This window comes from Lepisma saccharinum, chromosome 12, assembly GCF_977018435.1.
Source record: "Lepisma saccharinum chromosome 12, izLepSacc3.1, whole genome shotgun sequence".
NCBI classification, from domain to species: domain Eukaryota; kingdom Metazoa; phylum Arthropoda; class Insecta; order Zygentoma; family Lepismatidae; genus Lepisma; species Lepisma saccharinum.
In genome coordinates, this window is record NC_139240.1 from 9115459 (window position 1) to 9259637 (window position 144179).

Consider the following 144179-nt stretch of genomic DNA (forward strand, 5'->3'; position numbering starts at 1 on the left):
GTATTTTTTAAAATTCGTTAGCAGACAGCAAAATGTACTTTATACTAGTATGTGAAATCAGTTCGTTATGAAATATTTTAATCCAATCACATTGCTACAGCCTTATATTATACAAGCGTGAAATGTCACATAAGAACACTGTAATACCCCTGTAAAATAAAATTGATGACGGGACACTCATAAAGAACACCCATGCCCAGGCCAAGATTCAAATCCAGAACCCAAGACCAAATATTGTCAGTTTTATAGTCAATAGGGTTGAAGTGGAACCACTTAAATTACATTTTATGGGCACTTAAATACAAGGATGTACCTTCTTTCAATTAAGCACAAAAAAAAAAATATAGGAACCAAACTGAAGTTTGAGATCGAAAAACAATTAACAATCCCAAGCTTGCAATGTAATTGTCAGCTTTGATTTAGAACTTAATAAAGTAAAAGGATTTCACCAGCAAACATTTTGGCCAAGTTCCTTTTGTTTTATTGTGATTTCATCATGCTACGAATGTAATTTTTACATGGTTCGTTTTCGATGTTGTCTGTTAACACATACTGCGAGTTTTAGCGATTACTTAATATTTTGTTCAAAATCTGCTTTCGTGGTTAGGTTAGGCAGGTTAGGTTTGGTTCCCTTAGCATTAACATAAAGTCCCTAAATGCATTCTACTAAGGTTCCGATTTACTTCTACATTCATTCCCATGCTTCTACGATATTTACTGTCGCTCGTAGACGGAGAATATATTGTCCATGAGAAGTGCGTAAGGTAATTTTCAAGTTTTTTTTTTTCAACATAAATAACTTTTTTCTAGTCCAAACATTGCTCATTACTTTAAGGAAGGTTCAAATTTCTTGTGACAATGATTTCCAAAATTCTACAATAATTAGTCTTTGTGCTACGAGAAATCATAGTAACAGTATGGTATAGTGAAAACACATTTCTTCAAATTTATAGGAGAAACTACTTATGGAACTGAGTTCCTGTAGACTTTAGGATGCTCGTGGAAGTGTTTTCTCCCTTTGTTCAACTTATTCGGACGGTAAATCATGTATTTTTTGACATTAATGTATCTCAGATGCGCGATAGCTATTGCCACCATTACCGTCGACTACCTGAATCAAATGTTCCATGCGTTCGATTCCCCCTGTTAGTGTAGCAAACACGCGGTAGTTTTACATGATGTGTGAGCGGGTTTTTTCTTTTTCAATTTAGTTTTCTGTTTGACTAACCTAACTGAACCTAACCTAACCTTCCGTGAATGGTTTGTGGATCAATTTTCGCTTAAAAACCTTCTGTGAATAGTTTGTGCGGCATTTTTCGGTTAATAAGTCTGGAAACACTGCATATCAGCTGACGATAGACAACGTGAGTCAAGATTTGCCCGCCATATTGTGTGTAATGAAAGCGAATTAGCAAGAAAAAAGCAAAATCCCACGTTCAAAAATGTGGTTTTCTACGAAAATCTATTTCCGACGTGCTATTGCTGCTGCCCCCATTTGCACGAGAGCACAATGCGTAAACCCCGTAGTCAGTGTTTCAAACCACGCCGTGTTATCGCTACAAGATGACGTGTTGAGGATAATACATCATGAAGTTGTTGCCGGGTGTGGAAGATGCCGTGGAATTTGTAATTCAACACGGAATCTTGAAGAAAGAAGTGGAATGCAGGACGTGGAAGGTTAAAATTAAAAGAATTCCGTGTATTTTCTTTCGAGAAAAAACGATGTTGTCCATATATGCTAAATTGAACGAAAGGAATGCTAATGGAACCTAACCTAACCTAGTAGGCATACCTCGTCCCCATGATGGTTCGTGAGGCTATCGTGAATTTTTGGGCTAACGTCAATGGTTTAATAATTACTCGGTACTATTATCGTATGAGAGAAACCCCTACGAATCATATATTTCGGACTTCTTTACATTGTTAACGTGTTATTTTCGAATGTGGAATATTTCTTAAGGTGAAATAATGCATTTCTAACTAAGATAATGTCTATTTCTTCTATTTACGAGTACATACTGTTACTTGTTGTTCTGAATCTGTAACACATTCTGGCCGTGATAGCGTACTGGTTTAGGGGACGTTCTGAGAGTGTTTTGTCCATTTATGAAGTGTTGCAACCTCGTTCACCGGAAAATATCTACTTTCGTGCCCTGATTTGAAATTATGCTAATACGTCGCAAATCATTGACGTTAGCCTCAAAAACCATTGAAAATTGCCCCAAAAACCATTCACGTTAGCCCAAAAACCATTTTCCGTAAGGTTCAGTTAGGTTAGGCAAGCATAGGCAAGCAAAAATTAAAAATACTCGACACGTCATGTTCTAGTGAAAACACGGTGAGGCTGAAACACTGGCTACGGGGTTGCATCATCTTAGCACATGGAACATTGCACTCTCATGCAGAAAGCAAATGGCGGGAGCAGAAACAGCATGTCGGACAGAGATTTTCGCAGAAAACAACATGCATTCACATTAAAATGGATCAAATCTACATTCAGGAACTTCCACAACGCTAAAGAAAATGATTTCCGTAAGTACTTTCTCCTGTAAATTTGAAGGAATCCGTTTCCCTCATACGATAATGTTACCAATTACTCTTTGTCAAAAATTCCAATTTTTTTATGAAAAAATTTCGTGAAATGCTTTTTTCTTTTTAAATTTGGGTATTTTTCGGTGAACAAGGTTGCAACACTGCATGCACACTCCGAATCGACAAAACACTGGCAGAACGCGCTATGGACGGGTAAGCTATCGCCATATTGTGTGTGGAAATAAGGAACAACAGTAAGTACGTACTCGTTAATGTAAGAAATAGAACGACATTATTTTCGTTAGAAATTCATTATTTCACCTAGAGAAGTGCATTGACTTCAAGCTTCAAATATATGAATGGCCTAATGTTTCGCAATGCAGAATAGTACGTTAGCAATGTAAAAAATTGTGAAATAAATCATTGATAGGTGTCTCATGTATAGTAAAGTAGTACCGTTTTAGCGATTACTTTAGACAAAAATGTTTTAAGATTTTGTTCAATACGAACCTTAGTAGTTCTCTTACGCGAGTGAAGTTTAGGTCCCTAGTACGTTACGATCTGTTAACATTACCTAAAGTAATATCGCTAAATGTTTTCAAAAAAAAAGTTTTAATTACCTGTACATTCATTCCAACTAGTCTACGATACTCCGTGTTCTAAATACATAATAAACTTGCATTGTTGGGGGGCAAAATGGCACTTCAATTAATGAAAACAAAAATATTGGTACACGCATTATTGTTACACGTGTTAACTGAAACCACATTTGGGCGCAGGTTTGTGTCGTCAATTTATGACACTTCGGTCACTCATCTTGATCTGCAAATAGTGATGTTCAAAAGTAACGACTCTCTTGTGAGCGGGTGAACGACTCGTTAACTAGAAATGAACGGCACGTTCAAAGAATCGTATGAATGCTATGACTCCTTCCCGCCAAGCAATATTTCCTTCTTTCTCTTCCACGTATTTTGCGGCGTGGGCGCATTCGCGTGAGTCTTTTTGAAAGAAGACAAGACGATGCATCCGTAATTGTGGCATCCGTAGCGGTAGGTGGTAGCGGGGAAGGCAAGGGGGAGGGGGTTCCTCGCTGTTTCTCTTCGCGAGTTGTCTGAAACGTGCCGTGAGAGGGGAGGGAGTCACAGCTGATCACAGCACAGTTTCATGACTCTTTGAAAGACGGAGAGGAGAAGGTGCAGTTAAAGTGTGCCACGACTCTTTGAGCGAATGATGGAGTCGCGCTCTCGAGCATGCTCGCTCGTGAGCAGAGAGCGTACAACCCCAATTAATGAAACGATACGACACACATACACTGTGTAGAATCTCACACATCTTACGCCCATTAGAGAAAGTCTGACATAATAAAGGCGAGCGACACCATTAATAGAATGTCACTCGAACGAAGAATATTTCAAGCTGGCCAGAAAAAAAATCCTTAAAACGAATAACAAAGAACATGCACAATGGACTTTGCAGTGTTGTCTTTCTGCTTTTGTCAACATAAAGGGGAATTAAAACAAATTTTGACTGACAAAAGCGCTTTCATGGTACAGTCACGAACACGTCTGGGATGTAATGATAACATTAAATGTTAATGAGATTGTTACAAGCCAGAACTGTCCGTGACTCTACGTGTTAACGTGTTTTACTAACGAAAGCAACATTAAAAAAAAAATACGTATAATGTGACCCGCTTTATAGAAATTCGATCATACATATACACTATGATATTGACAGAAACACATATTGAATGACTGTAAAACTATAAACAGCTACGTGAGATGGACATGGACAATGTTTGCGAGCGATATAAATATGTTCAACACAGCTGTTAACCATCTGCGGAGAGGGAGGAGTGCTGGCTGCTGGCAAGACTGCCGCCGCCTCGCCTTGTGCAAGATAGCTCGCGACTCGTGAACGAACGATGAGGGAGGAGACGAGTCGCTAAGGCTGCTCTATGATTCTTCGTGCCGTCTCGAGAGTCGTGAACGAACGGCGGGAGAAGAGTCGTGGCGCTCTTCTGTGACTCTTCAAGGAATTCTTAGTAGGGGGGGGGGGGCGAAGTCAATCCTAGAGGGGGCAAATTTTTAATATATTGTGTTACATTGGCACATATAGCAGGGTACAGAGGGGCACTTGCCCCCCTCCTTCAAAAGTGATAAGTGACAGGAAAGGGATGATATCTTGAAACTCCAACGAACAAAACAATTTCGAGCAACATCAAATAACAGTACTTCGATAATCAGTTTTCGGACTACCAAAGAATACAAGGATAAAGTTTAACATAAATATGCTAATCTGGACTGTATCTACTTTATATTTACAGGTCAATAATGTTACATCAGACAGACACTTGAAAAAAAAAAAGTGGGAATATAATCAAAATGTCCATCAGCTATTCATTGATTTCAAAAAAGCATATGATTCGGTCAAAAGAGATAAATTATATTATATTAGTAGAGTTTGGAATACCTAAGAAGCTTGTTAATATGATAAAAGTATGCACCAGTGAAACAGAAAGTAAAATTCGTGTAGGTATTAATATGTCTGACAAATTTACAATTCATGATGGGTTAAAACAAGGAGATGCATTATCTCCATTGCTCTTTAATTTTGCCTTAGAATATGCTGTTAGGAAGGTAAAAGAAACTAAAGAAGGACTAAAATTAAATGGTGTGACTCAGTTGTTAGCATATGCAGATGATGTAGACTTACTGGGGGATGATGTGAATACAATGAAGAATAATGCTAAAATATTTTTCCAAACTGCTAAAGAGATAGGTTTGGAAGTTAACAAAGAGAAAACTAAATATATGCTTACAGGCCGAAACCAAGTGTTAGATAATAATGAAAATCTTATTATTGATAGCAACTCGTTTGAACCAGTTTCCAAATTCAAATACTTAGGAGTAATATTAACAAATGAAAATTATATTAAAGAGGAAATAAAAAGTAGGCTTAATTCAGGAAATGCATGTTACTTCTCTCTTCATAAACTTTTATCTTCTCGTTTAATATCTAAGAAACTAAAAGTTAAAATATACAAAACAGTAATTTTGCCTGTATATGGATGTGAAACTTGGTCCCTTACATTGAAAGAGGAACATAAATTGAGAGTATTTGAAAATAAGATCCTTAGGAAAATATTTGGACCGAAGAGGGATGAGGAGACAGGTGAGTGGAGAAGGTTACATAATTTAGAACTACACAATTTGTATTCGTGTCCAGATATTATTAGAATAATTAAATCAAGAAGACTTAGGTGGGCAGGCCATGTGGCACGAATGGGAGAGGAAAGAGGAGTTCACAGGATTCTTGTTGGGAAACTTGATGGTAAGAGACCTGTAGGAAGGCCAAGACGAAGATGGAGGGACAACGTTGAGATGGAAAAGATTATATAGAACTTGCTCAAGATAGGGAAAGATGGAAGGCCTGTGTTGCTGCAGCCATGAACCTTCGGGTTTAAGAAGGCTAGAGAGTTAGTTAGTTAGTTGGTCAATAATGTTAATAGACGATTCATATGTACCAACAGCTTTTGGCTTCTCTGCAGAACTGATTAAGAAAGTCGTTTATAAATCGTGCTTCATAATGATTCCCTCTAGTTTCCAGTATGCAAGATTTTTACGCACAAAGGAATCTAACGATTATTCAACAACACAATTGTCTTGTGTTATGCAAGAAAAATCGAATTAAATAAATAATAATGGTTACATATTATCTACCCCTTGATGAATTGTGTAAAAATTTGTAATACATTTTTTTGTAGGCCTACTTGCTAAAACATTAAAACGTGGGTCCCTTATACTCCACCACGATTCTATTTGCTTTAAATGAAAGACTCTTGCATTACTACAGACAATGTTTGCCTACTGGTTACGTTAACCATTTTGCAAAATATTGTGTTGTTGAAATACATGTGTTTGACACCCGACAAACAAATAGGAATCCCTTGATTGATCAGTGACTTCTTGGATTACAGTGTCATCAATCATTAATATTTCATATCAAGTTTTATAGAGGGAAATGTTGTATCCTCTTTACATTATGAAAAAAAACCTTCCTTAATGAATATGGTACGAAACCGAACGATATAAGGGGCCTCCACATTTTGAGCAGAAGCGCACAAACCCCAAATATCAGTTTTGTTTTACACTGATACTGATTTCTGCCAGTCATAGAATGGCTTAAAATATATGAATAAAATTAGGAGAATCCACTCCATAGCAGAAGAGTTGACATAATTATTTGTCAAAAAATTAGGATGTGCCTGGAGTACTTTAACAGACAACGTCTGCTACAGACACAATGTAATATTATAAATATAAGAAAATAAATAGAATGTAATTTGAGAGATTTTCAATCGTATTTATTTCATTGCAACTTTTTTCTACTAGTCATTATCTTGAATCTATATTCATAGGGTGCCGCCTGATAACACCGACAACTTTCACAGTGTGTACCGGACATCAAGACAAGCAACTTTCCTCAGTCACTATTTGCTCGTCTAATTCTTCTTTCGATATATGGCATCTTCTGTCCATAATGTATACATTCCCATTGATAGCTTCGCAGTTGCAAATGTCATTTATTTCTATACTGCCGTTTAAAATTCTGAGAGCAATATATAACATGCTATGGAAACGAAATCATGCAAACAGTCAGGGTTAAAACTAGGTTTACCAGACGTCCGGTTTTTCCGGACATGTCCTACATTTTAGCCTTATGTCCGGCGTCCGGGGGGATTTGAAAATTATCATAAATGTCCTACATTTTGAGTGTAACATAATATTAATTTTGAAAATTCGTGTTTCAGTTGAACAAAGAGAAATCATGCAAGTTATAAGCCTATGGACTGCACTGCCAAACTCAATAGAGACATTTATTTTCATTCTGCTAGAATAAAAACTGAAGGAATTGATGAACATGCTTTTGGGCCACATTCTGATGGTGTCACTGTTCAATGCCTGAGAAAATTTCTTGCCTTGGCATTTATACGGAACAAGGTGTTTCCCATTCTTATGCAATATTTTGATTGTAACTCAGGGGGCATAGAGAACATAGATGTTGAAATAAAAAATACTGAGGATGAAACTTCTGGAACCATTTCAAATATTTGTTTGCCATTCCAGGTCATAATGAGAGAGTATTTTCATTACCATCAGCACAACGGAATCATGGGAGTTTTTTTTTTTCAAAAAGTCTGTAAAAGGTTTAGTACTGGGGTTCAATATAATTTCAAAGAGTGTGATTGTTCAATCTCTCATAAATATATATTGACTACACCTGACATTCTGATAAAAATTGGCTCCTCTGAGAAGTACAAGTTAAAACATGTGTAGTGAGGAGAGTACTGTTTAGTATTGATTACAAATTTGGAAAATTTGCATTTAAGAATTCATTAAGAAATTATATTTTTTTAAAAGTGAAAAGTGTAAACTTTACATTAACTTCTAACGTGTTCTATAAATGTGTATTATTTATAGTGAATGTTTTGTGTCCTACATTTTGACTTAACATCATACATTTTGGGACATTATGTCCTACTTTCCCCTTATAGCGATCTGGTAACCCTAGTTAAAACTTAACTTTCTCTTTATAAAATGCATATCATAACCTATGTTGTCCACCCTAGTGTCACTAGACCATTTGGTGTTCGTGCAGACGAGATCCTGTCAGCACTTGGTGTTGACAGTAATCTTCCTGGCGTCTCTCCACTCATTCCGCCTCTCCCGACCTGGGAGTTTCCTGCACCTTCAATCGATTTCGCTCTGACTGCCCTTCCAAAGGCAGAAACACCAATGGTTGTATACCAGCAACGGTTTTTAGAACTTCGTGCGAAGCACCCCAATTTTAATGTGTTTTACACGGATGGGTCCAAGACAGTGCAATCTGTTGGTTGCGCCTTCGTCCTAGACTCTCAAAGTTCCAGTTTCTCACTACATCCTGCCTGTTCCATCTACACGGCAGAGTTGTACGCCATTCTAAAGGCACTGGACTTTGCAGATGTGAATGGGCTGAAGAAAGTCCTTGTGTGCTGCTATTCGACCAGCGTGTTGCAGTCTCTGGATTCGCCGTATTCCCGGCATCCGGTAGTGCAACGCATATTTAGACGGCGTGTGTCCTTATCTGCCAGCGCGGATGTACACTTCTGTTGGGTCCCTAGCCACGTTGGCATCCTGGGAAACGAAGCAGCAGATGCTGCCGCAAAGTTTGCTGATGCAGATGGCGACGTTCTCGTCCACCTATTGCCAGCTAGCGACCTGCGGAATGTGTTTCGTTGTTGCCTTCTTGACACTTGGCAGGCCGAGTGGGATGCGGAAACGGGGAACAAGCTTCACGCTGTTAAGCGCACCATAGGTGCTTGGCGTTCCTCGTCCCGTCCCTCTCGGCGAGAAGAACTTATTCTTACCCGAATCCGTCTAGGACACAGCCGTCTTACGCATGGTCATCTGCTCCAAGGGCTGGACCCTCCGTTGTGTCGTGTTTGCAATGTTTTATTAAGCGTGTCATTCTTTAGAATGAAGGGATCTGAACCAGTTAATTGATGGGGTGATGTAAACTACTCATCATTCATCCTCTTGATGAGACCACTCGTCATTAGCATGACGAGTTATTGCTTGGCATGCGAAAGGTACAAATTACACAAAGGAATTAAACTACTGAAAAGACAATGGACACTCGTTGTGTTTTGTGAACCGTTGAACCTGTATCATGGCTGGGTGTAGGATAATTACCTGTCTATCTGAAGTATCTTAGCTGAATGAAAATAGCGAAGTCCTCTGTAAGCTTGTCTCCTATTTGTTGACCAGAGCGTTGTAGTACTCCTCACCTACCGACTTGCTGACCACCTTCACTCTCTCCACTCAATCTCCAAAGTCAGTCACCTCCCAGCTTGTCTCACCTCTATATTCCCTGGCCATCGAGCTCTTCCTCCATGCCGAATCGCCGAATCGTGTTTTTAATATAATTGCTACCATGCAAACCGCTGACTCTAAAACCAGAAGTGTTACCTGTTCCTGAATGCTCAGGAGGTTTGCATGGCACAACACAATGCATTGTAAACATGCCTAAGAGGCTTGAGACAGCTGAGAAAAACAAGTGAATGCCCTGGTCAACATGAAGCGTTCAGAGAGACTTAATAAAATAAACATACAATCTTAGGGATAGATACGTTCGCCCCGACAAGGAAAAATTTTCTCCTTTGAAAATTTAAAAGTCAAATCGCAAAGCTTGACATGACTCAGGTTCGCCAATTCCATATATTTTCTTAAAAAACCAAATATACAAAAGAAATCCACCATAACTGTCTGTTGTTTGCCGTATCCCGAAAAAAAAAATTATTCCCTAAACTTTATAATGAATAATACCCTTAATACTAACAAATTCGTATGTTTATACGATGTAAAAACAATAATATATAATATTATAAGACTAGAAATCTCAAAGGTTCGTGTCGTTAAGCGATAAAAACTCTTAATGTACGACATTTGTGCGTACGTAATGGTTATTATGTAGAATTGCTCATCCGCCTGGTCCTAGTCAAGAGTCTGTGATGCCTCGCCAAGCGGTAACTACTCTGTGTCGTCAGCGAGGCAAACGGCTGGCTGGAGCGTCTTCGCAAAACAAAACATAGCTCCCACTGTTTTTTAAGAATAGAGTCATAAATACACTACAAACCTTGACAAGGGTACACACGTAAGTCTATAAAATGTGAATAGTCACATTCGTCCAAAATGAGCATGTAAATTATTGACATAATATATATATATCTCAATTTTTTGTCTTGTGTTAAAGCCTGTGTAATACGTTGAGCTAACTACGTAGCCAGTGCACTCCTAACATCGTTGAATATATGAACTTGCACGGCTATGTTGCACATTCCAATGTATCATAATACAATATTCAATACATATAATTGGTTACACTGATAACTGTCGCTGGTAAAACATAACTATAGCGTTCAATTTTCTTTTCTACGTTAATCTGTACACTGTATACATATATATGGCTTGGTGAATACCTTTGTATGACTGCACACACACAACAAAAAAAATAATCTTGCAGTATTTTACCAACTGTCTACTCTGATTGAAAATATCAGAAAATGTCCAACGTGCAATTGTATTTTAACTATGTACCATATTGGTGAAACACAATTAACTGTTTGGAAAAAACATTTGCATAAAACTAAAGCATACTGTCTGCAATGTTTGAAAGTACTGGAGCTATGCTTGTTATAGCTTGCATGTGCAATTGGATATCCATTGTAAAAGCTTCTTCTTAAAACAAAATTATGCACTAATTGATGCACTGGTCAATTAACACCACTGGCGCTTGTCGCTTCCTTGTAGTATAATATAAACTTGAATGCATATAAAACTGGTTCTCATGCATGGCACAAAACTGAAAATGTGTATAAGGGCTATGGAAAAGTATTGTTTCCCATAATGCATGTTAAATAACCAAATAAATACACATGATAGGAGCTCACATGTGTATGTGTAGAAACACTGTAGCACAATTCTGTAATTATTGTTTGTGACCGGAACTGCTGTTTGTAGAATGTATGTTTTCTATGCTTCTTCTTTCTGGATTGCTTGTCGTCTTGACTGCATTGGGGTAATGTAAAAATGTGGTAAATTACCCGTAGAACTTGTGAGATGGGGAAAAGTTGTTGTTTGAACTACAAACAGTGTGGAGGGAAATGTTATCTAGCTCCATCACTAGTTGTCGTTGATAGTGTATAGTCCGCTATACTGGGAAATGTATGGTTGACTACATCCTTCCTGTAAAAGGTAGTCTCCGTGTAGTAATAATTAGAAATGTCTGCATGTCTGCCTCAAATTGGTGGTGACGAGTCTCTCCTTGAAATAATACTTAAAAATGTCTGCATGTCTCCCTCGTAGAATCGTAATAAGTCTTTCTGCCTGGTAATAGTAGACTGCCTGCGGATGTCCGTCATGAAAAATGCCCATGGATGGTGTAGGCATTGCTTGTCCATGGTGCTCCGTATAGACAGGTTAGGTTGAAAAAAGGGAAAATTATGACAAAGAAAGGAAATAATGAAGGATAGGAAATGTATAATTCATGTTCATACCAGTACCCAATACCAACTAATTTCCATTGCCTTTTCTTTAAAATCAAATTAAATTGTCTCATCAAAATAAAATAAATAAAATAAATAAATGAAAATAATTGCCATAACTCTTTGAAAATAAATATGGAAAATTTAAATAAAATATCCAACCGTAATTAAAATATTAATGTCCATGATTAATGTGTTGCCTTAACCTATTAATTATTACTGCGCTGCTCTAAATGAATCTGTTTAGAAAGCTGATAATGTTTATACAAATAATATCCTAGGGTTGCGGTTAATAAAACATTCCAAATAATAAAAACTAATATAGACATGGGCAAAGGGTTTAGGACTAATTCCTGAAATGAGATGTTCTTACTAATTGATTGATTAAGTTGTTTTAAAGCAAGTTCAAGTGGAGTCCATTGGGGAATAGTGAAATCAGATAAATTCTTGGGAATATTAGGTAGTAACTCAATTTCTTTCATTTTGACTTGTTCGAAAGCTAACATTCTTGTGTGTAAAATTTGTTGATCCACAATAATCTGCGAAAAATCCTGATAATTAAAAAATAAAGATTGGCCTTCGTTAAGCTGAACTGATCTGTGCGTGTTCAAATTATTATTCAAATTCTGAATAACAATAAATTGACCTGAACCTAATATTAAAATACCATTGCGTGTCCTAATAAACTGGAATAATTTATTGTCAGTAATAGATTTCACTTCAAAATTACAAGAAACTGACCTATTGTGTAAAAGTAAATCTTCCAAACACTGTACATCTCTATCGATGGTAACTTCACTATGCGAGCAGAGATAAAAAAATTTTTAAGCTCGCATGCACTCTCAACAATTTACACTAATCGTGGACTTCCCTTATGCTGCATACTGTAAGTTAACTCTGGGATTCTAATGCGAGACCATGAATTGTTATGCAAAATGCCTAAGTTAACTGCTCTAAAAATAGGAGCGATGTCATTCATCTGTACTAAAGGTGTCTCTAAAAGTAAATGAAATGATCTACTACTGGGTTCATAATTAATCAAATATACTTTGGTCAAGGAATAAAATAATCCTATGTCTGTTTTATAAAGTGAATCTTTAAAATCGGGATGATGCTGAATAAATGTACGGAGCCAATTAGGAGTTAAAATGTGATAAGATAATTTTCCCGAGGCTATTTCCATACTTATAAAATCTAAACGCTCAATCATCTCAGAGGCGTGCAATAAGGCAACTATATGTCTCTCTTCATTATAATCATAACAAAATTTTGCTAATAATTCTTCCTTTAAATGCAAAACTGATTGTTTCAACACTACCAAAATCCCATTAACAATGTTCACCATTTTTACTTGACTTTGTTTCATATTCTGTACTTCCTGAATAATATTATGTTGATTGGCTGCTAAAGTTTTAACTGATTGGGATAAATGATGAACTGACATGGTGTTGAAAACAGAAAGTCCTGCACTGAACAAATTTATTAAATTAAGAAAAATCTGCCTCTTTTCCCTGTTATGAATATTAGTAACATTCTGATATAAATTTTGGCAATTAGGACTTACGTTTCCTACTGTAAATTTACATGGGAAATACTGAGAAATTTCGGTAAGATAATCATTAATTTTGGTGCTGGTATCATTATGAATGACTTTCCATTGCGCACATGCGGAATCATTGTCAACCTGAATATGTGCATCGATGAATATATTCACAGTTGTAAAAATATTCTTACTACTATGAATGGTTAACACTTGTCTCTCATAATATAAGCCTAATGATTTAAAAAATATGTCTTGCGACTGTTCATTGTTGGGTAAGGATCCAATAAAATGAATCAGGGATAGGAGTAGGATTAAAATCCAAAATAAGAAAGTAATTCTGCTGGTAGCCATGCTTCTGTAATAAAAAAAAATTCCTGCATCAGTACAGCTTGAAGTTGGGATATATACCTTAGTAAGGCTAAAATTATGCTGATGTAATAACTAAGTATGGGATCAGATAAGTAACTAGATCGATGTTAGGGAAGGGGTGGGAAATAACATATCAGCAGTATCATGCGAAGGATGGAAAAAAATGCCGTAACTCTTCAGTTAGTGAAAATCATGGGTAGCATTAACGTTGATCCAACCGAAGTGTGGCTTGGCGACTTAGAAGGAGTACAGGATATAGCTAACACCATAACCAATTACATCCCCCTAATCGCCAAAAGTCCAACGTGGGGTTTAAGAATACGCCACATGGTTATATACACCATCAATAAAAGGCTGTATGAAAACATAACCAGCCTGTCTGAACTAAAGGTTCTAATAGAAGAGTACTGGCGGAGAATACAAACTTTAAAACAACTGAAAGCGACCTGCCCAAAAAATTTGGAAAGGAGATTAGGCGCCTTCCAGATAGAGCTGGACTTGGCAGAAGACGATTTCCTGTGGCTGGGAAACTTGTTTCTCAGCTGCAGGAAGTGGAATCTGATCCAGGAGTAGGGTAAGTGAACAAAATTTCCTAATAATAAATATTAATAATAATAATAAATTCTCAAATTATAAACCACTCTGTTTAAATTTGGAAAGGCTAACGATGCCGTGGCGACTTTTGCTGCACATGCCTGTGCCAATCACCGAGGCTTAGCCTGGCATGTTGCTAATAATCTTGATTACTGTGCATAAAGTGCTAAAATTGCCCTTTTGTAAAATTTCCCTGATTTTATCAAAATTTCGTTTGACTTTATCCAGATTTAAACCAAATGTACGTCGATTTCCCAAAAAATTTACTTACTATAAATATCTCTATGAAAAACGGTAAAATTTTGCGAGAAAAACGCAAAAAAAAATTCGTCTTGTTGTTCCTTTGAAAATTATTGGTCGTGATTAACCTGAAGTGCATAAATGCGACGTTTTATGGCAAAAGTTATTGATGTAACAAAAATTATCCCTAACATTGTTGACATGAAGTTCTATCGTGAAAATCAAATTCTGATGGCTATATGCGTAACTAAACTGTTCCCATAAAATTTTAATGGACGACCGCCACTGATGCGAGAAAATATGCAAAGCCTATGGTAAGTGTTTCTGAGCTTCCAGCGTGTTCAAAGTACTCGGGAGAGCGCTACAGTGCGCAGAAAGGAATTCGCTGACAAAGTTCCTGCAAAGTTGCAATTTCGTTGTCGCTTGGAAGAACTGAACTAATTTCTCTACAGCGAGGAAAATCGTAGGCTCGCTTGTCGTGTTCGGTCGACATCTTCGGGTACATTCGGGGAACGGTCGGAGAGGTGGAGGGGGAAAATCGCTGCTTCGGGCAGCGGGCAAAGGAACGGAGGAAGAAAATGCAACGCCATGATTCGCTGACCACCAGCATGACGCGTTAAAGTTTACAAAACTTTAAATTACTACGAACAAGGTTTAGTAAGCGCTGCGGGAGTTCGAAATAAAGTCAAGGACTTTTGAAATGACGTAATAAATGGGATGGAAAGAGAAAAACTTCGTTGCGCTTGCGACAGCGTGTTTACTTGAACACTTCCGTGCTCGTAAAATAACAACAGTTGGGAAGCTGTTAGCAAACTAAATGACTAATAAACCTTGCATAGGGTACAATCAAACGTAAAAAATGAATTAAGCTTAAAATTTGAATCGTAATTAATATAAAAATTCTAGGCGAACGTGAAGTCGTAAAAAATATGGTCTGTGAACGATACAACAGTTTCGGGAACCTGAAAATTTGGCTTACTTTCTGCTTTTAAAGTAACACTTGAACCTTTCTCGACTTTTACTGGTGACTGATTCGCAAATGACTCTTTAACTTCTACAACTGGCTGAACACAGTGTGAAATAGGCAATTGACTTTCCATTTTGCGACTGTTTTGAACAAAATTAGGACCCTTGCTTACGGCAAATGTCTGAACTCTATCTTTAACGGATAAAATATTCTTCGGCAAATCTATACTGTCGTTTTTAGTGACTAAAATATTCCTGGATAAATCTTGAACTTCTAGTTGTACCCTAGGTTGAATAATAATGGACTGAGGCAAGGGTGGGGGAATTGGCGGGTTACTCGTTTTTAATGGTACCGCTTCAACAAACGGTGCAACATCGTCGTAAATCTGATCAATGGACGGTGAATCATTAAGTTTGCTTAACGGTAATTCGTTGGTACCCTCATGGTCATAAATAATAGATTTTTTGCGGTGAAATTGAAAATAACAGATTATGAAAATTATAAAAATACTAATAATAAATGTTATTAATAATAAAATTCTAATTATATTATAAGGATAGTCAAAGGACTTGTTCAACAAATAAATAAAATTAAAAGCTTTTACGTGTGGAAGTAATCCGTTTAAAATAACTAAAATCGCAATGATTTTCATGTTGCTTAGGCAATCAAAACAAACAGTTCTTCAAAACTAACACGTACTTTAAGCCTGCCTAGTTTAATTAGTAGATAGTTTAACTCAACTTTTAATTATTTCTGACTCTAGGCTCAATTTATCTGCGTAATTTATTTATTTAATATAATTTATTTATTCTCTAAATTTATTAGCACTGTTTCACTTATCTTATTTTGAATTTTACTGCAAACGTATCTTATTTAATTTCAGGTGTTAAATTTATGTTTAAATACTTAAAATCAATCGAACCGTACTGAGGTACAAGGTATGGAAAAATTTGAGACTGATTTACTCCTGACTACCTGAAATAAAATAATAATTATTATTTATGCGATCTTTAAATGCATTAAAATACTAACATCACTAAAACTTGAAGAATCTTTAATTCTCTCTACTCATTCTAAAATATGCTTAGCATATTATTGTGGCAAAGCTTTAAACTAAAACCGTTGTGGTTTAATCATAATCATTCTGCGATGGCAGAATGGATTTCCAGGATTTTGGTCATGATCCAATATCCGAAAAAAAATACTTGTTAGTGGAGCGCAATAAAATGTTGACGTCGACGTCTACATATTCATATAATATAAATATTCTCATAACTGGCGCTTAAAATAAACTTTGCTAATATAATCATATACCTTCTTCTGAAGAGTAACTATAAAATTCTAGTGATGTATTCGCTGAGCTAGTATTATTACATACTGCAAAAAAAACTTTTGTGCCTAAAGCACATTATTAAATAATAAGTCTGCTTTTAATTGTTAATATTATGAGTGCTATTTTATTATAAATTATTATTATTTCATGCAAGTGAAATTAAAATGTTAAACCTGTTACTTATATGAATTTTTAATTTTAGTGACCATTATCCGTGCGTGAGTCCGCGTTGTCCTCTTGATGATCTTCATCTTCACCTGCCAAATTCTCTTCGCCTTCACCGTCATCAGGTGCATAATATTTTTTGAGTCTCTGGACGGCAATAGAGTCCACTAATGTCTTTCCGCGCTTGTTTTGAAATTCCACCAGGTATGTATTCGGATTCTCTTCTCGAATAACTGTGGCTGGGCCTTTATAAATACCTGAAAAGCACCGTGCGGTTCCAATTTTCTGGGTGCTGTCAAAAATTAATACTTGATCGCCTGGTTGAAACTTGATCTGTTTCCTCTTCTGGTCATAATATTTCTTCACTTCAACATGACATTTTGCTAAGTTATCCGTGGCATTGGTTCTTGCTTTCTCCAATACTCGGAACCGTACATCATTCTCCACATTTTCACAGCTTGGTGTGTGTAATGCAAGCTCCCAGGGCAAAGTAGGTTGGAATCCATGTACTAAAAAGAATGGGCTATACCGCAAATTCTGATTCCTCGTAGTATTATAACTAAATACACTTGGCTGTAAATATTGGACCCAATCAGTGTGTTTTGAGTTGACATAACACTTCATTATACTCTGTAAGACCCCGTGGTTACGTTCCGAAAGACCTATAGAATTATGCAAACCGACTGGTGAAAACTTGATGGTGATTCCCAATTTATTGCCAAGTTCCTGGAAAAGCTTAGATTTAAATGCTGATCCGCGATCGGTGTAAATATCCTGTGGGGCTCCGTAGCGTAACACGATCTCCTCATACACAAATTCTGCTGCTGTACTGGCCGTACAATCTGCAACTGGTTTGGCTATTAAATAGCGCGTCCCAAAGTCTGTTGCAGCGATTATGTATCGATGACGAAGATTGGATGAAGGAGGATATGGACCTGAAAAGTCCAAGTAAATCCGCTGAAATGGCTTCTGTGCGGGAAAAGTGCACAGTTCCCCTGCTGGTAGACCTGGACGGCGTTTATTCTGCTGGCATGTAATACATTCCCTAATTTTCCTCTGTATAAATAACTTCATATTTGGAAAATAAATTCTTGGTAAGGCCACATTGTAACACTTGGTAAATCCAAGATGAGAACCTCCTATGGGTGAAGCGTGGAGTGTTTCAACGACAGAATCACGTAATGTCATTGGAATGCATAATAACTTCTTGGTAGTAGCTCCTAATTTCTGCTGTCTATACAATAATCCATCTTCCAACACATGATGATAGACTTGCCTCTGGATGTATAGAGGTAATGTTCCATCGTCCCTGTCTGGGTCCTCCAAAACTTTAATAATTGGGCCAAAAAATTAATCCTGTCTCTGATGTTCCGCGACATCTGTGGTTGCATCAAATAAAGTAAGTGTCCTGGGTTCGGGAATGTCCTCTTCAGTGTTGCCATCCTCTACGTTTCCTCCACATTCTCTGCTGAGGGGATCAGCGATGTTCTCCGTAGTTTTAACATGGATAGGAGTGAATGAAAAATCCTCCAAAAGGTTGCTCCATCGAAGAAGCTTTGAGCTCAAATTACGGGATGTCCTAATGTACGTAATTGCTTTGTTGTCCGTGTATAAATCAAAATGGCGCCCAACAAGATAAAATCTAAATGATTTGAAAGCATATAAAATTGCTGTTAATTCTTGCTCAATAACACTCAATCTTTTTTCAGTGTCAGTCAACGTTCTACTGCAGTACGCACATGGCAAGTACTCTCCTTCTGCATTGGGCTGCATTAATACGCCACTGACCGCATGAGATGAAGCATCGGTGAAAACCTTGGTGTTCTTCGCTGGATCGTACGGTAACAAAACAGGTGCAGTAATTAGAGCTTCCTTTAATTTCTCAAATGCTGATTGTTGTTCAGGACCCCATGTAAATTTCTTGCCCTTACGAATTAAACCCTGTAATGGTGATGCAATATCAGAAAAATTCTTGACATATTTCCTCACGTAGCCGCAAAGACATAAAAACATTTTAACCTTCTTCGTGGTGGTGGGAACCTTATAATTCTTAATGGATGACAGTATTCTATCACTTATACGATAGCCATATTTGCCCACATTGTGGCCCAAGGCAATTGTCTCATAGTATCCAAATGAACATTTAGGTACAGCCAATTTCAATCCGGCAGATCGTAAACATTGAAACATTTTCTCTAAATTCATATCCTTAAATGTATTGGCAAAAACAAACATGTCATCGATATAAAAGGCAAAGTTATTATCATTCATACCCGCTGTAGCGAGCTGAACACATCGGGTCATTGCCGCAGGAGAAGTCACATGTCCCATTGGTGTAAAGTTCATCGCAAATTGTCCCCTGGCTGGGATAGTAAAGACAGTGTACTTTTTCGATTGTTCTGCTAAAGGAATTTGAAAAAATCCTTGTTTCAAATCAGCACTACAGTAGTAGCTCTTGCCGGCCATATTGTGCAATATCTCTGAAATGTTTCCAATTGAAACTGCGTCGAAAACGGACCTGGCATTCAGCAATCGAAAATCTTGCACCATACGATAAGCTCCTGATTTCTTCTTGACAAGAAAAACTGGTGAATTGTATGGTGATGTTGTAGGACTGATGACCCCTGCTTCTAGCAAGTTGTCAATTTGCTGGTTAATTTCCTTACGCAGGTGTACAGGTATAGGGTAAGCTGGGACGTGAAATTCCGAATCGTCCTTTAACTTTATATGATGCGTATAATTAGTGGCACAACCAATGTCTTGCTCAGACCAAGAAAATACATCTACATACTTCTCTAATAATTGTCTAAGTTGCAATTTCTGATCGGGTTCCAATGCTGGATTTATGTCAAATTTAGTAATGTCGTGCACTGGTTTTGTCACGGTGCCAGTCTCCTTAGTCACCATAACGTTAGGTCCTCCGTCATCTGTAGTATGACGTGAAGCTGGTACTGGATTTTGCCATGCCTCTGCGGTACCTAAGCGTGCCCCTTTCCTAATTTTAATTTTGTAAGAATTTGGATTAGTAATCCAAATTAAAAATGACTCCGGATTTACAATGGCTCGAGGCACCATTAAGCCTGTGTCCATTTGAAACTGTAAATCTGGTTCCAAATAAGTTAAGTTTTGATTACTAGAATTTGTCAATTTGACAGGAATGCACAAATGAGATCTAGGTTTAATTCTAATTTGTCTGGAAGTCACAAATTCCGGCACATATAAATCCCTGATCAGACTAGCAACTTTTATGGAAACGTCAAAGGTCTTTCGGTGTTCCGTCCTTAACTGGTTCCGCGGAGGAGTACCAAATCTCCTCAATGTGAGTCGATTTTGATCAAAATCCAAATTTGCCTTATGAGCTCTTAAAAAATCATTTCCTAGGATTGTCCCATGTTCAAAATTTGGAATCATCCGAAAAGGATGGGTAAAATTGCGGCCGTTTATTGCAAAAGTTAACAGGACAATCTCTTTAATTTCAATTTGTTCTTTGGCTACTCCCCTTATGGCCGTATGAATTTTGAAACGTTTGGCGGTTGAAGGAATACCTCGATCACTGGTAACTGATACTTGGCTTCCGGAATCCACGAGAAACCTCTGACGTTGTCCCCCTAACACTGCGTTAATATAAATTAATTCCTCATAGGGGAAAGTAGAGACTGATATCTGTTTGCCAACGAAATCTGCGCATACGTCTCTTCTATGGGCAGTCACTGTTCGTTTAAAGCCTCCGTGTTCTGAAAACAAGCGGCTTCTGTGTGATTAGGGTAATTACAAATTGAGCAGCGTGGTCTCCCCCGTTGCTCTTCCCTGTTTTCCTGGTCTCGCCCTGCTGAGACGAGGAACCCCGCGAGTTCTGTCCGCGGAAGTTTCCACGTCCTCGCCATTGTTGGGTATTACCATATCGCCTATTGCGATCTGAGTTGTTACCATTATTATTACGTCCATTCCTGTACCCCCTATTGTATTGTCGTCTATTATTATTACCCCGATAGGAGCCTCTATAATTATTACCTGACTGATAATTATCCCTATAATAAGGTTCTCTAAATTGTTTTGGAGTAGATGAGTCGGTGCCAGGGTTCTGTTTTTGATCCTCCATGCTATCCAATCTCAAAGTGAGACTGGCTAATCTTGCTTCCAGACCAGTTTCCTGAGCCTGGACTTGAGCTTTGGTATTGTGAGGATTATTGGATAATTTTAATTGCTCAACCTCCTTTTGCAATGCTTTGAATTTTGCCTCAATGTCTAAAGTGGGTCGCGCTTGCGCAGACTCAGTAGTAGCCAGATTGTTACTCTGCAGTAAAATCTGTTGCTGTTGCGGAAAAATTGGTGTATTATGCAAAGGAGAGAATAAACTCTCTCTTTGATCTTCGTACCTCAGTTCTTTCAGCTTGCGCTGTCTCATCAAGAACTGAAGTTTTTCAAAGGATTTTAAATCCTTAAGTAACCCATGCACGGACTCATACTCTTTATGGTGGATATATTTCATATAATCCACCTGTAATCCCAAAATGATCTGTTTGATCTGTTGTTGAACACTTATTTTTGGGTCTGCCTTGAGTAGAAGTAATTGTTTGTCCCGAACATAATTCGTAACTGGCTCAGTTTCCTTGTGTAATCTATATCGAATTTGTTCCTCGATCTGGAGTTGATCCAAGGACCCTGTAAATTCGTCTTTAAATTTTCGCCGTATCTCCTCGTAAGAAACTTCTTGATTTTCTGTACCATCTTTCCAGGTCTGGTACCATCGTAACGCTGGCCCGGCCAGAAGGGCTGGAAATATTTCCTGCTTACGGGCATTGTTCCATCCATTTAATATGGCAAGGCTATCCACTTTATCTAAAAATTTTGATACATCCTCCCCGGCTATCCCCTGAAATGGGATACCCTCTAAAATAGTTGGGGGAACAAACTGTGACTGAGCCATTGTTGCGAATTGTGTTTGGTCTAAATCTCTAATATCCTGATTTTGTTGCTCTAATTGCGGTTCACATTTCTGTTTTTCCAATAATTGTCGCTGAAGGCGTTTAGTTAAAATTGGGCTACGTTTAAATTTGGGGGTGGAACTTGCAGCTGGACCGCTGACATCTAAATTAAAACTTGTAGTTCCTCGTGCTATATCTAATAATTGATCTAATGTTTCGTCGAGTTCATCAGCAAGGTGAAAGCTCGACATCTATCATGGCACAAGTAAATTCTTCTCCCCCCATAAATGCAAAAGCTTTAAGCCCTATGTATTTTCAAAATAAAACATGGCAAGGACATACTAACGAAACTAAATAAATGAGCAAAATTTTGGGGTGGGATTTGACCATGTGTAAATATTTGGGGTGGGGTTGAATCCTAAACTGGTTAACAAACTCTTTTCTCATCGCATTTCCGAAAAAATGCATGAGAAACCCCAGCGAATCCACCACGTGTCAAGCTAGAGATAGGGGGAAATTTCTAGGCTAACAATTAAGTGCAACTCTTTTCATTTCCGAAGAAAATGAAAAGACCCAAAGCAACTCCACCACGTGTCATTCTTTAGAATGAAGGGATCTGAACCAGTTAATTGATGGGGTGATGTAAACTACTCATCATTCATCCTCTTGATGAGACCACTCGTCATTAGCATGACGAGTTATTGCTTGGCATGCGAAAGGTACAAATTACACAAAGGAATTAAACTACTGAAAAGACAATGGACACTCGTTGTGTTTTGTGAACCGTTGAACCTGTATCATGGCTGGGTGTAGGATAATTACCTGTCTATCTGAAGTATCTTAGCTGAATGAAAATAGCGAAGTCCTCTGTAAGCTTGTCTCCTATTTGTTGACCAGAGCGTTGTAGTACTCCTCACCTACCGACTTGCTGACCACCTTCACTCTCTCCACTCAATCTCCAAAGTCAGTCACCTACCAGCTTGTCTCACCTCTATATTCCCTGGCCATCGAGCTCTTCCTCCATGCCGAATCGCCGAATCGTGTTTTTAATATAATTGCTACCATGCAAACCGCTGACTCAAAAATCAGAAGTGTTACCTGTTCCTGAATGCTCAGGAGGTTTGCATGGCACAACACAATGCATTGTAAACATGCCTAAGAGGCTTGAGACAGCTGAGAAAAACAAGTGAATGGCCTGGTCAACATGAAGCGTTCAGAGAGACTTAATAAAATAAACATACAATCTTAGGGATTGATACGTAAGCATTCGACACATTCTCGTTGAATGTGTCGATCTTGCTTACCTCCGACAGACTTTTAACCTTTCTGGCTGTTTGTCATCCCTCTTGGGTGATGACAGCAGTATTTTATCACATGTTTTTAGTTTTTTGCGAAGAGCTGGACTCTTCCACCGTCTGTAAGGAGGTTTTTTAGTTTGTTTCTTCTGACTTTTTAATGTGTCGTGTTTGTCTCGTGCAGGTCTCTTTACAACCTTGCACTTTTAGTTTTTCTTAAGGGGCAATCTACACCCCTTTTTTAAATTTTCAATCAGAATTTTAGATAAGGGGACATTTCCCCGTATACACAGAAGGGTGCGAAATGGCCTTACGTGCCGACGCACCCAGAAATTTTAATTCATTCATTCATTCATTCCTATGTTGCTTATCGGGGTGTAAGGGGTGACCTTCCACGTAGTACACCCAAATGTCAACCTCACTTCCACGTTAGTACACCCTGGACTGAAGACTAACGAGGCTCTGGCGACTGACACCATGGCTAGTATAATTTTGTTTGTGTTGTTCTGTGTTTTGTCCATATTTGTGCTGAGTTCTCCTTTACAGCCTCAGCCATTAACGAAAGTCAGACGATTTTAATATTTTATGATTTTAGTTCTCCAACGTTAGAGTTATGTGTAACGATAAGGGGCTGGATCCCGTATAATGTGACGGGTGCAAAATAGCCTTAAGTGCTCACGCACCCAAAATTTTAAATTCAAATTCAAATTTTTAAAAAAAATCAAAAAAGTAAGCTGTCCTACATCCTTCACTAGCCGACCTCCATGGTGGGATGGATACATAACACACTACAAAGCCAGGGGTTCCAGGTTCGAGCCTGGGTATGAGTGTTCTTTGTGAGCAGAGGCGAAACAACAAACTTTTATCTGTAGAGGGGGGTCAAGTACCAGGACAAATGTGCTAATAATAATAATAATAATAATAATAATATAGTGCTGGTAGTGGTAGTAATAATAGTAGTATTAAAAGACGTTATTTTCGTCGTAAATCATGCAAAAGGGGGCAGAAGTCGGTGCTAAAGCATTTGTGTTTGAACAAATGATTTGAAATATTTTTTCAACACGTTCAATTTCATATTGGCTAATAATGGAAAACAAACTCACAATGCCCCCCTGCCCCCCTCTAGCTACGGGCCTGGCCGCAGCGCAGATCTGGAGTGTATTTTGTTGACTCGCATTCTCACATTTGTTGCGATATTAAAACCGGTGATCGAATGTAAAAAAAAGGAAGTATATGTAGATGCACATTGTTACTAACAAAAGGTTGACATAAATATATAGCATTTCTGTGCATGCTATCGTACTTCATAATTTGTATTATCCGCAGCATGAAATGCAAACTGCAGCAAGATACATATATAGAAAATCTCACTCATGAGACAGAGTAATGAAAATAAGTAAGTATGTGCAATAAATTTTGTTTGCATGTGTGTTTACTGTTTACTCATATATGTATATCCACACACCCGTATTTGTATTTTTGTTATTTTATGCCGCTTTTCTTCAAATTTTAAGTAATCGCGACGATGAGGAGGATGCGTGATGATATAGATGAAGGGACACTCGTAAAGAATATCTTTGCCCAAACCGGGACTAGAACTCAGGAACTTCGGTGGCAAGAACAAATGTCGATTACTTCAGAATGTTGGACATCTAATCGGCTACATACATACATACACACACACACACAGAAATGCAATACAATTTATTAATCTTGAAGGACAGTCTGATACGTTCCGTTGTGTTCGTTTATTTAAATTCAATCATCTGCTTCAACACCTCCTACCCCGTCCCCCCCCCCCTCCGTTCGGGCATGTGTTTTGTGAAAAAGAAGCTTGACGACTCTTTTGAACGACTCTTCTCAGCCACGCGCGTGTCAGCAGACTCGGCCCTTTTCTTAACGTTTATTTATTCGGCCCCTACTTAGGTAAAGTTGGAAATTAGTAACGAAGAAAATAAATATTTATTTAATGAAAACTAATACCAAAGGGCCAGCCAGTTAAGATGAAAACTGAATCTGAATTTAAGAAGAGAATTAGGTCTGCTTTCTCCTATTAATGCATCCTGAACTGTGTTTGGCAGACAAGCGAGGCCTTGGCGTCTGGACTCACAGCCAATATAATATTATGTAGGGCTTGTGTCGGTCGTCCCTATATGTTTTTGACTGTCCCTTCATCCATCTTATCTTACCATCATTCATCCTCATCTTCGCGATTAGCCAAAGGGACAGAAAAGTGAAGTAATATATATATATTTTTTTGACCACAAGAATAATTTTTTGGCTTCTTGACCTACTGGTTCTTTGACTTTTTCTTGACTTCCATTACTTTCTTGACTGGCAGACACCCTGAACTACTTTGTTCTCTATACCCCTGCTTTACATTGAAATTTATATTGAATATTGAATAAGAATGGGCAACACCTTGTTCCATCAGAATAAACCCTGAAACAAGAAATTCTGCTCAGGCATTGAAGAGTGACGTTATCAGAAAGTGGTCCCAAAACTTTGTTCATTAATTGCTTCCGTTTTTCCGTTTGTGTAATAGCAGGACAAACTTTTTCCATTTTGGGAAATGACTGAATCAAAATAAATTTCACTATTGAGTTTGAAAGCGCAGTCCATAGACTTGTAACTTGCATGATTTTTTTATGTTACCTATTTTCCTAATTAATATTATGTGACGCTCAAAATGTAGGACATTTATGGTATTTTTCAAATTCCTCCCGGACGCCGGACATAAGGCTAAAATGTAGGACATGTCCGGGAAAAACCGGATGTCTGGTAACCCTATTATTGACGTATTTATTTCAATTTATTGTTGTTACGGTGTGTAATACGTAATACAGACCAGATGAAAATGGTGGTGGACAATCGCGTACTCTTTCGTTCGCCGTTGGGGTACCATTTCCGTTCTGTGTGGAATTGCTCGTTTTTATGAACGAGGCTGTTCATTTGTGATCGTTGGATTTAGTCTGTGTGTGTTTGTTAGATTTCCATGTTGTAATTCGCTCATTTTCTATCAACGTTGGTATGAGTGTTGCCAGGTCAACTGATTTCTCAGGAGATTTCCTGATTTTCAGCACGATCTACTGATCTCCTGACAAGTTTCAGGAAAATGTGGAAATCTCCTGATTTTTTGCTTCCTTAAATATTTATAATGAACAAATATTTAAAAAAATCGAAAGTTGATTTAAAATTTACATATTCAGCTAGTAGATAAAAATTGTGACTCCCACTGCAAATCTGATTTCTTGACCAAACGACCACAAAAAGTTGAAAAACTTACTTTCTCTCCCCGTTCTGCGCCTCATTTAGTGCGCTGACGATGTTTCACGGGGGCAAAAAGGCAGTGATGAGTGAAAGATGAGCTCTCATCCTCTCATCCTTCTCATCCCTCTTATTCTTCTTATTCTTCTCTCATCCTCTTTTTATCCTCTTCTTATTCTCTCATCTTCCTCTCATCCTCTCATCCTCTTATTTTCTCATCCTCTTATTTTTTGAAAGATGAGTGTACCTTATCGTAATTTTCCAAGTCTGGGACCAAATGTTTATATATTGTGATCTTCGTAAACCTCTCCTCTCATTCTCTCATCCTCTTATTTTCTCATCCTCTTATTTTTTGAAAGATGAGTGTACCTTATCGTAATTTTCCAAGTCTGGGACCAAATGTTTATATATTGTGACCTACGTAAACCTCTCCTCTCATCTTCTCATCTTCTCATCCTCTTATTCTCTCAATCTCTCAATCTCTCATTCTCTCATTCTCTCATCCTCTCATCCTCTTATTTTTTCATTCTCTCATCTTCTCATTTTTTGAAAGATGAGTGCATCTTATTGTAATTTTCCAAGTCCGGGGACCAAATGTTTATATATTGTGATCTTCGTAAACCTCTCTCTCGGGGAGGGAACGATGTCCCACACACACACACACACACACACACGCACGCGCGCGCGCGTATGTATTGTAACACAAACAAACAAACAAAATAATAATTGTTGTTTTTTAGAATACCTGGCCCCTAACCCCGCCAGGGTGCGTGGTGCCCAACCCAAAAAGGTTCTAACGGCTACGGCTCTAGATAACCGTACCTCTGTAGGGTTTCACGTGTTTTTTTTTTTCCCCCAAACTTCCATGAAACTCTACAGAGGACCTCCGTAATGCATGCAACGTGTACTAACGACTCTAATGTTATTTGATGTTGTGATATTTTTGGATATAGAGTTTTATTGTGAGATATAGATAAAAATAATTATGTTTATTATAATATTTTCTTGATGAAGATGGAGAATATGTGTGTGTTACAAATAAAGTTGCATGCTTATTTTTCTAGTGTGTGTGTATGTGTTTTTGATGTTTCGACAGCATCTGAAACGATAAAAAAGAAATTTTATTGTTAATTTTCACGTGTAAAAACAACAACAAATTTTTTTGTGCAAATTTTCTGATTGTCTCGTGCTATAGTGCAAAAAAAGATATTGTATCTGATAACTAATGAAATTGATATTTGTAACTGATCTGAACTAGTGAAATTCGTATTGTGCTATTGTAACTGATTGTGCTAGTACAAAAAATTTCTTATTTGTGCAAGAAAAGATGTTAAAAAACTTGTTAAAACTGCTCTGTGACCCTCTCGTTCTTCACGTCGTAGGCGAAGGACTTCTCTGCAATCAGGATGACACTGCATAGGGTATCCTCGGGCAAGGCATCGTGGAACTCGCAGACGACCTTGATGTTGGTTCGATCGTTGACCACAACCTTCTTTCTCTTAGATGTGTTGATGACGGTCATGGGTCTCCGTGCTTTGAACTCGCTGGGCGTGTAGTACATGTCCACGCTTCCCTCGGTCACGCGTTTGTAAGCCGAGAACGCTTCGTAAAGTTTGAGGTAATCGTTTTTGGTCACGTGGAGGTTGTAATTCTCGCGCGGGAACACTTCGTTCCTACCGTTCTTCAGATAAACGTTCTTGATTTTGCAGTCGTCGAACTTGCTGGAATCTTTTTCCTGATTCTTGTCCCTCCCGGTCTGAAAGAGCACTACGACGAAATCTGGCATGTCGAACTGTATGTTGTTGAACTGCGTTGTCACGTCGAATTCCATGTGACTTCCCGATGCCACCTTCTGTACGCACTGGTAACTGTGAAAGTGAATCGGTACCTGTGGACTTTTCAAGATCTCCGCTTTGTACTTGAGGGCGTAATTTGTTTCGTATTCCACCACCGGCATTCTCAATTCCATGCTCTGGATGACGCACTTGGCTGCTTCGGGTAAAGTGTTGGCTATCGGCGTGGTGCCGTCCGGACCCAAAGTAGCGTATCGCATCAGTGCGTCGTTGTCGTTGGCCGCTCTTCGAAACGTGACCCTCAGCCCTCCCTTCCACATGATCTCCTTGTAGTCCGAGAAGAAACCAGGCAACAGACGCATGGGAAAGAGCACCGTGTGACTTCTCGTCGATATTTTGGTCCCGGCTTCGAATCCCCCGGCCTGGTAGTACGCTGCGTCCGTTTTGGATAATTTCAACGTTCCCACTGCCGTCGACGTGATGCCTGGGTAATCTATTCTGTCGATAACGGTGTTATGTTTCCTCACCTCCACCTGCGAGAACAGGTGAGGCACGAAGTTGTCCACGAGTATCAAATTTGCTGCTGCGGGAAACGCGTCTCCGCTTTCTTTCTTCACCACGTCGAATTGAAGGTAGAGGTCCGCTCTGTGAGGATGAATGAACCCGTCGCCTACGTCCAGGTCGTATTCGATCTCCCTGTTCGCTTCGTTGAGATTGGCGAACGTGCGACGGTTGGGAGGGAAAGATTGCAATTCGTAACTTTCGATTTGCTCCATTTTACATGTATGGTTATTTATTATACGTTGATCTCCACGATGGCCGTCGTAGTGGCACCTGCGAAATCCACCACGTCTCCTTTCTCGTTCGTCACCACCAACTCTATGTCGTCTATGCGGTTGCGACATACTGGAAAATAGATCGGCGAAGAGGGCGTGTAGATGATCGGTTCCATGAATTCGGAACTTGGTTTGAAAGTGGCTATGATTCCCGTCTGCTTGTGACTTCCTAATCCGTCCGAGGATTTCGTGATCATACCTTCCGCCACGTTGCAGTGTACGTTCAGAGTCTCTATGGCCAAAAATTTAGGAATGTTGGTTGCCGTGTGCTTGATGCCAGCTTCGAGTTTGGTGTCTTTCTCGAAACCTAAAAGTTCTCCTATGGTGCCCAGGTCCACGGTCTCCGTCGCCGACAGGATTTCCACTCTGTGCGTGACCGAATTTTGAGAAAAGTATGTGCCTTTGGGTAACTGAGCTTGCAAAGTGGAAAGATTGTATTGTCCTGGCGTGACGACGATGTGTTCGCTTCCGACGCTAATTTTGTTGTTGTGCTGCGTAACATTAGGTATGAGGTACATGCTGTAGAATGCACGCAGAGCCACGGATTTAGGATAGACAATGTCGTCGTGCAGCGTGAGTTTCAAGATTGAAGATTCGCTCGTGAGATGGAACACGCCCATCCTAGTGATGCTGTTTCAGGTTCCACAATGCTTTCTGGAAATCTTCGACCGTAGGGTTATTTATTTTAGAGAGAAACGCGAGCACGGAGAGGCAGAGATGACCGCAGTTCACGTCTCCGAAATCTTGAATGCGTTCGTCGTTGTAGTATATAGAGGTTTTGCTCGTTTTCAGATAATGAATTAAATTTGTAGGTGGAACACCTCCGAAAGAATCGAAAACGAATGCTTTATCATCATTTTTGTGGTAACATATCCAATGCGTGCCTGGATTTTCTTGACCGTCCAAGTTGACTACTCCACATTCTCTTCTTTTCACGCTTGAAGGTAACGAGTCGGACATAAAAACTCCTCTGAAGTGTTTGATTTGTAACGGTTCGATCAGAGATTCAATGTCTCGGTTGGTGAGTGCTTCTGTTTCTTTTTTTTAAACTTTCTCATCACCCCCTTTCCTCCTTTCTTCTCCATGGCCAGGTTGTGACGTTTCTGTTCTTCCAATTCCGCTTTGTTCTTCTTCGAGTCGATGACGGTTTTCGCAATGGCGGCACTTCCGCCAGCCAAACTTCCAACGGCCCCCAATGCTGCTAGAATGGCCGGGATGCTGAATATGAAACCTCCAATCTTTTGCTGTTTTCGCGAACGCTGCAACCGTCTCAATTGAGGTGTGCTGAGCAGCAATTTCATTCCATGTCCTTTCGACAAGCAAGAACGTTTCTTCTCGCGTTGTTTCTTGGTGAGTAACCCATCGAGGGTACCTAGATTTTTCAGATTGGAGTATGGTATCTGGTACACGACACCCTTGGGCTTCATGTTGATGCTCTATGTGCTATTTTCGCGGTATGTTATTTATATATATATATTCTGATATTTTTCTTGTGTAGTTTTTATACGGTATGTTATTTATATATAAATATTCTGAGATTTTTTTTTCACGGCCCAGCAGTCGCTACACAAATTCTATTACGTGCTTTGTTTTCTTGCCAAGAAGTTCCTTTGTCCCCTTGTACACGATTCGAGTTTTGTTCTCGATTAAAATAGATAGCTTCTCATCCGATAACATGTTAGCGTATCGATCTGGTAAAAATAGACTGTATTGTGCGTTGAGCAACAGGCGTACCTTGGGACCATACTGGGTAGAAACGATTGAACCGGAAGTTATCGTGTAAGATTTGTCGACTTCCAATTCCCGAATTTTTACATACTCGACTGACAAATTTAGCATTTGTTTTAATGCTTGGAGATCACTTATTTTTTCAGTTGTCATATCGAAGAAGAGAAATTTTCAGTGTGTGTGTTAGGGAAATTTAATTGTTTTTCACCATGTGTGTTATTTATATATACCAAAGTTTATTTTTTTCACGATGTGCGTTATTTATATATCAAGTTTTTTGATGCGTATATATATTATTATTTTTTAACAGAGGAAGAAAGTTCGTGCTTCGGAGAACGCGATGATTTGCGTGATGATTTCTTCAGTTTCCTGTTTGGACTTACGCCAATCATCAGTATACCGTCTTCTTCCCTGCCTCGCCTCGTGCAGTTCATCCAACCTCTCGTTCAATTTCTCCCCCGCGGCCGATAGAAGAGTGTCGAGATCACCGCACCTCATTCCACTGATCTCCCGAAGACGGTCCTTGAGAACTATTTCGCATCCCATGTGAAATGCCGGCGTCGTTTTAGCTACGATCACAAGTTTATTAACATCTCCGTTAACTACCTTTTTGAATATTTTAGATAGTAGTTCGTGCGGCAAATCAGTTATGCAAGCCATGTTGTTTTTTTTACTGGATGTTATTTATATACCCCACCCCAATTTTTGTTTTGTGTTCATGGCAATGGTGGTACCCAGTGCGGCGGCCCGTTCACCCAGCGATGCGTCTCTGCTCACGAATCTTTCGAAAGCTGCGTGCTCTAACTTTCTGTCTGCTTCGTGACGTGCATCCAGATCTGTCTGCGTGGTGTTGTAAGCAATGTCGTGATTTTTGCATGCCGCGTCCAACGGATTCACGCCCTTGTCTCCTCTCTCCAATCTTTTCTCGAGTTTGGTACCTGGTCCGCAGTACTGGTAGCCAGGTAAATGCATCTCGAAAGGTAACTTGTTGATGATGTCGTTCACAAGCCCCTTTCCTTCGGCCACGTTCCAGAATCTCGGAGGCAGCGTGTTGATGATTTTGATGAGGTAACCTATGCCCTTGTCGTCGTTCACGATGAAGTTGGAAAGTTTCGTGCTGATCATGTCCACGATGCCAACCTTCTCGTTGTAGAAATTACGGTTGCCTGCATTCTCCTCGCCGGCTATCACCAACAATCGGTCCACGAGTTTCCTCACGTCGTCCACCCAAACGAATTCTTTGGGTAACGTGTTGTAGCGCTTGACGCCGCTGCCTGTTTTGACCTGGTTCCAAATCGGTTTGATGAGATTCCTGTACTTCTCGCCGCTGCTCGATTTCACCCTATTCTGCGAGGCGTCGTTGTTCTGGTACAAGGCATCCGTCATGATCAGAATTTCCTTGTAACTCTGGTAATCTTCGTCGGTGTAATCTTTCGGCTGCTTTTTGGCAACGAGTTCCCACAGTCCCACCGTACCCGGATACCTGTTCCAACTATCCTTGTCGCCTAAATTGACTTTAATGTCGTTGCCTTCGAAGGTCACCTTCGATTTCCCAATCTTCCACACCACACCGCCGCCTTCGCTGGTTTCCATGCTGGGATACAATCCGAACACTTCATCCTTGTCGAATTTCCCCGTGCTCAGGTAGTCTCGTGCCAAAGGTCCCAACTCGATTTTATCCGAAGACGAGGACGTGCTACCTATAGCTCGACGTCGTGCCGGTGCATCCTTCAGTTCGAACGGCGTCGAAGGAATGCTTGAAATAGGCGTGGGTACAGCGTAACTTTTAGCTGCGAGCGGTACGAGTTTATTAATCAAATTTTTATTTTGTTCCGTGACACTTTTAATTTCTTTACCTAGACCGCTGATGGCATCGATCACAGGTTGATCCTGACGTTTCTTCTCTTCGTAGAATCCGCGATTCTCGGATTTCCAACCTTTGAAGCGTTTCGCGAGGTAATCGCGAAGCTTGAGATTTTCGTCTTCGATTTTTCGTTTCGTCATGACGTTATTTATACACGTTGTTTCTCACAACGTTGCAACGTTTAGAAAGTTGTTGATTTTGTTTCTGTATTTTCCGTTGTTGGGTTTCCTCGTCATGTCAATCGTAGCGAATCCGAAATCGTCACCGTTCCAGCAAGTAGAGCAGCAGTGTTCCGAAAATTGATTGTAGTTCATGTCTCCGCCTACGTAGTCATCGTACGCGTGCTTGAGGTTGGTGTGATCTTGACGAAACAAACATATGAAATTAGCGTTGTCGCGTACTAACTGTTTTGGAATTTTGGAAAACGTTTGAGCTAGGTAGAAGCAATCCATTCCTTTGTGACGACCTTGCGTGAAAAAGTTGCGAATTTCATTTTGATTTTCCAGGATGGCGTCGTCGAACACAACGACTGAATTTTCACGACAATCGTCGAGTGGTTTTATTTCCGAGGCGAACGTTGCAATGTCCAGACCATCGTACAGCTTCATCAGTTGCTGGTATTTGGATTGCTCTAAACTTTTCGAGAACACGTACAGGTGCCTGTTCTTCCAATCTAACCAATTCGGTGCGAGGAGAAAATTGTCCACGAGCAGTGTTGTTTTTCCACACCCCGAAGGTCCTACGATCAGACAGCGGATGCTGTCGGGAAGCAATTCACCGTTTTTTTTCTTTGTTCCATTTTCCGAATTAGGTAAACGTTTCACAACATTCCACGTACTCATAGAATCACTTCGTTTGAATCGATCCAACTTGTTTCCGGAAGTCCCAGCCATTTCACCAAAAATTTGTTGCCCCTCTTGCGCAAAACTTTTTCGATAAGGTACGTGTCGGGGTATTTAGTTTTAGAGAGTTCCTCCTCGTAGAAGCGCCCCAATAAAATTTCACCGCCACTGTCTTTTATTATATACGTGTGACGGTCCCCGGGTAGAACTCGAACCACGGTAAAAAGTTCAGTGCTCCAGTTTCGTGTGAAACCCCTGTCGAACGTTCGCTTCAATTTACTGACCCTCACCTGTTCTCCAATTTTGTATTTAGCTTTTTTTGTCGTGGGCGTGTACTTTGGACAGTAAACGCTAGAAATTAAACGTTGCTCGTCAGACTTGGTAACGTCAGCTGGCTTCATGCCTATCGTTGCGTGCCGTGTGTGATTATAGTCGTTAACGAGTTCCGGGAGAATAGTGACCCACTTGTAGCTTCCCTGAAGCGTGAAGCGTGACCACATGCGCGATTTCAGAGTGCGATTGAATCTTTCCACGATGCTGGCCTTGACGTCACTGAAGGTCGAGTAATGTTGAACGTTGTGTTTCCGAATAAACTTTTGGAATACGGCATTGTAAAATTCCTTCCCTTTGTCCGTGTGCAGAAACCGAGGTCGTCTGCCGCCGCTTTCGCGAAAAATTGTCTTGAATGCTTCCGTGACGCACGTTCCTGTTTTCGCCTTCAAAGGTAGAGCCCATGCGAATTTCGAAAATGTGTCTATGACGGTGAGGAGGTACTTGTTGCCCTTGTTCAATTTATGCACGTTTTTTAACTTGCCGCTACTCATTTCGACGAGGTCGCTTTCCCAGAGGTCGTCGATTCCCTTGGTTACCACAGCCAAACGTTCGTAGTTGCGGCGTGCAGGTTTATGCAATTCTTGGACGATGGCTTGCCTAGACATTTTTTATTATTTTTAGAGATTACGTTTCAAAAGAAGCACAAGCGTGATGGGATTCAAAGAGGGTGGCACTTCGCTCGTGTTTTGAATGATCAGCTTATCGCCGGCACTCACGTCGAAAACAGTAAGATCTTCGTCTTCGTGTATTTCATATATGTTGCGCGTTTCGTTCCAACGCGCCAGAGGAATGTTTCCTGCTTTCTGGACACCACGATTCGATATCAAAGTCATGGTGGGAACGCTAGCTTTTCTGCCGTGAGACCAGTACGAAAATTCGTTTATCTGAATCGTGCCATCGAGGAGAAACTTGTAGTACGGATGATAAGGATGTAGCATGTACAGTTTGTTACCTTCGACGAAGGTGGAGATTCTCTGTTGATTGGGAACGCTGTTGATTTCGATGGCTTGCAGAGAATGCAGTTTAGCGAATTTAGTATCGATGCTAACGAGGTTGCTGTGAAGCTGACCCAGTGTGTTTTGTACGGGCACCAAATGCTCGACTATGGTATCCGTTACGGTAGAAAATGACGGTTTGATTTTCACTTCCACGTTCAACTGCTTGTAGCTTTCGTTGAGTTCTTGCAACTTGGCACCGAAAGAGGCCAGCGTCGATTCCTGCGTTGATTCCAGCACTCCAACTTGATCTCTGATGTTGACGACAATGTTCTGAAGGTTCTCGATTTGATTCAATTTCGAGCTCTTCTCGGTAAGATCATTCACGATGATTCGCATCTCTGTAAACTGCGTGTGAAGGTCGGTGACGCTCTGCGAAGTGGGCAGCGTCGACACCAGCGAAGCAAGTTCGTCTCGAATCTGTTCCACGTTCGCTGTTTCCGTTTCCAGTCGTTTCAGCATACGTGATATGTTCCTTTTCAAAGCGTGTAATTCTTTGGAGGTGGGGAGATTGGCCACCCTACTCTCGAGATCGCTCAACGAACTTTTGATGTCACTCGAATCTGATAGTGCCGTCACCGCCGTTTTCAATTTTTCCAAATCTTCGCTCGAAGGCACGCTCGTTCGTAACGATTCCAAGTCACCCTGTATGTTGTCCAGTACGTGATGAAAATGAGTAAGATTGGATTCGACGTTCAAATTTTCCAAATATTGGATCTTCTGCTGAACCGTGCTTAACGTGTCCTGAATACTCGTCAACACACTTGCTTCAGCGTGAATATTTTTAATTTCTTCGTTGATCAACTCCAGAGACGCCTGAAGCGTAGCGATGGTGGTTTGAATGTGTTCAAAATCTTGATAAGCCTCCAGTTGAATTTTTATGTTCGCGACGCTTTTACCGATGACCTGCAGTTCGTCCGACGATGGTAGGCTCGTCATTGTATCTTCCAAAGTCTGCAACTTGGATTTGATTTCTTCCAACGTGCCGGTGAATTCTTCTTGTAATTTGGAAACAACAACCTCCAAGCGTTCTACATCAATATCATTCACGACGGTTTGAAGTTCAGAGAAATTCTTTTCTATTGCGGAAGTTCGCTCTTCGATTTCGAGTTTCAATTTTTCCAAATCTTCATTTTTCGATTGAAATTGCTGTAATTTGGCCAAATCATTTTGAAGCGAATCCATGCTCAACTGTATATTTTGAATGTTGTCGTAAGAAGGTACGTCAACATAATTTTTTATCAGTGTTTTCAGTTCGGAATCGATTTTCAGAATGGGATCGAGACATTGCGTTTGGAGCGTAGCGATCTCAGACTCTAAACGTTTGTTTAAGGTCTCCTGCAAAGCGATCAAATCGGTCCTCAACTTCTTAACTCGAACGTCCAGCATGAGAATCTCTTCTGCATGGTCTACACGCTTGGTGTTGCCGAAAATGTCGTTAGGCATTTTTGGTTAATGGTTATTTATAATAGAATAGACGATTCGTAATTCTACGAAGAGAGGAACGAGTTTGTCGTAATCTCCTAGGAGTTCCACGTAAAGATAATCTCCTGCAGACACATCGTACGTAATGTTAGAAAGCATCTTGTCGTGCTTTATTCGAAAAATGTTGTTGCCAGTAGAAATTTTGATTTCGCCTGCGTTCTCCGGATTCACGGTGATTTGAAGTTTCCCGTCGATCGGAATTTCATAGAAATGTAAATTGTTATTGAAGACGTAAAACATCTTACCCACATCGTCATTTATTTTTGTCCATATACTATTAAGATGTACAATTAGTAGACCATTGAGTTTAGATAACATGGAAGGTAAGAGGTTATTGGAATTTAGTAATGGAGTGTCCATGTTGCCTTGTTTGCGGAAGCCAAAGAGATTCATTGTCCTTGTTAGTTATTTAACACGTTGTGCTTTTTTCCCATTCTTCTTCAAAACATACGGAGGAAAAGGGGAGCCCTCGGGCGATGAAAAATAAGAGTTGAATTTAATGAGCCTCGGTTTGGAGCTTAACAACATAATAACAGGTTGCAACTTTTCATCGCCCGAGGGCCCCTCTTTTCCTCCGCCTGCCATTCTTATTCAAAAACACAACGGACTTCATGGCTATGGGGGGTTACAGTTAACACACGTCACATTTATCGCTTTTATTGCAGTGGCCCCACTCCCTCGTGTGGATGTGACAATCGAGAACACGTAACTTGTTGTCCGCTGCATCCAATGCGACCTTGCTTACGCGCGTCGTGTACAAATCATGCAATTTACTTGCAATGCGATAATCGGTGCTGAGTTGCCTTTTACCATGAAAAAGACATTCTTTGTAGTCTTGCATGCTAAATTTGCTGGTACTTATTTTTCCCACCCCCTTCGCCTTCTTGATCTCTTTTTCTTCTGCAATCTTTACACAGTACATTTTGGCACGAAGCCCCGCAAATTCCCTGCTGTACTCCCCGCCAACGTCATCTTTGTATTTTCCAATCGTCATTTTGTTTTCTGTCGAATACAAGTGATGGCCTGATGGTAAGTTGCTAAAATCAAACAGATGCTTCATCTTAGTCAGATCATGTTCGAGGCTTGGTGTTTGGATTAGAAAAATGAAGCTATCCGTGTCAATGTAACATATTTGGATGTTATCTCCATAAAAGGGTTGAAACTGATCGTAGTACGATTGGTACATGTGCAATTTTGATAGTTCAAGGACAGTGGCACCTATGGCAATCGGCTTGTTGAGCATCACTTGCTTCTTGTTCCTCTCGACGAATACTAGATTCTCGTCAAAATTGGTGAAGTTTTTGAAGTAGGGGGACGCGACGATCTTTTCAAATTTCTTTTCGTCCGTGACCAACATTGCATCGATGTAATTACGCACGTTCTCCATCGTCTTGCCGTAGATGGCGTTATTGAACAGTTTGTACAGATCCTTGTCTGCAGGCGATGTCGATTGCGCTCTGCGTCGCGTATTCTCGGCTATGTAGGGTTCCAGCCACCTGCTCTGTCGGAACTTCAATCCTCTATGAACTTTCTTCAACTGCAAGCCGTGACTTATGTAAAATTGGAGGAGTCGGTAGTGCAGAATGTAATTCCGCTTGTTCTCCATGCTTAGTATTAGTTTTGGCTCCGATCCTCCAGGTGGCTTCTTTTTGGTGGGGGCCAGGGCCAATCCGTGATGTTTCTCGTGAAGCGTTTCGGGATAATCGAGATCCACTTCCAAGAAACAGCCCCATTCATTATCTTCCCTCCAGTTGAGAAAATCTTCGCAGGAGAGTTCCTCTTCGGTCATCCACGCGTAGTCGCTGATGGGAAGACACTGGGACATGGAGTGGCCGTACAGGTTGTTGACATCCCAGTAGACAATGTAGGTGTTGGGCTTCGATGCATCGTAACCAGGCGTATGAGGATTGTTTGCCTGAGCATGGCGTCGGGGACATTGGACGATGCCACCGCGTATCGCACTCTCCATGAAAGCATACTGTTCCTTCTCTGCAATAAGTCCCAGTTCCACGTTGGTGTATTTCATCATCGATTCCCAAGTCAATCCCGGCGTGGTGAAGAAATACGCAGGATCCAACTTGTATATCGCGATGCATCTCTTACGAAACGATTCGAAAATATCCATGAGGAGAGTCACGTCCAATTTGAGATAGAGATCGTGATAATCGCGAAAAGTTTGGCAATTGAATGCCGTCCATACACTACGAGCGTGTTCGTAGTCCTCTTCGGAACAGACGTCCTCTGTGAGATGAGAATAAAATACCTCCCGGGGTGGAAGTTCCGTCTCGTCAAATTTCTCGAAATCGTTGACGTACTCGTAGGGGTAGACGCCCTTGCGACGCAACAGATTCAAATTCTCATCTCTCCCCGAAAAACATTTTTGCTTGGTGGCCACAAGATCTTCGTCGCCAAGTTGAGATGCAAGGCTTGCGAGGCTGGAGGACAGGAAATTGTAAGAGTCCAGGATTCGCACTTCCACACTTCCTCCTTCTTGGAGAGGGATCCAAATTCTTACCGCAATATACTTCTCACTCGTTCTCGGAATGATGCTGATTCGAGAAGTTATGTTGTAGAGCTCTTTAACAAAAAAGATGCGTATCGTACTTCTCCGTGTAATGCAGAAACACGGCAACAAAATGCGACTCCTTAATTTTGAGATTGCACGAATTACAGATGGTGCTCAGAAATAATCCATTCTGGTGGTCATGGTGGACGACCTTGTAATTTTCGGCGGTGAAAGCCTGGTTACACTCCTCGCATCTTGTCGCCGCGTCATGTCCCCGTTGTTGTTCCGTCGTGAGAGCAGGTGGAGAAACGTAAGAGCCTTTCAGGCTGGGTGCAAGTTCTCTCGCGCATTCCGCTATCTTCTTAACAAAATGTTTTGCTGCATCAGGTCCGCAATACAAGATGACATCATTCAATTTTTCTCCGTAGATGGAGAAACTGCAAGGCTCGTGGTGAAAAATTTGGGTCGTGCTTGAGGTAGAGGGATCAGGGTTGCAAGACGTCATAGGAACTTGGAAGCTTTCAAAGTCGGCATAAAGGACAGCGGGATGGTGGAGAAGAGCCTGGTGTTTCTGAAATTTCATCTTGGTTCCGGGTTCCGGCATGACATCTTCGGGTTCTGCATTCACGGAGCCAAAACACTTGTGCTGTTCTCTCATCTTCTTACCCCCGCGAAAAATTCTCGAACACCGATCGCAAATTTCCATCTTATCGCGATTCTTGGTGATCTGTCTTCCTACTAATCGTGAGAAATTCCGTATTAAACTGTAACGGCCATCTACAAGCAAGAGTCGAATTACATTATTCTGCCTTCTCGCAGGTCTTAACACACGAATATTGCCGGAATCGTCAACCCCAAAAACAGAAATATCGATATCTTCTCCTTTTTCCTCTCTATAGTTTTTTAAAATTTGATTGATCTTATTCAGGGGCACAGGATAGGAAATTCCTCTCATCATATTCTCGTATCTTCCCTCGTATTCTCTGTAATTGGACAGACGTTCGGGGTTAACATTATTAGCTGGGTGTAATGCGGCGATGACAGACCATAGGAAACTCTTCTGACCATTACTTTGTATGTTCAACACTGCATTTTGCTTTTTTTTTTGTTTTTTGTTTTTTTTGAGCGCTGCGTAATGGTTTGAAATTGCAGACTCTAAGTTCTAACATGTGGCTGCGACCGCAAAGACTCCATCCACTTCCTCTACCTTCAAACTCTTCTTGTTTTTGTGTCAGGTGATCAAATAGCCGTGTCACTATCTCGTCAAGATCCTCGTTATTGTCATCGTGTAAGGCTTCACACCCTACGTAAAAGCTAAAAGTGCTTGACTCGGACGAGACAACTTTCTCATACAGCAGGGTCAAGACGAGATGAATTTTAATTGCAACATTGACGAGGCAATCACGTAATTTATCGACTACCAGAGATTTCACATTGTTGAGGAAGATGCTCGAGTCACACTTTTCATCGCTTCCAGATTTATATGTTATGATGCGTGCACTTTTATTCAAAGCACTGCTTTCATGCGCATCAATGCGAGATTTCTTTGCCGGGGGGGCGTCATCATGTTCCGGTAGACGACATTTTTTCAAATGCCTAGCAATATTAGGTTTCGAAATCAACTTTCCACAGTTGCGACATGCCACTTTCCCGCAAAAACCGGAGGGACCTGGTTGCGGTTCCATTTTTTCTCTCTGTTATTTATATATATATATATATACAGAGAAATTTTTTTGGGGGGGTTGTGGTGGTGGTAGTGGAAAGCGCACTGAAACAGAAGAAAAAAAAATTGAAAAAATGCTCGACATTTTTTCCTTCCACATATATATTAGACGCGAACAGTATGTATGTATGTATGTGTGTGTGCACTGTTGTAGGAGGTTAAAAATATGGGACATGTAAGTGTGTGTCAATTTTTTATGGCTCCTCTGAATATGTGTGTGTCAGACGCAAAACAAAAATATTAATATATCATGAAAAAATAAAAACTTACCTTTCAAGAGAGATAGAGAGAAACTTCAAAATAAAAACTTGTAGCTCACTAAAACTTCCACGATGATATATATGTATACTGCCAGATAAACAATTAAGAATACTGAACTGCCACGATTGACGTTCACCTTTCAAGAGATAGAGAGACTTCAAAATAAAACTTGTAGCTCACTAAAACTTCCACGATGATATATATGTATACTGCCAGACAAACAAATTAAAAAATACTGAACTGCCACGATTGACGTTCACTATGATAATGACGTACAAAAAAACTGGTAGGTTATATAGGAACTCCTCTCCTTTTTTCTCCTTCTCTCCTTCCTACTCCACGCGACTCTCTTTGGTGAAAACACAATGAGCGCTATAGTCAATGTCCTAGCAAATAAAAACCCTTGTTGACTAATTTACTCATGTTATATTTTTTTCAACAAAAGATTTTGTGATGCGCACAATATCCTGTGGGGGACAAATAACAATAAACGGGACGTTGATAGTTCCACCTATGTATGTATTGTCGATCATTTCCCCTCGCCCTCTATTCCACGCCCCGTCAGGATGTGGTGTGTGAAACAAACGATTCCCAGTATAAAACTCAAAAAGCGGAAGATGCTGCTGTGTTTGCTTCCGCCACATCCCCCTCTGATTCTATTGTTATCGGGGATGTGATGGATTCTTCATTCAGAACCGTGGGAAAGCTGAAAAAAAATAGAATCTCTTCGGGCGAAAGAGGATGCAAGGTGAATGGGTTCGGGGAGGGGTTGCTGTGGATAGTTTGGTCCGTGATGAAAATGTTACATTGGGCGACGAAACACAATTTCTCCACAGGGACAGGAAAAATTCTACCGAGCGTCGCTATCCACGCGAACATTAGAAATTGCCTGAATGCCTTGGGGGCTTGGCATAGGATTATCGATTTTCGTTTTTAGAGAATAATCTATGTAAGATTCTAGCATCGAGAATAAACAACATTGATTAAATTTTTGACAACATTCGCAGTACAAATCTAAACTCGTGATGATTTCGCCGTTACCACGCACCCCTGGCGAGGTTAGGGGCCAGGTATTCTAAAAAACAACAATTATTATTTTGTTTGTTTGTTTGTGTTACAATACATACGCGTGCGCGCGCGTGTGTGTGTGTGTGTGTGTGTGTGTGGGACATCGTTCCCTCCCCGAGAGAGAGGTTTACGAAGATCACAATATATAAACATTTGGTCCCCGGACTTGGAAAATTACAATAAGATGCACTCATCTTTCAAAAAATGAGAAGATGAGAGAATGAAAAAATAAGAGGATGAGAGGATGAGAGGATGAGAGAATGAGAGAATGAGAGATTGAGAGATTGAGAGAATAAGAGGATGAGAAGATGAGAAGATGAGAGGAGAGGTTTACGTAGGTCACAATATATAAACATTTGGTCCCAGACTTGGAAAATTACGATAAGGTACACTCATCTTTCAAAAAATAAGAGGATGAGAAAATAAGAGGATGAGAGAATGAGAGGAGAGGTTTACGAAGATCACAATATATAAACATTTGGTCCCAGACTTGGAAAATTACGATAAGGTACACTCATCTTTCAAAAAATAAGAGGATGAGAAAATAAGAGGATGAGAGGATGAGAGGAAGATGAGAGAATAAGAAGAGGATAAAAAGAGGATGAGAGAAGAATAAGAAGAATAAGAGGGATGAGAAGGATGAGAGGATGAGAGCTCATCTTTCACTCATCACTGCCTTTTTGCCCCCGTGAAACATCGTCAGCGCACTAAATGAGGCGCGGAACGGGGAGAGAAAGTAAGTTTTTCAACTTTTTGTGGTCGTTTGGTCAAGAAATCAGAGTTGCAGTGGGAGTCACAATTTTTATCTACTTCAGCTCATGGAATGCAAAGACCCATGAATATTCCCAGTAGCGAAGCGTAGACTTACCATATGGTCTTACGAAGGAGGCAAGCAATGTTTCAGTACAACAAAACATGTAGTACAACGACATGCCGAGGGGAAAGATTCAAGGTTTATAGCCTCATTTACCCAGTCGCTGGATTTGTCAAAATATCGTAATAAAGTGACTGTACTAAAAATAAACCATATGATCCGCAAACGTCACATTTACTTTTTAAAAAAAATCCAGGTAACGTTATTCATATGATATTAAACGTTTTGCATATGCGAACTTTCCGCATACGACTAAAGGGAGACGGAATTTCTTACTTATTAGTACCTTTATTTGTTCATTATTATTTAATATGGTCAAACGGTGACCAAACCGATTTAGATATAAAAAAAATGGGAATCATTTGTTTATTTTACGCTGCATGATGTAATTTAGTATTTTTGGGCACCCTAAAAACCGCATTGGAGTAACTTAAACACTAAATAAAAAGTTAAACACAAACAATAAAAAATTCATTTCAAAGCAAAGAAACACATGCATAGACGATGTACTCACCACAATAAATTTCAAACTCTTGGTGTTGGTCGACCCCCTTCCACGATTTTAATTTTAACACTTATCTCTCTCGAGCTAAACGAAGCAATTTTCAATTGCTCAATAATACACCCGCACTTCACATCAACCGTTCCTAAATACGCGTTCATTCCGATAAATTCACAGCACAAAACACGAAGCAACAAACACTCACACTATCCCACGCGCTTTCCAAGGTCCGTCCAATCTTCCCTCCCTCCCTGAGAAAACTCTTCACGGGGGTGCAGAAATTCCACTGCCCCAACTCCCAATGTCAACTTTTTTTACGCGTTTTACATTTCGCGAAATCTAAAATAATTTGTAATATAATATGATATATATGGAATTTAGAACAGTGATAATAACTTCTTTTAGTTATTTTATGACTAACAATTATTATTATATTTGCGATCTTGTTTACGTGTTCATGAAGACAAATATTCGTTACTAGTTTTTGCTAGCAACGTACCCATAGATGAATCCTTCTGCTTTCGGTTGAACTCGACTATTTTCGGGAATCACGCAAGCTCGGAAAGCACAGCTTTTTGTAGAAGCTTTGTGGACGGGTTCCACCAGAATTTCACGCTTCGCCATGTGACTCCTTCGGAGGCCTTATTTTCCCGCAGAACGGCTGCAAGCATTGAGGCTGGTGCTTGCTACAGAGCTGCTGGGGGAGTTTGCGGCCGCATTTTTTCGCGAAATCGAGTGCGATGGAAACTAAATACGGTTAGAACATTAAGTACATTAAATTATATTCGAATTATGCAAGCAGTGCTTGCATTGCTTGTACTATATCTTCGCCTCTGAATATTCCGCAGAGAGAGAGAGAGATAGAGAAGTGGGGAGGATGGTCATACCCAGTGGCGTAGCGTGATTCTATGAAAGGTGTAAGGCTTCCTTAGATAAACCTGACCTGAATATTGGATAAATAAAACCAAAAACATTTTAACTAAATAGAATCTATTTGAATCTAAGCCATGTAAGGGCATACTCAATTTCAAACACAAAATGCACTCACTCTATGTTAACAATAATAGCATATGTATGTATTACTTAATGAAAATTCTCATTTATACTGTAACCCGATCCGACGATCCTTTAGTCTGAACACCTCAATCACGTCGTCGTAGAATCGGGAGTTTCTGGTCAATGTCTTTGGCAGCTCCTTTTCAATGGATATAAGTCCCAAGTCAGATTTCCTTGCCTGAGTCTGTGTGCTGCGTTGAAATATATGAATCCTCTTCAGTGCAGAAAACGACCTTTCCACCGACGAGCTTGAGGCAGGAACAGTGAGGATTCTGTTAGTTTGTACACTTGTTCAACAGCTTCATTCAAATGGGTAGTACGCAAGTACTCATGAAGTTCAAACACACTCTTTACTCGATATTCGGCTTCAGAATAAATTACCTGTAGCTCAACTTTCAACTGGTAGCAATTGAAAAATCTTGCATACAGCTTAGTTTAGGACACAAACTCTTCTTCTGGAAAGGTCATGTCATATTTTTATTCTTATTGTGGGAAATGCGTAGAATACAATTTGCAAATGCAAATGCATTCGAGAATATTACTCATTATCATGGTTACGATATTTGCGCACATTTTGAAAAGCATATGAAGCAACTTAGTGAAAGGAAAAGGTAAAAAAAAAATCTGTAAATCATAACGCTAAGTATTACGCGCATGCTTTAACATTACGGGTAACTGGGATGCACGCGCCAAACTTTGCGAGCGCTGCCGGATCTAGGATTGCCAGACGTTCCTCTTTTATCGTTAACTTCGCTGCTTCTAATGGAGGTAATATCCAACATTAAACCATCTCGTTTGTGAACTTAATAGTTAGTTTACACATTAAAAATGACACCCGTTTTGTTACACCTCCCGTCAAGCATTGTTGAAAAAACACGGGAGTCGAATTTCCTTGTACTCTTCCGACCGTGGCAAGCATATGAGTCATACGCAGCGGCAACCATGCCAACGTAAGCTTCGCCTGCCTGGGGACAGATATTCTCGCCAGTTATCACCCACTGGTAATGCGCATTACATCTGGCTCAGAATCGGGGTGCCCTGCCATTGGTTGAGAAGATACTACGTAAGCAAACACACCCGCCATGGGCGAGTCCAAATCATTTCTTCCATTCACCTTCACGTAAGTCCTCTGAAGAAGCCTTACATACAAACAACTCGAATCAAAACAAGTCCTCAAATATTTCGTTAAAAGTTCTACTTGCAGTCTGATATTTCTGTGTGTGTTCAAGCGATAAATACGGGAATGAAAAAAGTTTTCTTCAATAATTTCAACTTGTAAGGTGGACTTACAAGCCTTACGTGGGCACTACGCCGCTGGTCATACCAGACTTGATGACATTGGAAAAGACCCGCGGCTTCTTGAGCCCTTTGTGCATTGGGAACTCCAAGGCGGGTGTCCTAAGTTTCCCCATTGAGGTTTTTGTCAAAGGGGAGGAAACTGGTTACAACTAAATACCAATGTTGCCACCCACACATACGAACAAGTATTCAGTTTTATGGTAATGTTTATTGCAAATGCTAGATACAGGTTCAGGTTTTTAACTCTGATAAAAAATGGAGTCCACATTACGAATGCAGCCACTGCCACTTTTGGCTAATCGCGAAGACGAGGATGAGTGATGATATGATGAAATTGATGAAGGGACAACCATACCCAGGCCGAGATTCGATCCGGAGACGGGATCCCTGATGTCATAGGTCTGTGCTAACCACTCAGCCACGGAGGTCGCCTTAGTAAACTGCTGTTGCAGACTTACACGTCGCAGTTCATGTTCAGGTTTTTATAGCGTTGTTTTTTTTAAGCTATTTCTGAGCGTAACTACTACTACAATTGCTCTTATGTCTCTTTATACTCAATCAATACTGTGACGGTAGAAATTCTCTTTCCAGATTTTATACCAGGTAATCCTCGAATGCAAAAAGATGATTTAATTAACATTTCCATTGTCTGGAGTGACTGGGAAAAAAGCTGAAGAAAAAACCTGCGACTTGTCTGATACTGGGCCCCGGGTTCGAATCCCGGACTGGGATTGGGATAGTTCAGGCATGATTGCCCTTCTCCATTACCATAAAAAAGTGTGGTCTTTCTTACATTTTGTAACTTTGGCTAGTTTTAAAGAAATAGTTTAAAAAATATATCCCCGAATGCGTAGTGGCTGAAGGTCTAGTCCTAGTTAACACAAAAATCACGAAATGTTTCCATACACTTTTAAACGCCAAGTACATAAATCCACGCAGTCAACTTATTTCAGAATATTTGTGAGAGATGAACAGAAAATCGAGGTCGGATTTTTTCCAGTAATGTCACTGCTTTTTGCAATGTGTAGGGACAGTGCCGGCAATTAGGGGGGTGGCATCCTTGCGCCCCGTCAGTTTTGGCACCCGATCATCGCCACTGGTTAATAAAATTTGTATTAACATAGTAATAAATTGATCATTTGACTTCTAAAATTAATAATTACCGTTCAATAATGATGGTGGAAAGCTTTTCCCACTCTACACCCCCCAGAACGCTGATAATCCGCTATTATTAGTTCTTCTGTTTTTTTAAGCAGATCTCCTGATTTTTCAGGGGACGATCTCCCGATTTTTAAAAATCTGACCTGGCAACGCTGGTTGGTATACATGCAAAGCAGGGAAAGGAGATGATATCACATTTTTTAATTTGTTGTTTGTGCTATTAGACATTTTAGAGCATGTGTTATTTTCTCGGTACTACTTTACTATACCGGAGACACCTATCAATGATTTATTTCGCAATTTTTTACATTGCTAACGTACTATTCTGCATTGCGGAACATTTCTTTAGGTGAAATAATGAATTTCTAACGAAAATAATGTATATTTCTTACATCAACGAGTACTTACTGTTGTTCCGTATTTCCAACAAACCATCCACGGGTAGCCACAAAAACCATTGACGTTAGCCCAAAAATTCACGATAGCCCCACGAACCATCACAGGGACGAGGTATGCCTACTAGGTTAGGTTAGGTTCCATTAGCACTCCTTTCGTTCAACTTAGCATATACGGACAACACGAGAGCGTATTGTGCTCTCGTGCAGAAAGCAAATTGCGGCAGCAGCAATAGCGCGTCGGATATAGATTTTCGTAGAAAACCACATGCATTCGCATTAAAATGGATCAAAACTACATTCCCGAACATCAACATCGCTACAGAAAATAATTTGCGTAAGTACTTTCTCCTGTAAATTTGAAGAAATCCGTCTCCGGTATAGTAAAGTGTTATCATTTTCTCTGCTTATTGATAGGTTCTGTTGTTCTCGATGAAAAACTTATCTGTTCTATGATATTGCGGCAAATATGCGATATCGCCCGGACGGATTTCTTCAAATTTACAGGAGAAAGTACTTACTGAAATGAGTTTCTTTAGCATTCTGGACGTTCTTGGAGCTATTTTCTTTCACAGGAAACTAAAGACTTCGTATTTGAATCCTGACGAACAAGAATTAATCACTTTTTACGTAAGAAACTTGCATTGCCTGCCATATTATGCCGTTGTTTCCATTGTGTGCGTGCAGATGGCGAGAGCGTCGAAAGTCTCACGGTCTCGTCAGTGTTTCCAAACGTGCATTATTTTACGAGAATTTTTTTTTAACTATGCTTACCTAACCCAACCTAACCTAGCCAGAAATGGTTTTTGGGGCTATCGTGAATGGTTTTAGGGCTATCGTGAATGGTTTATGGGGCTATCGTGAATGGTTTTTTTGGGGCTATCCGTCAGTGGTTTGTGATGACATAATGAACACGAAAGTAGGCATTTTTCGGTTAAGAAGGTTGAAACGCTGCATACCCACTCCAAAACAACAAACACAAGCACGGCGCGATGATCCATGACGAGTGCATGCCATATTGTCTGTTACCCAAGCGGAACAAGGAAAACAAATAATCACTCGTAATATGAAAAGTTGACACTTATTCTATGGAAAAAGACATAACTTCACCTTAAAGAATGTTCCGCAATGCAGAAATGGTAAGTACCAGTCGTAAAATTAAGGAAATAAATGAGTTAAAGGTGTCCGGGCATTATCGCATATTTACCGCAATTGCATTATATCGATTGTTACTGTGATATCTATTATTTTTGTTATTTGTTACGAAACAAAATTGAAGGGCTCGCCAGTAGAACATGGTAAGCGAGATTTTTAAACACAGTCAAGTTTTATAAATATATTGCCTGATTTGAACTACCCCTGCATAGTTGTTAGGACAACAAAAATATTGAAATCTTTAAAAATGGTCTAGCAACCAGTGCTGGAGCATTCAGTATTGACTGACCCATACAGTATGTAACATTCGGTAAATATGTGATATCGCCCGGACGGATTTCTTCAAATTTACAGGAGAAAGTACTTACTTAAATGAGTTTCTTTAGCATTCTGGACGTTCTTGGAGGTATTTTCTTTCACGGAAAGTAAAAACTTCGTAGTTTAATGCTACCGTACAAGAATTAATCACTTTTTACGTAAGAAATTGACATTGCCTGACACATTATGCCGTTATTTCCATTGTGCAGATGGCGAGAGCGTTGAAAGTCACGCGATCTCTGCAGTGTTTGCAAACGTGCCTTCTTTGTACGAAAATTTCTATTTTTAACTGTATTCGCTGCACTTTCTTTTTTCGATGAATTTAGGGGTGAAATGAGTGCTAATGGAACCTAACCTAACAGGCCTAACCTAACCTTGTGTGAATGGTTTGTGGGGCTATCCGTGGATGATTTTTAGGGCTAACATGAATGGTTTGTGGGGCTAACGTGCATGGTTTGTGGAGGAAAACATGAAAAAAAATCGAAATAGTACGTAATTTTCCGTTATGAAGGTTCGAAACACTGCTTCCGCACTGAAAATCGACGAAACACAAGCTGGCGCGTCATGACGCGCGATGATCCATTACGAGTGCATGCCATATTGTCTATTACCGAAGCGGACCAAGTAAGACAAATAATCAATCGTAATATGAAAAGTTGACAGTATTTTATGGAAAAAGGCATAACTTCACCTTAAAGAATGTTCCGCAAGGCAAAATAGGTAAGTACCATTGGTAAAATTAAGGAAATAAATGAGTGAAAGGTGTCCGGGCGTTATCGCATATTTACCTAACATTCTTATTCGTACACACGGATTTTTAAAGGAAATGCTTTAATATCTGAAAGGAAATACACTCTTTTGAAATTGTTTCTTTACAATTCAATAACTAATATCATTAAGATCTTACCCAAATTCTGTATAACCAATGACAATAATAAATTAAATGAGACTGAAAGAGTAACATGCCATTTTTTGTACAACTTTTCTATTCGTACACTTAATAATATAAAAGAAAAAGTATATTCAGATCAAATTGAGGGGTGACTGATTTCTTCAAATTTACAGGAGAAAGTACTTACGGAAATAATTTTCTGTAGCGTTGTGGAAGTTCGTGAATGTAGTTTTGTACCATTTTAATGCGAATACATGTTGTTTTCTGCAAAAATCTCTGTCCGACATGCTGTTTCTGCTGCCGCTATTTGCTTTCTGCACGAGAGCACAATGTTCCCTGTAGTCAGTGTTTCAAACTCGCCGTGTTTTCACTAGAACATGACGTGTCGAGCATTTTTTTTTAAACTATGCTTGCCTAACCTAACCTTACGGAAAATGGTTTTTGGGGCTAACATGAATGGTTTGTGGGGCTAATAATAGATAAGATAATAGATATTATCTTAGTTAGAAATGCATTATTTCACCTTAGGAAATGTTCTGCATTCCAAAATAGTACGTTAGCAATGTAAAAAGGTGTGAAATATATGATTTATAGGTGTCACCCCCCATACTATAATAGTACCGAAACTACTTACGGAAATGAGTTTCTGTACTATTTTGAAGGTATTTTCTCACTGTAGAATGCTGCACAACAAGAAATAAGCATTTTTGATATAATAAACTTGCATTCTTACATTTTGTGCAAAGCGACATTATGCCGTTGTTTCCATTATGTACCTGCAGATGGCGCGAGTGTAGAAAAGTCACGCGGTCTCGCCAGTGTTTCCAAACATACCTTTTTTTTTTTACCAGAATCTTTATTTTTTTAATTATGCTTACCTAACCTAATCTTGCCAGAAATGGTTCGTGGGGCTATTGTGAATGGTTTTTAGGGCTATCGTGAATGGTTTTTGGGGCTATCCGTCAATGGTCTGTGATGACATAATGAACACGAAAGTAGGTATTTTTCGGTTAAGAAGGTTGACACTTCAAATTGACAAAACACAAGCATGACGCGCAATGATCCACAGCTGTGAGCGCCATATTGTATGTTCCGCAACGGAAGAAAGGACCAAAAAGAATTACTCGTAATGTGAAAAATCGAAGTTAATTTAGTGTAAATAGCATAATGGCACCTTCAACTGTGGTCCGCAATACACAATTGGTAAGTACAAACCATTTAAAACTGAAAATATCCGATAGAAATGTGTCTCCGATATAACAGACATTTATCCTTTGATGCGTATCCTTTGGCTTTAATTACTGCTTGACACCTGTTCTTCATTGAATTAACCAGTTTCAGAGCTTATTTTATTCCACTCGGCTTGCACAACAGTTTTCAACTCTTGTTTGGACTTGACACCTGCTTTATGGACTCGCCTCTTCAAAATTGCCCATACGTACTCAATGGGATTTAAGTCTGGACTTTGAGCTGGTGTTTGTAGTAGTTTGGGCACATTCCGTATTAGCCAATTCATGTTAACTCGCGCCTTATGCTTACTGTCATTGTCTTGTTGGAATCTGTAGATAGGCGGCATGTCCATTTTTTGGGCACTCTGCTTTACATTGTTCTTCAATATGTCCAAATAGACATATGCATCCATGATATCATCAATAAACTGGATGGTACCAACACCTTTGTACGACATACAGCCCCAAATCATCAATGACCCACCACCATGTTTAACTGTTGGAACTGTGTTAATGTGATCATTGTCTTTACTTGATTTTCTCCAGACCCTATTTATCCCATCTGACCCGTATATATTAATCCTGGACTTGTCTGATCATATGACACTAACCCAAAATTCCTGGTCCTTGTTGATGTGCTCTTCCGCGAATAAAAGTCTATTCCTGCGATTCACCTTATTTTCATACGGCCTCTGTCATGGTATTCTTCCATGATATCCATGCTTCCACAAGGCACGTCGGACAGTTTGATCAAACATCATCTTGCCAGCAAACATTTTCTACTAACGGTCGTAACTGAGGAACTCTTAGTCAGGGGTTTTCTCGCACTCTTTTTAAAATAAAGTGTTCATCACGTTTGGTAAAAATCTGATATTCCTCGGACACTATAACTTCTTTGTTTTGTCAATTTTTGACATGTGTTCTTACCTATCTGCTTCGCGGAACATTCTTTAAGGTGTATTGACATTTTTCGTCCCGGAATCGGTGGGAAATTTAAACTAAAAAATTATTTTTGTTTTTAAATGTTTGAGTCCAAATTTCCCACTGATTCCGAATTCCACCCCAGGGGTAATTGACCTACCGCCCCCAACTGCCAACGCAGCCCCGCCTCCGTCCGACTCCCCGGCTTTATCTATAGAGTCCCTGTTAAAGGCATGTTAGAAATTGGCCGGAGTCACCTGCCCCCAAATGAGCCCCAAACTTTTAAATTTGAAGAAATCTGTTACATCACACAAATCACCTTCCAGATGTTTGACAATGCTACAGGAACGTATTACCATAAGTAGTTTCGTCTGTAAAAATGAAGAAATCTGTCCGGGGAATATCAGATTAGTACCTCACGTTTATTCAACCTTCTCTCTTTTGGTTTTTTCGGCACATTCTGTGTTGAACCTTCCTCTCTAAATTTGTTTACTATGTATTGAACTGTGGAGTGTGTTTTATTGACTGTTTGTCCAATTTTTCTTAACGAATAACCTTTAAGGACCAAATTTATAATAAATCCTTCAGATCGGAACTAAGTTCCTTCACCTTGCCAATTTCAAACACGCTGATAGATAGACGGTAGGCCTGCAACAATACCTACGCCAGCATTCCGCTTGACGGGAAGCGTGCCTGCGTGTTCAAACTTGTTGCGAAGTTGCAAACTGAACGAAATCGCCCGAATAGCGGTGGCGCTGTATGCGTGGAAGATTGAAACTCTTGCCTGTACGAATAAGTGTTGCATGAAACAGCATGTTTTTGTCTTTTCAAACAAATTATATGCTCTGTTTATACACTTTGAACATACATTTCTATTGACATTTGTTGGTGAAACCTTCATTAACATTAATTTCCAGGTACATATGAAAATGATTATATTTACTAATAGATATGACATTTTTTCCTCGGAAATTCTGTGTGTACGAATAACAATGTTACGGAACGACTGAAGATGACTGGACCGACCTCTCTCCGATTTTCTTCATATGTGGCGTGATTCCTAATTGAGGCCTCATAATTACGAATCTGAAGTTAAAAGTTGTCGGAAACGTCTAGAAATTGCAAAGTAAGGCGTTAGTTTTCGGAATGAAAACCGTCTATTTTCACGAATTTATTTGTTTCACAAGCAAATATACAGGGTGTCATTTTAATGCCACCCACGGACCACGGAAACATATAGAGGACATTAAAACAAACAACTTTTCTCCGTAACATTTTTCTCGTTGGTGCATCGTTTCGGCGCTACAGTCTTTCAAAGAAGCCCATTTTGCCGCCTGAATGCTGGCAACCAAACACAACATTTGATTGCATTTTTGACGTCATATCGTGTCGTGAAGTGATGTGTTCCAGGGTTGCCAGGAACACACATATTCTGTGGAAAATGACATTATGAATGAAATTAAAATCAGCCACATTATATACCGTAAAACAAAATGAGAAAACACATTCTGTAACCTAACAGGAAGTATACAAATTATATGAAAAATGGTAGAAAGAAAATGGAATTCAAGTCGAAGTAGTCATATCGAATTTTGTCTCAGCTTACAAGTCAAATATTTGCAAATCTAGTTACCAAGTTGATATCCACAATTTAGTCTATCCACTTCGTCCTTCTGATACTAGTTGTCTGTGACACACTGAACAGATGACAAAATAGAAATGAAAGAACTCAAAATTCCAAAGGTAAACAACACATAATATAATGTATATTCAGGGCATTATGAGGCAAGTGACAAAAATGGTTGAAAATACAGGGATATAAATAGTAGTAAAACAAACTCTCCGACGACTGTGTTTATCTACGCACCAGATACACATGTAATAGTTTGCAACTCTGAACAGGTCAGTATATTCGCTACTGATTCATCATTAGATTTTTACTGTGGTTGTACGTGTTTTAGCCGTAATGTAACAACGTGAACCTCAGATACTTCCATTATCAGCACAAAGTACCACAAGGCATCTGGACACAAACCTGTAGATATCAACCTTCCAACGAGATTTGCAAATATAATTGACATGGGTGTAAACAGCCACATGTAAGTTGTAAGTACAATAAAAGTTTTTTTTGTTGATATTTGACATGTAGGCTGAGACAAAATCCGATATTGACACTTCATTTTGAATACGTTTTTACTATTTCTCATATCGTTGGTTCACTTCCCCCTTCCCCTGAGGTGATTGCTGATCTTCTGGCTGGTAGGCTATGATGTTCGGTTTACTGGACGCGTTTCTCGCTTCATTTTACAGCTAATGATGTGGTTTGTAGTTTGTCATTTTTCACAAAATTTGTGTGTTCCTTGCAACACTGCCGTGTGCTGTTTCGCTGCAGGAAATGACGTCACAGATATGATCAAATGCAAAACTCTCTTTTTTGTTTGAACGGCTATAGTGTCAAATTGATGCACCAACGAGAAAAATGTTACTGAGAAAAGTTGTTTGTTTTGATGTCCTCTACACTAATCTGTGGTCCGTGGGTGCAATTAAAATGACACCCTGTATATATTCCTGATACTGCCACGACACCAAATTTTAACTATGCTTGCCTAACCTAACCACACGTCAGTGGTTTGTGGGGCTAGAGTCAGTGGTTCGCAATTATTTTGCAATTTCTAAATCTTGATACTTCCACGACACGAAATTTTAATTATGTTTGCCTAACCTAACTGAAACTGATTTCAGTTAGGTTAGGCAAACATAGTTAAAATCAATCAATTATGAAACTAACCTAACCACACGTCAATGGTTCGTGGGGTATTCGTCAATGGTTCGCAATTTGTAGACATGACCGACAAATTTTAACTTCAGATTCGTGATTAGGAGGCATCAATGAGAGAGTATGCCAAATATTAAAGAAGTCTGGATAGAACGTAACAGAAACTTACTTTCAATGTTTTGCAGATGCCATTTTCACATAATCCAATGTGGGATACAATGTTGCCAAACCATAGTCCGCACTCCACATGCTCCTCTCCCTCATGATTGTCACTGTCACTTTCTTCTTCTTCCTTAAGCTCGCCTGCAAGTAAGAGATTGGATAACTGTCCTGCCAGACGGAAAAATTCTATGGTAGGGTCTGTTCCCAACTGATGACACCTTTTCAGGAACATATATTTTGTCAGGCACTCGGGAAAACAATTTTTTTTCCATATGAATTCAATATTACTTTGGCATGCCTCCATGTGGACTCAATGGTGTTGGTATGAGCACCAGTCTCTGCATCCACAAAGTTGACACTATGGTTTACTGTAAGGCAGGGCTCGAAAAATCCCGGTCGCCAGGTCGCCATGGCGACTAAAAATTTCAGCCTGGCGACTGTGATCTTATGCTGTAATATGTACGAAATTTTGTTGAAATTGCAGTAGAGCGTAATCAACGTTGTGAACATTCCAGAGAGTCAGTAATAATTTCTTACTCTTTGAGCCCCCCCCAACACCCCATTTCCTGTTTTCTCGAATGATGTAGCGATGTTTTGAATACCGTGATGCTCAGGTTCTTATACAGAGTGTTTCAAAAGTTGCACAACCCAAAGTTTCAAAATGTATATCATGAAAACCGTAAGAGATATTTACACTGGTTTTTCTGCATTTTAGAGTCTCACCCATTAAGATATTTTTCATTGCTTAAAATTATCAGTTTTCTCCATACAGAAAATATAACATATTGGTTACGTGCGTGTTACTCACTATCTATAAACAAAAATACGTTAGAGTATTCAAATTGGTCTACTTACGCAAGTGAGTATGTATTCTTATGTGGACGACGTTTCGGAAGCTTTACTGCTTCCTTCCTCAGGTTGTCGTTTTCAGCTCGGAATATCAAGCCATGTCAGAGAAGTGTCATGTAAGGATACTGGGTGAAAGGTTCGGGTTAAAAACACTTCATAGTGCTTGACCTATACAGAATTAAAACTACTTTGCTAAAAAACCCTTAAAACTCATAATAAAACATGTAAAAACCACCGCTACGGTAAACTGGAGTGGCCGTTGAGAGCCTAAACTCCCTGTCAAGGTGAAGCGAGCGGGCAGATGGCGCCGCGCAGCGGAGTGGTACTTCCCCTCCCACGAGAGATCCCTCCCCTCTCTTTTTCTTCCCCTCGTCTCCAATCCAAGGAGAATTCCTGTTCCACCTCGGCTGCTTTCCTTACTTCCGATGTGACATGGAAGCCCATCGGGGCCCTTTTATTATTCAAATTGTCCCACTTTTTAAAAAAGCTAATCCATACGTCATCTAAATTGCCCTCGTCCCGGTTCAGTTTATTTCTGTGTCCCGCGCATATCAATGCCGTTTCGTACACGTTCCTATCCAATTTACTATTACTTTTTTTGATAACCTCTCTTTTTATTATTCTATGCCCACTGTTTATTATATGCTCTGCAAGCCCCGTTTTCGGATCCCTTTCTTTGATGTTCTTATCATGTTCGCCCCATCTAATACGCATGCTCCGGCCGGTTTGTCCAATATATTCCATCCCGCAATTGCATTCAATCCTATACACCCCTTTTTGTTCATCAGGGTTATCTCGAATTTTTACCCCCCTCTTATAATCCGTGAAATGCTTTTCAATGTTTCTAGGTGCTCTCGTCCCGCATTTCACACCATACTTTTTCACTGTTTTTTCAATTTTCTCAGTGAGCCCTTTACAGTACGGTATCCCAACATAATTAACTTTACTATCCAACCCTCCCTCCTCATTTTCCTCCTTTTCTAACCTGCTATCAGAATCGGGGTTCCCCTTTGAAATATTCTTCCTTTCTCTCCTAGCTAACACGTTCATTTCATATTCGGAAAATCCATTCTTCATTCCTACCTCTATTATCCACGATATTTCCTTTTCTTTTTCTACGGCATTATTGCATAACCTCTCAGCCCTTATGAAAAAGTTTAAATAAACATTCGATTTGACCCTATTTGAATGTTCCGATGCCTTATTAATATAAAGACTGCCTGCCAGGGGTTTGTGAAACACCCCTGTCTTTATCCCCTTTTCAGTTTTGGTAATACTTAGGTCCAGGTAGTTGATTTTACCTTCCACCGAATTCTCCCTAGTGAAGCTTATTCTGTCCTCTTGTTTTCCTAACTCCACAAAGACAGTGTTAAGATCTTTTTCTTTTCCAACTACAAGGATATCGTCCACATACCTACAGTAATATTTTATGTCTACTCCCACCCTTTCCATAACAGCTTTTTCTAAGTAATGCAAGAAAATGTTTGTCGCAAAACCCGATATCGGGTTGCCCATCGCTAACCCTTCTTTCTGTCGGTTATGGAAAGGGTGGGAGTAGACATAAAATATTACTGTAGGTATGTGGACGATATCCTTGTAGTTGGAAAAGAAAAAGATCTTAACACTGTCTTTGTGGAGTTAGGAAAACAAGAGGACAGAATAAGCTTCACTAGGGAGAATTCGGTGGAAGGTAAAATCAACTACCTGGACCTAAGTATTACCAAAACTGAAAAGGGGATAAGGACAGGGGTGTTTCACAAACCCCTGGCAGGCAGTCTTTATATTAATAAGGCATCGGAACATTCAAATAGGGTCAAATCGAATGTTTATTTAAACTTTTTCATAAGGGCTGAGAGGTTATGCAATAATGCCGTAGAAAAAGAAAAGGAAATATCGTGGATAATAGAGGTAGGAATGAAGAATGGATTTTCCGAATATGAAATGAACGTGTTAGCTAGGAGAGAAAGGAAGAATATTTCAAAGGGGAACCCCGATTCTGATAGCAGGTTAGAAAAGGAGGAAAATGAGGAGGGAGGGTTGGATAGTAAAGTTAATTATGTTGGGATACCGTACTGTAAAGGGCTCACTGAGAAAATTGAAAAAACAGTGAAAAAGTATGGTGTGAAATGCGGGACGAGAGCACCTAGAAACATTGAAAAGCATTTCACGGATTATAAGAGGGGGGTAAAAATTCGAGATAACCCTGATGAACAAAAAGGGGTGTATAGGATTGAATGCAATTGCGGGATGGAATATATTGGACAAACCGGCCGGAGCATGCGTATTAGATGGGGCGAACATGATAAGAACATCAAAGAAAGGGATCCGAAAACGGGGCTTGCAGAGCATATAATAAACAGTGGGCATAGAATAATAAAAAGAGAGGTTATCAAAAAAAGTAATAGTAAATTGGATAGGAACGTGTACGAAACGGCATTGATATGCGCGGGACACAGAAATAAACTGAACCGGGATGAGGGCAATTTAGATGACGTATGGATTAGCTTTTTTAAAAAGTGGGACAATTTGAATAATAAAAGGGCCCCGATGGGCTTCCATGTCACATCGGAAGTAAGGAAAGCAGCCGAGGTGGAACAGGAATTCTCCTTGGATTGGAGACGAGGGGAAGAAAAAGAGAGGGGAGGGATCTCTCGTGGGAGGGGAAGTACCACTCCGCTGCGCGGCGCCATCTGCCCGCTCGCTTCACCTTGACAGGGAGTTTAGGCTCTCAACGGCCACTCCAGTTTACCGTAGCGGTGGTTTTTACATGTTTTATTATGAGTTTTAAGGGTTTTTTAGCAAAGTAGTTTTAATTCTGTATAGGTCAAGCACTATGAAGTGTTTTTAACCCGAACCTTTCACCCAGTATCCTTACATGACACTTCTCTGACATGGCTTGATATTCCGAGCTGAAAACGACAACCTGAGGAAGGAAGCAGTAAAGCTTCCGAAACGTCGTCCACATAAGAATACATACTCACTTGCGTAAGTAGACCAATTTGAATACTCTAACGTATTTTTGTTTACAGCAAATATAGATAAATTAATAACTGGTGGAAGGCAGCGTTAAATATTTTTTTCAGAAATGCACTTTTGAATGAGAAAACTACGTAAGAAATTATCGAAGGGTCATAATTAGATGTCTTATGACTGATGCCATGTCAATCTGTTATTTGCTATCAATATTAGTCATGTGCAACATTTGATGGATTTTTATTCGGGATTTTATGGGTTCAGTGAAAAAGTACCATTTTTGGAACATATATGGCAATGCTAGCAGGTTCAAATATTGTCAACAGACGCACGCCACATGTGCCTAAGTATTGGCTATACATTTACGTGGAAAATCATAAACCAAGATTTTGTGCTGAAATTGGACTCTTGAGAGAATTCTAGTTTGCCTCTGGTTACACTGAATTCTCTTTGCTCACTTTCGATGCTACTATGCCTGTTCTTTTAATTGATTCAGCATGGTGTATTCTTTGGAGCAGCGCGTTGCTGAAGAGTATTTTACTACTCATTCTTACACTCATGTGCAAGAGGTTTTCCCAGAAAAATCCCTTGCTTCTGCTGTACCTCCCAAATCAACTGTTTTATGACTAGTCAAACACCAACAAATGATCTCACAAATTGTTAAAGAGTTGGTATTATTATTGAAGATTAGGCACACACAGGAGATACTACGTAGAAATTTTCAGCGAAAAATGCAGGCTCGACCAGGATTCGAACCTGGGTCTCTGCCATACCGCACGATTTCTCTAGCTACTGAGCCGGCCTGGCCTGATTTCTCGCTGTCGCTGTTTTACCTGTGTGGAATCGTCTCTGCCAGTGCTACCGCAATGGGATCTGTTGCCTTTGAAACACAGTAGACTTCGACATTGCCTGGTTCCTCCCAGCGTAGAGATGTTAATGCATTTTTTGCTGAAAATTTCTATGTAGTACATTTCCTGTGTGTGCCTGATCTTCAATAATTAACATCTCTACGCTGGGAGGAACCAGGCTACGTCGAAGTCTACTGTATTTCAAAGGCAACAGATCCCGTTGTGGTAGCATTGGCAGAGAAGATCCCACGCAGGTAGAACAGCGACAGCGAAAAATCAGGCGAGGCCAGGCCCGTTCAGTAGCTCAGTGGTTAGAGCAATGGCACGATATATCAGAGACCCTTGTATCCTTCCTTCGAGTCCTCGTCGAACCTGCATTTTTCGCTGAAAATTTCTACGTTTGTATATATTGTTGAAAATCAATTGTCAGATGTTTTCAGCAAATTAACAATATTTTTTAAAATAATGTAATTGCTTTTATTTGGTTACATGCTAACATAAATTTATTAACCCAGTGATAGCGTACATGATTAGTTTAGTACAGAAAACATGGTGTAAATACCTCTTACAGTTTTCATGATATACATTTTCAAAGTTTGGGTTGTGGGACTTTTGAAGCACTCTGTAGTATGCACAATTGCTAGTAGGTAGTTTCCTGGCGCCTACCTTTGAAGAATTTTTTTCGAGCACTGCTGTATGGTGATGAAAACCTTCATCCGTGAGGTGATTATATGCTTTCCAACAATCAGAAATTATGGTTGTTACCCGGAAAAATCCATTCTTTAATCACAGCTAGTAATGTTGGTGCGTCCCTTTTCTCTATGGGTACATGGAAATACCGTCCGGTTCCCCATTTGAAACCACCGAAAACCCACTGTCCCTCCACACGGTGTCCACGATGATACTTTCTCTTTCCGAACTTGGATTCATCAATTTCGACCACTTTCCCAACTCCTCCGATCTTTTCTCAATTTTCATAGCAGGCATGTTCTACCACTTCATGGCAGAAGGAAGACCAGTCAATCGCAGTACGTTCGGAAATTTCTACCTCGTCACAAATGTTACTCAAAGCACAATTAATTACCCATAATCGCACGAAAATGCACACCTGACATAGTGATAATCTAGACCTCGCAAAAGAAGTAACCTCTCCTGAGGGACACAGTAATTAATTTTTTTTTTTTTGGCAGCAACAAGCATTTTCACGCATATTTGTCAATGCAAGCATTGTCTTTTGTCAAGTTTAGGACATGCCCTCGTGGGCACGTATACGTCCCCTCCTTTGGCAAAACTCTGAAATCACCAAGTTTCTCAATTAATGCCCGTCCTTCATCCTCCACACTCCACCTATACATTTGGACAACATTATCAAACTTTCCACTCCTGTCTGCAGCCATTGTCAAATGATCCTTCTTCTCCAAGTAAGAAAGCAATAGTGTGGCAACGCTGTAGAATCTGTGGCGTAGCTCATTCCGAGCGTCACATGTGTATGTCATCAAACATGGCCTCCAACCTTCTATGTGAAGAATCATCACGGTAATGTAGAAGCAAATTTTACCAGTTCTACGCTTTCCAGAAAACTATCTATACGTGACCGGAGCATGTTAACATGAGGTACTTCATTCGGACAACATATGTAGTAAGTATGAGCAGTACTATAAAAATCGGAGAGCGGTCCGGTCGGGAAAATTGATTCGCTTATTTTGCAATTTCTAGACAATTCCGACAAATTTTAACCTCAGATTCGTGATTACCAGGCCTCAATTAGTAACTATGTCAAATATGAAGAGAATCAGATAGGGGTCCGGTCATCTCAAGTCATACCTGTCTGGTCCTAGTACAATTTCTGTGAGCTAAAAGTGGACAAACATCATAGTAATGATTCTCCCATGTATTCAACATTTCTAACAATATTGTATTCTCTTATTAGTGGTAATTTGTGAGTGTTTTAGAGCCATTTGTCAAAAATATAACTGTGTTCCAATTGAAACAATGGTGCATGCATTGAATACTTAAACCTGTGATATTTTTATCGAAGTGACTATTTTCATTACGTGGTGAAGCTAGCTTTTGAGCTATTTTCACCAGATTTTGAATTGCATGTGCACAATCTGCAACTTTGCCTGGCCTAGTTGTTGTGTATGAAGCTTATATCAGTGTGCATTTATTTTCTTGCAGGAGACAAGTGCTTTTTTCTGCACGTCATGGAGTTGGAAAAATACAGCAAGGTGTTCAGATATGGACTAGTGCTGCTAGTATGTGACATTGCATAAGCATGAAAGGGTATTACGTTCCTAAATGCTTTCATTGTTAGGTTAGGCAAGTCAGGTTTAGGGCTATTAGCATTAAAATTATGGTATAAATGTACAATACCGGAAGTATCTGCAATTGCTTTCAAATTCGGTATACTCACTAATTTTGGCCTCGTAATCACGAATCTGCAGTTAAAAATTGGCGGCCACGTCTAGAAATTGCAAAATAAGCTTGTCTGTGATTCTCCATACACTAACTTGGAAACCATGTTTTCTGATATGAAGATGTCTTCCTTTCCGCACAACGATCTTGCTACCATAGTCATAACACAATGTTACTCAAGTGTTGTGCAATAAGTGAGACCCATTGCATGGAGCGTTCATTTGCATATGAGAAAATGGCATCTTGCGTAAAGGTGGAGAACATGTTTGCCCCACGAACCATTCACGATAAGATTAGGTTAGGCAAGCATAGTTAAAATTAAGGGTGATGGTAAACAAAGTTTTGAAACGCTAATCATTGCAAAAAATTGTTGTTTTCTTCATAAATCAAGGGTGTCTTCTCTGTTCACGGACCCACTTTTTTCGACTTCTTTTGCAATTTGTAGACCTGACTGCCAAATTTTAACTGCAGATTCGTGATTACGAGGCCAAAGTTAGTGAGTATGGCGAATTTGAAAGCAATTGAAGATACTTCCGGTATTGTCAATTTGCTCCAAAATTAACTCTGTAGATACTTTCTGCTATTCTCACTATCTGGTGACAGTAGTAATCGAACACATTCTTAATTTATTGGCTCCATCGGGAAATCTTCCAACTTCGATTTCTACCACATTTAAAATCTTTTCGTCCAAAATGAAGTTTCTTCTAAAAAAGGGTGTTTTTAACTAGCACGGAAGGAAATTTTTAGAGATCTACGTGCTATGAAACTTACATTTTTTTAATATTAAAACTCTTACCTATGTAACGTCATTACGGTTTTCCAGGGCTTCCATCATGGATTCATGTCACAGACACATGTCTACACATTTTCTTTTTCTTATGAATGACTTGTGGAAGGGGATAATTTGCGATATGTTATTTGTATTTGGTACCTTCCTAATGTTTGAGTGAATTGTCGAAAAATAGTGTTGTGCAGGTTCTAACATGCCTTTAAAGGGATTCTGTAGAAAAAGCCAGGGTAGGGGGCGGTAGGTCAATTACCCCAGGGGTGGAGCCCAGAATCTGTGGGCAATTTTTATGGTTTAGGCCTCAAAGAGCGACTGTTATATGTTCATCGGAACGGGTGCGGATTGCTGCTATGAAACTGACATGGCCACAAGTAGACTTGCACCTCGCAACTTTAAATGGCTTTACACTCATAAAGTTTCACTACTTAAATCGAGGGTGGAAGATTTCTTGATGGGCCCAAAATATCTTCTTAACAGTAAGTTGAGCAAAACTGCCAATAAATATAATAAAATACAATGTTCTGGTATGAATCAGGTAATTACTTTTGCTGGTGAAAATAGCCACATATGCTGTTCTTAGCACCTGGTGAAAATAACCCTTCATGCTATTCTCACCACGTGGTGAATAAAGTCATGGCCTATTTTTATTATGAACAATATAACCTTTGGGTCATTCCATGTCAATTCATCCAGGCCATGTCACCCACCATCCCCGATTTTGATGATGTAGAACTTTTGATGCTGATTACAAAAATGAATTTTTTTATTAGATTGGTCAAGGGGTTAAGAAGTTACTTTTTTTAAAAATCTCCATGTACGCGACATGCGGCTCCACTTTGAATGACATGCATTAGGTTATAAATGATTATATCATCCCTCATGTTTGAAGTAGAATCGTGAAGTTTGTTTTCTTTTGTTCAGAATAGTGTACGCTTTGATGAAAATAAGGTTTCAGATGAATGCATCAATAACCATATATTTTTTAGAAAAACAAATTACTAAATTCAACACCAAATTTCATGCACTGCTCCCTCTTCAATTTCCCCAAAATTATATAGGTAGCTCAGAGTGTGTGCTAATGCCTGGTGAAAAAACAGGATGGGCAATTCGGAGACAGGGTGATAAAAAAATTATTTACATCAAATGACATTGAAAATTAATCTTATTAAAAATGCTTATGTATTTAGCACAAAGCGTAAAGTAGCTACAATGTGTTTCAAGGTATAGTATTCAATATTTCTATTCACTATGTGTGAAGGTATGCACAGGCGTAACCAGGTGGGGGCAAACGGAAGTGCTTTCCCTCTAAATATATTGGTTAATTAAAATCCATAAGTATATATTTTGTTCACCTCCTGGCACTTGAGAAGCAAACAAAAAACAGAGTAATAATTGTGATTTTGCAAATGTATTTAGCAAGTAATCCTGGACTCTATTTTTATGAGATGGATTTTTTTTATTCTCACCCCAAAGATAGTTCGCAAGTTAAGCCCATGAAAGTAGTACCTAATAATACTTACTCTATTGCACTATATGCATTGCCAAAATTTCATGTATTATAAATTATGTCGTTCAAACTTTAGAAGAATATTTTCACTATTTTACACACACTAAAGTATTTGACTTATCACTAAGCACATATGTCCTTCAATTTGTGTTGTTAATGTCCACTGGACACAAATCAATTTGTGGCCAGTTGTAGGAAGGCGATGGACCAAGTGTATGCATCGATTAAAGTGCTGCATCTCCTTTTCTCATGTTGACTTCTGAAGCAATCCTATAAACAAGTTTGAATCACACACATATGCTACTACATAACTGTTTAGAGTTAAAATGCATAAAGCCACTTCTTAACAACTGTCAAACCATACAGTTATACAAAACGTATATCATCAGCACTTTGTATTTTTGCACTGACTGTTAAACAATCAGTAGTAGTTTCAAGCAACAGTTACATTTTGTTTAGGAATTCTAACTGTAACTAGCGACTTTTAAAAGTAAATAACAGTAAGTTTGCAACATTAACAGAGTTACTTTTTGCAATCTGGGAAGGGCTAAATTTCATAACTCTGTTGGGGTGTAAGGGGTGCTCCTTCCACGTAGTGCACCCAATAGTCAACCTCACTTCCACATAGTACACCCTGAACTGCAGACTAACGAGGCTCTGGTGACTGGCCCCATGGCCAGTATAATTTTGTTTCTGTTGTCCTGTGGGGTGTAAGGGGTGATTTTCCACGTAGTACACCCAACTGTCAACCTCACTTCCACATTAGTACACCCTGGACTGTGTTTTGCAGACGAACGAGGCTCTGGCGACTGGCACTCTGGCCAGTATAATTTTGTGTGTGTTGTCCCGTTTTTTGTCCTTGTGTGTGCTGAGTGCCCCTTTACAGCCTCAGCTTTTAACGGAAGTCAGAAAATTTCAAGATTTTACTTATGCAACGTCAGAGTTGTTCTTTGTAAAGATAAGGGGCTGGACCCCGTATAATGTGACAGGTTCAAAATAGCCTAAGTGCTGACGTACCCAAAATTTTAAAATAAAATCAAATCAAATCTGTTGTCCTGTATTTTGTCCTTATTTGTGCTGAGTGTTCCTTTACAGCCTCAGCTTTAACGAAAGTCAGAAGATTTTAATATTTTATGATTTTAGTTTTGCAACGTTAGAGTTGTTCTGTGTAACGATAAGGGTCTGGACCCCGTATAATGTGATGGATGCAAAATAGCCTTATTGCTGATGCACCCAAAATTTTAAATTCAAATTCATAACTCTGTTTCCATTTTTTTAAAAAAAATTAGCGTATGTGTCTTATCTGGATGCTAGGTGAAAGGGTTTTCTCGGATTGGCCTGGCAAGAAAGCTGTGTTTTGTTGCGTGCTAAATTTAGGACATCCACACTTTATTGCAATTCATTTGTAATTTTGTGTGAAAATTTCTGTGTTTTTGGTGGAATGTGGTTGTCTAGCTGGGAAAAGAGTAATCGTCCAGGGAGTGGATCTTGTTGAACTTGGAATGGAGGAGAGAGAAATAGGTGCTAGTGGAATCAATGACACCACATTCAAAATACCATGGTCAGCATATTTCAAAATTTTCCCACACCGTGGTTCTGCAAGTCTCAGTACCTTTCAGACAGCATGCTGTGAGCTGTTGAGAGCGTCGGTTGTGTTGCAGTGCATGGGATTACGAGTGTAGTGGCAGTTGCCATAACCTTTACACCACCGAGTGGGTTTTCGAAAGTAACCCCTCTCTGGCTGCAGCCTTTGCGTGCGATTTTTAAATTTTTACACCTATTTCAGGAAAACGTTATATCTCTGAGACTATTTGAGCAATCTACTTCGGGTAACTTTTGTTTTGCAGCTAGAACATCAGGGCATGCAAGTGTGCAGAAATCAAAATAATGTAATGCACCCAGATACATGAAATGACTTTCATTCGGTTGAGAAAGGACCATTCTTTGAAAATAAGGCTAAAGTTTACCTCTCCTTCCCAAAATAGCGGGGAAAGAGGGGGCAAACTCCCCATTTTTATGATTTTTCATTGAAAGTTGTGGGCCATGGCCAACCCAACGCCTCTTATTGCCTTTGGCATTTTGATTCCTGCGTGGTTGCATGCCCTGATGTTTTAGCTGCAACACAAAAGTTACCCAAAGTAGATTGGTCAAATAGTCCACGAGTTATAACATTTTTTGTCAAATAAGTGTACAAATTTAAAATTCGCGCCAGCTTCCATATGTAACTTTGGAGTAGGAGGGAGGGAGGGTCCTGGGTGGGTGGGTTTTCTTCCACATGACATTTCAAAGTTTTATCTGAACAATTGTCGGCGTTTACAATCTCACATGCAAGTATGAAGGTGCTAAAAGCACATGAACTTTTTAATCAACACGATGAATCACCAGTAACCCATCGGCCAACTGCGCCTATATTTTCTATGGGTCACATGTGACCCATTGGCGGAGTAAAGGTTAAATATAATCAAATATTAAGTATATTTTTATTTAATTATTTTTTATTATTTTTGTTCTTTGTAATTTGGAAAAAAATGAATGGGGTCCCTTTGATCCCCCCCATACCAATTGTGCAACAAAACATGCACCATACCGGTTACAGGTTAAGACATTTTTGTACTGTAGATATAATTTTGTAACAAAAAAATTCATATTGATTTTGGAAGATTTGAAATGTATATTTTGAAGTTTTGTGAATCTTGTCATATGGTCAAATTTATTCTATACATAATTCCCAAAAGATTAAAACAGTTGATGACACGTTACCCCACTTTTGGCCACTCTGTTTCTAGTTATGGGCATCACTTTATCCACCTATGGCCAACCAAATTAATCTTAAAATTCAGCTACCAAATTCAGGTTTATGAAATAAAAACACACACAAAAAGGAAAAATCATTTAATTAGACATGAAGGAAAAGGTATGAACTGAAATATGCCAAAACATAGGCACCAGATACGGCTTAAATGACGAAAAAAGATTTGGCATTTATAAAAAGCAGATTCTTAATGAAAAACAAATAACCTACCCCAGTTTGAAACAATGTTACAAAAAAATAGTGTTTTTCAACTGTTTTGACAGCCCAGGAAATACATTTACCAACATCCTTAAGGATTGGATCTGGTAATTTACCGATGATGTTCACAATATTGATTTGTGATATGTCATTCTCAATGATTACAAATTGTGTTTTTTGTGAGTACACATTTTAAACATTGAATAACAAACTCACAATCAGATATTTTGTTCACAATTACACTCGCATACTTGTACTCTGTCACATGGAGAGATTTTTTCCCTGTGAGATAAAATTTTGCCAATACGAATTCTCCCACTTTTAGATTTTCTGTACCACTTAATTTTTAACTCTATGTACTCAGGGTCATCTAACTCCCACAATGCAACATCATCTAGACTGTCCCCACTTTGAACATATTGTTCATACGAGCTGTTTGGATTAGATTTGGAAGACCTAGGCTTCTGTTCTTTCTTTTTCGTTATCCCACAAGCTAATTTCAGTGCCTTCAGGCTTCTTTCAGTTTCCTATTTAGGTCACCTTTGAATTTTCTTTCATTTTTTTGTCTTTCCTTCTCTTTCTTCTCCTCTTCCTGTAGCATGTGCAATTCCAACCACTTATCACTTGTCGCTACCGAGGGTGTAATGTCTTTTTTCTTCTTACCTTTAGGATCTTTAGTATCTGGCCATCTGATCACATCTTTAAAAACTGTTGCTAGTGTTCCCGGAGGTGTTATTTAGAAAGTAGTACTGTTACTCGAGCTTTTTCATTTACTGTCACTGGATTGTGGAGTATTAGCTGTTGATTGTTAATCTGTGTCAGTGGAAAGTGAGATAGCCATAGCTGATGTTGAAAGAATATTTGAAACACTCGAGAGCGAAGTGAATCTAGGGGAAACAGTCAAATCTATCCTAAAGATAGATCAAGTGTTGTAGGAATGTTTTGGCCTACTAGATTATGATCTTCCATTTGTGCAGCAGGAAATGGTTTGCTGTGATCTGCATAATTTTAATTTGTAACATTGAAAACAACTCTGCCATCTAGCTCAGCTTCTTATTCAATACCATTCAATTTTCAATGGTTGGTTCATTACTGCATGGTGTCAGCTGAGAGTCTTCAAAAATATTTCCCATACATCAAACAGTGAAGTGGCATGTGGGTCCCCTTCCCACTCGTGATTCCTTTTTTTTTTGTTTGCCTAAATTGTTGAAGATCACCATCAATTTTAGACTCAATATACTGTAGATGTTGCATGATCTCCTCTTTCTCAAAATGTTTTTCTTGCTGCGAAGTTGCCAACTTGCGAACAATACATTTCATATTATCTGTATCAAAAGGATACAGGCCTGTGCATTCAAACCCAGTTTTAACATTTTTCTCCATGCTTGGTTCATATATAACTTTTGATAAAGCCAAAGGGACCTCGACTTTTGTGATCTCTTTGTTACCATTGTCAATTCGCCATTTTCTAACTATTTTCTTCCAGTTGTGGTTTAGGGGTCCAAATATTCACATCTAGTGGCTGTAAAATGTGAGTGGAGTTTGGGTAGACTAATATAATTTGGTTCTCTATAAAATTTACTAACATGTATTGTGAGATGAGATCTATGTCCATCAGGAAATACTATGACTGGGCGGGGAATATCAGACTTTATCAGCAATGGTAGAAACACATTTGTAATGTATTAAAAAAACCTCCCCAGTCATCCACCCATTTTCAGTTTTCCCAATACCCCATTCAGGGGCAGCAGATTTTATTACGTTGGCAGGTATTCTTGTATACTTATAAACCCTCGGAGGTGGAACAAACTTACCATTCACATTGGCTGCAAACAATGTGGTAATGTTTTCCTTATCTGAATTGCAACATTCATCATAAATCTGCCGACCACGAGGCCCTCAAATCAAATCACCCTTTGGAACTAAAAAGAAACAGGTTTCATCCATGTTAAATACACTATTGGGGTCTTTCAAGACATTCGAATCGACTTGTAATGCAGCTTTTACTTCTTGAAACCAATCCCTTATCTTCTCAGTTACTTCATCCCTAGCTCTGTTAACGTACTCAGTGTGTTTCTGTGATATGACAGGATGTCTCTTTAAAAAATAATAATACAATTTTTTACCAGGGTGGTTATTGTGAAAAAACTGCTGCTGTACATTCCCTTCATCCAACAGTTCTTTTAATGAAGAGCACAACTGCCTTTAGAACACTGGTTACTTTGGAAGGTGAATATTGAAATCTCTTCTTAATTTTTTCAACTCCCCCTTAACGGTTTATTCTTTAGGCCATTTTCCTGTACAGAAACAATAGACTAATTAGAGATTATTTTGGTTTAAGATTAATAAAATAGGGTACTTATGTAGTTTAGCATGTACCTATATAGGCTAGAATAATCCTATACTTTTTTGTAGCTATTTATCATTTTTATAAGGTACTAGTAAGCCTATTCAGCCCAATCTTGAGCTGTTCTAGAGGTCTCCTTCTCCTAGTTTGCATAGTACATTTTATGTAAACATAAACAGTATGCCTAGTTTTTGTTTAGGCTATATTGTTGTCATGGAACACTGTATTCTGCTGGCGAATATTTTTCGATTTTCATTTCAATTTTAATAGTAATAGGCTAAATGTTATTTGTCTGTCAATTTTTATGTTAGGTAGGACACTAAATCTAATGATGATAAGCTTTCGAATGATGTAAGACACGTTAAAGTAGCACTTCTGGTGTAGGTGGAGTTTGCATCCAAAATTCAACATGGAATAACAAGTAGGCTACGTTGTTGTAGATATATATAGGCCTATATAATAAACTATTAGAACAAAATATCATGTAGATTTTTTTACGTGGAATATTTATTGCTATGGGACTGACCAAATGATACAGGGTACTCGCTATAAATATTTTTTTTTGCCTAAAAATGCATTGTAATAGTGTTATTTATAAGTCATAGAAGCCAGGTTATTAAAAAACAATTGAGAGTGTTCATACATATGCTAAGCTACATAATTACTTCAAATAGTTTTCAACTTTTAAAGAGGTCTCTTGTTATTTTAATAACAAATTCAAATTACTATCACAAAAACCAATGTGGCTATAAACAATCATAACTAATAACTGAAGAAAAAACATGACCCACTAGTGGCCATGCACATGTTCTTGTTTTTGAGGTTATGTCAGTTACAATCATACAACACACAAATAATAGAATGTTTTCTTACCTGGAACTGAGTTTCTACTTTGCAGGTCTTCAAATGAATCCTGCGTTTTCTAAAAAACTTAATACTCTTTAAGAAATTATACATTTCAGAACATCACAACCAATAAACCATGACATCACATCTGTATGCATCAGAGTTTGAATGGCTACTGTGTAAACCTAAATATCAGATGTTTTTTATAAGCTTGAGTAGTGTATATTGATTGTTTCAAAGTAATACTTGGTACGAGTGCTTTTTAGCCTCTTTTTTATCAATTGAATACCACTTTTTGACATATTTTGACAATTTTTTGTCGACGTTTTAGCGTTTAGCGATGTTTTTGTAAAATTTCCCATTTTTTCCCTTTTTTCCCCACTCATACTTGGTACGAATGCCACGATCTTACGTGATATAACTTAACCTATCCTTTTTTATTACGTGCTAAACTACACGAGAGCCTCTACTAGTAGTGGTTATGGACCGGTTGACAAACATTAAGTGGGGATCAAAAAAACCTCAAAAACTCACTTTCTCTCCACGTTCTGCGACTCATTTATTGCGCTGACGATGCTTCGCAGCGAAGAAAACAGCACCAAAACATCAAAAACTCACTTCAATTCACTGAAGTGAGCCACAGTGTTGCAAATCCTACGAAAATTTCATCAAAACCTCAAAAACTCACTTTCTCTCCATGTTCCGTGCCTGACGAAGGTTGGTATGGTACGTTCTGGAACCATCCTTTTGATCTATTTTTTTTATTATTTTACGATGTTTTACGGGTTAATCTAACCTACAATGAGAGAAAAGTGGACAGAAAAAAAAAGCTCTGGCATCACTTTTTTTAAGCTCCTCCTCCTGCAAATTTTTGCTCTTATGCTACCTCGTCCTTTGACCTACACTTTTGAAATGACTTACGACATTTTCCTATAAGTCTGCTGTCTCCTCTTACTGTAAGGTCCCTCAGTGTAATCTACTACGACCTTGTGCTCTCAGCGTAATCTGCTACGATGTTGTTTTTTTTTGTTTTTTTTTTTTAAAAAAAACTCATGTGTGATCTTCTGCGGTGTGTGTGTGTGTGTGTGTGTGTGATAATCAAAATTATTTTTGTTAAGACCCTCAAAAAAAGAATAAAAAATATCCCGCCATAGAGAGGGGTGCGTGGTGCCCAACACCAGTTCTAAATGGTCATGGCTATCGAAGCCATGCCTATGTAGAGTTTCACGAGTTATTATTTTTTTTTATTTGCGCACCGAACTAACTTATATTGTATTTTATATAACCTTGTTGATTTTTTTTAGTATGTGGCAATTATTTTTTTTTACGAATTATTTTTTAAAACTGTTCCGTGACCCTCTCGTTCTTCACGTCGTGGACGAAGGACTTCTCTGCGACCAGGATGACGCTACATAGAGTATCCTCGGGCAACGCACTGTTGAACTCGCAGACGACCTTGATGTTGGTTCGATCGTTGACCACCACCTGCTTTCTTTTCGTGGTGTTGATGACGAACATGGGTCTGCGGGTTTTGAATTCGCTGGGCGTGTAGTACATGTCCACGCTTCCCTCCGTCACGCGCTTGTAAGCCGTGTAAGCTTCGTAAAGTTTGAGGTAATCGTCTTTGGTCATGTCGAGGTTGTAATTCTCGCGCGGGAACACTTCGTTCCTACCGTTCTTCAGATAAACGTTCTTGATCTTGCAGTCGTCGAATTTACTGGAATCTTTCTCCTGGTTGTTATCGCGCCCGGTCTGAAAGAGCACTACGACGAAATCTGGCATGTCGAACTGTATGTTGTTGAACTGCGTCGTCACGTCGAATTCCATGTGACTTCCCGACGCCATCTTCTGCACGCACTGGTAACCGTGAAAGTGAATCGGCACCTGCGGACTTTTCAAGATCTCCGCTTTGTACTTGAGGGCGTAGTTCGTCTCGTATTCCACGATCGGCATTCTCAATTCCATGCTCCGGATGACGCATTTGGCTGCTTCGGGTAAAGTGTTGGCTGTCGGCGTTCAAGTTGGTGTATCGCATCAGTGCGTCGTTGTCGTTGGCCGCTCTTCGAAAGGTGACGCGCAATCCTCCCTTCCACATGATCTCCTTGTAGTCCGAGAAGAATCCCGGCAGCAGACGCATGGGAAAGAGCACCGTGTGACTTCTCGTCGATATTTTGGTCCCCGCTTCGAATCCTCCCGCTTGATAGTATGTCGCGTCCGTTTTGGATAATTTCAATGTTCCGACTGCCGTCGACGTGATGCCTGGATAATCGATTCTGTCGATGACGGTGTTGTGTTTCCTCACCTCCACCTGCGAGAACAGGTGAGGAACGAAGTTGTCCACGAGTATCAAATTTGCTGCTGCGGGAAACGCGTCTCCGCTTTCCTTCTTCACCACGTCGAATTGAAGGTAGAGGTCCGCTCTGTGAGGATGAACGAACCCGTCCCCTACGTCCACGTCGTATTCGATCTCCCTGTTCGCTTCGTTCAAATTGGCGAACGTGCGACGGTTGGGAGGAAAAGATTGCAACTCGTAACTTTCGATTTGTTCCATGATGTATGGTTATTTATTATACGTTGATCTCCACGATGGCAGTGGTCGTTGCACCTGCGAAATCCACCACCTCTCCTTTCTCGTTCGTCACCACCAACTCTATGTCGTCTATGCGGTTGCGACATACTGGAAAATAGATCGGCGAAGAGGGTGTGTAGATGATCGGTTCCATGAATTCGGAACTGGGTTTGAACGTGGCTATGATTCCCGTCTGCTTGTGACTTCCTAATCCGTCCGAGGATTTCGTGATCATGCCTTCCGCCACGTTGCAGTGAACGTTCAGAGTCTCTATGGCCAAGAATTTAGGAATATTGGTTGCTACGTGCTTGATGCCAGCTTCGAGTTTTGTGTCGTTCTCGAAACCTAAAAGTTCTCCCATGGTGCCCAGGTCCACGGTCTCCGACGCGGACACGATTTCCACTCTGTGCGTGACCGAATTTTGAGAAAGGTACGTGCCTTTGGGTAATTGAGCTTGCAAAGTGGAAAGATTGTATTGGCCTGGCGTGACGACGATATGTTCGCTTCCGACGCTAATTTTGTTGTTGTGCTGCGTGACGTTAGGTATGAGGTACATGCTGTAGAATGCACGCAGAGCTACGGATTTAGGATAGACGATGTCGTCGTGCAGCGTGAGTTTCAAGATCGAAGATTCGCTCGTGAGATGGAACACGCCCATCGTCGTGATGCTGTTTCAGGTTCCACAATGCTTTCTGGAAATCTTCCACTTGCGGCTTATTTATTTTAGAGAGAAACGCGAGCACGGAGAGACAGAGATGACCGCAGTTCACGTCTCCGAAATTTTGAATGCGTTCGTCGTTGTAGTATATAGGATTGTTCGTTTTCAGATAATTGACTAAATTTGCAGGTGGAACGCCTCCGAAAGAATCGAAAACGAATGCTTTGTTATTGTCGTTTCTGTGGTAACATATCCAATGCGTGCCAGGATTTTCTTGACTGTCCAAGTTGACTACTCCACATTCTCTATTTTTAACGGTTGAAGGTAACGAGTCGGACATGAAAACTCCTCTGAAGTGTTTGATTTGTAACGGTTCGATCAGAGATTCAATGTCTCGGTTGGTGAGTGCTGTTGTTTCTTTTTTTTAAACTTTTTCATCACGCCCTTCCCCCCCCCTTTCTTCTCCATGGCCAGGTTGTGACGTTTCTGTTCTTCCAATTCCGCCTTGTTCTTTTTCGAGTCGATGACGGTTTTCGCGATGGCGGCGCTACGCCCGGCCAAACTTCCAACGGCCCCCAATGCTGCCAGGATGGCCGGGATGCTGAATATGAAACCTCCGATTTTTTGCTGTTTCCGCGAACGCTGCAAGCGTCTCAATTGTGGAGTGCTGAGAAGTAATTTCATCCCGTGTCCTTTGGTCAAGCAAGAACGTTTCTTCTCGCGTTGTTTCTTGGTGAGTAACCCATCGAGGGCACCTAGATTTTTCAGATTGGAGTATGGTATCTGGTACAAGACACCCTTGGGCTTCATGTTGATGCTCTATGTGTTATTTTCACGGTATGTTATTTATATATATGTTCTGAGATTTTTTTTGTTTCGCGTAATTTTTTTTCTCAAGGTATGTTATTTATATATATATATATGTTCCGAGATTTTTTTTGTTTCGTGTAATTTTTTTTTTCAAGGTATGTTATTTTATATATCCTCCGCACAGCCCCGTTACACAAATTCTATTACGTGCTTCGTTTTCTTACCAAGAAGTTCCTTTGTCCCCTTGTACACGATTCGAGTTTTGTTCTCGATTAAGATAGCTAGCTTCTCGTCGGATAACATGTTAGCGTATCGATCTGGTAAAAATAGACTGTATTGACCGTCGAGCAACAGACGCACCTTGGGACCATACTGGGTAGAAACGATTGAACCGGAAGTTATCGTGTAAAGTTTGCCGACTTCCAATTCCTGAATTTTTACATACTCGACTGACAAATTTAGCATTTGTTTTAATGCTTGGAGATCAGTCATTATTTTTTCAGTCATATCGAAGGAGAAAAATTTTCAGGGTGTTATAGATTTTTTTTTCACAATGTGTGTTATTTATATATACCGAAGATTATTTTTTTTCACGATGTGTGTTATTTATATATCAAGTTGTTTATTTTTTGACACGTATATATTATTATTTTTTTAACAGAGGAAGAAAGTCCGTGTTTCCGACAACGCGATGATGTGCGTTATGATATCTTCAGTTTCCTGCTTAGACTTGCGCCAATCATCCGTGTATCGTCTTCTCCCCTGCCTCGCCTCGTGCAGTTCGTCCATTCTCTCGTTTAATTTTTTCCCTGCGGCCGAAAGAAGAGTGTCGAGATCACCGCACCTCATTCCACTGATCTCCCGAAGACGGTCCTTGACAACCATTTCACATGGGATTCGAAATGCCGGCGTCGTTTTAGCTATGATCAAAAGTTTCCCTATATCCTCACAATCTCCGTTTACTGCTTTTTTGAATATTTTTCTAAGCAGTTCGTGCGGCAAATCAGTTATGCAAGCCATGTTGTTTTTTACTGTATGTTATTTATTTATACACCCCACCCAAATTTTTGTTTCGTGTTCATGGCGATGGTGGTGCCCAGTGCGGCGACCCGTTCACCCAGCGACGCGTCTCTGCTGACGAATCTTTCGAAAGCTGCGTGCTCTAACTTTCTGTCTGCTTCGTGACGTGCATCCAGATCCGTCTGCGTGGTGTTGTAAGCGATGTCGTGATCTTTGCATGCGGCGTCCAACGGATTCACACCCTTGTCTCCTCTCTCCAATCTTTTCTCGAGTTTGGTACCCGGTCCGCAGTACTGGTAGCCAGGTAAATGCATCTCGAAAGGTAACTTGTTGATGATGTCGTTCACGAGTCCCTTTCCTTCGGCCACGTTCCAGAATCTCGGAGGCAGCGTGTTGATGATTTTGATGAGGTAACCTATGCCCTTGTCGTCGTTCACGATGAAGTTGGAAAGTTTCGTGCTGATCATGTCCACGATGCCAACCTTCTCGTTGTAGAAATTACGATTGCCTGCATTCTCTTCGCCGGCTATCACCAACAATCGGTCCACGAGCTTCCTCACGTCGTCCACCCAAACGAATTCTTTGGGTAACGTGTTGTAGCGTTTGACGCCGCTGCCTGTTTTCACCTGGTTCCAAATCGGTTTGATGAGATTCCTGTACTTCTCACCGCTACTCGATTTCACCCTATTCTGCGAGGCATCGTTGTTCTGGTACAAGGCATCCGTCATGATCAGAATTTCCTTGTAACTCTGGTAATCTTCGTCGGTGTAATCTTTAGGCTGCTTTTTGGCAACGAGTTCCCACAGTCCCACCGTACCGGGATACCTGGTCCAACTATCCTTATCGCCTAAATTAACTTTAATGTCGTTGCCTTCGAAGGTGACTTTCGATTTCCCAATCTTCCACACAACACCGCCACCCTCGTTGGTTTCCATGCTCGGATACAATCCGAACACTTCATCCTTGTCGAATTTCCCCTTGCTCAGGTAGTCTCGTGCCAAAGGTCCCAACTCGATCTTTTCCGAAGACGTGCTACCTATGGCTCGACGTCGTGCCGGTACTTCCTTCAGTTCGAACGGCGTCGAAGGAATGCTTGAAATGGGCGTGGGTACAGCGTAACTTTTAGCTGCGAGCGGTACGAGTTCGTTGATCAAATTTTTATTTTGTTCCGTGACACTTTTAATTTCTTTACCTAGACCGCTGATGGCGTCGATCACAGGTTGATCCTGACGCTTCTTCTCTTCGTAGGATCCGCGATTCTCGGATTTCCAACCTTTGAAGCGCTTCACGAGGTATTCTCGCAACTTGAGATTTTCGTCTTCTTGAAATTGACGTTTTGACATTTTTCTATATACGTTGAAACGGTTTTGAAACGTCGAATTCTCAGACTATATGTTCGGTTCTCGTAGTTTTCTTGCTGTCACCCTCTTGAGACTATCCACTTTTTTCTAACACTCAGTTTTTGTTGTAATGGTTATTTTATATATACTTGTCAGACGCTTGAAGAAAAAAGTTGTTTTTTTCAAATTTTATTTTTTAGATTCTCGATTTTTGATTTTTTTTGGATTTTTTTCTTCTTGTTGCAAATCCGAAATTGTCCTCTTGTTAGCCTTTGAGACGTCTAGATAAACGTTTATTTTATTTCTATATTTTCCGTGGTTTGCTTTTCGAGTCATGTCGATGGTCACGAATCCGAAATCGTCACTGTTCCAACAGTGGGAGCAGAATTTAGAAAATAGATTGTAATTTATGTCAGCCCCTACGTAATCATCGTGTGCTTGTTTTAAATTGGTGTGGTCTTGTCGAAACAAACATATGAAATTAGCATTATCGCGTAGCAGTTGTTTCGGAACCTTGGAAAAAGTTTGTGCCAGGTAGAAACAATCCAATCCTTTGTGACGTCCTCGAGTGAAAAAATTACGAATCTCGTTTTGATTTTCCAAGATCATGTCGTCGAACACCACAACGGAATTCTCGAGACAATCGTCCAGTGGAATGATTTCAGTTGCGAAAGTTGCAATGCCCAGTCCCTCGTACAGTTTCATAAGTTGCTGGTATTTCGCTTGTTCGAGACTTTTCGAAAATACGTAGAGGTGTCTGTTTTCCCAGTCTAACCAATTGGGTGCGAGGATAAAATTATCAATGAGCAGTGTCGTCTTTCCCCACCCCGAAGGTCCTACGATCAGACATCGTATGCTGTCGGGGAGCAATTCGCCGTTTCTTTTCTTCGTTTGACTCTCCGAATCAGGTGGACGTTTCACGACATTCCACGCACTCATAGAATCACTTCGTTGGAATCGATCCAACTCGTGTCCGGAAGTCCCAGCCATTTCACCAAAAGTTTGTCGCCTCTCTTGCGCAAAACTTTCTCGATGAGGTACGTGTCGGGGTATTTAGTTTTAGAGAGTTCCTCCTCGTAGAAGCGCCCCAATAAAATTTCACCGCCACTGTCCTTTATTATATACGTGTGACGGTTCCCGGGTAAAACTCGAACCACGGTAAAAAGTTCAGTGCTCCAGTTTCGTGTGAAACCCCTGTCGATCGTTCGCTTCAATTTACTGACCCTCACCTGGTCTCCATTTTTGTATTTAGCTTTTTTTGTCGTGGGTGTGTACTTTGGATAGTAAACGCTAGAAATTAATCGCTGCTCGTCGGACTTGGTAACGTCAGCTGGCTTCATGCCTATCGTTCCGTGCACCGTGTGATTATAGTCGTTAACGAGTTCCGGAAGAATGGTGACCCACTTGTAGCTTCCCTGAAGCGTAAAGCGTGACCACATGCGCGATTTCAGAGTGCGATTAAATCTTTCCACGATGCTGGCCTTGACGTCACTGAAGGTCGAGTAATGTCGAACGTCGTGTTTCCGAATAAACTTTTGGAATACGGCATTGTAAAATTCCTTCCCCTTGTCCGTGTGCAGAAATCGAGGTCGTCTGCCGCCGCTATCGCGAAAAATTGTCTTGAATGCTTCCGTGACGCAAGTTCCTGTTTTCGCCTTCAAAGGTAGAGCCCATGCGAATTTCGAAAACGTGTCTATGACGGTGAGGAGGTACTTGTTGCCCTTGTTCAATTTATGTACGTTTTTTAACTTGGCGCTACTCATCTCGACGAGGTCGCTTTCCCAGAGGTCATCGATTCCCTTGGTTACCACCGCCAAACGTTCGTAGTTGCGGCGTGCAGGTTTATGCAATTCTTGGACGATGGCTTGCCTAGACATTTTTTTTTTTTTTAGAGATTACGTTTCAAGAGAAGCACCAGCGTGATGGGATTCAAAGAGGGTGGCACCTCGCTCGTGTTTTGAACGATCAGCTTATCGCCGGCACTCACGTCGAAAACGGTAAGATCTTCGTCTTCGTGTATTTCATATATGTTGCGCGTTTCGTTCCAACGTGCCAGAGGAATGTTGTTTCCTGCTTTCTGGACACCACGATTCGATATTAAGGTCATGGTGGGAACGCTAGCTTTTCTGCCGTGAGACCAGTACGAAAATTCGTTTATCTGAATCGTGCCATCGAGGAGAAACTTATAGTACGGATGATAAGGATGCAACATGTACAGTTTGTTACCTTCGACGAACGTGGAGATTCTCTGCTGATTGGGTACGCTGTTGATTTCGATGGCTTGCAAGGTGAACAATTTGGCGAATTTAGTGTCGACGCCGAGCAGATTACTGTGAACGTGTCCGAGTTTATTTTCGATGGGCAGCAAATGCTCGACTATGGTATCCGTTACGGCAGAAAACGACGGTTTGATTTTCACTTTCACGTTCAACTTTTTGTAGTTTTCGTTGAGTTCTCGCAACTTGGCACCGAAAGAGGCCAGCGTCGATTCCTGCGTGGATTCCAGCACTCCAACTTGATCTCTGATGTTGACGACAATGTTCTGAAGGTTCTCGACTTGATTCAATTTCGAACTCTTCTCGGTAAGATCGTTCACGATGCTTCGCATCTCTGTAAACTGCGTGTGAAGGTCGGCGACGCTCTGCGAAGTGGGCAACGTCGACACCAGCGAATTAATTTCGTCTCGAATCTGTTCCACGTTCGCCGTTTCCGTTTCCAATTGTTTCAGCATTCGAGATATGTTCCTTTTCAAAGCGTGTAATTCTTTGGAGGTGGGGAGATTGGCCACCCTACTCTCGAGATCGCTCAATGAACTTTTGATGTCGCTCGAATCGGATAGTGCCGTCACCGCCGTTTTCAATTTTTCCAAATCTTCGCTCGAAGGCACGCTCGTCCGTAACGATTCCAAGTCACCCTGTATGTTGTCCAGTACGTGATGAAAATGAGCAAGATTCGTTTCGACATTCAAATTTTCTAAATATTCGATCTTCTGCTGAACCGTGCTTAACGTGTCTTGAATGCTCGTCAACGCTCTTGGTTCAGCGTGAATATTTTTAATTTCTTCGTTGATCAACTCCAGAGACGCCTGAAGCGTAGCGATGGTGGTTTGAATGTGTTCGAAATCTTGATAAGCCTCCAATTGAATTTTTATGTTCGCGACGCTTTTACCGATGACCTGCAGTTCGTCTGACGATGGTAGGTTTGTCATGGTATCTTCCAAAGTCTGCAACTTGGATTTAATTTCTTCCAACGTGCTGGTGAATTCTTCTTGTAATTTGGAAACGACGACGTGCAAGCGTTCCACATCAATATCGTTCACGACGGTTTGAAGTTCAGAGAAATTCTTTTCTATTGCGGAAGTTCGTTCTTCGATTTCGAGTTTCAATTTTTCCAAATCTTCATTTTTCGATTGAAATTGCTGTAATTTGGCCAAATCATTTTGAAGCGAATCCACGCTCAACTGTATATTTTGAACGTTGTCGTAAGAAGGTACGTCGACATAATTTTTTATGAGTGTTTTCAGTTCGGAATCGATTTTCAGAATGGGGTCGAGACATTGCGTTTGGAGCGTAGCGATTTCCGACTCTAAACTTTTGTTTAAGGTCTCCTGCAAAGCGATCAAATCGCTCCTCAACTTCTTAACTCGAACGTCCAACATGAGAATCTCTTCTGCGTGGTCCACACGCTTGGTGTTGCCGAAAATATCGTTAGGCATTTTTGGTTAACGGTTATTTATAATAGGATAGACGATTCGTAATTCTACGAAGAGAGGAACGAGTTTGTCGTAATCTCCTAGGAGTTCCACGTAAAGACAATCGCCTGCAGACACATCGTACGCCATGTTAGAAAGCATCTTGTCGTGCTTGATTCGAAAAATGTTTTTGCCAGTAGATATTTTGATTTCGCCTACGTTTTCCGGATTCACGGTGATCCGAAGTTTCCCGTCGATCGGAATTTCGTAGAAATGTAAATTGTTATTGAAGACGTAAAAAATCTTGCCCACGTCCTCATCCAATTTAGTCCAAATGCTGTTGAGGTGAATGATCAACAGACCGTTGAGTTTAGTTAACACGGAAGGTAGAAATTCATGATCTGTCGTCGTGCGGTGTACAGTTTCCATGTTGGTTTGCTTTCGGAAACCAAAAAGATTCATTGTCCTTGCTAGTTACTTATTGTGTATGTGAGACAGTTAAAGTTTTTTTTTCATTTGCATAACCTACAATTTTTACTAATTTCTAAACGATAGTGTCCCCAAGGCAACGTGTGGATTCCGCAAGACAAAATACATCTTTTATCGTCATGCGGATCTAATGCTACTTTCCTAACTTTGTTTGTTGTAATCACGTGGTCTACACTTTGAATTCTTTGTTCTATACTTAGTATCGTCGATTGTGAGTAAAGGCAATCGATGTAATCGTGGAAGGTGAGTTTGTTCTCCACCGTATTCTTGCACACACCTTTTGCTTTCTTCGTGACGCTACTTTCTGTTCTCATGGCATACATCTTCGAACGTAAACCCGCGAACTCGACAATAATATCACCGTTACATTCATCTTTCAGTTTACCTAGGACTTTTTTGCTACGAGATGGAATTCCAAATCTGTTGGGTTGAGGATACGCTGAAGTATCGAAATACTCGAGCATGGAAGGATTTTTTATGTCTTCATAGAGGTTAGGTGTTTGTATGCTGTAAATAAAGCTGTCGGTGTCCGTGTACAAAAGCGATATCTTATCATTGAAGAAGGGTTTCATCACGTCGTAATGAATTTCGAACATGTAAAGTTTCGACAAGTCGAGAACCGTTGCGCCAACGTAAATTGGTTTTCTGAATTTCATCAATTTTATATCTAGATTGAAAAGTGCCAAATTCTCATTGTAAATTTTTCTCGACTTGAATCTAGGATCGGCCACCCACTTCATGCATTTATTTTTATCCGAAACCAATTTCACGTCTACGTGATTCCGCACGTTTTCCATCGTCTTGCCACACACCGCGTTATTCATCAATTTAAAAAAATCTTTGTCTAAATCGGAAGTGGCAACCGTCCTATGTTGCGTGTTTGTTTCAATGTACGGTTTGAGCCACTCGGAATGTTTAAACCTGAGGACTCTTCTAACATTCGCTACCTTAGCACCCTTCCCGATCAAGAATCGGAGATTCGAGTAATGAACAACGTATATCTTTTTCCCCTCTAGAGTCAATAAAAGCTTGCATTGATTAGAATGAGGCGAAGATTTGAACTCGGATGCCGGTGGTAAATCGCTGAACAGATCGTGTAAATGGTCGGGGAATTCGATATCCACCTCTGCGAAGAAGCCATGCTCACTATCGTCGAAATTTTCTACGTCTATTGATGCCCATTCGAATCCCCCGTAAGGAAGTTTCTGTACCATGGCATGTCCGTAGAGATTATTAACGTCGGCGTAGAAGATGTAATTCGATGCTCGATTTGAATCATAATCTTCTTTCATGTGCACGTTGTTGGCTTTTGCATATCTCTGCACGCATTGTACCATCCCGCCCCGAATCCCCCTCTCGATGAAAAGTAACATGTCCACGTCCGATATCAGTTCCAGCTTGACCTTTGTCTGGAATAACATTGCCGACCACGCTAATCCCGGTAGGCTGTAGAACTACGCTGGATCTAATTTGTAAATATTCGTTGCCGTTTTCCTGAACGCTTGAAAAACATCCGCGAGTATCGTCACGTCTAATTTTAAGTAGGCATCGTGATAATCGCCGAGTGTCCTACATCCTAATTTGTCCCACATCCGTTGCGCGTGTTCGTATTCATGGTCCGTGATTCCTTTCTCTCTGAGTCGACTGTAAAATTCTTTTTGAGGTGGAAGAGTGTCGTCGTTAAATTTAGAATTATCACTAACATATTCGTAAGGGTAAATACCTTTACGTCTAATCATTTCTATGTCTACGGTGGGAAAATTAGCTCTCGTTAATCTAAATTGTTCAGGCGAAAGTTTGCTTGCAAGAGCGTCCAAGCTGGCAGAGAGAAATCTGTACGAATCCAGAAACCTCATCTCGATGAGTAGTGGTATTTGTACTACTATAAACCCGAGAAAGTATGAACCCTCCTCAAGCAGATTTGGCTACACTTAAAACTAGCTCAACATGCCCATATGAGCTTTTTGCTCAAGTGTGGAACCTCGCCTAATCCAAGATTTTTGTAAAAAAGCCCTCATGGATTCCATGAGAAAGTATGACCCCCCCTCAGATTGATTTGTCTACACTTACAGAAGGCACTTCTGTGAGATTGTTGTCCATAAACCTGTCAAAAATATGCCCCTCCTCTTATTTTTTTTGACCACACCTGAAACTATGCCAAACGTATTAACACCCACCTACACCCACCCACGCATATTTACTTCCGGTCCACTTCCGGTCCACTTCCGGTCTACTTCCGGTCCACTTCCGGTTTACTTCCGGTCCACTTCCGGTCTACTTCCGGTCTACTTCCGGTCTACTTCCGGTCCACTTCCGGTCCACTTCCGGTCCACTTCCGGTCCACTTCCGGTCCACTTGTGGCCAAGTTGTGGCCTATTTCTGGTTTATTTATATTGCATCATGTTTTTGCAACAAATTATTATCCAGTATAGAGTTTTGATTTGAACCCCAAGAAATTTTATATAAATACCAAAGCCAAAAATATTAACACACATACATATATACACACACAAAATATACAAAGCACACTGCTGAACCCAACTGATATTTTTTATTAAGCATAGAATTTTGAATTGGACCCCAGGAAATATTTTACAATTTTGAGAATCTCAATTTAAATTCAGGAACAAGAGATTTGGATTTGATGTATCTGGAAATATCTTTGCATCTTGAATCAACCTGCAAACAACATTACATATTAGGCTGGGCTGTTTCAACAGCAGTAAATATTTACCAAATGTTTCAACGTTAAAAACAATCGGAATAATATCTTCCAGGACCTGAACATGCAAACATATTTTGAAAGAAGAAACATTGCAAGATATATAAAATCAGACCACCTGTTGGATTGTTTTAGGGAAAAATCTATCAGAGTATGATTTTTTTAAAGTGCAAAATGAAACAGAGGCAAGATGGGTACTTAACAGTGATGTTGGGTTGGGTATGTGAGCATAGAATTAGGTTCTGAATATGATGATTTTGAATCCAATACATACTGGCATAGAATTGATGCATACCTGTTGCATTGTCATTGGGGGAAATATGTTGCTTTTTTTACAAAAAGTACTTCAAGTTTAGAAAAATTTAGGTTTTACAAATTTTTCCATGATCATAAAATTTATACAAACAGCAGGTGGCCTGTTGATGACATATCATGGGACACAACAATTTCCATACTTGATGAGGCAGGAAAATTGGATGTAAATTCTGGTTTATATTTTAATGAGTTGATTATGTACCTGCTTAAAAACAATATCAATTCTGGCTTATTCAATACAAGATGGACTTAAATAATTAGAGTTTTTATACAAAATATTTTTTTTGCTAACAATTTCAAGTTCCTTGAGTGGGAATATGTTGTTTTTAAGATCAGCATTGATTCTGTAGTACAGTATTGCTGTGGAACATGTCAAGTCCTTGGATTCTGTCACACCTATTCTAATACAATTAATATCACAAGTACCATTACAAGGCACGCACCGCATAAAATCATAATTCCAAGCGATGGAATGGAGTAATTATTTTTCCACGATTCCATATCATACAAAAAAATTATACTGCAATTGGAGCTTCAGCAGTTCGGGACTGTGCAATATATTGTCTACAAATGTAGGAAAAATAATATTGTACGGGTTGCAAACAAAACTCCCAAAGCTTATGTATTTCAGGTTTCTTAAATTTGAAACATAATCCAAACTGTCTGGAAGTTCATAAAAGTGAAGCCATTCTACAAGCGGGTCTATCTCAGCTTTTGCATGATATATTTGAGCAAGAGGTGATGTGTTTATAATATTTGTTGGTATAGAGGTTTGTTCTGAGTACAATTATATCTTATTAATTATGAACAGCTCTGCTGCATGTTGTGATGATGAATATCTAGTCCCTAAACCTAACAGAGCTGTGCAGTGATGTTGTTATTGGGAACAGGATTCAAATCCTACACAGATTTATGGATAGGAGTGAAGAATTAATTTTTGCCATGAAATTATATCTAGATACTCAATATCCCTGTGCAATAATGCTGTTATTGGGAACAGGATTCAAATCCTACACAGATACAGATTCTTGCTGAGCTTAATAGGTGATTGTCATGGAAGATTTCTGCTGTTATTAGGTACAAAATTCAATTACACAGACACAGATATAAATAATAATGCATACAGAACTGTGGTTTCTATAAATCTATACTCAATATCCCTATACCTGACAGCTGTGCGGTGATGCTGTTATTGGGAACAGGATTCAAATCCTACACAGAAACAGATTTTTGCTGGGCTTAGAACTATTATGGATAGGTGATTGCCATGAAATAATATCCCTATACCTGACAGAGCTGTGCAGTGATGCTGTTATTGGGAACAATTTTAACAGAGCTGTTGTTTCCATAAATCTATACTCAATACCTGACAGAGCTGTGCAGTGATGCTGTTATTGGAACAGGATTCAAATTTGCTAAACTTAGAACTATGCCATGAACAAAACTGTGCGGTGATATAATTATTGGGAACAAGCTTCAAAACCTCGCACAATGCTGAGCTTAGAGTGAAGATACCAGTGATATAATTATTGGGAACAGGATTCAAATTTTGGATAGGTGTTTACCATGAAGATACTCAATATTTTTGTTATTAGGTATAAATATTATTTTATTCAATTCTTCACCTCCATATCTATAACATCTCTGTGTAATTCCATAACAGTTCCATGATCAGCTCACAAACAAATCTCATCTAACAGTTCCATAACAGTTCAATGCTCAGCTCTGTGTCTGTGTGAGGCAAGCACAGCTCTGTTAGAGATAGGGATTAAAAATTATTTCATTCTTCACAAATCTAACAGTTCCATGCTCAGCTCTGTCTGTGTGGGGATTTGTACCTAATAACATCAAAACAACACAGCTCTGTTAGTTCAATTCTTCACATCCATATCTATAACATCTTTGTGTAATTCCATAACAGTTCCATGCTCAGCTCTGTGTCTATGTAGAGCAGATAGGGATATTAAGTATAAATTTAAAAATTATTTCATTCTTCACAAACAAATCTCTTCTAACAATTCCATAGCAGTTCCATGCTCAGCTCTGTGTCTGTGTGAGGCAAGCACAGCTCTGTTAATAAATTTTATTCTTTCCAATTGTATAATTGAGCATAGCAAAAAATCTCAGCATGGCCCTGTGTCTGTGTTTGAGGCCTGTTCCCGGTATAGGTAGGTACAAATCTGGCAATCACATAGGATCTGTGCCTCCCGGCTTGAGATATGCATATTGTTTTGAAACCTTACTGGGTGGGATCTGAATCTCAGCAAAAGCCCTAATAAAATATAATTTGGATGTGTTTCTGTATTTTTCAAGCTCTGCTGTTACAAACACTTCCCTGTATACATACTCTGCAACATATGAGCCATCACTATAATAATATTTGCCACATGTTCTGTGATCTGTAATCTTGTAATAATTATTCCTGTCGGTGATACAAATATTGTCACAAATTTCCTGTCTTGAGGAAATATCAACAAGGCTTATTCTTCACAAACAAATCTCATCTAACAATTCCATGCTCAGCTCTGTGTCTGTGCGAGGAGGATTTGTACCTAATAACATCAGTACAGCACAGCAGCTCTGTTAGAGATAGGGATGATTTAATTATATTATTATTGAAACATCTAGAAATTATTCTTCATAAACAAATCTCATCTAACAATTCCATGCTCAGCTCTGTGTCTGTGCAAGGATTTGTACCTAATAACATCAGTACAGCACAGCTGCTCTGTTAGAGACAGAGCAAATAGGTATAAATATTATTTTATTTATTTCTTCATAACAGCTCTGTGACTGTGTGAGGCAAGCACAGCTCTGTTAGAGATAGGGATATTGAGTATTGAAACATCTAGAAATTATTTTATTCTTTACAAACAAATCTCATCTAACAATTCCATGCTCAGCTCTGTGTCTGTGTGGGGATTTGTACCTAATAACATCAAAACAACACAGCTCTGTTAGAGACAGAATATTCAATTCTTCACAATTCCATAACAGTTCCATGCTCAGCTCTGTGTCTATGTAGAGCAAAACTGTTAGAGATAGGGATATTAAGTATAAATTTAAAAATTATTTCATTCTTCACAAACAAATCTCATCTAACAGTTCCATAACAGTTCAATGCTCAGCTCTGTGTCTGTGTGAGGCAAGCACAGCTCTGTTAAATATAGGAATATTAAGTATAGATCTAAATTTTATTCTTCACAAACAAATCTCATCTAACAATTCCATAACAGTTCCATGCTCAGCTTTGTGTCTGTGTGGGATTTGTACAGCAACATAGCTTTGTTAGAGACAGAGTAGATGGGTATAAATATTATTTTATTCAATTTTTCACCTCCATATCCATAACAGGTCTGTGAAATTTATTTTTTACATCTAAAAATTCCCTTAACAGTTTCATGCTTAGCAAAGCTCTGTGTCTGTGTAGATAGGGATATTAATATTTTATTTTTTTATAACAGTTCCTGTGTTTGTGCGGGATTTGTACAGAGCACAGCTCTGAGATAGGGACTAACAGTTAGGGAATAATTAATTCTTCACATCTATTGAGTGTCTAGATGTTATTTCATCCCTATGCCATGACAGTTTCAACACTGTATTTGTATGGAATTTAAAACTTGTCTGAAAAGTGGCAATCAATGCCCATTGTTTCTATATAAACGTTTCAACATATGTTGAACATGTATGGAATTTAAAACTTGTCTGAAAAGTGGCAATCAATGCCCATTGTTTCTATATAAACGTTTCAACATATGTATAAACGTTTCAACATATGTTGAACATATGTTGAAACGTTTATATAGAAACAATGGGCATTGATTGCCACTTTTCAGACAAGTTTTAAATTCCATACATGTTCAACATATGTTGAAACGTTTATATAGAAACAATGGGCATTGATTGCCACTTTTCAGACAAGTTTTAAATTCCATACAAATACAGTGTTGAAACTGTCATGGCATAGGGATGAAATAACATCTAGACACTCAATAGATGTGAAGAATTAATTATTCCCTAACTGTTAGTCCCTATCTCAGAGCTGTGCTCTGTACAAATCCCGCACAAACACAGGAACTGTTATAAAAAAATAAAATATTAATATCGCTATCTACACAGACACAGAGCTTTGCTAAGCATGAAACTGTTAAGGGAATTTTTAGATGTAAAAAATAAATTTCACAGACCTGTTATGGATATGGAGGTGAAAAATTGAATAAAATAATATTTATACCCATCTACTCTGTCTCTAACAAAGCTATGTTGCTGTACAAATCCCACACAGACACAAAGCTGAGCATGGAACTGTTATGGAATTGTTAGATGAGATTTGTTTGTGAAGAATAAAATTTAGATCTATACTTAATATTCCTATATTTAACAGAGCTGTGCTTGCCTCACACAGACACAGAGCTGAGCATTGAACTGTTATGGAACTGTTAGATGAGATTTGTTTGTGAAGAATGAAATAATTTTTAAATTTATACTTAATATCCCTATCTCTAACAGTTTTGCTCTACATAGACACAGAGCTGAGCATGGAACTGTTATGGAATTGTGAAGAATTGAATATTCTGTCTCTAACAGAGCTGTGTTGTTTTGATGTTATTAGGTACAAATCCCCACACAGACACAGAGCTGAGCATGGAATTGTTAGATGAGATTTGTTTGTAAAGAATAAAATAATTTCTAGATGTTTCAATACTCAATATCCCTATCTCTAACAGAGCTGTGCTTGCCTCACACAGTCACAGAGCTGTTATGAAGAAATAAATAAAATAATATTTATACCTATTTGCTCTGTCTCTAACAGAGCAGCTGTGCTGTACTGATGTTATTAGGTACAAATCCTTGCACAGACACAGAGCTGAGCATGGAATTGTTAGATGAGATTTGTTTATGAAGAATAATTTCTAGATGTTTCAATAATAATATAATTAAATCATCCCTATCTCTAACAGAGCTGCTGTGCTGTACTGATGTTATTAGGTACAAATCCTCCTCGCACAGACACAGAGCTGAGCATGGAATTGTTAGATGAGATTTGTTTGTGAAGAATAAGCCTTGTTGATATTTCCTCAAGACAGGAAATTTGTGACAATATTTGTATCACCGACAGGAATAATTATTACAAGATTACAGATCACAGAACATGTGGCAAATATTATTATAGTGATGGCTCATATGTTGCAGAGTATGTATACAGGGAAGTGTTTGTAACAGCAGAGCTTGAAAAATACAGAAACACATCCAAATTATATTTTATTAGGGCTTTTGCTGAGATTCAGATCCCACCCAGTAAGGTTTCAAAACAATATGCATATCTCAAGCCGGGAGGCACAGATCCTATGTGATTGCCAGATTTGTACCTACCTATACCGGGAACAGGCCTCAAACACAGACACAGGGCCATGCTGAGATTTTTTGCTATGCTCAATTATACAATTGGAAAGAATAAAATTTATTAACAGAGCTGTGCTTGCCTCACACAGACACAGAGCTGAGCATGGAACTGCTATGGAATTGTTAGAAGAGATTTGTTTGTGAAGAATGAAATAATTTTTAAATTTATACTTAATATCCCTATCTGCTCTACATAGACACAGAGCTGAGCATGGAACTGTTATGGAATTACACAAAGATGTTATAGATATGGATGTGAAGAATTGAACTAACAGAGCTGTGTTGTTTTGATGTTATTAGGTACAAATCCCCACACAGACAGAGCTGAGCATGGAACTGTTAGATTTGTGAAGAATGAAATAATTTTTAATCCCTATCTCTAACAGAGCTGTGCTTGCCTCACACAGACACAGAGCTGAGCATTGAACTGTTATGGAACTGTTAGATGAGATTTGTTTGTGAGCTGATCATGGAACTGTTATGGAATTACACAGAGATGTTATAGATATGGAGGTGAAGAATTGAATAAAATAATATTTATACCTAATAACAAAAATATTGAGTATCTTCATGGTAAACACCTGTCCAAAATTTGAATCCTGTTCCCAATAATTATATCACTGGTATCTTCACTCTAAGCTCAGCATTGTGCGAGGTTTTGAAGCTTGTTCCCAATAATTATATCACCGCACAGTTTTGTTCATGGCATAGTTCTAAGTTTAGCAAATTTGAATCCTGTTCCAATAACAGCATCACTGCACAGCTCTGTCAGGTATTGAGTATAGATTTATGGAAACAACAGCTCTGTTAAAATTGTTCCCAATAACAGCATCACTGCACAGCTCTGTCAGGTATAGGGATATTATTTCATGGCAATCACCTATCCATAATAGTTCTAAGCCCAGCAAAAATCTGTTTCTGTGTAGGATTTGAATCCTGTTCCCAATAACAGCATCACCGCACAGCTGTCAGGTATAGGGATATTGAGTATAGATTTATAGAAACCACAGTTCTGTATGCATTATTATTTATATCTGTGTCTGTGTAATTGAATTTTGTACCTAATAACAGCAGAAATCTTCCATGACAATCACCTATTAAGCTCAGCAAGAATCTGTATCTGTGTAGGATTTGAATCCTGTTCCCAATAACAGCATTATTGCACAGGGATATTGAGTATCTAGATATAATTTCATGGCAAAAATTAATTCTTCACTCCTATCCATAAATCTGTGTAGGATTTGAATCCTGTTCCCAATAACAACATCACTGCACAGCTCTGTTAGGTTTAGGGACTAGATATTCATCATCACAACATGCAGCAGAGCTGTTCATAATTAATAAGATATAATTGTACTCAGAACAAACCTCTATACCAACAAATATTATAAACACATCACCTCTTGCTCAAATATATCATGCAAAAGCTGAGATAGACCCGCTTGTAGAATGGCTTCACTTTTATGAACTTCCAGACAGTTTGGATTATGTTTCAAATTTAAGAAACCTGAAATACATAAGCTTTGGGAGTTTTGTTTGCAACCCGTACAATATTATTTTTCCTACATTTGTAGACAATATATTGCACAGTCCCGAACTGCTGAAGCTCCAATTGCAGTATAATTTTTTTGTATGATATGGAATCGTGGAAAAATAATTACTCCATTCCATCGCTTGGAATTATGATTTTATGCGGTGCGTGCCTTGTAATGGTACTTGTGATATTAATTGTATTAGAATAGGTGTGACAGAATCCAAGGACTTGACATGTTCCACAGCAATACTGTACTACAGAATCAATGCTGATCTTAAAAACAACATATTCCCACTCAAGGAACTTGAAATTGTTAGCAAAAAAAATATTTTGTATAAAAACTCTAATTATTTAAGTCCATCTTGTATTGAATAAGCCAGAATTGATATTGTTTTTAAGCAGGTACATAATCAACTCATTAAAATATAAACCAGAATTTACATCCAATTTTCCTGCCTCATCAAGTATGGAAATTGTTGTGTCCCATGATATGTCATCAACAGGCCACCTGCTGTTTGTATAAATTTTATGATCATGGAAAAATTTGTAAAACCTAAATTTTTCTAAACTTGAAGTACTTTTTGTAAAAAAAGCAACATATTTCCCCCAATGACAATGCAACAGGTATGCATCAATTCTATGCCAGTATGTATTGGATTCAAAATCATCATATTCAGAACCTAATTCTATGCTCACATACCCAACCCAACATCACTGTTAAGTACCCATCTTGCCTCTGTTTCATTTTGCACTTTAAAAAAATCATACTCTGATAGATTTTTCCCTAAAACAATCCAACAGGTGGTCTGATTTTATATATCTTGCAATGTTTCTTCTTTCAAAATATGTTTGCATGTTCAGGTCCTGGAAGATATTATTCCGATTGTTTTTAACGTTGAAACATTTGGTAAATATTTACTGCTGTTGAAACAGCCCAGCCTAATATGTAATGTTGTTTGCAGGTTGATTCAAGATGCAAAGATATTTCCAGATACATCAAATCCAAATCTCTTGTTCCTGAATTTAAATTGAGATTCTCAAAATTGTAAAATATTTCCTGGGGTCCAATTCAAAATTCTATGCTTAATAAAAAATATCAGTTGGGTTCAGCAGTGTGCTTTGTATATTTTGTGTGTGTATATATGTATGTGTGTTAATATTTTTGGCTTTGGTATTTATATAAAATTTCTTGGGGTTCAAATCAAAACTCTATACTGGATAATAATTTGTTGCAAAAACATGATGCAATATAAATAAACCAGAAATAGGCCACAACTTGGCCACAAGTGGACCGGAAGTGGACCGGAAGTGGACCGGAAGTGGACCGGAAGTAGACCGGAAGTGGACCGGAAGTGGACCGGAAGTGGACCGGAAGTAAATATGCGTGGGTGTGCGTGGGTGGGTGTTAATACGTTTGGCATAGTTTCAGGTGTGGTCAAAAAAAATATGAGGAGGGGCATATTTTTGACAGGTTTATGGACAACAATCTCACAGAAGTGCCTTCTGTAAGTGTAGACAAATCAATCTGAGGGGGGGTCATACTTTCTCATGGAATCCATGAGGGCTTTTTTACAAAAATCTTGGATTAGGCGAGGTTCCACACTTGAGCAAAAAGCTCATATGGGCATGTTGAGCTTGTTTTAAGTGTAGCCAAATCTGCTTGAGGAGGGTTCATACTTTCTCGGGTTTATAGTAGTACAAATACCACTACTTCGATGGTATTTTTAGTCTCGGGAATCATAACTTTCTTACTTATAGAGATGTATCGTTCTTCGTTTTGAGCAAGAATATCTATTTTTTGAGCGTCGTATCCAAGTTTCCTGATTAAGGGATGAAAGTCGTAATTAGAACCATTGTGAAAGAATATGGGGACAAATTTTGGTTTTTGGATTTTGAGGTTGCATGCATTACAGATTCCGCTTATGAAGCGACCGTCCGTATGCGAATGGTGAAACAATTTACGATTATCGTCCGTGAAGTGGTTATCGCACACAGGACACTTGACAGTGTCATAGTAATTTTGAAGTTCGATAGCAGATAACGGAAGCATCAGTTTCGATGTTTGCAGCATACATCCAATTTTCCCAACCTCCTCGATCATCTTTTCGAAGAAGCGTTCGATTGCATCGGGTCCTCGGTATACGTACGGTTCATCTATTTTATCCCGTCGCACGACAACGTAACCAAAACTGTTTGGTTCGTGAAGCTGGTAAGGTGTGGTGGAAGAAACTTCGGGATCCGGATCGCAGTACGAGAGTGGTTTGAGGAACGCCTCGAAATCAGCAACGATGATGGCCGAATGTTCCAACAATGCCTTGTGCATTTTGAATTCTTCCACTTCGTTCTTTTCGGGCATCAACATTCGAACCGGTCTGTTGTTGCCGCAATAAATTTTATGTTGAGCAAGTTTATCGATAGCAATCTGACGTCCGGTGTATTTTCGATAATCGGATTGTTGTCGGTCGTTGAACGTGGTTAGACATCTCGGGCAAACTTCGATGCAATGTTCATACTTGGTACTTTGACTTCTGACCAAGCGTGATAGTGAACGAATGAGACAGTAATGGTGAACACTGTCGTTTGAAATAAGAAGAAGATTAATCACACGAGCATCGTCATCGTCGACATCGCTTATCCTGACGGGATGCACGACATGTTTATCCAACGTATAGGAATACACGTTGATGATTAAGCGTTTTCCTTCTGCATCTCGTGCTCGTGTTTCGAATTTTGATATATCAGAAATGGTCACCGGGTATTCGATGCCAGCCATTGCATTTTCCAGTTCAGGTTCATGCTGCTTGTAATGATAAACCCGTTCTGGATGATTTGACCAATAAATCGGGTGAAGTTCCGCCAACACACACCAAAGGAAACACTTGTTATCGCTGTTCTGTATATTTAACACAGCCCTCTTGTGTTGAATGTTCGGTGGAAGAGGAACGTAACTGGAAGCGCGAAGAGGCGAGAATTGGTTCACGTAAACGGTTAACGTGTGAGGACTTCCACACAGAGACCATCCCGACCCTTTAGCCTCGAAATCGTCGTGTTTCTTAACCAGTTCATTTGAAAGATCGGAATAAAATTCGTCCAAATTATCGACGTCCACCAAATGAAGAGCCTGGTTTTTTGTTCGATGATAAAAGACTCTTGTTGTACCGTCGACTTTTTCGTATTCGGAAAATAGATCAACGTATACTTTTATGGAATTATTTTTCAATTTATTTTTTAGAATATTTATCACGGATGTTTTCGTTTCACGCAAGAAACTAAGAATGTCGCAGCCTGGTTCCGAAGTAAAAGAGAAATCCTGAATATGACGGTTGACTGCAGATCTAATCGGTTTGCGTTCAACGGATAATTTAACTTGCTTGGAAGTGGAAGCTTCCGTTTCTGGATCATCGATTTTTCTTTTCGATGTTCCTCGTTCGGTCGATGGTTTGCAAATTTTCAGGTGTTTACTTAAATTTGTAATGCTAATCATCTTTCCGCATCGAGCACAAGACTTCGAAGGTGACGAACGATTAATTCTCGAACCTGTTTCGCTACATCTTGCCCTGTGTACCGATAAATTGTTCCTTGAGATTAGCTTCCCACAAGTAACACATTCAGTTTTATTATTTTTTAAGATTGAAAAACTGGTGGTGGATGCCATTATGCTTTCTCCAAAATCACAGAAATCAAAAAGTGTCTAGTATATAATAGCGATACAATTTTCAGGTATGTTATTTTATATAGAATTTCTTGGGTGTGAATACAAAACTCAAAAATTCAATCTATACTGTAAATAGAATTTCCAGGTATGTTATTTTATATAGAATTTCTTGGGTGCGGATACAAAAAAAACTCAAGAATTCAATCTATACTGTGAATACAATTTTCAGGTATGTTATTTTATATAGAATTTCCCGAACTTGCGGGTGAAGGTCGAATTCGTACTGAAAAACTTTTTCGCGCTGACCAAGAAAATATACGTCGTGCAGCTGGCCGACAGCGACGAGGTGCAATTTAAAGGGTTGAGGACCGCCATAGACGTGCGGGAGAGGAATTTTTTACTCACGATCTTGAAGAAAGCGTGGGGCGAATACTTCGACACGGGATATCGAACCACCGACTCGGTCGATCAGATCGTCACGAGCATCGTGTGGCCCAGGGCGAAGGCTTACTTGGAGTTCGTGGAAAGGCACGCGACTCAATTCGATCTGGGGAGGAAGCTCGATCTGTCAGCTCCGCTGGCTAGTTTCAAGAGCGATTGCATCAACGCTCTGGCTTGGCGTCACACGTTTTCGAGAAGGTTTTCGGAAAGGATCCGGCCAAGTACCTGCGAACGATTTTTCCGAACACCGTCTGCGACAGCCACATTCTAAACGAATTCACGTGGACGACCCAGCATCGTTTCCACACGCATTACTTTCTCGGCTGGGGTCTGATCTATCGATTCTGCTGCATCATCCCGACGTTCTTCATCATACACTGCAACATCAATTACCTGGTGTTGCATTATACTGTTTTGGAAAACAAGTTGAACGTCCTGAAAGATTTGTACCAGGACGTGACCGAAACTGACGCGTTCAAAACTCAATTTCTGCGCCTCCTGAGGACGGAAAAGAGAATATCGAATCAGTACAAAACCTTCGAACGGACGATCCTGCCCGATAATTTTCGTTTCCACCAGATCGTGGAGGGCAGCAGCAGCGACCAGCAGCAGCACGTGTGGTCTTGGGCCACGTACATCGATTCTCTCAACCTGGACGCGAGCAAAGAACGCTACTTTCCCAAAAAGGATTCCGTGTTCGTTCGGGAGCGTATCGAGCGCGTGAACTGGGTGAAGGTCCCCGCACCGTGGGTCGAAGTCGTGCGAACGCTTTTTTCTTATTTTCACATGAAAGATCGCAATTTCGGAGCCAGGCAATTATTTGGAACCGAGGCGAACAACAACACCGTGAAAGCGGTCGTTTCTCCGAAGTTGGGATTCAGCTTGATCCTCGACCAGATCGACCCGCCGGAGAACGAAGCGTGCCTGCTCCATTTCATCCCGGGCAACAACATTCGCATCGAATTCTCCTGCTGCGACGTACCGGACTCGTGCTGCGAATTTTGCCACACGATGTGTTTCCTGCAAACGCTGACCAACACAACCCCACGACGCTCATTTCTTCGGATTTTAAAGTTATACTCGTAGGCACCGAACCTTCCTCGTTGCAACCCATCACGAACAATAACAGAGTATGCCAAAAATGCCGCGCCTGGTTTAGGTCGTCGTCCGACGTCGATGCTGCAAATAAAAAAATGATAGGTCACTGAAGATCGTAAAAAAAAATAATCGTAAGATAGGTTAAGTTATGTCACGTAAGATCGTGATCGAGTAAGATGTTGGCAACATTGCGAGAAAATAAGGCTTGTGTCTTACAAGAGCAAACCATTAAGTCGAGCCCCACTTTCGGTTGGTGAACTCTCTCTCTCCATTTGGGTCTACTACAGTTCGGTGTGCAAATAAAAAGAATAAATGATAGGTTAAGTTATATCACTGAAGATCGTAAGATAGGTTAAGTTATATCACGTAAGATCGTGATCGAGTGAGGTGTTGGCAACACTGCGAGAAAATGAGGCTTATGCCTTACAAGAAAAAAAAACATTAAGGCGAGCCTCACCGAGCCTCACTTTCGGTTGGTGAACTCTCTCTCCATTTTTGGGTCTACTAAAAAAAAAACAATTATTATTTTTGTTTGTTTGCTTGCATGACACAATACAGGCACGCGCGCATATGTGTGTGCGACAGAGAGAGAGGTGTTTACAAAGGGTCACGATATATAAACATTGGTCCCGGACTTGGAAAAAAAAATTATGATAAGGTGCATTCGTACTTCAAGGATGAGAGAGTGCAATATTTACTCATCACGCTGTGTGTCAGCGCAATAAATGAGGCGCGGAACGTGGAGAGAAAGTGAGTTGTTTTTTTAAGGTTTTTTTGATGCTGTTTTCATCGCTGTGAAACATCGTCAGCGCAATGAATGAGGCGCGGAACGTGGAGAGAAAGTGAGTTGTTTTTTTAAGGTTTTTTTGATGCTGTTTTCATCGCTGTGAAACATCGTCAGCGCAATGAATGAGGCGCGGAACGTGGAGAGAAGGCGAGTTTTTTTTTTTTTTTTTTTGAGGTTTTGGTGAACCCCAAATGATGTTTGTCAACCCGGGCACTACCACTACTAGTAGAGGCTCTCGTGTAGTTTAGCACGTAATAAAAAAGGATAGGTTAAGTTATATCACGTAAGATCGTGGCATTCGTACCAAGTGTGAGTGGGAAAAAAGGGAAATTTTACTAAAACATCGCTAAACGCTAAAACATCGACAAAAAATTGTCAAAATATGTTAAAAACTGATATTCGATTGATAAAAAAGAGGCTACAAATGCATACCTACCAAGTACGAGTGGGAAAAAAGGGAAATTTTACTAAAACATCGCTAAACGCAAAAACATCGACAAAAAATTGTCAAAATATGTCAAAAACTGATATTCGATTGGTAAAAAACAGAGGCTACAAATGCATACCTACTAAGTACGGCGTAGAACCGATACGTTTACACTACTAGCTTGGTTCTGATTGCTTGAAAATAGTCTGATGTTTAAAAATGGACCAATAAGATGCATGTGGCCATAAGGGGTGTCGTGGCCATAACCGGTGCCTCCACCCTATGTACCAGAAACATGATGTCTTCATGATCATTGACTGTTAGTTACATTTACAGTAACTGTAACTGAGTTACTTTTTAAATGAGTAACTGTAACTCAGCAAATTTTAAAACAAAAATTACCGAACACTGTAAGGAACCAGTAAGTTTAATATATTAGTGTATACTTAATACTCTTGGTACAGTTGTGGCACTTTGCAATCGCTTAAATATTTTACTGAGGGTATTTGTCATTTCACTGTAAGTGATTAATAAGAAACTTATAGCTTGAATACTATTTCTACAAAATTGGTACATCTTTGCGGCACTTGTTATTTGATACTGTAGAAGTCTACACAAATCAATTAACTGTTCCCACCACCCCGTCACAAGGAGATTTTCTGTAGTATGTGGCAAAAAGGCTCCATTTGGAAAAAAAACTTCAATCAGCACAAATGTGTATTAATTCTAACTTCATATTATATATTCCCGTGAAGAGTAGCCAAAAAAAGAACATCCATATTGAGATAAAATGCACAAAAAAAATGTTCTCCCAGATATTGAGATAAAATGCACAAAAAAAATGTTCTCCCAGATAAGTTTGCGGTAAATATCCGATATCGCCCGAACGGATTTCTTCAAATTTACAGGAGAAATAATCACTTGTTACGTAAGGAACTTGCATTTTCTGTAACATTATGCTGTTGTACATGCAGATGCCGCGAGCGTCGAAAGTCACGCGGTCTCGCCAGTGTTTCCAAACGTGCCTTTTTTTACGAGATTTTTTTTTAACTATGCTTACCTAACCTAACCTTGCCGGAAATGGTTTGTGGGGCTATCGTGAATGGTTTTTGGGGCTATCGTGAATGGTTTGTGGGGCTATCGTGAATAATTTTTGGGGCTATCCGTCAATGGTTTGTGAGGCTATTGTGAATGTTTTTTGGGGGCTATCCGTCAATGGTTTGTGATGACATAATGAACACGAAAGTAGGTATTTTTCGGTTAAGATGGTTGAAACACTGCATACCCACTCCAAATCGACAAAACACAAGCACGATGCTCGATGATCGATGACGAGTGCACGCCGTATTGTCTGTTACCCAAGCAGAACAGGGAAGACAAATAATGACTCGTAATATGAAAAGTTGACACTATTTTATGGAAAAAGGCATAACCTCACCTTAAAGAATCTTCCGCAATGCAGAATAGGTAAGTATCAATGCTAAAATTAATGAAATAAACGAGTGAGAGGTGTTTGGGCCTTATCGGATAATTACCAAGTTAAACTGGGAATGTTAATAATAATGATTATAATTTTTTAAAAATTGAAGACAGTCGAAACTAACTTAGATGATTATTACTTGTAAGTTTTAAACTGTATATTTTGTGAGGGCAAACACTTCCCTTTGCCCCTGCCAGGTTACGCCTCTGCTTACCTTAACACATAGTGAAAAGACATACCGAATATTATGCCTTGAAACATATTGTACTTTACACTTTGTGCTAAATACATAAGCATTTTTAATAAGATTAATTTTCATTGTCATTTGATGGAAATTATTTTTTTATAACCCTGTCTCTGAACTTCCCATCCTATTTTTTTCACCAGATATTAGTACACATTCTGAGCTACCTATATATAAAATTGAAGAGGAAGGAGGGGGGCAGTGCATGAAATTTGGCGTTGAAGTTAGTCATTTGTTTTTCTAAAAAAATGCATAAAAATACATGGTTATTGATACACTAATCTGAAATCTTATTTTAATGAGAGCTTACACCATTCTGAACGAAAGAAAACAAACTTGACGGTTCTACGTCAAACCTGAGGGAAGGTACAATCATTTATAACCAACCTAATGCATGTCATTCAAAGTGGAGCCACGGAGATTTTAAAAAAGCATGTAACTTCTGAACCCTTTGACCACACTTATAAAAATTGGTATTATTGTAATCAACATCAGATGTTCTGTAAGTATACAGAATTTCATCAAAATAAGGGAAGGTGGGTGGCATTTTCACAAAATTCTGGATGATTTGACATGGAATAACCCCTTTCTGATTTTATAATATTATGTTGAACATGTATTGATTATGCTGTGTAACAACTGGTACTGACTCTCAAACAATTACCTGAAGTGGAGTGTCTTTTTCATCAAAAAATATTTTTTTTATTTAAAGATTTCTTTGCTTTCTCAATAGGTAAGAGGGGTGTAAGGGGTGCTTCTTCCACATAGTGCACCCAATAGTCAACCTCACTTCCACATAGTACACCCTGGACTGCAGACTAACGAGGCTCTTTTTGGCCTTGTAAAAATTGATACATGAAAATTCTTCAAAATTGTTCCGAATCTAGATCTTTAGCAGAATCTACACTAAACCTGTTCCTTTCATCAGTGCTTTTGTGTTGATATTTGCAAGAGAATTCTCGCAGCCTTTGCATATTATCTAGGTACAGAAAAGGAATAGTCTGCTATTATCAAGGTTTCAGCAGACTTACTTAAATGGAAATTTGTAGTCCATTCCTCAGTGTGTGTTCTTAAACTGGAGCCAACTCACAACTATATTAGAACAGATGTAGCCCGGGTTTGGCTGACTTGACTGGAGTGTACGAACGCCCTCATTACAACTTACATTTGTTAATTCCGAATTACCACTGCTTTACGTTACAGAATTGGCCAAAACACATAACATCATAATATGAATTCCTCTAGAACAAATATTTGTTACATCTTTTCAAGATTACTGTATTTCGGATTTGTTAAATTTATCCACTTGAAACCACTATTTTTATGCATTCAACACAACACTCAAAGCAACATAACATCCATCCTTCATGTTTTCTTGTACCTCTTTAAGAAAGCACGTTTCTAATATATTATTTAACACATAACAAGCACAGCTCAGAATATCTATAATTCCAAGAACAGTTATTTCAAATTCTTGGATTTTAGAATGAAATATCCCTGCAAGTGAATACAAATGTAACAAGTAAGCTTCACTTAAGGTTTTCAAAAAAAATATTTTACATTAGCACTTTATGAAAATAAACATTAATTAGACTCAAAATGGAACTGCACACAGTCTGCAATCTCTGGTGTATTAAGTATCTGACCACTCAGCAGGCAAAACAATGAATTAGAATAAAGTGATCATGGTTCAGCTCTCGCATGGTTTGTGAGGATTGCCACTATAAGCCCATGATAAATTTCAAGTACAATTCCTGGTTTTCTATGTGAAGTTTCTATAAATTCAAGGGTACAAACAGATGTCTTCTCTACAACGTTATGTATTACCACCTTTCACCACAGACACACACGTGCATGAAAAAAATATTAACTCTAGGGATTTTGAGATTTCAATTCAAAAATTTAAATCAATTAAACGGTATATATATATAAATAATACAGAGCATTCCCTGACATTCGCTACGAGACTAGGTGGCAAGTTGCCCGGCATCAATGTTTGTCTTTCCCGGTGAACGGGTCAGCGACAGTCGCTAAAGTCGGCTATTGAAATTACAGTTTTCATATTGTGTACTAACATTGATTACAGATACAGAAGGTGTTGAAAATGTGTCCCTCTGCTGCAACACATTCCTGGCATCTCCGAAGGAAATTGGCATTTACACGTGCAAGTTTGTCTACTGTAATTCTCCCGATTTCTCTTACAATACTCTCTTTTAACTCACGGATGGTGTGCGGATTGTCTTTGTATACTTTATTTCCTCATTTTTCTTTCCGCTTTTATTCAGAACTGACCCTGTTACTCTAAACTTTTTTACGAGGTTTAATATAGTGGTCCTATGTGGAACGGGAACACCAGGAAATTTCGTTGCAAAACGTCGTCGCACTTCTCCGTAATTCCTCTTTCCGAAGTAACAAAATAAATCCTTTGTTGTAATGTAAACTTTTGTGGTGCCATATTAAGCCACAATCTTCAACACATGTACACGACACAACACAACTTCTGTAAGATTATACTGGTGTCAGTCTGCAATGTCAACAGAAGGGGAAAGAGAGCGAAGGCAGGCAGAGCGAAAAAACAGACTAGCGACCAACTGTCGAGGACCCGTTCACCAGGAAAGACAAGGGCTGATGCCGGGCCGCTTGCCGCCGAGTCTTGTAGCGAATGTCAGGGAATGCTCTGTATTTAACTTAAGGCACAAGTTTTTTTTTCACATACTCAAGAGTTGAAATACACCCACACACACACACACACACATCACATATTTAGGGGATATACTAATCTACGAAAATTTTTTAATTGTATAAAAATTTCAAACTGAAATTTAACTAATCAACTTCAAGATATCTTATCTTGCAATAATCTTCCATCTGTCAGATAAATTGTTCTGCAAACAAACCTTACCAAGTTACAGATTGAGAAAATTGTGTTATACTTTCCAAGCAGTTTCCTTTTCTTTCCTTGATTAAAGCTAAACTGGAAAAGAAAACTTGCCTCACGGCATTTACAAATAAATATAAATTCAACGAGATTTGCATTAATAAAACTTGCAATGTTTCACATCTGAAGAAAAATTCACACAGAACCTTGGATCCAATAATTCATGCATAATTCCTTGAATTCCTGTAAATTTCTAAAACATTCACCCACATGCCGGACAGACATCTAAAATTTACAGATAGTATTCCAGTCATGCTGCTTTCTGGGCAATGCCTCCCCTCCCCCATATAACAATACAGGGTTATTCATAAGTCAATGTCACATTTCGGAGTTTTATTGTGAAGTAAGTACATGACATATCAGCATGAATGATATAAAAAAAGAAAGACAATCTCAAAAAGTTCGTTTGTCATACCTTACAAGTGCTCAATGTGTGCACCTTTGGTTACACGGGAGACATCTAGGCGATAGTCCAATTCTGCCCACACCCGCACCAGCATGTCACGGTCTATCGCTGCTGTAATGCGAACTCGGAGGTCGTTCAAATCAGCTGGAAGCGGTGGAATGAACACCCTGTCCTTCACATATCCCCAGAGAAAGAAATCATAAGGTGTGAAGTCTGGGGATCTTGGCGGCCACCGAAACAATGTATCACGCAAAATGCTCTCTCGTTACCTGAGAACGCCATATTGTACACTGCTTCCGCCTAGTGGCCAACCGCGTCACCACAACATGCGCTGTTCACGTGACACAAACTTATAGAGTTTCTGATTCCACACGTACATGATTCGGACTCGCACGTCTCATACATCACACACAAGATGTTCCCCAAATGTGACACTGACATATGAATAACCCTGTATATAACATGCAGCTTCACCTATTTCTTCCATACTTTAGACATTTATAAATTTGGCACAACTAGCATATCAATTGCAGTGTGTTACTTCTTATATTTGAACTTAAAATAAAAACATCCTAAATGCACCAATGAAAATAGAGTGATAGTGATTACTAAGTAAGTGCAAGGAACCACACATCTTCCACTCTGCATGCAAGAAAGTTAACAGCAATTTTTACCTTCAATCTTAGCATCTCAAGGATAATAAATGAAGCACATGGAAAAGGTTCATAAAATAAAAGAAAAAACAAACTCTAACATACATTACTGATTTATTGAATATATATATATGTATCTATTGATAGTAGAGTGTTGCAACTTTCATTATTACACAGCCATATAAAGAAATATGATGCTTTGAAAAGATTTCATACACATAATGAAACTGAACATTACATTTGAAAAATTCCTTGGCATTTGGCATGTATTACAACAAACCAAAATAATATTTTTTTTCGATGAACATACAAAAATTAGATATCAGAGGAGGACAGGAATTTTTTGTCAACATTTGAAGAACATGAAATATTGTTGGCACTGCTGGAAAGTTGCAATGCTTAAAAAAGTAACTGTCAGACAAGAGAAAAGGAACATGCTTAGCCTTAGCCAATTAAAAAAAAAATACTAGTCCGAAGCAAAGTTCTACTTCTTAACAAAATTTTACTTTTCAAACCTGTGCAAGGTCATCCAATCACTTCTTGATGGCAAAGATAATGTGTACATGTGCATACATAAGAACACTATGTACACATGGTAAAAATTAAGCATGCATGTATTTAGAAAAAACAAAACATTATGTCAACATACAAGAAAAAAATTGAAAGAAAATATTAAGTATCCACACTTTAAATTGAACTCTTAGCAATGTACACGAGCAATTTGACCACAATTCTTGCATGGAGAACATAGAGTACACTAACTATGCTTGCATTAAATAAAATATACTTATGTCATTTAGAAATTACATGTCTATTGCAGAAACAAAGGAAAATCTCTAGCATTAGATAAAATTCAACAAGATACTTAATAAAATTCAAGATACATATTACATATTTATATCATACCCAAGTAATTTAGAAATATACTTTGCTTAATTTTAGTAAGCACAATATGTAAGATATATTAAGAAAGCACCAAAATCATTTATAGAAACAGGAAAGAAAAATTAAAATTGTCTATTAGGAGACCAGCTTATTGCTGGGATGAAATTTCAGAACTCAAGATGTATTTCCACTATTTAGTGCCTTAAAAATTGTAACCAACTTTGAAGATTTTTAAATACCAAGCCTATTTCTGGTTTTCGAGTGAATAAGGCCAAATGATGAGAACAATCGTTCTATTCCCGCTGATGATGCAACTGCAGAGTGTAGCTGTTTAACTAAATCCAGCATTTCAGGACTTACGTTTCTTGATAATGCCAACCACCATGTTACTGGTTTTAGAGCATGCACCGCAAATTTTGTTCAACAGGTACTCCCTAAGGGCTGTAAGGGGTGCTCCTTCCACGTAGTGCACCCAATAGTCAACCTCACTTCCACATAGTACACCCTGGACTGCAGACTAACGAGGCTCTGGCGACTGGCCCCATGGCCAGTATAATTTTGTTTGCGTTGTCCTGTGTTTTGTCCTTATTTGTGCTGAGTGCTCCTTTACAGCCTCAGCTTTTAACGAAAGTCAGAAGATTTTAATATTTTATGATTTTAGTTCTGCAACGTTAGAGTTGTTCTGTGTAACGATAAGGGGCTGGACCCCGTATAATGTGACGGGTGCAAAATAGCCTTAGTGCTGACGCACCCAAAATTTTAATTCCAAATTCAAAAGGTACTCCCTAAAAGGAACAACTCTTGCTTGGTAACTCAAAACCTCGGACAATACACTATCATGATAGTGCAATGGGCTTCATACTTTCCTATCAATTTGATTAAGTTGCTTGCCACAAAATCTAGGATCCAGAAGGTTGGCTAAGTAATGTGCTGGTGTCATTGCCATTTCAAAACGTTTGAGGGGTGTAAGGGGTGACCTTCCACGTAGTACACCCAAATGTCAACCTCACTTCCACGTTAGTACACCCTGGACTGAAGACTAACGAGGCTCTGGCGACTGGCCCCATGGCCAGTATAATTTTGTTTGTATTGTCCTGTTGTCCTTATGTGTGCTGAGTGACCGTTTACAGCCTTAGCTTTTAACACAAGTCAGAACATTTTAAGATTTTTAATTATGCAACGTTAGAGTTGTTCTTTGTAATGATAAGGGGCTGGCCCCCGTATAATGTGACGGGAGCAAAATAGCCTAAGTGCTGACACTCCCACAATTTTAAAATCAAATTCAAATTCAAAACTTTTGATGCAATGACTCAATTCTTGATTTTCATTTAGTTCCTCTTCTGACTCTTCTTTGAAATATCTCCGCAAATTTATCCATATTTCTGTTGCCTCACCTATTGTACAAGTATCTTGTTGAATTTTGTCCAAAGCTATTGATATTTCCTTCAGTTTCTTAAAATGATTTTCAATACACACTTTCATTTCTATATCATAAACTTTACTTGATATGCCTCTTATTTGCAGTACGCACTTTTGAAAGTACATGCCAATTTTCAAGGTAAGATTCCAAACACTCAGCAAGAGAATTCCACCGCACATCCTGAGGCAAAACTAAACACTTTCCTCTTGCCTGTTTATATTTTGCTAATGTGAAAGTCTGAAATACTTCATAATTTGCTTGACATGATCCTTTACACCATGAACTGCAATATCATGCGCAAGTAAATTAAGAAGATGTGCAGAACATCCATATGTGATGACATCTGCTGTTTCTAGTGCTTCCGATCTTGAAAGTTGTTCCCTCATTTTTGCCATGTTTGCAGCATTGTCAGTTACAAAGCTACGTACGGTGAACTGAAATTCTTCACACTATTTTATAGCATTCACTGCTATATCCAAAAGATAATCCGACGTATGACTGTTGTCAGCTGTATCTATTGAATGTAGCAAGTGTACAGATTCCTCTACCACATCAGACACTGACACACACTACAGGTTCATTATGAATATTGCTCCAGCCATCGATCGCCATACACACGATTTTTCCACGCAGGTTTGTCTTGATATTGTTTTTCAACTCTTGAGTACACCTCATCCAATAATTCATTTCCAACTTGTCTTCGGTTAGGTGGTCTATATCCAGGGCATAATATCTCCACCATCTTAATGAATTCGGGATGCTCAACATGACGAAAAGAGGAATTAGTTCCATAGATGAACCTTGCAACTTGCATGTTCAGCATATTTTTTGTAGCTACTGATGTCCTCACAAGAAAACTCTCTAATCCTGTCCGTGAGGTACGCTGTTTCTTTTTTGAGGCTTCATCTGGATCATCTGGTAGAGCAGATCCTAAAATATACAAACACATGCAAAGTTTAGAAATCCAAAATATCCAAATTACCTAGAATTAAGATTATAAAAATGTTGGGGCAATTGATCTACTGTACCACCTCAACAATTACATTCTTTTTTTTTTCTAAATCAATAGATTTCAATGCTTTACGAAATATAGAAGTGGTTCTAGAATTAGGAAAGCACAAATAATGGAGATATTTGATCCCAAAGTATGGCCCAAGCAACTTAAAACCTGCAATAGTACCAAACCTAGCTACGTAAAATTATAGCCGCTGTTGTGGAAAGTTGTCTCATTAATATATTTCACTTGTGAGAAGCCTTTGGGCTATTTTCACCAGCAAAAGTAATTACTTGACCATAACATTGTATTTGGTGCAAGTTCCTTTTGTTTTATGGCAATTTTTATATGGATAGATTTTGATTTATGTTTCTGAACACATACTGCTGAGTTTTAATGATTACTTATGCTTTTGTTTTATGGCAATTTTTATATGGATAGATTTTGATTTATGTTTCTGAACACATACTGCTGAGTTTTAATGATTACTTATGCTTTTGTTTTATGGCAATTTTTATATGGATAGATTTTGATTTATGTTTCTGAACACATACTGCTGAGTTTTAACGATTACTTATGCTTTCGTAGTTATGTTACACAGGCCACGTTTGGTTCTCTTAGCATTAAAGTAAAGACACTAAATGCATTCTACTAAGCTACCGATTTACTTCTGCATTGATTTCCACTACTCTACAATACTTACAGTCGCTTGACAATATAAAATATATTGTCCATGGGAAGCACACATGCCTGCCTAAGTTAATTTTTAAGTTCTTTTTTTTCCAAAATTCAAACTGCTCATTACGTTAAACCACCCCCCCAAAAAAAATTGCCTGATGCAAACATGCATGATTACCATGAAGAAGGTATTCGCCGTTTACAAGTGGCAGTAAATATCTTACACTAGTGGGAATGAATGTAGAAGTAAACCGGAACCTTAGTAGAAAGCATTTAGAGACTTATTTTAATGCTAAGATAACCAAATTTAACCGCCTAACCATGAAAGCATATATTGAACAAAATTTTAAGTAATCGCTAAAACTCCGCAGTATGTATTAACAGACTTAAATCGAAATCGGACCATGTAAAAATTGCATTTCCCATGATGAAAACCCAATAGAACAAAATGAACTTGGGCCTAATCGATTTTGGCCATGTCATGGAGAAATGTATCGCATGGAATCAGACATCATCTGAGTGAAAATTAAAACTTCCTCCTATTCACAGTATGCAAAGAAGTTCTTCACACTAATTAATTGGGCAGAAACACAAAATACAAAAACTCTCAATCAATTGGGTCAAGCAGGTCCTAGCAACATTCAAGCCAGCGGTATTAATTTTGAACAATGGAAAGAAAGAAACAAAACAGAAGTTTGTTTACCTCAATCCGATGTTGATGTTGATGAAATAGTACGGCTTCTGATGTTCATATCCTCGTCTTCAGAAGCTGAAGAATCAGAAGGTTGTTTATCAATTTCGATTTTTTAGTAAGCAGTTATCTAGATGCATCTTCATTCGTGCAACCAGTCCCACCATTTCAACTGTACATATTTTGCATTTAGCCCTCACCGAGCCTTTTGATGGTTCTGTTCTTACAAAGGAATCCCATATCAGAACCTTCCTTCGCCCAGTCATTCCGAAGTTTCTTGTAAATGATGCTTCTTAAGTTACCTTGAACTGATGACACAGAGAGTTACAAAGTTACATGACGGTGAAATGTAAATTGTAATAACACTTAAATTAATATTGATTTAAAATTCAAACATTTTGTGTAGATAAATATAACTGGTGTCCCACCCGAAGGTGACCCAGAAAATGTTGGTTGAATCGAAAAGGTACAACAGGAAATAATAATAAAAACAACAATTACATGGCATACCTTTATGTATCAGAAATGAGGTTGTTACATGAGGAATTGGAATTGTCCTCCCTGTGCTTCCAAACACAATGGAACACGACGTTGCATGTTTCTGAAGGTGGCTGCCAGAGCCTGTGGTGTCACCGTCTGGATCTTGCGCCGGATGTTCTCCCGTAACTTGTCTAGTGTGCGTGTTTTGTTCACGTAGACACGCTTTTTAAGGTGACTCTAGGAAAAAAAAATAGTCAGGTTGGGTCAAAAGTCAGATGGGGTTAAATCTGGTGACCGTGGTGGCCATAGTCCTCGTGAAATCACTCTGCCTGGGAAAAATGATTCCTCTTCAGCCATGCTCATATGAGACGTGTGGCTTGTGCCACCTCTACTCACTTTCTCATGGACTAACTCACATTCTCTACAAAATGTCAACAAAATCCTTGCAATATTTACAACAGGAAATGGATATTATTGGGGCTACCTTCGAGTGAGACACCCTTTACAAAATACTAATGTTAAACCATTAATAGTGTCAACATCATTAACTGTAAATAAACATGGAAGCTCATATTTTTTGAACTATCATTAAAAAATCTCCAAAATTATGGTACAAGGACTACAAAAATAATTAAGTTAATATTTTAAGTTACAATTATAGACTACATTCAGAATGTTTTAGTTTCACTGGAACAAAAGTTACTGAAATTTTTATTAGTTTCATTAACAAAGTCAACGAATATTTTCGTAGTAGTTACAGTATCAGAAACAGAAAAATGTATGTTTACGTATATTTTTTATTTGCTTTAATCAAACTGTTCAAATATTTTACAGGGCCATTTACTAGATTTGTTGTTGTTGATTAATTGAATTAAAATTTCTGGGTACGTCGGCACTTAAGGCCATTTCGCACCCTTCTATGTATACGGGGAAATGTCCCCTTATCTAAAATTCTGACTGAAATTTTAAAAAAGGGGTGTAGATAGCCCCTTGGGAAAAACTAAAAGTGCAAGGTTGTAAAGAGACCTGCATGAGACAAACACGACACATTAAAAGTCAGAACTGACAAACTAAAAACCTCCTTACAGACGGTGGAAAAGTCCAGCTCTTCGCAAAAAACTAAAAACATTTGTTAAAATACTGCTGTCATCACCCAAGAGGGATGACAAACAAACAGCCAGAAAGGTTAAAAGTCTGCCGGAGGTAAGCGAGATCGACACATTCAACGAGAATGTGTCGAATGCTTAATAAAACATTGCAAACACGACACAACGGAGGGTCCAGCCCTTGGAGCAGGTGACCATGCGTTAGACGGCTGTGTCCTAGACGCATGCGGGTAAGAATTACTTCTTCTCGCCGAGAGGGACGAGACGAGGAACGCCAAGCACCTATGGTGGGCTTAACAGCGTGAAGCTTGTTCCCCGTTTCCGCATCCCACTCGACCTGCCAAGTGTCTAGAAGGCAACAACGGAACACATTCCGCAGGTCGTTAGCTGGCAAAAGGTGGACGAGAACGTCGCCATCTGCATCAGCCGACTTTGCGGCAGCATCTGCTGCTTCGTTCCCCAGGATGCCCACGTGGCTAGGGACCCAACAGAAGTGTACATCCGCGCTGGCAGATAAAGACACAAGCCATCTAAATATGCGTTGCACTACCGGATGCCGGGAATACGGCGAATCCAGAAACTGCAACACGCTGGCCGAATCACTGCACACAAGGACTTTCTTCAGCCCATTCACGTCTGCAAAGTCCAGTGCCTTTAGAATGGCGTACAACTCTGCCGTATAGATGGAACAGGCAGGATGTAGCGAGTAACTGGAACTTTGAGAGTCTAGGATGAAGGCGCAACCAACAGATTCCACTGTCTTGGACCCATCCGTGTAAAACACATTAAAAGTTGTGTGCTTCGCACGAAGTTCTAAAAACCGTTGCTGGTATACAACCATTGGTGTTTCTGCCTTTGGAAGGGCAGTGAGAGCGAAATCGATTGAAGGTGCAGGAAACTCCCAGGTCGGGAGAGGCGGAATGAGTGGAGAGACGCCAGGAAGATTACTGTCAACACCAAGTGCTGACAGGATCTCGTCTGCACGAACACCAAATGGTCTAGTGACACTAGGGTGAAGCCGGTACCTTGCCAGCCTACTCTCGTCGGAGATGGTGTGAAATGAGGGATGTGAAGGCATCGAGCGAAGATGGAGGAAGTAGTTCACTACCAGCCGCTGTCTTCGCGAAGACGGCGACGGCTCAGATGCCTCTACGTACAAACTGGCGACTGGACTGGTGCGAAAAGCACCAGAGCACACACGTATACCAGCATGGTGGACGGTGTCTAGGATGCGAAGTCTAGATGGGCGGGCAGAAGAATACACAACACATCCATAATCTAGCTTCGACCTGATGAGTGCACGATACAATAGAGGCAGTACCGTCCTATCAGCACCCCAGGAAGTATGGGATAAAACACGTAAAAGGTTGAGAACTCGAAGGCAAGAGAACTTTAACTGGCGAAGGTGAGGTAGCCATGTTAATTTCTTATCGAAAATGAGGCCCAGGAAGCGGACCTCATTCACGAAGCACAGGGGAGACTTCCCCATGTACAGGTCAGGATCGAAATGACATCTACGCTGACGACAAAAGTGAACACACACAGATTTCTCGGATGAGAAGGTAAAACCTGTTTGGGAGGACCACTCAACCAAACGGTTTATCGTCAGTTGGAGTTGACGAGAAGCTGACGCGAGATTCCGTGAGCGACAAAAGATCGTGAGGTCGTCTACATAGAGGAGGCCATGTACAGGGGAAAGAATGTTTGCCATAACACTGCTCACTGCTATGGCAAACAGAGTCACACTTAAAACGCTGCCCTGTGGGACACCGTTCTCTTGTTCGTGAAGATCCGAAAAGGAGTTCCCAACACGTACGCGGAAAAAACGATCTGATAAAAAGTTTTGAATAAAGTACGCCATATGGCCACGGACGCCCACAGAATGGAGCTGCTTTATGATGCCAAAGCGCCACGTTGTGTCATATCCTTTTTGGAGGTCAAAGAAAACTGCAACTAAATGTTCCTTTTTGAGGAATGCATCCTGAATGTGTGTTTCCAGCTGAACCATATGGTCCAGTGTGGAACGGTTGGAGCGAAAACAACATTGAAGATTACTTCCTCCAAAAACCAGTTGAGACGCTTGTTGATCATGCGTTCCATCAACTTGCACACACAGCTAGTTAAAGCAATAGGCCTATAACTCGAGGCCGCGGTGCGTTGTTTACCTGGTTTCAGGATGGGAACGATAATTGCTTCTTTCCAGGAGGAAGGGAAAGAGTCCTCCAACCAAAGCCTGTTGAATACCGCTAAAAGGAAATATTTTGCTCCAATGGGCAGAAGACGAAGCATCTCATAGTGGATCTTGTCCACTCCAGGAGCTGTATTCTTAGAATCTCGAAGCGCCTGATCGAACTCCCGTTCAGTGAATGGAGAGTTGTATGGCTCGGCGTTATGACTTCGAAAAACTAGAGGGCGTCGTTCCTGACGGTTCTTCTCACGGCGGAAACGTGGTTCATAATTTTCCGAGCTAGAGGCATCAGAAAACTGCGTGGCCAAGATATTAGCAATGTCTCCGGAATCGGTGTACAACGTCCCATCGTGCTCCAGGGCGCTCAGAGGAGTAGATGAACCCCACTGGATGCGACGTACTTTGGTCCAAACGGCTTTCGACGAAGCCTGCTTCGTCAGAGACGACACGTATTGGACCCAGCACGCCTTCTTACTGGCTCGGATGAGCCGACGGGCACGAGCTCCTACGGAACTGCTCGAGGTTGGCGGCAGTGTGGTTCCTATTAAATCGATCTAGGGCATGATTGCGGTCCTTGATGGCTGCACTGATGTCCGCAGTCCACCAGTGGACTGGGCGTCGGCTCGCAGTTCCACTGGGATGTGGAATGGAGGTGCGTGCAGCATCATGCACTCTTGACACAAAGACATCTAAGGCGTCGATTGGTGGTAAAGTCGACGCAAGATCGACTTCAAGGTCCACTGCACGCTCGAAGGCACCCCAGTCGGCCCGACTGAGATGCCAGTGAGGGTGTTGTTCGCGTGAGTGCTGAAGATGTTCGAAGGTTTAAATGAGAGGGAAATGATCAGTCCCACAGAGATCAGGGTGAACGCTCCAAGATGTGGTAGGAGCAAGGCTGGGACTGCAGAAGGACAAGTCCAACGCAGAGTATGTGCCTGAGGAATGACTGAAATATGTGGGAGTCCCATCATTCAGCAACGTTAAAGCTGATGACTCACGGAATTGATCTACAATTTGACCCCGGGGCTCTGTACGAACGGAGCCCCACAAACAATGGTAGTAATTAAAATCGCCCAAAAGAACTACATGAGACGGAAGTTGTTCGAATATACAATGCAGGTCCTCAAGAGAGAATCGCTCCTCCCTTGTGATGTAGACACAGGAGACATATATTGGCTGTGGTAGATGGACCCGCACGGCGACAGCTTGGAGGTGGGTTGTGAGAAAGATTGGCGTTGAGTGGATGTTATCTCGAACACCGACTGCAACACCACCGTGTGGACGACGAACCTCAGGAAGCTTGTCGGTGCGGTAAAGCGTGTATCCGTTCAGAATCACTGATTCATTTGGACGAAAATGTGTCTCTTGGAGACATATAATGGCAGGGTCAAATTCAGATATTATAATTTCCAGTTCGTCTAGATGTGTACGGAAACCGTTAAGGTTCCATTGGAGACAATAAGCCATAGCTGGAGGTATGATTGTTACCTTTTAAGGCGTACTCTATTTCTAGGCCCTGTCACCTTGATAAATTCTTCATCCGCGGCTTCGTCCTGTATCATGTCCTCGGGTAAGTACACAGAGGGCGAAGGGGATGAAGAAGGGGCAGTGGGGGCGGGTGCTTTGAGCGCCCGCCGGGCAGCTTTCAGCTGCGCCTTCAGTTTCTGGTGGCTGCCACCCTGACTGGAGAGCTACTGGTCTTCAGGAAGTATTCTTTACTGTGTACCTGCTTGAACTTTCTCTCTGTGGAGCGAGGAGTGGTTGCTGGTTTCCTCGAAGCAGGACGAGCTACTACGGGAAGCGTTGTTTGCGTGGACACGTCGCTGGTTTGTACCCCTATACTGCGACGGGTAAGAGCAGCTGCAGCAACTGTAGCGAATGGCACAGGTAAAGTGGTGCGTATACTTTCCCGGAGACGTTGTTTTGCTTCGCCAGCAGAGATTTTCTCTGTGACGACCAACTCTCTGATTTTCTTCTCTTGTTGGAAAGAGGGGCAGTCACGATGCCAGACTGGGTGCTCGCCTTGGCAGTTAATGCATTTGGGACCAGAAGAACAAGGTTCGGTCCCATGATCAGGCTTACTACACTTACCACAAAGGGCGGTAGTGGCCTTGCAGGAAGGCTGAGTGTGTCCAAAGTGCTGGCATTTGAAACACCGCAACGGGTTAGGTATGTACGGACGGACTTTGAGTCTCAAATATCCAGCCCGTACAATATCTGGGAGAGTGGTCGTTTGGAAGGTCACTATGAGTGAAGCAGTTGGTACTAGTTCTCCGGACTTACGAGTCTTTATTCGCTGTACTGCGGTCACATGTTGGTCTGAGAGTGCTTCAAGAATCTCTTCCTCCTCAGCATTTAGCAGATCCCAGTGGCGAATCACACCTCTACTACTGTTAAGTTGACGGTGAGGTTCAACATTAACAGGGAAGTCGCCCAAAGATCTTAGCTTTAAAAGGTTGTTTGTCTGGCGATCGGTGCTGGTCTGGATAAGTAGACTCCCGTTTCTCAGCTTCTTTATTTCTGGAACATCGGAACCAGCGGCGTAGTCTAGCTGTTTCTTGATAAGAAATGGTGACAAGTCCTTCAATGTAGCAGCTCCGTGTTTCTTTGTTGTTGCAGAAACATCGGTCTTCTCAACAATACTGATAACAAGGTAACGTGGCACGTTACTTGTCTTTTCCACTAATTGGAGCGGGCTCGAAGGCCGCGCTCGCTTTGGGGGTTTCCCCCCGTTTGAGTTGTTTTTTGTACCCATATACAAAATGTGTCCATAAATTGTCGCCTCGACATGCCCTCTATGCCGAGGAAGGCCTACCCCCAAAAATGGAGGCTACTCGAGGACCAAACCGAAATCCCCGAGGCCACGTTCGCGACTGCACCTACCCCTGCAGCCAACACTGTCCCATCGGCACGTGCAACTCACACCTTGGGATAGGGTTTTTTTTATCGAGGTTGTCTCCTCTAGCAGGACCCTTAGTTATAGGGAGGTCAAAGATATGGAGATGAATGACGTGATGGAATGGTGAAAAACCTGAGATATGGATATGAAGAATGGGTGAAATGATGAGATGAAATTGACCTCCCTACTAAGCCCCCCTCGCCCCGTCAAGGCAGTCCTACATGGAGGGGGGAAATTTGGATCTGAATCCTCCAGATTTCTTTCTCCTCCCACGCCTCAAAATCGCTTTGAAAGGTCAGAGATTTGAGGATATTCAGGACATCCAACGGAACGTGACGAGGGTTTGAACACCATCCCGAAAGAAGACTTTTCTAAAAGTTTCCATGACATGTACAGCCATTCTCAACGGTGCATAGCCATGGGAGGGGACTATTTCGAAGGACAGTAAGATAGGTTTCATTAAGAATTCGTCTACTTTCGATATTCAGAATCATTCACCGAACTTTATTGTCAGAGGTTGTACGTTGCCATTTTGCTTGAGTTTTTACTCCGGTCTGCGAACTTTGCTTTCCACTTGTCTAGAAAAGATGACAAAATTATCCCTAAACCTAGAACGGAACCAGATAGCACACTTACAGTTCGGATTCCAACCAGGGCAGAGCACCTGTATCCAGGTGACACAGATTGCGAATCATGTGATGGCCATCATGAACACTGAACAGACCCCACTACATCCTGAGCATCTTACTTGACATACAAAATGCCTTCGATAAGGTTTGGCGGAAGAGACTTGACTACCGATTTGACAAATACCGCCTTCCGGGAAACGTAGTGAAACTTGCAATTATCTACGACATCGGACCTTCATAGTTTGAATTTGAATTTAAAATTTTGGGAGCGTCAGCACTAAGGCTATTCGGACGTTCATTGATTTGATTTGATTTTGATTTTAAAATTTTGGGTGCGTCAGCACTAAGGCTATTTTGCACCCGCCACACTATACGGGGTCCAGCCCCTTACCGTTTCACATAACAACTCTAACGTTGCTTAATTAAAATCATAAAATATTAAAATGTTCTGACTTTCGTTAAAAGCCGAGGCTGCAAAGAACACTCAGCACAAATACGGACAAAACACAGGGCAACACAAACAAAATTATACTGGCCATGGGGCCAGTCGCCAGAGCCTCGTTAGTCTACAGTCCAAGGTGTACTGACGTGGAAGTGTGGTTGACATTTGGGTGTACTACGTGGAAGGTCACTCCTTACACACCGGATTGTACAAGAACTGTTGATTGGGATGCAGCATACAATGAGGCAGGTGGTGTGCATTAGGAATGTAATAACACCTTCAGAACCTATGAATGTTGTAGCAGAAGAGTTCAAGATGGCTTCTACAGAGAGAAATGAAAGGTCCACACATTTTTATGGCACATGACTGCCAAAGTGAAAAAAAAGGGATGAAAAATCAACATTACTGCACTGTGTATTTCATGTTCTGCAAGCATTGTGGAGATGGGTTTTGTCTTGATATAATGCAATTTCAAAAGATGACAGGCGAAAATGTGTATGCTTTAATGAAAAATAAGCCTATATGCTTCCAGCGAATCTGAATGTGAAGAAAGGTATGCTGTATCGTCAGCAAACTGTTGAAAATATCCTGTGTCGTTCGAAGGTACGCCGTTTACAATGCGTAGAGCAGGGTGGCTAGTACCAAACCCTACGGTATGCCTGCTTGGATGGGTTCTATCATGCTCGGGTCAGCCCCCCCCCCCCCCGTGTCTGCAAACTGCAGTTCAGTATCTACTACGAGGGTCAGTATTTATATTTTGAGCCTTGGCAACACTGATTGAAGTTAGGCGCGATTTGACGTTTGCACGGAATCGTCTGGCATTATTGACCATAACGTACTTCAAATGTTTTGTCAATAGCTTCATTTGTGTTGTTTATGTTGCCTTGGAGATTGCGCGACAACAATAAAATGGAATTAACTCGTGAACATTTTCGTGCGATGATTTTTTACGATTTTCGACGTGGATTATCAAGACAAGAGTGCATCGATCAACTTACTTCCACATTTGGCGATGAAGCCCCATCCTTTGCCACGTTGGTATAACGAATTTTATCGTGGCCGCCATTCGCTCACCGACGAGATTCGCGAAGGTGGTCCAAAATCAGTTGTTGTTCAAGAAAACATTGATGCTGTGCAAAACCTAATACTGCAAGATCGTCATGTAACATACTGTGAGATTGAGGCAACCATAGGCATTAGTTCCACCAATATATATAAAATATTACATGATCATTTAGCTGTGAGAAAGGTATGTTCTCGTTGGATCCCACACAATTTGACAAAAACTCAAAAAGACGCTCGCGTCAATTGGTGCAAACAAATGCTCAATAAATACAATCGTGGTGCTTCAAAAGACGTATATAAGATTGTAACAGGTGACGAATCATGGATATATGCATATGAGCCGGAACGTAAACAGCAGTCGACTGTATGGGTGTTTCAAGATGAACCCAATCCAACAAAAGTTGTTCGCGCTCGAAGCACATCGAAACAAATGGTCGCCTGTTTTTTTCTGGAAAACTGGTCATGTGGCAACTGTGCCTTTAGAGGAACGTAGAACGGTCAACTCTGTATGGTACACAACAATTTCTTTGCCAGAGGTCTTCGGTCAAATACGGAAAACAAACAAACGCCGTCGGATCATTCTTCATCAAGACAATGCCAGCTGTCACACATCTCGTCTAACAACCGACTTTATGAACAGTCAAAAAATCGAATTGATGGGTCATCCGCCGTACAGTCCTGATTTGGCACCCAATGACTTCTTCTTGTTCCCGAATGTCAAGAATAAATTGCGTGGACAACGATTTTCGTCGGCGGAAGACGCCGTTGATGCGTTCAAAAACCATATTATGGAGGTGTCTCAAGAAGATTGGAAAAACTGCTTTGACAAATGGTTCGAACGAATGCAAAAGTGTATTGACCATAAAGGAGAATACTTCGAAAAACAATAAAGCAGTTTTCAATGCCAAATTCCTGTTTTTTCATTGTTAGGCTCAAAAAATAGTGACCCTCGTATGTGGAAAAACGGATGACATTTGGGTGAATTCAGAAACTTTTCATTGACTGAAATAAAAGTTTTCGAGTGTTACATCAATGGAGTAATTTGTACCAGTCACATTACCCAAGGTCCAGCCACTTAAAGTAACTACAATAACATAACTGTAATGTCTTGCAACTAAAATATTAAAATATTCTGACTTTGGTTAAAAGCTAAGTATGCAAAGAAGTACTCGGCACACAAAAGGACAAAAAAACAGGACACCACCCAGAAGTACACTGGTCATAGGGTCAGACGCCAGAGACTCGTTAGTCTGTAAAATGCAGTCCAGGGTGTACTACATGGAAGTGAGGTAGAGAATTGGGTGTACTACTTGGAAGGTTACACCTCCTTGCCTAGTTAAGAAATGAGGCTGTACAGGTGAGCTTAGCACATACAACCTTAAGGACAATGAAGTTCGACCAGTCACAAATATAGGAGTGAGTTGTGAAAGGAGGAGAACACATGCATATGCTGAACATATTTTATTCAGCAGGCTATATGGAACAAAGGAAAACATAAATTTCCGCTGCAACGCAGCAATGTATGGTGTCCACACAAAATAAAACATTTTCGTCCATCTACACGTGACATTGAAGTTCGACCACTGTTAGAGGGGATCCTGTTTACCATGGTGTCACGCCGCCCCGTCGGCAAATAACTGTGGCAATGCGTCGGGGCATGCTCCGGACGAGTCGTTCAAGGTATTCCACATCGATGCGGTGTCATTAATCCTGCAGGCAGACGATAAGAGCAGCCAATGTCGTGGGTCCCCTCTGTTGCACACGTCGCTTAAGAACACGCCACACATTCTCAATGGGTGGGAGGGACTCGATGGGTCGGGACTCGATGGTGGCCATGGCAGAGTTCGCACGTGATGGCGAGTCAACCATTCTCTTGTCAGCCGCACTGTATGAGGCCTGGCATTGTCGTGGTGAAAGATGAGACGCCGTATGTGGAACAGGTGCCTTCGCAGTGTGGGAAGATGCCGCTCCAGTATGCGTGTCTGGCGTGTGCATTAACAATGCCCTCAAAGACGTGTAGTGGGCTAACCCCAGATGCCGTCATGGATCCCCATACCATCACTAACGCAGGTTTCTGTACCCGACGTGCATAACATTTTGCTTCATTCTGTTCCTCCTTCCGACAAATGACTGTTTTCCGTATTTTCCCGTACACAACATTTAAAATGGATTCGTCCGTCCACAAAACCCTGTTCCACTGCCGAAATGTCCATTCCCGGTACATTCGTGCCTACCGTAGTCGATTGCCGTTGTTCAACATGGAAAGGAAGGGTTTACGTTTCGCCTTGTACACTCAGTAACCGCATCGCTGTAGGTAACGGCGAATGGTTCTGGTTGACACTTCAATGTGAAAGCGTCCTCGAGTCCACAGTCGTAATTCGGCCACAGAAACATGATTGTTGGTATGGATATAGTGCATAAATATCCGTAGGTCATGAACGCTCGGCAGTCGTTTTCGACCGGGGGCCTTACCTGGCTCTGTAGTACCCGTATTTTGGTGGTGTTTGATGATGCAGTGGACGGTTGACTTGGGTAAGTTCAGTTGGCGCCCTATTTCCCGTTCACTGAGTCCATCTCGTTGCAACTCCACCACTCTTCTCCTCACGGTGTTGTCAATAGGTTTGCCCCTGGCCATGGTGATGATGCACTGCAGTTCCTCGGTGCACAGCACGCGCTTATATACGGCGGACTCCCTTATCGTGTATGACGTCATGCTTCCTTCCAATGCGCCACTATCTGGAATTTCCCGTATGTGTCTGGTGCCTGGTCGAAGTTCAATGTCACGCGTATAGTTCCCCGTTTTCGTTATTTACGGGACCTTGGGTGCAACATGCTGGGATCACGATTCTTGCCTGCTCACACGCCTCCTCTTACAGACATGCGTCACTTCTGCTGGTCACCCATTCCACCGCCTATGCCTCTGTGCATTTAATCACGTATTCCTTTCTGGTCGAACTTCATTGTCACCAAGGTTGTATATGGACAAAACAACCCCTGCAAAGAATAATACTTGTAGATTCAGTCAGAGCCTCGTTAGTCTGCAAACTGCAGACCAGGATGTACTACGTGGAAGGATCACCCCTTACACCACACAAAATATTGTAGTTTGAGTAGGAATTAAAAATTTTGGGTGCATTAGCACTTAGGCTATTTTGCAACCATCCCATTATACAGGGTCCAGCCCCTTTCCATAAATAAAATAACGTATTGCAACATCGTGTTACTAAAATATTAAAATTATCTGACTTTCGTTAAAAGCTGAGGCTGCAAAGAGGCACTCTGCACACACAAGGACAAAATACAGGACAACACATCTAATTATACTGGCCATGGGGCAGTCGCCAGAGTCTCGTTAGTCTGCAAAAGCAGTCCAGGGTGTACTACGTGCAAGTGAAGTTGACAATTGGGTGTACTATGTGGAAGATCACTCCTTACACCCCACAAAATATTGGACAACACACACACCTCCCTCCCTCCCTACCTGACCATAGCACATTGGTTGGTCTCCAAAATGCACTTCAGGGTGTACTACCTGGAATATAGATTGATTTGGTTGATCACTTACACCCTGCGGAAAAAAAAAAATCAAGAGTAGTGTAAACACACAGTGCACAGGGAGGCATTATGGCTTATTCCATTTCCCTTCACTTTAGTTTGACAAACTGAATCGAAAATTTTGGGTCTGTCAGCACTTAGGCTACTTGCCCCATCACACCATGCATGGCCCATGACAAAAATTAAAATGTCTCTTGAGGATTACAACCTCCTTACCTGTTTAACATTTAGACTGCCGGGCAGGTTTACGAAATTAACTGCTGTTTCGCCGAAGCTTTTCCGCAAGATTTTTAAATTTTTACAGTTATTTCGGAAAAAAAAAACGTTATAACTCGTACACTATTGGACCAATATGCTTTGGGTAAGTTTTGTTTTGAAGCTAAGACACCAGGGTATGCAACTGTGTACACTTCAGTACGCAAAAGTGAAAAAGATGGGGTAGGGTGGGCCGTGCACCCAAATTTTCATGAAAAAATAATAAAAATCTGGACTACCTTACGTAATGAAATGAAAGTTATTTCATGTTTCTAGCTGGCACACATTTACACCGCCGGGCAAGTTTGCCGAATGCAACCCCTGATTCGCCGAGGCTTTTCAGCGCGATTTTTAAGTTTTATTTCGGAAAAACGTTATAACTCAAGACTATTGGACCAATCTGCTTCGGGTAAGTTTTGTTTTCAAGCTAAAACACTAGGGCATGCAACTGTGTGAAATTCAGAACGCCAAAGTGAAAAAGACGGGGGTGGGGTGGGCCGTGCCCACCAAATTTTTATTAAAAAGAATAAAAATCTGGACCTCGCCCCATCTTTTCCCACTCCTATAGGAAAAGGACGCAAACTTTAGCTTTCTTTTCATAGTATGGGCCTCTCGTAAATGAAATGAAAGTTGTTTCATGTTCCTAGCTGGCACACAAAATATAATATGAGCCAATATGTTGAAAGTCTGCATGCACAGCTTGAAAAACAAGGTTAACATGGACTCGAGCACATGACCTGAGCATGTTGAAAGAGGGGGAAAGTGCTCCAACCATGAAGAAGGCTTTTCCCAGAAAGCCTGTTAGTGTTTCCACCACAATATGAAAGTATCAAGGTGCAAATATAAGCATAAAATCAAAATTTGTTATTTACTTACGTACAGTGAGTATATACTTGTCAACGACAATGTTTCGGTGGCAACTGCCCCCTTCTTCAGGTCAAGAAGAACCTCGCGCATTTGAGTACATACCAGTTCCAGTCAACTTGTGAACTGTGATCGGATAGTAACACGGGTTTTAACAGTTTATATAAGTTTATATATGAGTTTTAATGGATTTTAAAATGTGGGAATACTCCTGTTTTAGTAATTTGTTATCCTAGCATACAACCTGTCCACGTAAAAACCTATATCCTTTCTAAATGACGAAGCTTTGTGGATTTCCGTAAAGCCGACTACTTCACCTGAAGAAGGGGGCTGTTGACACCAAAACGTTGTCTTTGACAAGTACATACTCACTGTACGTAAGTAAATAACAAATTTTGATTTAATGCTTATATATGATGGTGAGTAAGTCGCACACATCCAAAATATGAAAGGTGCAAATAGCATGGGAATTTTACAAAAAATTTCTTGTCACGTTATGGAGACAACGCCGATGAGAGCCTCATTTTCTGTGTCACCATAAGGTGACACTGGCAGTTTAAAGGTAAAGAAATGAGGCTGTAAAGGAGCACTCAGCAAACATAAGGAGAAAACGCCAAACAACACAGTCTAAAAGGATTATACTGGTTGTAGGGCCATATACCAGTGGGTTGTTGGCATGCAACTAGTGAGGTTGAGTTTCGCTTACCAAAAAGTCACCTCCAGCACACCCACATATGCTCGATTATTGATGAATTTCTTGTTGAATCCTAGCATATATTTCACTGCTAAGAAGGTTCAACTTCTGTTCAAGTTTTTTGTTATTATTATTTCTGTACACTGTACAATGATTCTCGGACATCACAAAAATTATAATTATTATTACTGCATGAAGTGAACGAAGAGACACAACCAACGAACCATATCCAGACTTGGTCTCGAAACACAACCTTCAATAGTAACATAATGAGTGACAGTTCACAGGGCAAATCTTGGAGGAATTTCTATTGCCAGAATATGCACAAAGAGAATAAGATATTCTTGAAGGCACCTTTGGGTGGCAGATTTCAGACCTGAAGCTCCTGAAGTTGTATTAGCTCCTGCACCAGTTTTAAAAACAAGACTGTGGAAAAGTTTGTGGGAAGTAAAAAAAATGAAGGGTTTAGTGCATCATCTTCAATGGCTAATGTTTTATGAGAAGAAGTATTTCCTACTGGAAAATTGCATTTGAATATTTGGGTGCATCATCACTTCAAGGGAATTTTGCACCCAGCCCCTTACCTTACCTAAATTAACTCTAATGTCTTTAACTAATATATTAAAACATTATGACTGTGGTTAAAAGCTGAGGCTGTAAAGGGCACTCAACAGACAAGGGTAAAATACAGTCGTCAGAGCCTTGTTAGTCTGCAAAATGCAGTTCAGGTTGTACTATGTGGAATTGAGGTTGACAACTGGGTGTCCTATATGGAAGGATCACCCCTTACACCCTGTGTCTGTAAAAGAACAATGAAGTTTTTCAATGTTCAAGTCTTTGTGAAGAGAGAATTAGCAGTAACTTTGCTTTGACAACCAACATTGTTTATTGTGCACTGCAATGTAGGGCTGGTGAAATGATGATGCAAATATCTTGTCAAATATCATCATTGTAGTTCTTATGGCATTATTGCATTTTTAGAGGGAGTTCTGTGATGTTATATTTTGCAGTAAAATCCTAGACCTACTGATAGGTATGTTCACTTCTTAAATAACACATTACTAGGGGACAACACAAAAAAGGATCAACAGTGGAAAATAGATGCGATGCACTTCATCAAGTCTCAAAAGAATGTCACTCCAGTGATTAGAATATTGTTCCATTTCATGGCAGGTTTTACCTCAAGCAGCATACCCTTCAAATGAATGAATGTTGTTTCAATCATTCCTTTTCTTTCCCAATTTGGCCTAACTGCAAAGATGAGGATGAATAATAAGATGAAGGGACAATCACAAACACATTTGGACAGCATCCAACACTAGTTCCATAGAGAATTACACTGGACATGGGTCTAGATGCCAGAGTCTCGATAGTCTGCAAAATGCAGTCCAGGGCGTACTTCATGGAAGTGAGGTTCACATTTGGGTGCTTACATGCAATAGTCGAGGAACGTTATGCAATTGTTTGGCCATCTGAGGAACTAATTTGCAACAGAAATGAAACCAACTGCCTCTGTAGTAAAACAATTGTGACGAATACGATTTTCAAGAGTCTACCACTCTCTGACCTGTTGGATCGCAGCCTTCTAAGAAAAAATGGTGCAGAGGTAATCCCTTACTTACCAAATATTATCATCAATAAAAGCCTCATAAATCCATCTGACAAAATATTACACGGCAAATAGTAACGTGGATGTGGAATGAATTGAATCAGAATTTTCGCTGTGTCAGCACTTAGGCTATTTTGCTCCCGTCACATTATACGGGGGCCAGCTGGTATGGAAGGTCAAATGAACATGCTTCTGAAAATACACGATCAACCATCCTCTCTCCTATCACCACCCTCGGTTCCTTCGAGAAAACCAAACTCCCGTGAGGAAACGAGGCTGATGTGACCGCGCAGTGGAGCATGCTATAGATAGTCCTATGCGTCTCGAGAATGTTCATTGAAAAATACAGATGTTACAATTAAAACCAGCATGTTTCTAAAAAAAACAGATGAAGTTATATATTAACATGAGTTTTATTGCAAGTATTGAAACCAAATTGAAAAATAAGGTTAACAAAATCTTTTGGAACCATTCTATCGTTCCATTAATTCATCTAAGTTAAATTAAAGACACATACCAAATACCAATTAGACTTAACGAACTCTACCTTACATGAATAACGCTAGTGTACGTGCAGTGTGTCAGATCGGCGTGCTACCCAGAACTCGAGTGCTTCAGCCTTCCTGGTAGCTCTTGCTTGAACACTGGAGCTCGTCTTGTGCAGCACCAATCAGATCACACCTGACGTCATCTCTACTTCTTATATTTAACCCTAGAGTTCCTTAGTGTACACAACATCTTGAAAGACCCGTTTATATAACAAAGGGGTCTTAGCTGGTGATTATCTATCCTTCTTGGTACATTCTGTTGTAAGATGGTTTGCCAGCACATTTGACGCAGCGAGGCCCTGCCTGGCATTGGAACTGCGAGTGCCCAAGACGTTGGCACCGGAGACATTGGAGTACTCCCAGCGAACGGTAGGGATCTATGTACGTTGGGTAGTTCAACATGAGGTCAGTTCCTTATATATATCTGTAGCGTTCCTCTCTCTTCAGGGGTGTAAGGGGTGACCTTCCACGTAGTGCACCCAAATGTCAACCTCACTTCCACGTTAGTACACCCTGGACTGTAGACTAACGAGGCTCTGGCAACTGGCCCCATGGCCAGTATAATTTTGTTTGTATTGTCCTGTTGTCCTTATGTGTGCTGAGTGCCCGTTTACAGCCTCAGCTTTTAACAGAAGTCAGAAAATTTTAAGATTTTTAGTTATGCAACGTTAGAGTTGTTATTTGTAATGGTAAGGGGCTGGCCCCCGTATAATGTGACGGGAGCAAAATAGCCTAAGTGCTGACGCTCCCACAATTTTAAATTCAAATTCAAGAGTCACCAGGTAAAGTGGCATGGGTATTCGATCATTAAAGTTCTTGTTCCTCTTGGTTATCTGCTAACTCTTTCTTGATGTGTTCTGCAGGCGTGTCGATTGGGGGTTTTCTGATAACCACCTTAAGTGCTCTCTCTCATCTCGGAGTATCTATGGCGTAGCCGTACTGTTGTTTTGACACAAGGCGATGAGTTGATCATAAGCTCTTGTAGCCTGGAACTGGATTTTTAGCCCATCAGGAATCTGCTTCACGGATGGGTTCTCCTTCGCTGATTTGGCAATAGTTGAGGTGAAGTTGTACTTATTCTTCACATTGAAGACAAATACTGCAGGTGGTCTCGGCTGTCTACGTGGAGGCTGTGGTGGGTTCACTTCATCCCTATCTGAATTATCTTCTAGTCCATCATATGGGTTGATAGACTCAAATGGCTTACTCTGGGCATCATTCGGAACTCTTGATCTCGCCGTCTTCTTAGGAAGGGTGAATTCCCCTTCTGCATCCATAGCTTCTTCCCCTGATGACTCTGGATGATCTCTTTTTCTGCTGAATGACTCTGGATTGACTTGTTGAGGGTGCAGAGCTCCATCATATGACGTGTACAGTCATGGAAAAAAGTTCTTCCCCATAAGGCTTTAATAGGAGCAAGTAATGCAGGAGGGTAGGCAACACATATTGCACCCTTCGATGATCGGGTGATTTTGCCTGTCTTAACACCGAGAAATGTGTTCCGCGCGAAGGTCAACATGACAGGAAAGCAAAAGAGGGTCACGTGACTATTGGTTACGTGGAGTGTTGTTGTGCTTCTCCACGTCCCCAGTTCTTGATCCACATTGCAGAAAAAGTAGAGCTGCATGCAATATATGAAAATAGGTTGTTTTCAACTACACGCTTAATTATAATTTTCCCAATTGTAAATCTATCAGACGTGTCTCCCGATTTAGTCGGGACAGTCTTTTACTTTGAATTCCTGTTTGTCATAGGCGTAACTTGACGGGAGCAGAAAGGGCATTTGTAACCCCCCCCCCCAAATCAGGTTTCTTAAAGCTGCTAAAACAGGAATTAAATACTATGATTTGACGCGTCCAAAAAAGTATTATATTGAAAGATTGTTCCCAAATACGTAGATAGCAATTTAATACTTTGAAAGTGTCTCAGATTTGTTTATTATGTCACATCTTAGTGTGGCACAGGTCTACTACAAAAGTGGAATTTCGTAACAGAAATATGAACCCACTCCTTTTATTTCGTAGCCGATTTCATCTTGAAACTGAAACTAAGAATATTAGTTAACAATGTCATTGGTAAACAATAAAAAAATGTGTTAGACCCAATTCTTTAATACCTTATCATAATCTTTATCGCAATTTTAAATTTTGTTGTAAGTCCACTTTATGCAAAAAAAAAAAAAAGGTAAAGTTCTCACCTGTGCTTAGCGCTACGCCATGAAGGCGTATAGGGGGTGTGGGGGTAACGCCCCACACTTTCTTGATTCGTTCGTGAGTGGGGGTGATGTGATCAGCATCACGCCCCTGACCGCCTTTACCCCCAGGGTTTCCCCCAGGTACCCATGTCTTTCGACGCTGGGTGGGCGCCGGGGCAGCTTCCAACGTTAGAAAAGTTACCGGGCTTGAACCGTCCGGGGATTGAACCCGGGGCCTAAAGCATGGTAGTCAGACGCGTTACCGACTGAGTCACCGGCACAGATAGACTAATCTGAACTGCATACAGTTTAAAGTGGGATCCGAACCACTATGTGCGATCACCTGGTATCGTACCCGAGACCCCTTGATTACAAGGCCTTACCACTACGCCATCAGTGAGGCGCACACAATCTTTCTATTTCGACCTTTTTAAACCTATATGTATCATATAAGTAGTGGTATTGACTGTACTATAAACTCGAGAAAGTACGAACCCCCCTCCAGCAGCTTTGGCCATACTTAAAACTTGCTCAACATGCCCATATGAGTTTTTTGCTCAAGTGTGGAGCTCTTATAATTCAAGATTTTTGTAAAAAATGCCCTCGGGAATTTTTCAGAAAGTAAGAGCTCTTCAGATTGATTTGTGCATACTTACAAAAGTTGCATCAGCCAGATTTTTGTCCATAAACTTGTCAAAAAGTGATATATTTTTGGCCACACCAGAAATTAAGCACATACACATACATACACACACATATTTACTTCCGGTTTAAGTTTAATTGGATACTAGGTTCAATTTGCTTGCTCCGTGACACTCTATTTCTTATATTATATGTTTGCATGTTTCTCCTCTGTGTCAGTGTGTGGAATTCCCGAGACGGTAGTATTGATTTTTGCCTTGCCCTCAGCGCCAGTATTTACAGAAATTCCCGAGTATTGCATCATTCAGTATTGTGAGACTGACTGAGGAGAACAGATGTATTGATACAGTACTTCTCATACTTACAGGTTTAAATTCATATTGAACAATATAAAATCTGTTATTTGTTGTAATCCACTCATATTTAGAGTCAAGCTTATATTTGTCCCAGCCTGTTATACATAACAAGGTTATTGCTATTCAAGATATGCATGTTTGTGCAGGCATTTGCGCTGGGTCAGTGTGAATGATTTTACACTTGTGGGCTATTGGCTTTACAACCTGTCATAAGATTAATATTATTAATATTAATCCATAGAGATTAGATTTAAAACCCAGGAAATTTTATATAAATACCAAAGCCAAAAATATTAACACACATACACACATATACACCTACACACACACAAAGCACACAGCTGAACCCAACTGATATTTTTTATTCAGTATAAAGTTTTGAATTGAAACCCAGGAAATTGTATATAATAAACAACAACAAAAATGCCGAATCAAAAATATTGTAATCAGTGCAATAAGAATATATCCAGCTCTAATTGGGCCAAGCATCAAAAAATTTGTAATCCAGACAAATACAAAACTCCCACAAAAATTTGCCCCAAATGCAATAGAAAATATAACATGGAATATTTCACATATACACATAAAGATACTTGCTCTGCACAACCATCCACTTCTGGTCTGAAAAGAAAGCACGAAGCACCTGTTAATGCCAGAGCAGCAAAACAGCCACGCTATGAACCCATCCGTAGCAGTTTTAACGGCCAATTAAGGGATCACCGGTTTGTATCAGAGCCAAGATGCGGCATTGAGAATTTCTTGAACAGTGTAAATCCTAAAGTGCAGGCAATTCTAAATGCACAAAATGGCTCTTATAAGCTCTCTCTCAAATTGTTTATACAATATAAGAAGCCAAACGCTACAAAATTTACACACCCCCACATAACAGAAACTGTACCGGTATATTCAAATGCAAATTTAGACACAATAATAAGCAGCTTGATAAATCAACTGAATATCAAACACTCTGAATTTGCGGCAAAAGAATCAGGATGGAGCCTATGTGGTTCATCACACAAGTTATATGTTAATATTTCTGAATTCAACCCATTACAAGGATCTACATATCTGCCATTACCTGCCAATATCATAAACAAAAGAGCCGTGGTCAATATTGAAAATACCGACCAGAAATGCTTTTTGTGGTGTATATTAGCTGTTTTGTATCCAGTTTCAAGGAATCCTCAGAGAATAAGTTATTACAAACAGCATGAGCACGATTTTGACGATGCAATGGAGGGTTTAGAATATCCAATGTCTGTTCAGAATATTGATAAATTTGAAAAAAGGGCCAGGCACATCAATGGCAAACAATTATCTATTAATGTATTTATTTGTTCCACTGGCAATTGCTTGATAGATCCTCTCAGAATCAGTACAATTGATGATGATTCTGCTATTCCGATTGATCTGCTCTTAATTGAGGGGGATGGCACATATCATTACACTCTGATACATAATCTTGAAGCTTTAGTGAGAAAGCAAATAGACAAAACTCATACAATATTCAAGTTGTGCAGAAGATGTTTATCTGTATTTTATGGTCAAAAAATGGTGAAGGGGGTTCGGGAAGAGAATGCAGAAATTGCTAAAAACAAGTTAATTGAGCATCTGAAATACTGTGGGAACCATAAACCTGTTCATATGGTGATGCCCAATCCAAGTGAAAATTGCAAATTCAAAAAGAATGACGCCTTGTTGGAACACCCAGTATATATTGTCTGGGATTCTGAATCGAATCTCAAATCTCTTGCATTCTGCAATCCAGATCCTGAAGAATCTTCAGCTACACCATACCAGCAACATGAACCTTCCAGCTTTTGTTTTATGGTTATACGGGATGGTGTTGTTATTAAAGAATATTCATACAAGGGACCAAATGCCATCAAAATATTTGCACATAGAATAGAAAATGTGTGCCGTGACATAGCATCTAACATCTTATTAATATCAAAGCCTATGTTGCCTTTAACAGAGGAACAGATTGAAGATTTCAACAATGCAGAAAAATGCCCGGTATGTGATTGTGAATTTTCAGATACAAATATCAAGGTTCATCACCATTCTCATACAGATGGTAAATTCTTAATGGCCCTGTGTAATAGCTGTAATATTAAGATCAAGAGACCAAGATTTATCCCCATATTTTGCCATGGAGCATCCAATTATGATTTTCATCATTTGATCAGGTACGAGGGGTTTGAGAAGCAGAATTTAAATATTTTAGCTGAAAATGATGAAAAATATATATCTATTAGCAAGATAATTAAAGTTGATGGTGTTCCTATTCACATAAGATTTCTTGATTCTTACAGATTTTTATCTGCTAGCCTGGCTACACTGGCCTCTCAATTACCTGATGATCGATTCAAAATCACACGTGCATTGTTTCCAAATCAGGACCTGAAATTAATTAGGCGGAAGGGTGTATATCCATATGACTATGTCACAGATTTTTCTAAATTTGATGAGTGTTCCCTGCCACCACAAGAAGAGTTTTACAGCAAAATCAGAGGATCTGGAATCAGTGATGAAGATTATCACCATGCCAAGTTGATGTGGAACAATTTAAAATGCAAGACATTTGGTGATTATCACATGGCATATTTGAAACTTGACGTCACTCTCTTAGCTGATATATTGCAGGCATTCAGAAAATCTTCCATGCAAAATTATGGACTGGACCCAATATATTTTTACAGTGCCCCGGGTCTAGCATGGGCCGCAACGTTTTTGAACACTAAAATGCAATTGGATCTGATCCACGATCAAGATATGTATCTGTTTATGGAGAAATGTATAAGAGGGGGGATGGTGCAATGTTCCCAGAGATATGCCAGAGCAAATAACAAGCATATTATGCTGCCTGATTATGATCCAGCACGGCCATCAAATTATATATTGTATGTAGATGCAAACAGCCTCTATGGTCATGCCATGATGGATAAATTGCCATATGCAGGGCTTGAATGGGTTGAAGATTTCAATATTGAGGATCTTCAGAATTTTGATGACAGTGAATATGGCCTCTTCTTAGAGGTTGATCTGACAATTCCAGATGATTTGCACAACAAATTTTCTGATCTGCCCCCAATTTCCGAGGTTCAGTGCTCACCTGGCTCTAAACAGAAGAAGCTCATGATGACTCTGGAGCCGAAACAAGGCTATGTCACATATTACAAAAACCTCCAGTTCCTGATGAAACATGGTGTTCAAGTGACCAAAGTTGGCAAAGTCTTAAGGTTCAGGCACTCAAGATGGTTGAAACCATACATTGATACAAACACGGAGCTTCGAACATCTGCAAAGAGCCAATTTGATAAGGCCTTGTTTAAATTGATGGTGAATTCAGTGTATGGCAAAACTATTGAAAATGTCAGGAAACATACCGATGTTAAAATAATTACTGACCCCAGCCTGAGCAAAAAATTGGTTGCAAAGCCCAACTTCAATTACAGAAGAATTTATGATGAGCACATGGCACTTTTCAACATGATGAAAACAAAGATCAAATTTGATAAACCTATTTATGTAGGGGCTGTGATATTGGAATTGTCCAAATTACATATGTTAACATTGTATTATGATGTGCTGAAACCTTTTTATGGTGATCGTGTAAAATTATTGTACATGGACACTGATAGTTTTATTCTTGATATTCAAACAGAAGATGTTTATCAAGATATTGCACAGTCTGAATTGTTTCAATACTTTGATACCAGTGAACATACAATAATTCAACCCCACAACAAAAAGGTGCCTGGCAAGTTAAAAGATGAGACGCTTGGTGATGTTATTGTGGAATTTGCTGGGTTAAGAGCCAAGATGTACACTTTTGAGACATGTAGTGGTGCTGTTGTCAAAAAAGCCAAGGGCATTGGCAAAGTAACTGTGGAAAAAGATCTCCAATTTGAAGATTATAAAAATTGCCTCAAATCCCAGAGTTCAATCAGAACATCAGAAAATAGAATTCAGAGTGAGGATCACTTGCTGACTTCAAATATTGTAAGAAAAGTGGCTCTGGACCCACATGATGACAAGAGATGTATTTTATCATGTTGCATACATACTCTACCATGGGGGCATTGTGATTTGAAAAATGGCATTGAATGCCCAATTACAGAGCATGATTTGAAATAAATAAACATGCCTATGAACTTATTTGGGTTCAAAAAACAGGCTATTATGGACCTGCCAACACCACAAGCCTCTCCTGATATGCTGTCTAAACTGAGTGGCTTGTTAATTATTCATCTGAACAGCATATTTACAGATAATGATGATGAAACGGGTAAAACATTGTACATATTTAACAATAATTTAAATCATTACCAATTACCTGTAGGTGGGCAATTGCAATTTATTACAACCCCTGAGGGTGATGTCAAGATTTCAGTAGGGAGAAATATTTATAGAATTAAGCACTCAAACATGATTTCTGGCACTGTATATACTGTTTCTGCTGGTGACTGCTTATATATTGAGGTCCCTGGATCTTATGACAAGCTTATACCTTTCTTTATAGAATTAAGAATCAGATATTCAATAATAAATAACCATTAAAACAAAATGCCTAATGATATATTTGGCCATACAAGACATGAAGATCACAGTGATGAGATTCTGATGCTTGATGTCAGAGTCAAGAAATTAAGAAGTGATTTACAAGCTTTACAAACCACACTCAATGCCAGTCTTCAATTAGAAATTACAAATTTACAATCACAATGCATGGACCCTCTTCTTAAAATTGATTCTGAACTCAAAGTGCTGCTTCAGAAATATACTGATCTGGCAACATTGGATAATTTTCAAAGTTTAGAAGAAGCTGTAGCAGCTCTTCAAGCCAAATTTAAGACCCAGGCCACCAACTCTGAGCAATTGAAACAACAATTAGAAGAGCAAATAAATAATGTCCAGGCACAGCTCCAAACAATTGTCAAAAGCATAAAATCACAAGAAGATTTTGATCTAGTGATTTCCACTCTAAAAGAACAGATTCAGTCACTCCAGATACCTAATCTGGACCCCCTGAACAATGCCATAGCCGAGGTTAAAGAAAAAATTGAGACACTTGAAAATTTTATGAACAACTTGCCATCTTCTGATGCTTTGAATGCAATAACTCGGAGTGTAGCAAATATTAAGCTGCAACTTGAAACATATGAAGATTTTGGAAAAATTCAAAGTTCCATAACCCATCTTGAAGGTACAATAGCAGCAGTGCAAAATGATTTGGCAAATGTACTAGAATCCCGATTGCCTGGAATTGTAGATACCCTTGTCAGTGTCCAGCACCAGATCACAAAGCTTGAAAACCTCAACACTGAATCTGAACTATCTCATTTTCATCACTTGATCGATGATATCCAAACAAAGCTTGAAATTTTACAACAATCAACACCCACTCAGGCAGATATAGCCCTGCTCCAAAATGCTATGCAAAATGTGGCTGATGCTTCTGAATTAAATAATGTGAAATTGGCACTTGAATTTTTGCAAAATACAGTATCAAATCTCCCTACATCACAGGAACTTAAGAATATTAAGAGAGCTGTGAATCGCATATTGAAATCAGAAGATATCAAGAATATCCAGGCAGAGATCAAACAACTCACTCAGACAGTGGCCACTCTACCAACTAATCAACATATTAATGAACTGCATGCCCTGTTTGAGGATATCAGAAGACAGGTCCATGATCTTACTGCTCAAAATTCAAAATTGGCAGTTATTGAAAATTTGCAACAAATTGTAGCTAATATCAAGCAACAGCTAGGGACCATGGAATCCAATCAAGCAAATGCTCTGTCTGTTTTTGCCACCCAGCTTCAAGAGATTGTGCAACAATACAAGAAACTTGTTGTGGACATAAAAATCAAGCCAGGCCATGATGATGTTGTTAGGACCATCAATGAGCACCTTGAATCTGTAACAAGCAGATTGCTTACAGCAGAAAAGGAAATAACAGGCATAATCGAGAATCCTAAACATACAGTAATTCTTGAATTGTACAGCATCCCCAACAAAGAATATGATTCACCATTTACACCAGGTGGCAAAATATATATGCTGTCCCCTGCACAATTTTATTACCAATTTTTTGTTGGGGGCACATTGAGACCAATCAAGATCAAATATTGGCTTCAACCACAGGCACACCACTACCCCACCTTATCAATAACAAATGCTGATAACAAACCAAAAATCACCAGTGTAGAGTTAGAGGATTTTACAGACCCCAATACATTAGAAACAGCCTATACTGAAGATGATGGCACTCTGGAATTTAAAATACAAATAGGGGACAAATTATATTTAGAAAATCCTGCAGTATCAGCTGCTGAACACCCCATAGTTGCAATATTCTTGTTTTCATATTATGTCTAGACAAATTATTGTTGATGAATTACACAGACAGGCCCGACATAATTTTAAGAGACTCCCAGTAGTCACAAAGGGCATAGATGATTTATGGCAGAGCGACTTGATTGAGTTGTCAAGTGGACAGTTGAAAAACTTAGACAAAATCAACAAGGGCTACAAGTATCTACTCACTGTCATAGACACATTTTCAAAATTTGCCTGGGCCGTGCCACTCAAATCCAAGACTGGAAAATGTGTTACAGAAGCCTTCAGGACAATCATCAATCATTCAGGAAGATCCCCGCGCTATTTGCAAACAGATAATGGCAAAGAATTTTATAATTCTGTGTTCCAACAATTTATTAAAAGCCGGTCAATACAACATTATTCGAGTTACAGTGATCTCAAGGCCTCAATTGTAGAGAGATTCAACAGAACCCTAAAAAATCTTATGTATAAACAATTTACACTTCAAGGTAATTATAAATGGCTTAATATTCTTCCAGAACTTCTACATAAATATAACAACTCGGTCCATTCCACAATCAACATGAAACCCTCTGAAGTAACTTCATCTGATGAGCAAAAATTGATCAGGACTGTTTATTATCCTAGATATCAGCCAACAACAAGAAAGGCCAAATACAGGGTGGGCGATCAAGTAAGAATCAGCAAATATAAGCACTTATTCAAGAGAGGCTTTACCAGAAACTGGAGCACCGAATTATTTACAGTAGTTCAAGTTAAACCCGGGACCCTTAACACATATATAATAAAGGATCACCGAGGAGAAATTCTCAAAGGCAGATTCTATGAACAAGAGCTCAGCAAAACTAAACAGCCTGACACATATCTCATAGAAAAAATCATCCGCAGAAAAGGCAACAAGTTACTTGTCAAATGGCTGGGTCATCCGGAAAACAGCTGGATCGATGCAGACAAAATAATAATATGAGCACCTGGGATGTTATAAAAAGGCTGCCAGAACCTGAACAGCAGAATAAGAGAAATGGCAACTTGCTGCCTGATAATATTAGATGTCTTAGTGTTGGGCCATCTGCTTGTGGTAAAACTACACTAATGGTTGATAATTTTTTATTGGCACCCAACTGGTTAGACTGGAAAAACAGGCACTTGTATGTCTTCTCTAAGAGCTTGGAACAATTAAAATATCAGCAGCTGATGAAGCTATATGATGGATTGGATATAGCCACTTTTGAACCAGATGTTAAGCCACTTCATGAATGTCTCGATAATTCTGTTGTTGTGTTTGATGACATTATATTGGATAATCAAAACAAGGTTAGAAATTTCTTTACACAGGGCCGACACAAAAACATCGATTGCTTCTACCTGGCACAGACTTTTTCAAAAATACCGAAGCAACTGATCCGAGACAACAGCAATTTTATATGTGTGTTTCATCAAGATCATACCAACCTCAAACACATACATGATGAATACGTAGGTGGGGACTTGAGCTACAATGATTTTTCCAAGTTTTGCAGTATGTGCTGGAACCAGGACAGTTATGGGTTTGTCACAATTGATATGACAAGAACACCCAATAGTGGCAAATACAGAAATAAAATCAACGATTTTCTAGACGTTGAGACATAAATAAATAACCATGAAACGACCAATCATTGATGATCTTAAGTTAAGAGATTATCTTGTAAAAAGATTTAAGGGATGGAAATCAGAGAACCGTGGAATTTATGAAAAACACAAACAAACAGAACAGCCTGTCATTGATGCTATTAATAATTTAGGTAAGAATATCAAAACTGTTACAGAGCAGAATCAAAATTTGATCACAGAGCTTGTACCTGTAGCTGCAAGGAACATATTAGATTATCCATTCACCCCACTTTCCAGTATTCATACACCTAGTCCTGTTGCTCCTAGAAGAATTGAGGCTAGTCAGGATCCTATTGAATTGGGTCTTCTTGCTCAAAAATATTTAACCACACCTAAAGACAACAAAGATGAGGTCTTTGGCTTATATGCCGACACAGAGCTTGATGGTAGCATCATACATAGAATTGGCAATTTCAGAGTAACATTTATGGGGGATGATCTGATTGTTTATTCAGAATCTCGACTGGGAGAAAAAGGTGCTTTTGTTAAGTACACCGGCACACCTGGGTTGTGGGGACTGATGACTAGGAAAAGGCCTGGAAGCTATACAGATCAAGATTATGAATATTACAAAGAAATATTAATAAAATCAGATGCTCTGTACCAGAACAATGATCCCACACAAAAAAGAGTCAAGTCTAGCAGTGGGGCAAAATACAACAATTTAATCAAGCCCATATGGTCACAGATCAAGACTGGCAGTGGAATCAAACAATACAACACCCTGCCTAAAGAATTTGTGTGGGTTGATGATGTCAGGAAACTTGTAGATAGGTTGCTGGTGATAGCTGGGGAGGAAAATGCTGGCAACAACAATTTTTACAATGAAAAGGTTGGAATTATGGACATGATAAGCACAAAATTGTCTAATTTTATAGTGAATGACCCTAAGGGGATTGGATATCTCATAAAAATTATTAATACTCTACCCCCCAAATTTTGGAATGTCTCTGAGGGTCGGGGCCTTGTTAATGACATTATAAACAAGCTGCCATTTGAACTACACATTCCAGGCTATCAGTATTGTGGTCCCGGTACAAAATTGGATCATAGATTAAACAGAGGTGATCCTGGTGTTAATCCTTTAGATGCTGCTTGTAGAGACCATGACATAGCATACAACACACATTCTGATCTTGACAAGAGACATGTTGCAGACAAGAAATTAGAAGAGGCCGCATTTGGTAGATTTGTAAGCAAAGATGCTTCTTTGAGTGAAAAAATAGCAGCATTGGGAACCACCATAGCTATGAGCACCAAACAAAAACTGGGGTGGGGGCTGTGAATATGTATATAATAAACCTAGAATGAAGGCCAAGGGTGTTATGTATCAAATACCTTATGCAGGTCTCAAATCTCTTAAAACTATTGACAGTCTTTTAACCAAAAAGCAGCGCAAGAAAAAAAGCTCTTGTTTTGCCAAGGGGCATGGTATGAAATTGTTGCTTAGCACCCCCCAATTAAAAAAATTACAGCAATCCAGGAAAAAATCACATGTGGGGGGGTTCATATTTACTATCCCTGCCATCTTAGCAGCACTCGGGGCTGTTGGGAGCTTGGCTGGGGGATCAGCTGCCATAGCAAAAACAGTAATAGATGCCAAGAAGAATAGGGCAGAATTAGATGAGCAGAAGCGACATAACCTGGCCATGGAGAAAAAAGGCAAAGGTGTTAAGAGAGCCATGAATAAGTTTAAAAAAAACAAAAGCCGCTTACAAACCAAGATATTGAAGCTTTAATAAAACCACTGGGCATCAAAAATTTTAGAGGTGTGTACATGTCTGATTCTTTACCGGAACAACCACTCAACAAAGAGTGTGGCATAGTTAATTTGGATGAGTACAAAAATCAGGGCACACACTGGATCTGTTATCTTAAATATTTAAAAAATGAGGCATTTGTGTTTGATTCGTTTGGAGGTGTTCCACCTGAAAATTTAGTAAAATATCTAAAATCAGCTAATCTTTATTACAATAATGCCCGTGTTCAAAACTTCAAAGATGTTAATTGCGGACATTTGTGTTTATCAGTTCTCAGATATATGTCTCAAATAAATAAACCATCAATTGAAAATTTTCAAAAGGCCTTGTGGTATCTGAAACATCATGGGGGTATTCCATCTCACCAGCCAAAATTCAATATTGAAACTCAAATTGCATGATGACATAGTGTATCCCAAAACAATAGCTCTCAGAGCATTTTACGGCATGTACCTGATCCCTAATATTACACACCACAACAACACAATTGCAGTAGGGGATCAAAAAATTGTCATCACTCCAGGGCAGTATAATCTGTCCACTCTAAATGCACAATTACCCAGAGGTGTAGTGTTAAGTCAAAATTCTGTCACTCACAGAGTAGAGATTGTATCTGCTACGGAGACAGTGCATCTGGGTACTATAGGAGAGCTGTTAGGATTCGAGAACAACACAAAACTTGAAGCGGCCATCAAACACACTGCTATGAATATACCCAAATTCTTAGCCATAGAGACTCTGAATATTCACTGTAATGTGGCCGAGGGTATGATCACCAAATCAAATGGCATAGGCACTCACAAACAAACCGGCATCATTGCAACATTCAAACCTAATTCCGAATTCATGGAGCCCATGATCTACAATCCATCCCCAACATTATATTTTCCTGTGTGCCATAATAGAATAGATTACATTGAATTGATGGTCACTAATGAAAAAGAAGAATTAGTTGATTTTGCTGGAGCCACAACAACTGCAATCATAGAGATTAACATTTAAATAAAAATACATACAATGGAAAATATTGAGAGTTATGAGTTACAATCATTCCCCCCAAACAGGAGGACATTTGCAAATTTAAATCAACCCAACACAGAAATAGAGGTTGACCTTGATGTAGGGGACGGCTTTATACACCCCCACAGAGCAGATCTATACATCAAATTTGATGTTGTAAAGCTCGATGGAACAGATTATCCGGCAAATTCAAACATAAGATTGGTAGACAATTTTGTGCCGCATCTGTTCTCTGAAATTGAGGTCAGAAAGCATGGTGTTGTTATAAACAGAATAGATTATCCCGGTATTACCTCCACGGCTTTGGCCACACTAAAATTATCCAAAACCGAAGCTTCTTACTACAAAATAGGCGGATTTGAAGCTGGTGATAAGATATTATCCAAGAACCACACAGTGCTGTTCCCTATGCGCCTGTTGCCAGGATTCTTCTCGGATTACAAAGATATCATGTGGAAGGGGGGGTTAAGAATTACATTTAGAAGAGCTGCAAATGATAACAATGCTTTGATGAGGTACAGTGCCATAAACCCTGCAGGGGAAGCTCTGCCCAATACCTTACCTGATGCAGGCAAATGCATTATTCAGACTATGGAGTTAAGAATCCCTGTTGTTGAATATGAGGCCAGTTACGCTCTTAAATACAAAGCTGATATCCTAAAAAATCCACAGGTTCCTCTGCAATTTTACACATATCAATGCGTACAGAAGGTTGCCACTGGTTCTTATTATGAGTTTGATGCCACAAATTCATTCTCCAGTATTCAATTTGACATGCCTGATTTTGTGGTGGTACTGTTTCAGACTGGGAGACACAATAATCAGGAAAAAAATTCAAGCAAATTTGATAACTGCAACATCAAGAACATATATCTTAAAAATGGCAGAAATGAGGTTTTTCCTAGAGAAAATTATAATTTAGACATGTCCAAGGGTGATTTTCTCAAATTATATGAAGCTTTTTCGGCTTTCAAGCGTGTCACTACAGGCAATACGGATATGTATTACACACCAGATGAATTCAAAAATCAGATACCCATGTTTGTAATTAACACTTCAAAAAGAAAACAAGTTGTGGTAAATGACAGGACAAACATTAAAATTATCTGTGAATTCCACGAGGCTTTACCAGATGACACCATATGCAGTGTTATTCTCATAGGTGAAAAATCATATGTTTATGATGTAAGAAATGAGAGAGTCACGGAGCAATTCTAGAAGCCCGATTCAAACACAGAGGCCCTTTGATTACCAAGCAATTTTGCCGTCAGGAAATATATTACTTACCCAAATTTTATAGCACCTCTGCTCGTGGCAAAAAAGCTTTTACCTACCCAGCACATTTGCCAAAAGCTGAAATACAGAAATATTGCAATGATTATTCTGTAAGTTACAGACTTGTGTACAACAAGACCAAGCCTTTGCATGACAATATCCATGAAGAAATTTCCTCAATATGATGGAATGGTCCCTGAAAAGATGCATAGTGTAGATAAGAATTACTCTTTGAGTCCCATGACAAATGACATGTAATTTCCCTCGGAAAAGGCACAGTGTAGATAAGAATTTCTCTTTGAGTTCCATGACAAATGACATGTAATTTCCCTCGGAAAAAGGCACAGTGTAGGTAATATCAACAGATATAATCACTCAGGCATTTACTAATGTCTCTTTGATGATGAATAACTCTCTGAAAAGACACAATAAAGATTATATCTATTGGCATTAATTTCCCGGGCAAGCATGATTAATTGTTGGCAGAAACATGGGACTGATCAAAAGATTGGAAAGAACATGGAATGTTTACTTGACCTCCATTCTATTGTATTGATCAGGCAGTTTTGCCCGTATTGTTGAGCTGATATTTTACCCAGATAACAAAACTCTGGTGATTCTTAATAGAGAATAATTTTGCTCTGTTGTATAACATTTTTTACCAAATTTAAGATCTGGGAGCTATCAACTAGCATCAAAATCTCACATATGGAATGCCACATCTATCAGGACTCGAACCCAGAGCCCCTTGTTTACAAAACTACAATATTAACATTTTGCCATCAGATTTTATGAGGACTCAAACCCGAACCTTTTGATTACAAGGCAATAAAAACCATGCACCACACTCCACTCGGTCTCAGAACCCAATAGATATCAATTCAAGATTCCTGGGATTTTGACAGAAAAACATACTATAAGCTTAATTTCTGGTGTGGCCAAAAATATATCACTTTTTGACAAGTTTATGGACAAAAATCTGGCTGATGCAACTTTTGTAAGTATGCACAAATCAATCTGAAGAGCTCTTACTTTCTGAAAAATTCCCGAGGGCATTTTTTACAAAAATCTTGAATTATAAGAGCTCCACACTTGAGCAAAAAACTCATATGGGCATGTTGAGCAAGTTTTAAGTATGGCCAAAGCTGCTGGAGGGGGGTTCGTACTTTCTCGAGTTTATAGTACAGTCAATACCACTACTCATATAAGAGGTTGTTTTACGTTGCTATGCCTCTATCGATTATATTTAGCCAGTATTCGAGCACATAGCATCAGGTTTCATAGAATATAAGCTTCTCTTCCATGTTTATGGTTTCCTGTCTGCAGTAGAAAAACTGGCAGGTTCCCATAGCTTTTCTTTCAATAGTCTTCCAATGGTTGCATATCATATCACTCAAATTTGATTCATTCGTTTCGAACACAATCCCCGATGGCGCAGTGGGATCGTGGGCGCCTTGTAATTAAGGGATCCCGGGTTTCGATACTCGGTGGAGGAACATAGTGGTTCGGATCCCCCTTTAAACTGTAGGTCCATTCACGATTAGCCTAACAGGACATAAAGTGGACTTAAGACACCAAATCAAGCAACCAACACAATCCCGTTATTGTCCAGATTATCGAATCCAGAGCCTTCGTCGCGAATAACATAAGCAGGAAGACAACGTGAAATAACCGAACAGAAACAGAACCTAAAACCTACATCGGATAGATTGGATTAAGTCGACGATACAGCACGGGTTCTGAAATGAAAAAGAATACGAAAGTTGAAGGACCTCTATACGCAACCACTTTTCCTCCACTCAATGGGGAAGATATCCTTCTCGCTGAGAAGCCTTTACGTAGGAGTGCCCTGAGGGAACTTCAAGGCCACGACGATAAAGTGTTCTAGTGCAATGACGGGACCAAAACATACGTCAGATAGCTGTGTTCCTCCTTATTTCGTACGCCATTGACTACTGGAACACGTGACCTCGTCTTTGATAGAGCAGAAGCCTGCTTGCTTGCCACCACCCTTTAGTTCAGTGACCTTCGCCCGTAGTCAGCAAGAGTAAATGACTCACCATATACTTGTTGTCTGTGAGGCTACACAAGAATAGATATTTCGTTAGTGGCTGTAAGTATTGTTTCATCTGCAGTTATATCAGTTAACATTTCAATAGCTTTCTAATGGTTACGTTAGTGATAAACATGTAAATTAGTTCTCGAGAGTGAACGTTTTATCTATTTGAACGGGGGATTTTTATACAGCCTGCATGTATTATTTTTTCCTGAAACAAGAAGAAATTCGAAGACGCAAAAAGAGTTGTATAAGAGTAGTTAACAAAAGGAAAAAAGAAGAAGAAAACGAAAATGTAAATGCTGAAATAAATTATGGTAGAGATCGAGTGAATAACATTTTGTCATGGGGCCTCCTCGATGGTGTAGTGATAACGTCGTCGCCTTGTAATCAGTGGATCCCGGGTTTGATACACGATGGATGCACATAGTGGTTAGTATCCCACTTTAAACTGAAGGTCGAGTCCAGATTAGCATATCTGTGCACCAAACCAAAACTAAGAAAGAAATTGTCACAGTGTAAGAAAATTTCATGTTCAACTAGATACGAAACAAAAGGGAATAATATATATTGCAGGTTGGAGTTCACATCCGTAGCATCTAATCAGCACAATTATGAATCGCAACATATCGTATGAGATCCATTTTTATTATACATGTATGATAATATAAGAGAAGTAGAGGAAAGAGAAAACCAAGCGAAACACGGACGCCTTCTCCAGAATTTCAAATCTCGTTACATAAGGTTCTGGGTTGGAGTCCCGAACAGGCATGACTTTCTTGTTATTGCCCTTTTATCTGCTTCATTTCATCATAATTCATCGTTATGGTTTACCTGCAGGGGAAGAATTATGACAATAATTGCCAATACAAAGCCAATGACAAACAGAACAACTCGATTACGGAGATGCCAAGAAGAAACGAGACTTGACAGTTTCTCCGTCTCTCGGTTTGTCGAACTCAAAATTGCTCTTCCGTTCTCGGTCTCGATTAGTTAAATAAAGAAATCGAAAATGTATGTGAATGAATATACATGTATTTTATATATTCCGGTTTTTTAGGAGATTTCGTGAGAGATGAAATAAGTACTCTTCCATCGTATTTATTTTTATAATTTTTATTCCCTGTTCGATGATCGCGACGATAAGGACGAGTGACCATTACATGAAATTGATGACGAAATAGTCAAACACCCCCGACAAGGACGGTACTCAAACCCGGGAACTTTGGCGACGATATCGAATGTCAATCACTTAATGAGCTTGACCACCGAGCCTGCTTAATGTTGTTTCTGTCAGGTAATTCGTAATAATATCCCACATTCACTATCATTTTCTTCATAATTTATCTTATTGTTGTGATTAACCTGAATTCAAAGAATTAGTTGAAAGGCAAACATGCAAGATTGAATGTCTCTGATGTTACTTCGTGCCGAATAATATGACGTGGTATTATGGTATGAATTTATTAATCATATAATATGCCTATTCATTCCATTGATTGATCCCAATTGAGCACACAAAATATGCTATAATGTCCACTCCATGGAGGAGTGGTTAGCACAGCGCGCTACGATGCCATGGGTCCCTGGTTAGAATCTCGACTTGGGCGTGGGTGTCCTTGGTAAGTGTCCCTTCATCAATTTCATCATAGCATCACTCATCTTCATCGTCGCTATTTGCCAAAAGTGAAAGAATAGCAAATCTAAATAACAAACATCCAATCAAATAGAACATATCTACCGATTTAATTCTATACGGTACCGAATTCCCACTTTATTACTGCATCTTAAGTCATTTTACAGCATCTCAATTGTTTTCCGATTCGAAAACATTTGGAATGTTGTTTTGTGCAGTTGATTGTGCATTGTTTCGTTGTTGGGATTGTTTAATTAACGTCGCATTAATTAGTTTTAGACCAATCGTGACGGGGGAAGCAAGAGCACAAAGAAAGCGAAAAAGACAAGGAAGAGACCACGGCTTTCATTAAAGATAGCATCCCGTGAATACAACTCAAGTGACTGCAGAATATTATGAATAAAATTTATTTCGCTTTTTCCTTTCATTTCTGTTTCAGTTATTTTACTTCGCTTTTCTTCTACCACTCGCGTTACTCGTGTCGGTGAGGAAGAATTATAAACTCGTGAAATGGACGATGGTACAAAAAAATATATGCCTCTCCCACGGTTCGAAACTGTCAGTACAAAATATTGTCTTATTTTTAAAATTTACGGGCAAATATGGTTTGTCACGTAGCAATTTTCGCTTATCTCTTTCTCAAGGGGTTCCATTGCCTCTCTGATTTCGTAGTGGTAACGTCTTCGCCATGTAATGAAAGGCTTCCGAATTCAATACCAAATAGAGAGGCATTTGGTTCGAATCCCATTTTAATCTGTAGGTCCAGTGCATGAACTGGACTTAAACAATTAACGTGTGGCATGTGGTCTGTGATGAGAACCATCATTTCAGCGAACCTTCTTGACAATGACTCTAATATCACTTGATAGAATAGTATTTCCTTACGAGTAGCTCTTGTCAAGAAACCAGTTCCTGAAATTTTCTTCTGGAGGCATCGTAGCACCCAGCTGTTTGTTGTGGCTGGGGCACGAGTCATGTGACTCATGCTATCAAAGCTCAATCCTTCCCGAGAACTCAGAATCACCAGGCAAACTTAAGCGAATATTTTGTTATTTGGGTTGCATAAACAACAGGCTTTAAGACGTTACGAAATTCTACGTCCCGTGGCCCAGGTATTTTTTTCTAAGACTGTACATGGTTGTCCCACCATCCGCGGGGAGGTGTACTTCTTGCTGCCCCGAGGGATGAGCCTCCGCGCTCCTTCACGATCCTGTGGCAGCTGGGTGACAAGGCCGCTAGGATTGGTCCGCTAAGTTTGCTGCTGGCTAATTCTCGCGTTGTTCATGTTTCTTCCCTCTCGTCCGCCGTGCAGAGGAGGAGAAACCGTAATCGCTTTCGTTTATTTATCTCGTAAGGCAAGAAAAGTGTTCCTGTTCACTCAAAGTCCCAACGATGGATAGTACGTGCATGCTTTTCACTATCCACTTAAATTTGACGAGAATTGTTGTAACCTGTTTTTGTCCAAGATTTGCTATCACAA